Source organism: Panicum virgatum, chromosome 5N, assembly GCF_016808335.1.
Source record: "Panicum virgatum strain AP13 chromosome 5N, P.virgatum_v5, whole genome shotgun sequence".
Lineage (NCBI taxonomy): Eukaryota > Viridiplantae > Streptophyta > Magnoliopsida > Poales > Poaceae > Panicum > Panicum virgatum.
Genome location: NC_053149.1, coordinates 32,996,348 through 33,140,526, shown reverse-complemented (window position 1 = coordinate 33,140,526; position 144,179 = coordinate 32,996,348). Strand labels below are relative to the sequence as shown.

The 144,179-nt window shown below is 47.2% G+C and overlaps 1 non-coding gene across 1 annotated transcript; it reads left to right on the top strand.

The window, feature by feature from the left end:
• The first annotated feature begins 129,200 nt into the window (after positions 1-129,200).
• Positions 129,201-129,307, top strand: LOC120677126. Its single transcript, XR_005676189.1, has one exon. It is a non-coding gene; the product is annotated as a small nucleolar RNA R71 (small nucleolar RNA).
• The last annotated feature ends 14,872 nt before the right edge of the window (positions 129,308-144,179 follow it).

Sequence of the window (144,179 nt, the reverse complement as noted above, 5' to 3'; positions counted from 1 at the left end):
TGGAACTCATTCGCAAGATCCTTCACTCACTCCGAAGGCCGGACTATGATTTGGTGACCACAATTCTATATGAGAAAGAGCTCAACACGTTGACACCAAATCAAGTCCTCAACAAGGTGATCACTCATGAGCTACGCAATGACATCAAGACAAAGGCACCATCTTTTTCACCAACACATAGCGCACTTGCGTGCAAGCAACTCAAGAAGTTGAAGAAGATGGTCATCAAAGGTAGCTCAAGTGATGAGGAAGAAGAGGATGCAAGAAGCTCCTCGAGTGATGATAAAGATCCAATGAACCCCAATCTCTATAAGCAAGTAAAGAAGATGAACAAATGCTTGAAGAACATCAACTCAATGAGGTATATGGTCTTCCTCAAAGATGGGCCTCACCATCAACTTATGAAGGTTGAGAAGAAGTTCAAGAAGAACAAGCAAAAGAAGGAGAAGAAGCCCAAGCATGAATCATATGCCATATTTGGTGAATGGGTAAGCGGTGGTGAAGAATCAAGTGCAAGTTCAAGTGATGAATCAAACAAGAAATTCATCACCCGCATGGGATCATCATCCAACACTTGCTTTATGGCCAAAGGTATGGATAGCGATGTAAGTGATGATGACTCTGGCTCTCCTTCAATTGATGAACTTCTTGACTTAGTTCATGAGCACCAAAAAGTCATTAAGAAACAATCAAAAGAAATCAAAAACCTTAATACTCTCAATGATCTAAATGCTTCTCTTTCTACAAATTATGAAAATTTGATGTGCAAATTCAAATTGCTTAGCAAGGAGCATGAAGAGCACAAATTAAAATTTGAGAGCATTAATGATACTAATGACTCTTTGGAAATGAAGCAAACTATTCCTTGTGCAATTCCAATTTCTAGGGTAGATACTTCAACTTCTTGAATTGACTTAATTGATGAATCTTGCTCTAACCCTTGCAATGAGAAATGCTTTGAGAATATTGTTGTAGAATCATGTGATGATCTCACTGCCAAGAAGAATGATGAGCTCGAACAAGAAGTGGAAAGTCTCATGAAGGACTTGTATAGATTGAAGGGTAAAGGCATAGAGAGCAATGTCCAACTTTCTCAAGATAACCATGAAGATATGGTGAAGAAGCTTGAGAAGGGGTCCACCTTGACTTCCTCAAAGTGCCACAAGTCCAACAAGTGTCCTCAACCAAGGAAGAAGCTTCCGGATGAGAAGAACAAGAAGAAGCTCACAATCAAGAGTTCTCTCATCTACACCAAGCCCAACCGGAGGAATAAAAGTAATAGCACCTCCTATGTGATAAAAAAGTAGACCAATGGCAAGGTGGTTGCTCACAAGGTTGGGAAGAAGGAAAGAAGTTGGAACCACTCCATTTGGGTGCCCAAGGACATCATCACCAACTTGAAGGGGCCTCAAATGGTGTGGGTTCCAAAGGAGACTTGAATCCCAAGAATGGCTTCGGGGGATTTGGAGGCTTAGCTTACAAGTTGAAGTTAAGGTTTAAGCCAAAACAAGCTAAGCTTACAACTTGGACATTTGTTGCCCAAGTCCCCCATAAGGTAATGGTAGCTAGATTTCAATTCAAGCATCATGTAGCTCCATTGCTTTTGCTAGGATATTTGCATATTTTGCATCTCCTAGTGTTATATATGGTGGATTGCTTGTGTCATGATTCTAACCCATGAGCAACCTACATGGTTTGATAAGTGTGTAGAAAGCTATACAAGGTTACCCTTCATGGTACATGGACTTCATGTGGTATGTATTTGATATGTGTACCATGAGCACAAGCTATAGGGTAAACTTCCCATTGTTATCAAAATGATGTGCACACATATGCTTGGTGATTCAAATGCTAAATGCACACATTTAGGGGGAGTTCATCCTATGGTTTGTGATTTTGAGACTAACATGTTTGCAAGTTTATCTTTTATAGTCTCACGATGGAGTTAACACTCTAAGAGAATGTTATTCATGCTCAATGTGAACAAACAACTCTATAAGAGTGATTAGATAAATTGTGCTTCATGCATATTGAGCCATGCTCTATTGAACTTAAATGCTCATATCTAAGTTCATAGGCTATGTGCTCATACATTTGCTTAACCTTGGTGTATCAGGTGCTCATCTTCTAAAGATTTCAATTGTGGCAAGTCACTCTTAATTGGTACATGCAAGGTAAACAAAGGACCCCCGGAGGTATGCAAGGTTCTAATTTCATTCAATTGGTATCTTTGTCAAATCCTTGTTCCTATAAAGCTACCTCCGAGCATGATATGATCTAAGCTTTCTTGTTGAAACATCTAGTTGTGCACTTGATTTTCACACTATCATTTTGTGTACATACTTGTGGAAAGCTTAGCTCATGTCATACTAGTTTCGTGATTTTGTGATCCACCATAGTAAATTTTCAATTGGTATCTTCATTGATATCATACCATTGAATCATGAGTCATGAAACAAACACCCTAGGCTACTAATGTTCTCTTGAGCTATATTGTTTTGCAAGACCTTTTAGGGGCAAGACTTTTTAGGTGATTTGATTCCATAGGAGGAGAGATGTGGATCAAAGCAAGGCATGTTCCCAACAAAGGGGGAGAGATGTTCCCAAGAAGGAAAAGTATATTCTAATGGGGAAGAAATGCCGAGTGGATCAAGTCAACATATGAGAGAGGAGTAGCAAATAGGGGAAGGAACAAAGGGGGAATCATGGTTTTAGGGGAAGGCCAAGCCATCATTGGATGGTGGTAAGCATCCAAGCAAGTGTAAGTGGTTCAATTTGTCAATTTTTGCAAATTTTATGCTTGCTTTGATTGTGTTGCCATCAATCACCAAAAAGGGGGAGATTGTTACGAACATTGCACCATTTATGCCATTTCGAGTGATTTTGGTGATCGTATGACAACACAATCAATGGGACTAATAGTTTTGTTAAGTGAACATTTCTAGATTCCAGGGATGAAGTAAAAAGGTCATACAAAGCAAAACACAAAGAAAGAACTCAAAGAAACTCTGAATTGGATGAGTTCTACTGAAATCAGTAGCACCGGAAGAACCGATACCTATAGCATTGGTGCATCCGATGGTTGTCGGAAGATCCGACGCCCTGTCATTGGTGCAAGACTGAGCGCCTCTGGAGATCAAGTGAAGAAAGAAGTGAAGCACTGGTTGAACCAACGGTGTCAAGTCAAGCATCGGTGCATTCAACGTACTATGTTCCAGAGACGATGTCAAGTGCCCAGGAGCCAAGTTTTCAGCACCGGTTTAACCGATGGTGCATCGGAGGATAGCGTCGGTGCAATGACGTCAGTAGAAGTGGGAGGTCCAACGGCTAGTCCTGGCGCTATGTGTGACCGATTTAACCGACATCCTATGCATCGGTTTAACTGATGGTCCCTGGAGTCGCTGCAGCTGTGTCAGGAAGCCAACGGCTACTTCAGTTGCTGTGAGTGGCCGGAAGAACCGATGCCCCTGGACCGGAAGTTTCGATGCCTACACAGAAAAGCTACTAACGGCTACAAATGGCTAGTTCGACTTGGAGGCCTATATATATGTGCTCCCCCGGCCATTTGAAGATGGCTGGAGTCCCAAGACATCACACACACATCCAAGAACACCTCCAAGCCATCCAAGAGCATAAAGATCAAATTCTTAGTCCTTAGCACAAGCTTTGTGAGTGTTAGTGCTAGGTTAGCTCTTGAGTTAGTGATCAAGCAAGGTTTAGATCCTTGTGCTGTGGTTCTAGAGTGAACCAAACTTGTATCTCGGTGTGCCGGCCTCCTTGGAGCATTGGTGGCTCGTCGGCACGTCAACGACCCTCCAACTTGGTGTGGAATGGCGTCGACAACATTGTGCGGGGGACGGAGACCCCTCCTTCGTGGGCAATCTCCCTTAGTGGAAATCAGGATCAAGGTGACCGAGATTGTGTTCACGGAACAGACTTGATTGCCGGGAAGCAATACTCTTCTTGAGTGCTTCAACAACGTGGATGTAGGGGCGCCTTTGTGGCAATCCGAAACACAGGATAAATCCTCGTGTCGAGAGTTTGCTTCCTCTCATCCCTCCTTTAAGCTTCCGCATTTCATATGGCAACCTTTGTGCCTTTACTTTCATAGAGTAGTATCTTGATAGGATTAGGTTGCTAAACTCTTTTGGGATGAGGGTTTCACACTAAGGTGAACCGTAGTTGCACATCTAGATAGCTTGTTTTAGTTTAAGTTTTGTGCAAACTAGTTGGAGCCATAGGTTAAGGTTTTTAGAGTTCCTAATTCACCCCTCCCCTCTTAGGCTGGAGCACTTGATCACTTTCAATGTGGACACTGAAAACCTTGGGGCCCGGGGGCTCAGGGCTCATGTTGCTGTCCTCGTTGCTGTCGTAGCTACCACCTTGGCGTGGCCGGTATGTACGGTTGACCGAGGCTCCGCCATTGTCGTCCCCGTCCCACTCAGACTGACGGGAGTTGAGGACGTGGCGTGCGTCGTGGTTTGTGCTCGCCTGTTGGCGGGCTGGTACGACCGGACATCCCCCGCCCTAACGGTGCGACGCTGACCACTACCCTTTGGGGCGCGGCGCTCCGCCTCGCCCTCCTTGCGGCTTGGGAGGTGGGGCTTGGTCGTCTCCCTCCCCACACGTTGCAGAGGCATGTGCACTGGCCTGAGAGGCCCGAGGGCAGTAGCCGACGCTATCTCCGTATTGGTTCGCCGTGAACTGGAGATACCGTTGCATCCGCTCTCGGGCCTGCCTTTCTTCCGGCGTGGCGGGGGGAGGCAGGCCGTTGAGGATGGCCACCGCTGCCGCCATGTTCTGGCTTGCCTAGTCGAAGAGCGATGGCGCTCTTTTATCGTTGTTGATCTTGTGGTGCACCTCGGCCGCACGGGCGTGCGCCGCCCCGCCAGGGACGCGACGCTCGGCGTCACGTACAAGTTGGGCGCGGTCGCGCTCCAGTGTGAGCCGCGCTTCTTGGAGCTCCCTCTGCTGCGCCTGGAACCGCTCTTAGGGCGTCTGCGTTGCGGGGTGTTATCTCTCGGTGCCAGGATGGGGGGAGGCACCCCTTGTCGCTCCAGCGACCCTCCATTCGGTCCCAGGCTCTCCACGAGTCCCTCGTGGAGTTTCGCCATGTGGCACTCTAGAGACGGGTGGTGACTCCCAGTGCTGGAGACCGACCCTGAGTCGAGCGACTCCTCCGCGAGTAGGTCGAATATCAACTCCGTGGTGTAGCCGGCCATTGCTACTAGCCCGTGGCAACCGAGCTTCGCAACGGGCGGCAGTGCCAAGGAGTGGAGGTAGCTCACCCGGCATTCGGGACACCGAACAGATACGTCTCCGTTGTGGTGTTGAACACAACATCGGGAGAGAGAGGCTCTCCTCCAGCGAGCTGCGCCGTAACGTTCGCAAATGCTAATACAGCAGCGCACAAGTCCTCCTGAGCCGAACATGGGCCCAGAAAGGTGTGGAGCTGGCGCTCCAGCTGTGCGCTGTCGAAACCATGCGACTGCTTGACCGGGAGGGCATCGTCCTCTCGGACGAGCAGTTGCACGTCATGTTCGACCTCGGCGACGATCCCAAGGCCGGCGCCAAATAATGGGGCCTGGATCTGCTCTAGGGTCCCATCAAGGGCGATGATGAAGTCAAGGCTACTGAAACGCACGTGCACGCCCGGCACCTAGTCTCCGACGCGGTAGGCCATCCAAAGCCTGGTGAAGTCATGCGACGCGCTATATCCCTTACCTGACGCGCCAACTGTCGATGTTCCGTATCACCAGCTAGTAAATTTGTAAGCCCGTCGCTACTTCGGATGGTAATGCAAGTATATGATAGGAGGATTTATACTGGTTCGGGAGGAATGTCCCTATGTCCAGTTCGAGCTCTCACGCTCTTGCACTCAAAGTTTGCCGTAGGGGTAACAAACGGGCGAGAGAGGGAACGGGCTTCCCAAGTCTCTGATGAAACAAGTGGGTGTGTGTGTGCGGGTGTGTGTGTGGTTGCTTGATCGATCGGTCCCCTGTGCATGGGGTGTCCCCCCTGTCCCTGTGCTGAGAGGGTCGGATGCATCCTGGCCATCTTCTCTACCGGTCGGGCGGCCTCTGTACGGCCCCTAGTCGCCTATTCCTTTGGTGGCAATCTTCTTCCCCTGACTCCGGCTCCTATTGATCATGACAGGTGGGAGAACGTCGTGGCATGCTGCAGCTATTGTCCCGTCACAGGGACACATATTGGAGATCGCTTCGCCGGCGGTGTTGGCGTTGGTAGGGATGGGCATCCTCCCCCCTGTCCCCGAGGACGGTCTTCCCTTCCTTAGAGCTGACTTCAGGGTGAGAGGGGCGTGCTCCGTCCCATCGGTAAGGCATTGTCACGTCGGGCTACTGTCACGACTGCCCAAGCTCATGCTATGGCAGGGGCGAATGGTCATGTCATCCCACGCGGGCCTTCCCCTAAGTAATGATGGTCTTCGGGTTCGCGGCATGGTCAAACTGTCAGGTGGGCCCGCCCCTACCCCTTCTGCAGGGGTGTTGACGGTCCTTAAGTGCAAAATATATGTCGTCAACTCCTGCATAAAGACATGAAGAATGAAAATCAACAGTAGTGGTAGGAGTTATTACTAACAAATTCCACGAGTGTTGGTGAATTATTGATTGCAGGGACACAAGTCAGGAATAACATGAAAACACGTAGAAGACACAACAGAAATACACAGAATATCGCTGCCTGTGTTACACATCCAAAAGAGGCCCATTTGACCGAGCAAACAGACCAACCAAGGCCGAGCACCACGAATCCTGAACAAGGGGCCCACAAGGAGTGCACCGGCCAAAGATGGGCCCAAACTGCCTCAAACGGGGTTTGGCCGAACCCATGGATGGGCCGACCCCCTACTGAGGCTATTCGGGCTCATCTTTGGGGGGAAGATCGTTCCTATCCTCTAGAAGGCGGTTATCAGCGTTCCCGCCCTTATTTCACCCGGGAACCGACCTGTTAGGACTATAAAAGGGGCCTCCCTCACCCCTCTCAATACACAGCACCAAGATGTAGACTTGTGCTTCATTCCAAAGGTGAAGCGCTGCTTAGGCTAGTGCTTAGAGTAGGAGGAGGCTGAGGAGTTGTTCAGGGAAGCGCCGGGCCTGTCGGCGGTCTTCTCCGGTCTTGTACCTCTTCGAATGCTAGCTTCCTCTGGTTTGAGTAAGCTAGTATTCATGATTCCTGCCTTGAATAGTACTTTCATATGAGTGAGATCAATTCCCTTACTCGCGGGTTCGTCGCTCCATATTTATACGGAGTGCTGTAGTTTGCTATGGATTAACAGAAGTAGTTAGGCTGCCATAGTAATCAGTAGCGTAGACATGGTGTCTAGGCCAAGGGTTACCTTCGTTTGTCTTATATCCCACGGTCTGTGAGGTAGGCCGCAGGTGGTGACAGCCCTGTCGGTCCTTCGTAGTCCTCCACGTTCGGATATAGCGTATAGCTGTTGGCCGGAGTCTCCTGACCATTTTAGGGGGAAGCCAGTGCCCGAAGCGAGTATTCTGCCCGAGAGATTGACCTTTAACTTATCTTTCTTATCTTTAGTGCTACCACAGGAATCCTCTCCATCCTCACCACATATCCTGGTGTGACCTTGGACCAACTAAGTTAGGAGTTAATGCACACACGTTCCCTATGGATACGATACCCTTGAATACTCATAGGTGAAAGCTACGACGGTATCACTGCGCCTGCGGATTTATTCGCATCGTTAAAATACCCAACAAGCTTTCTTGCGCCATTGCCGGGCAACGGTTGCTATTCTAACTTCGAACCTAGTTGGTCCTCGTATCTTTATCTTCCATAAAAAAATCTTATCCTTTGCTTTTCCTTATCTCTATCTTGACCCCCGCTACCCACTTAGTCTTCGTACATTTTTGCTTTGCTTATCTCTACCTCTACCCCCGTTACCCTTGGAAGGTTATTCTCGTACACACCTTCCATGAAATGTTCCCGTATCAAGGCAAACTCCAAAGCGTTTTCACCAAGGAATATGCCTCGATATTGACCACCGTGTTGTAAGTCTGTAGGGCTTATCTTTTTGGTCAAGGGATCATAGGGACATACCAATCGAATCGAGTGAAATAAATTTACATTCAAATCCTTTATTTCCGATCGACGCCAATCAAATCAAGTGATTAAAAACTCACATCTTGTTCCTTGATTTTGATTGATGCCCAATAGAAGTTATGTTCACCCTTCCTATCAAATGAACTTCTACTAGAAGCTTAGGATGGATTGCTTTGCCACCGCATTCATCTTTGATGAAATGGAAAGATTCCTACCTAAGGAGGGGAGAATTGGAAGAAATTCATCTCCCTCATGACCAAACTCGTAATCGTTCATTTGGCCCACAGAGTTACATATCCTCTTTCACTATGGGGCCATGAACATTCTCGAGTTGGTCTACCCGGAGATCAAGCAACTCACTCCATGAGCAAGAAGTTTCGTTCTGATTCTTCAAAAAAAAATCATGTTCATCCTTGAGGTCTCTGAGATCTTTCATCGGTTGTGCTAAGTCGCTGCAAGTCTTACGATCATCTTAGGGTTTCCCATCATAGATGATCTTTAAGATGGTTGTATTTGGCTTTGCTTATCTTAATATCTACGCACAGGCTCGTTGTTATATTTGTGCACTAACCTTGCAGCTTGAGCAACGATAAATCAACAAATGGTGGTGAAGTTGGGAACTACATCACCATTGATAGCTGCAAGATGAATCCCCCTGGTCAAGCTTGCGACCATAAACAAAGCACTACCGGGAGATAGGCCAGATTATCTTAAAAATAAAAAAAAATTTATTTCTCCTAAACAATAAAAGCAAGGACATGTTTTAAAGTATAGTCTGCACCTTCGGGTATTCTTTGTTCTAACAATTCCAAAATAAGATCAAGAAGAGCCGAGGACATACGATGTCCAAGAACATGAGGACTGCATCATCTAAACACTTTGATGCTCATTGGAGCTGGAACGCACTCAACGTTGCTCACTTGACTTTCACATAAAAGTCCAAGTGTGAGGGAAATCACTGAACGTCTCGCTGCAAGCTACAACCAACCAAATGAGTATCCTTGTTTCAAGAAGATGTTATCTCTGGCTTGCTTGAAAAAAAAGAGAGAAAAAATAATAAGGAGAGAGATTAAAAAAGAAAAAGAGAAAAAAGAGAAAAAAAACAAAGATAGAGAAAAAAGAGAGAGAAAGGAAGAAGGAAAGAGTGAGAGAGCCATGGCTCCACACAAATAAAGAGGCTGCTCCTCTTCCTTTCCAAGCCTTTGCTGCTCCGTTCAGATCGACCAGGCCTCCAAGGAGTATTGTTTCCACGCACGAGGTAGGAGTATCACACGCCATCATTGCAACAATTCCAAGAAATCCATCCTTCATGCTGGCGGTAAGTATACTCAGGTAAGCAAAGGTAAGGTTCACCAATCCCTTATGTTTATCTCCAAATGAGCAGAGTCTGAAAAATCATGCTTCCTTTGTTTGTGTTCGTTTTCTCTAGTTTGGGAGTATTTTCGAGATACTCCCATAGGCTTTTTAAATTAATTGTGGTGCTTAGGTTAAATAGCCTTCTTTAATCAAATTCGGCATGGTGTTGAATTTTGGTTAATGAACTTTGCAGTAATACTACCGTAAATTTTGGATGCATATCTTTTTGGACAAACCCGTGCAAAGAAACTTTTCAAATTTGTTGGGTAAAATCCTCAAGTTCATGCTGGAGATAAGGCAAGGCTCAAAAGCGCTTCAAAAATAAAATTTACAAAGGAGGCATAAGTCGCTTTTCAAAAGTGCACTTTGTGCACTCTACCAAATGCCCCTGTATTTTGTTCATCTCGGCCTTATTTGAATTTTGCTAAAATGATAAAAAATTTGGTGAACAAACTCTTTGTAAAAAAAGAAGACTCTCTCTTTGGAAAAAAGATGAAATAAAATGATGGCAAGCATTTTGGGTTTCATGCTAGTTTACTTCTTTAAACTTGATTCTTCCTTGAAGCGTGGATGTGAACAACAAATTTTAAAAAAATATTGTTTCAAAATTCTTTAAAAATTCCTAGAGTATTCGTTGTCCTCTAATCTTTTGAAGGAAAAGAAATAAGGAGCAGCGTACAATAACACCAGCATCCGCTCCTTAAGGAAGACAGATGCATAAGGAATCAAGCTGAACAAAATGCAAAGCTTGGCTTCATCCATATGAAGCCTAACTCTTGCATTTTTGTTCAAGGCTCGGTGAGTTCGTTCAGGTAAGTATCCCACACACCTCATGCATCTTGCCTCATGCTTCCGCCTGCTAAGTTACCGGTCATACCAGCTTGCCATGTAAAAAAATAAAACAAAATAAAATAATTAATTAATTAGTGCTCCAAATAAAACCATAATTTGATTAAACAAAGTTTAGACTCCCCGGTGATCAAAACCGGCATAGTCTCTTTTTTTTTTTGTTTCCACCATTGTTTTTCTTGTTTTAAATAAAGACAGGTACAAAAATAAGTGTGGGGGGATCTCTAAAAATCACCAACTGCAAGCTCACTTGAGATCTCTCCCGCAATATGTTGCACAACATGGACGGCCCAACACGCTGAAGAACAGGACAGATGGGAACCATGGAAGGATGGCCGAACCTCTAGTTCGACCAAACCAACTCTGATTTCCCTCAATTCCATCTTCTTCCTCTTCAAACGATGGTTTGTGCAAACACACTCCTCTTACTACCTAAGTTCTTGAGTTTAAATGCATTCATGCTAATCACTAAAAAATAAACTCAATAAACCTTGCCTATCACCCTATGCACTCCTTGCACTTCCATGAATAAACTTGCATACTCTTTATTCCTTGCATTCTTTCTACTTCTTGTGAACAATTATTTTCATAGGGACCCCATGCTCTCTAAGTGGTTGAATAATGTGATATGATTATATTAATGGAACCATGCTCTTCCCTGCAAAGTACTTGGGATTTCTTTAAAAAAAACAAAATAAAAAAATGCAATAGCTTATCTCCTAAAATTAATATAAATTCTTACCAGAGCCAAAGATCGAGCATCATGAAAAACCTTATGTTTATGCAGCTTGTCTTTGTTTTGAGCTTTGTCAAATTCTATGACCCGTGTTAGAACTGTTCATACTCCCATGATCAAGATCACGTACACGTCCACTCGCATGCTATGCTCCTACACTGGAAGATAGCAAGCATTCCCATCCACCATAAAATAAAACTCCAAGTCATACCATGACCCCCAATCTCCCCAAATTTTCCATCAGGGATGTGGGCTATACAAAAGAAATAAAAGATGCATGCCCAAAGAAGGTATGCCTCATGCTCACAAGAGCATGTTACATAAAAAAGATGCATACCCAAAGAAGGTATGCCACATGCCCACAAGGCATGTCAAAAAAAAAGAGAAAAAGGATATCCCACATCCAAGAAAAATAAAGGAGAGAGATGGTTCATGAAAAGGAGTTCATACACCATCCACCCAAAAAAAAAACATATCACCACGCACTTGCACATCTTGATCAAGATTTATGACTTGTTTCTTCTTGGATCTAGCATTTGACTTAGCACCATAAGCAAAGCAAGCATGCCTCTTTACTCCTATCCTGAGCTCCACATAAGCCTGATTAGATGATAGGAGAAAAGAATGCAACAACTTTGCCGTGGTAAGGAACAACACAAAAAAAAGAGAGATTCAAGAACTTAATTTGAGGAGCAAGCCTATTCTTTCTTTTAAAAAAATAATAAAAACCCAAGTTTCTAAATAGGAAGAGCTAGGAACCTAAAATCTGCGTTGTTCCATTCTTCAATTACCCAAGAAAGCATGGTAGCCACTCAAAAAGTTTCACAAGAATTGGAAGAAACTTGGAATAACTTGTATGTAGGTTATATCGAGGGAGATGCATCCACCTTAGTCCTTCAATCTTTACTCGAGGACGAGCAAAGGGCTAAGTGTGGGGGTGTTGTTGATGGTCCTTAAGTGCAAAATATATGCCATAAACTCCTGCATAAAGACATGATGAATGAACATCAACAGTAGTGGTAAGAGTTATTACTAACGAATTCCACGAGTGTTGGTGAATTGTTAATTGCAGGGACACAAGTCGGGAATAACATGAAAACACGCAAAAGACACAACAGAAATACACAGAACATCACTGCCTGCGTTAGACATCCAAAAGAGGCCCATTTGACAGAGCAAACAGACCAATCAAGGCCGGGCACTCCTTAGTCTAATGAATTACTCTGCAAGCGCATAGAGATCGTGTAGCTTTCACCAAGTGAGTAAGCCTGGCATATCGAATTCAAGGAACGATAAGCTTTGACTAGTGATCTGGAGCGATTCAGCCGACCCGCCAAGGAGCAGAGGTACAAGGGTAGAGGGCTTATCTCCAAATAGAATCCTAATTACTAAGATAACTTGGTAAGCTACTAACTTGATCTGCTTTGGCGGCCTAAGAGAAGGGCTCAGAAAGGGATGAGAAGGGAGCCCGACGTCCTTCGGCAACTACTGCTATGAAAGCACCCAAACGTGGTGGACTAATAGGGACGGACAAGGCTGTCACCACTTGCCGCCTACCACTGCAGTACCGTGGGGTGGAACACAACCCAAGGTAACTAACCAAGCCTAAGCACCACGCCTAAACTATCGAGTTACTAACTTCCACCTCGCGCTAAGGCTAGAAGAAACCCCAAATGGATAGAACTTGCTATCCACACAGACAAGGGATCCCGCAGATCAAAGAGAGTAACTAAACAAGTAATTAAGTAAAAAGTAAACTAGCGAGAAACTTAAGATAAGCGAGGAAAACTTACTCGATTATAAGATTCCCCTGAGGTGGGTACAAAGTTGGGGTAAGGTCGAGAGAACTTGACTCCACCCCTTTATCTCGGCTTCTGCCAAAGCTCTCACCTCACACACTCCTTATTCTACTAAAGATGAAACTGAATTATGAGGCACTCAAGCTCCAAAGGTGTGTGTTACAAGTGAGGTTAGGGGGTCCTATTTTTAGTGTGCCAAGATCGGTTCTCGGCAGTTATTTCAGGTAGCGCCGGTTGTAAGCAACAGTGGAGGTGGTGCTTGACTTCCACACAAAGGCTGTAGACGAGACACTGGAAAGTGGGGCTGGGCGGCCTGGCCCTGCTTCCACATGTCACCACCTTCCCATGGAATGGTCCTGCCTCCACTATTTTTGGAGGTCGGTCCTTGAGGCGGTTTGATCAACCGACTTCGTCTTGGGCTGGGCGGCCTCCTTGGGGCCGGGCAGCCTGTCTCTAGCGGCCTCTAGGTCCTCTGTTGCACCGACACGCTCCTCTCTGACCATGGATCAATCCTGGATAGGGTAGATGTTGCATACTTGACCATGGCCCAGGTTGGCTTCTCTTTTGGATATGGGTTCAAGTCTTCTGGGTCTAAGTTGTGTATTTCTGGGACCAACCCGTTGAAATGGCTTTAATCCTCCCTCTATGTGACTTAGGTAAAATTTCATGCCAAGATTCCACCGAAAGTATGTCGTTCGGCTGGATTCGAGCCTTTCAGTCCAAACAGCGTCCGTTTTGGGTTAACTTTGGATATGTTGTTCCTGAAGTCAAATAAACACCAAAACTTGTGGAACTCATTAGTAATAATGGTTATGGCATGATTATGGCCGAAATTTAATGAAATCAGGCGGAGCGATGGCGGCGAAAATCATCGATATCGACCGCCAACACACCCCCACAGCCAGACTTTGCTCGCCCCGAGCAATAAGGTCAAGAAAAGAGCGAAGACTGGTTTCATGAACTCAAACTATGCATAAGAATTATTTCTTATGTTTTTTTTGCATATCTTGGATTCCAGGTGGCTAACATCTTCACCTTTGTCTATTGATCCTCAGAACTTGTCACCAAGAATCAATGCAAGTTTTTTTCTTCTTGGAGCTTGGAGGGTTTTCAGATTTTCAAAATAAGGCAAACTCTTGGATGCTCATGGTGTATGATTCTCTCAAGGCAAAGCCTCTCTCTTTTGAATGATAACAAAGGTATGTGCTCATCTTTTCCATTTATTTTGCAAGCTCAAACAAAGTGTCTCTAAGTCGCAAATGCCATTCGAATACTTTGATCATGTGCATGTGTAAACAACGACACTTGTCTGTCATCTATACTCTTGCTCTTATCGCCTTTCCCCTTTCTCTCTTCTCTCTTTGTTTTTTTTAACAAGGATCCATGAGCATGATGGCTCACTTTACTTGTTTTCTTTTTGTTTCAGGGGGATGACGAGCTTTTGTATGATTTGATCATGATAGACAGTGATTGATGTCGTGTACGTGTATGATCAAAGTAAGGAATGCGCATAGTGTAACTTCTGAGGCCATGAGTTTGAACAAGCTCAAAATGTACAAGATAGCTATGTGGAACCATAGGAACTACTCTCATATGTATAGATGTGGCATTGGTGGTATTTGAGCACAAGGGAGTTGCCATGACTTTTATTTTCAAAATAAATATGTCCAAGTCCTTGAATTAGAGCAAGCATGACTTTGGATTAAAGTATCATGAGAGTCAATAGGCAAAAGATTTGATGATCCAAACAAAGTTAAGTTCCAAAGGCATGTAAATACTTGCATGAGAAATAAAACTTAGGCACATGTTGATTTTCATGAAATGATTTCATCTTTCTCTAAGTTCTTGTTCAAATTTTAGTTTGTATTAAACTAGGCACAATTTGAACTGATCTTTTAGAGAAGTGAGCTATAGGAGTTGCAATCCTGCAGCACGAGAAATATCTCGGCGTTTTGTTGACAGTGGGGCCAGGCGGCCTAAACTTAGGCCGGGCGGCCTGTTCTTCCTTCGTTTTGCAAATAGCCCATTGCGTTGTGTCCATTGTGCTGCGTGTGTCACAAATCCATTGGGTGTTGCAGCAGATCACAGAATTGGTATGTCGGTCGGCCTATATTTGGCCTCCTATTCTTTTCTGCAGCGAAATGCTCTCAACCTTTTCTGGTACTCTCCATTCGTTGTGTGTGCTGTAGATTCCTAGGTACTTCGCAGAATGTGAGAACAGGGGTGTGGTTGGCAAAGTGTGTCCCAACCACATACATGGCATGGGGAAACTCATTTTTATTCAATTCAAAAAATTTTATGAAATCAAACTAAGGTACAGGAGAAGGGAAACAAAATGAAGGAAACAAAGCAGCACCTAGACCTGATCTACTTGTTCTATTCCTCCCTAACTGGACCTAGATCCTCGGGTACGGGGCTCGGTAGAGCTCCTCATTCCCGGTGGCCTTTGCAAGGCGTTTGATCTTCGAACAAACGGCCTTGCACAGTGTATCCATCTTGTCGTCCAGAAACATCTGGTCGATCTCGGACTCCGCGACCAGCTCATCCATATTGTTGAGTCGGAGTTTAAGAGCAGCAAGGTGCTCACGGAGTGCGGTGATGTCATTCTTCTCCTCATCCTTCTCGTCGTCGCTGTCCGTGTAGGCGTGGACCTGTGCAGGACCCCGGATCGGTGGTGGCGATCTGAACCATCGCACCGATCCCGAGTTGGAGTCAATTGACTCCCTCTCCTCCCGATCTAACGGCGGGCGCAGCTCCTTCCCGCAGCCGACCTTCCGCCCAACCACACGGGTGCGTGGCGGACATGGGCTGCCCGGAGAGTACTCCGGGGACTTGGGCATCACCGCTTGGAGGGCAGCGACTTGCATCATGTAGGCTGTAATCTAGGAGTGTAGTGGTCGATGATCCGTAAGCTGTAATCCAAACATTGGCTCTGGACGGATTTGGTGGGAGCAGATGGGGTGGAGCTGTCCATGGCTGAAGATTGTGGAGTTCTTGGCAAGGATTGCGATGCCATGGACATGATCTTGGCTCAAGAATTGGTGGACGAAATTTGGGATTGCAAAAAAAGAGTGGAGTGGCAAGGAGGAAGAGGCCTCCCGGCTTAAATCAACTTTGATCGATGCAGCTCCTTCAGAAGTGGAACGTTCACCTGACGAGGAGCGTTACCGTGCAATGGCTCAACAGAATGAGTCCGGGACAGGCCGGGCGGCCTGGATAGGGCCGGGCAGCCTAGGCAAAGGGCGGGGGGCCCTGGCAAGGCCGGCCGGCCCCACACTCTGAAGTGTGTGCCCTGGTCTTTTGGCAGGTGCTCTCTTGTCGTGTGTAGGCCTCAATTCTTGGGGTGGTTTTTTTTCCAAGGGTAGGAAGGGAAGAAAAGAATAGAAAAGAAAAGGATTCTACCCTAAGATAAGGCCAGTTTCGGGTCTGGCAAAGGCCATAGACGAGATTTTGTTCACATCTTGGTTAACTCTAAGACGTCTACTTCCTCAAGTTCCGGCATTTCCTGTTCTAGGAACACTTTTAGCCTTTGGCCATTGACCTTGAAAATGTTCCCATCGTCATCTTGAAGGGTAACCGCGCCATGATCGGCGGCGTCAAGCACCAAGTAAGGACCTTCCCACTTACTTCTAAGCTTACCATGACCAAACAACTGAATGAGGGAGTTAAAGAGGAGCACCTTATCCCCTGCCTTAAATTGCTTGATCTTGATTTGCTTATCGTGCCAATGTTTCGTACTCTCCTTGTATAACTTGGAGCTATGGTACGCTTTTTCCCTCCGCTCATCCAATTCATCTAGTTGGATCTGTCTCTTAATTCCAACTGATTGGTGGTCCATATCCCACCTCTTGATTCCCCAATGGGGCTTGAATTCTAGCTCAACTAGAAGATGGCGGGTTTTGCCGTAAACCAGTTGGGAAGGAGTCTGTGACACCTCAGGTGTTAGCACATCTAATACAATCAAGGTACCTTAGTTAAAGTTAAAAGAAAAATTTGGGAAACTAATTCAAAGAGAAAGGATCAAATAAAAGACAAATCATACAAAAGAAATTAAAGGAAAAAGAAAAAGGAGTGGGAAGCAACTCAAAATTTATTTCAAAAATGTGCACAAAATTTTAGTTGCTCATGAGAGGTGTTTCAATTGACATGTGCTCAATTGAACTTCAGCCAAAATCAATTCAAAAACTGAATAAAACTAAAGTCCTTTTGTGCAAATATGCAAATGTACCAATAGTTCAAAATGTGAGTCTCAAATGAAATTTTGCATAACACAAAAGTTGTAGATCTTGAAAAGTTATGCAAAAATGGTATTCAACACTTTTCCATTTGAGCCCTCCAAATAGGAGATAATTATTGTTTACCGAGAGGTCCCTGAAATTTTCAGAAATCGCAAAAGAGCCCCTACCTCCATCTCTCTCTCCCGGCTTGCTCTGTTTCAGCCGCCGCCTGCCGTACACCGCCGGTGGACTTCGTCCACCGTGCGCCCGCGGCCAAATGGACCCGGGGAAACCTCTCCACGCCACCTGGCCTGCCCCTTGGCGCCCTCCCACGCGCACACGCGTCCCAGGCCGCTCCCGAGCCGCCACGACACCCCGGCCGGCGCAGCGCCGCTGCCTCCTCCGCCCGCTTGCCGTCGAGCCGCCCAGGACCAAATCAACCGCCCCCAGTCACTGCATTCCTCCCCCAGTAGCTCCTTGGCCTATAAAGACGCCCAGAACCCCACAGCCGCGCCCCTTCTTCCCCTTCTTCCTCCTCCCGCCGCTCCGCCATGGCCGCCGAGATCCAGCTCGCGCGGACCGGCTAGCCCAGCCCCACATTGCCCACTCCGACCACCGCAGCAGCTTCGCCACCTCCCAGTTAAGCTCCACGCGCGCGGAATCGAATCCAAACCCCCTCCCGAAGCCGTTCCCCTTTTGCGCCGCCGCCGGCGAGCTCAGGCTCACCGCAGACCGGCCAGCTCCGGGGAAGACCGAGCCCGACAGCTACCCCAGAAGCATCCACGAGCTCACGCGGTGCTCGTGCGCGCCTTGTTCCCCTACCCCGAGCCCTCCTTCGCCTCCAGCACCGGCGAACCGAACAACCGACCCGCCATCAACGCCGACGAGCTTGAACCTGTGCTCCAAACGCTCGAACGTCGACCAGGGTAGGTGTTCCTCGATCCTTTCTCCCCCACGCGCCTCCCCGTGGCAGCCCCGGTAAGCCCTGCACCGCAGAACACCACCGGCAAGATGCCACGGCGGAGAAGGCCGGCGAAGGACCCGGTTGTAATTTGTTTTTTTCGTCTAAGGGTGTTTCTGCAAGTTTTACAGTGTATACCAGTGAACTTCTAAAATGCGAAACAAATCACAGAAAAATCAGAAAAATGCAAACTCAACTGATCTGGAATCCTTGTAACAAGATCTACAAATTTTGTAACATTCACTTTTGCAGAAACTCAACCAAGTTTAATCTAGGGAAAAGATTAATAAAACCACCTTATGCATGTTCATGAAGTTCTGCTCATCAAATGACTTTGATTTTTGGATATGTTATCACTAATGGAATTTTAATATCACAGTAAAAAGATGACACCAATCCAAAACAGTTATCATGTTGGAACAATCAAGATTCTCTAATCTGTTGTTAGCATTCTCGATTTAATTCTGGAAAATATGCACATGAACTTGCCCTGGAAATTTTACTGCGTAAATGTAAAACTAAAACACTGTTAATATCTAAATTTAAGATTTATTAGAGTTCTTTTGCTATATACCATGATTTATGCTTTTTTAATCAACTTAATTCCTTATATATAGTTCTTATGCTCAGAAAAATGCATGTTTATTTCTGGAGTCTCTTTTTAGCTCTATGTTCCTGTCAAAAAAATTTGAGCTGCAGTTACTGGGTTTGGCTTTGTCGAATAATCATGCTTAGCATCTTAGGGCTAGATTTACTATTTTTGTTCTGAGTAATCTACAATGTTTCTGATCATTATTTTTGGGCATGATCTTGTTTAGAGTATGTTATACCTGTGATAAAAAGTTCAGATGCAATACTGGTCAAATGCATCTTGAGAAATTCATGCAAACTCATGTTAAGTTAACTGAATAACTAATTTATCATAGTGAGTTAAATCTTGAAAATTTTTCTGGAGTATGAATAACTCAGGACTAGTCTCTGGTAAAAATTTGAGAACCAAATCCTTAGTAAAACTTTCTGTAGAATTAATTTTTGTTAATGGCTTGCTGTTTTTAATCTTTTTGTCACCTCTGCTATATAAGTGTATAAAATCTGGAAAAATTTCAGTACTGAGTTTATGCTTTGAAGTAGCTTGCATAAAATTTGTAGCACCAGAATCCATGTTGAACATTCTATACAAAAAGATGAAGTAACTAGAGTAATCCATTTGCATGAATAGTTATAGTTCTTGCTCTATGGTAGATGCTGAAATTTATACCCTGAATGTTCAAGTTTGAATCTGAGTTACTTTAGTGTTTCATCACTAGCTTTTTAGTAGTTGTGTTGTTAAGGAATAATGAAAGCATGCTATGTGTTGAAAGTAAAAATGAAAACCCAAAACCCCACTCATTCATGAATGACCGTAGTTATGTTTGCTACTCTATAAACGATTGCCCATGCAATGAAATGTGAGATCATCACTAAATTAACTTTCATGGACTACAACTTTATCGTGAAGGAAAGAAATTATATCCCTGAATAACTCAAAATCTTGCATTGCATATAGAAACGGTTAACCTCGCGGACGGAGACTACGAACTGGTGCCCGCGGACTCTCGTGCGGAGCAGGAGGTTAATCTGAACTGTACTAACTTGTCTCAAGACCTGGGCCAAGCCCCAGAAGCTTTTCTGCCTGACAGTGCCCAAGAAGGCAAGCCCCGGAGCATAATCCCACTATTTTTCCGAATTATCATTCTGCCATCTATTTATTAATGTATGGTAATAGTTGGTTTTCTGCATTTAAGTTCTCTAGGCGTTGATCGAAAACCCTAGATGCATGATCCATAGGAACCTATGTTTGATACCAGATCTTTTTATCGACTAGTTGCCATGCCAAATAGGTACGATAGAAGTCGAGTGGTTTCCTGCCTCTCGCGAGCAAATAGGAATTGTACCGACTTTAATTCCTGTTGAAATGTAAGGACAACGAGCGGGGTTGTGTAGTTGTGATACCCCGCTGGTGTAGTCAAAAATGGCTAAGGTCGCGGTGTGTGGCTCATTTCGCTAATCGTTTGAAAGTACTAGCCACACACCGAGAAATATGGTAATCGGTAAGCTTAAGTACCTGATTGGACCAGCGAGTAGAACGATCTCGCACCCTCCTGGTAGAAGTAGGGTTTATTTTTATGTCGCGACGTACGGGTGCAGAGTGGTCGGACTCTGTAGTCGGGGAGGGTGTTCCGGATCCACGGACTGGAAAGAAAGGGGAAAAGTAGCGTGGGCGGGAGCGAAGTCGATCCCCATGCGTGTGGTCTAGGTTCCCCTGGCCAGGTTGAAATTCGATTCGGAATCGTCCGCCTCTCACGGCATGAGATTGCTTAATGATTTCGGTCACATAGAGTAACAAGTGGAATACGATGATGAAAATACTGTTGGTTGATTAAATGGTTGCTCTACCATGTTTGAGTAGAGTCAGTTGCAAATTTAGAATGGTTAATTCGACTAGAATCTGGCTAAGTAAAACCTGAAATTAAGGATCAACACTTAGCGGCATTTTTGGCAAACAAACCCTACCAACCAAAAAGCTTGCATGTCTAGTTATCGGACTATGTTATATCCGGAGACGGGTCAGTCTTGCTGAGTATTAGTATACTCAGCCTTGCTTGTGGCACTGTTTTTCAGGTACTAACTTTGAAGATCTGTTTGCGAGTCTTACTTGGCCTTGTACTCTGCCTCCGGGTTGGTCTGTTGAGTGGGATGGCCCTTCAGCTGGTGCTAATCACCCTCCCGCTGAGTGACGCATTCGTACGGGCTTTACCGATGCGTCACGTTATCTCGCTAGTTATCTTTGCTGCTTCCGTTGAACATGAGACTTAAATAATTGAGTAGTTAGAACTCCGTGGTACTTTGTTACTCTGAACTTGGTTTGTAATAAATTTTCTTTCCGCTGCAATCACTCTGAGATGTATGAAATGGTTTGTGTTGTAATCTCTGGGCTCACCTTCGTGTGAGTGTTGTCTGCTGATCCTGGAATAGCGTGGCTTTTATCGAGGCTTCACTCGAGGAACTACCGGTGAGTGCCACATTGGGTCAGAGTTGCTTAGCAACAAAGATCAGTGCACCCGGGCCCAGTAGTTTTGGGTGGTTCCGCCACAGCTGGCATCAGAGCTCGCAGACAGCCTACCAGGGATGGCAACCTCGGTTTTCACAACAACAACTTAAAACTTGACTTCAAAGCTACTAAAGTTTTGAAAGAGTTTAGGATCTCCAAGGACAAGTCTAGGACGTAAAGCCCTAGGGAATCTTATGGGTATAATCAGGTGGCTTATTTTGTATGGCTAACTTCCAGCACCTTACTTTTCAGTATTTAAATACTGTAAGTTAAATTCTGCAACTACATCATCGCCACGAAGGTATGCTTACTCAGTCAGCTGAGAGAGTCTGACCTTCCCGTCGGTGATGCGAGCCAAACGCTGGAGCTCAAGCAGTGGCCTACTTGAGCTGCTGCCCATATACCAACTTCGGTTGAGTATATGGGGAGTAATGGTTCGAAATTGGAATTCAATTCCCCGTCAAAGACGGTACTCAGTCAATATGTTGTTTCGATAACGTATGCTTAACGTTGTCCATACGGCGGTAATGGTATGGATGCCAATTCTATAGTGATCGGTAATGTATGGGGACGCTTTCGTGAGTGCTGGCACGAAAGGTTCATTTTATATGCTGTCAATCTTCTGCAGGAACGCTAACTCGAAATCGAATTATAGGCTATCTAGCTATATCGAGTAGCTATATAGTGAGAGACGTAATATGTATGCCACCAAAGTCATTGCGTAAGACCAAGGTTACTTGGCAATTTTTTCCTTGGTAAGGACGTATAGGCTCTGCATTCATTCTCAAAAAGATTAGCAAATAAATCTCTGGGGAAATCGCAAGCAAATCCGTTAAAACACTATCCTAGGGAGTATCCAGAAAGTCTACAACCTGGTTTCCACGAATTTTAACCTTCTGATAAGTTACTTAAATCGACTTGGGGTAGTAAGACTAAATGATGTTTCCTAAGTTATCAAGCTGCTGTAAAAATTTGAAAATTTTTGAAGCCTTCTAGCATGGTATTTGTATTTTTGGATCAACCCTGTGTAAAACTGTTAACTCTGAACCGTCTATACAACTGAAATTTTTCGACCTTTATAAGTTGCTCAAACTAAAAATCGTTCAACATGAAAGTTGTAGACAACTAAGTGATGAGCTTACCATAAAAATTTGAAGAATTTTTGACGTCTGGGTTGAGAATTGTAGTCAAAATACACCCTCTCAGGACACTCAGTTTTCCTGGTTGACACCACTCTGAATACCTGAGCATATCACCCCCATGGAATCCGAATTGAGCTTAGTGATGACTAGGTGAATTGTTCCTTAACATCAGAGGGATCTTGTGTAAATTTTTGAGAATTTTTGAAGCACGTTCTCTACAGTTTTGGCCATTTCTTTCACTGTTCCAGAGTTAGTAGTTCTTGTTACCATCAGCTGATCCATCGGTCTTTTGTTGGGACAGATGGAAGAGCTGCTGGTCGTTGACGCGCAGGGGCACGTGCACTCCGCTTGCCTGCACTGGGACGGGTTTCCCCGCCATCTTTGGGAGCTTTTGAGTGCAGCCGGTTACCTCCAGCCACCGGTTTACGATGGCCACGAGTTTGTGGAGGACGGAGTTCGTCGCTACAGTGTGACGATGGTGATCCCGCAGCACCCGCTCAACGGGTGGGAGCCGATCGTGACTCAGATGGTAGGTCACTACCTGCTGGACACCTGGGAGCTTACCGCCATGAGGGCGATGACCACCTTTTGCTCTTTGCGCCCTCTGGAGGTGGTTCTGACCGCGTTCGGGTTGTTCCCTGCACCTGACCCAGCAGACCCGCTTTGGCTCGACCGGATGGCACACGTGGACGTGGTTGCTACCCTTGACCTGGTCGGGGCACTTCGGACGTCAGCGATGTGCTTGGACGGCCTTTACAGACTTCACACTTACCAGAGTTACGCCGTCGCTCAGTTGGTGGACCACGCTCAGGCCTTGCACCTGGCGGTCCAGCTGAGAGATGGGCAGCTTCAGGAGGCTAGTACCGAGCTCGAGAGCAGGGCTACTCTTATCGCCCAGCTCCACGGCCAGGTTCACGAGCTTCAGGACACTGTGTCGGATCGGGACGCTACGATCAACTTCTTGGAGGACCAATTTCACGACCTGCAGCTTGAGATGGACGAGGCTCAGGGGCAGCTCCACGCGATACAGCACGCGCAGGATGCCCTTCACGCACCTCCCGATGAGATGCAGGTGGACGAGGAGGACGAGCCCCAGGAGATAGAGGGCGTTTCAGAGATGGACTCCGAGGACCAGGCGCCGCAGCCCACACCGGTTGAGGTTCACACTCCCGCGGCGAGTGAGGCATCGGTCAACATGTAGACTGAGGCGCTGTTTCTTAGCTTTTGTAGACTCCTCTTAGTGTGGCCTACTTTTGGATCATGGCTACTAGGCTAACTTAGAGTTGATTAACCCCCTTAGTACTGATGTTAGGAGTGACCAAGTAGAAATGAGAGAACGATGGATGTAATGAACCCCTTATGCTACTAGTGTTAATTATCAGTGATCTGCAAAAAGCTGAAGGCAGCAGTTAGTTCGAATTTTTATCCTCTTTTCCTTTCGGATTTAGCTCCTGAGTTGAATACCAAAGTTGTTCCAAATTTCATCAGGAACCTGCTCGCAAAATTTCAGCCCAAACGGATTGGTATTGCAGGAGATAATCGCAAATTACAGAAGCTCTGTTTTCTGTGAAGCAGAAAAACCAGAGGAGGAGTAATTGAATTTTTCGACTAACCTACTCTGGAAATCTGACTTTGTGATGACTACCAAAGTTGTAGATCATGAAATTTCCTATCTCTTGTAAAAATTTCAAGTCCATATCATGTACCGAACTCCAGTTATGAGCGTTTTCGTATCGCTGGTCTTGCTGCACAACCTGATTAAGCAATTTCCAGTATTTCCATGTCATATTGAGTTGTATATTCCATTTGAAATGATGATAATGATGAGCCTAATGCAAAAGTACTCACATTTCAGATGGTTGGATCAACTCGAGGCACCCCTAGTGGTTTTGGAGCCGGAGGGAATGGCGATCCACCTCCACCTCCTCCACCAGTGGGTATTGCTGAGGTTCTTGCTGCCCAGACAGAGATTTTGCGGCAGTTGGTTCAAGCTCAGCAACAACCGCGGGGTGGGCATCATGCTCATCACGCACAAGAAGCGAGCTACCAAGATTTCCTCAGTACTCAGCCTCCGCTGTTCAATAAAGCGGATGAGCCTCTGGACGCTGACGCTTGGATTCGCACGATTGAGTCCAAGTTTTCTCTATTGACTACTCCTTGTTCCGAAGCGAACAAGACTCGCTACGCCGCGCAGCAGCTTCGCGGATCAGCTCATATGTGGTGGGATCACTACCACGGGATGCTACCGGCTGATCATGTGGTGAACTGGAATGAGTTCAAATTGGCTTTTCGAGATCATCATATTCCAGCTGGACTTCTTGACCGTAAGCTCAACGAGTTCTTGGCCTTAACTCAGGGCACTCGTACTGTGGTGCAATATGCTCAAGTATTCCATCAATTGTGTCAGTATGCTGGACATCATGCCGATACCGACGCTAAGAAGCGTGAGCGCTTCCGTCGAGGCCTTGGTACCAAATTACAAGAGAGGCTAAACCTTGTCCGAGCAGACTCATTCAATGAATTGGTGAATATGGCCATATCTCAGGAGGATCTGATTTCTGCACACCGCGCTGAAAAGAAGCGCAAGGCACCTGCTGGACCCTCGAGTGCCTCTGCACCGAGGTATCGTATTGTGCAAAATAACCCACCCGCATCCTCTCAGAAGGCCCCTCAGCCAGGGCGTTGGATTATTAGGCCTCCTCAATAGCAGCAGTAGACTCGATTCGGGCTTCCCCAGCAAGCTCGATTTGCACCTCAGCAGCAGCAGAACGGCCCTAGGCCGAATGCTCAGCCAGCCGCTCGCCCCGATAATAATAACCGCTGTTTCAGATGCGGGAGTCCGGATCACTTTGCCAAGATGTGCCCCCAGGCGGGACAATCTCAAGGGCAGGCTTCTCGCAGAAATGATCAGCACAAGGGCAAGAGGCAAACCATTCAAGTCAGGCAGGGCCGACTTAACTTCACCAACCTTGCTGACCTCCCTGAGGGAGCACCAATCATGTCGGGTACATTCTCTATAAACCAACACCCCACTGTTATCTTATTCGATTCTGGTGCATCTCATAGCTTCATTAGTTCTAAATTTGGAGCAAGGGTTGGGTTAGATTTCTGTCACACAAAAGGGTCATTCATGATATCTACCCCGGGTGGTAAAGTCGCATCAAACCAAATCGTTCATAATGCGCCACTTAGTTTGGGTAGTAAAACTGTTCCTACCACTTTAATCTTGTTGCCACTAGAAGGTATGGACATTATACTAGGAATGGATTGGATGAAAAGACATGGGGTAATGTTAGATATCTCTTCTCGAGCCGTTGAAATAAATTCTCCAACTCATGGTCATTCGGTTCTATATTTACCACATCCTCAATGTCACAACTGTTGTGCCTATGCCATGAAAGATATTCGTCTCGAAGATATTCCGGTAGTCCGTGAGTATGTAGATGTTTTTCCTGAAGATTTACCTGGTATGCCGCCAGACCGGGATATCGAATTTGTCATTGAACTTCAGCCTGGTACAGCACCTATTTCAAAAAGGCCATATCGAATGCCGCCTAAAGAATTGGCTGAACTAAAAATCCAGCTACAAGAACTGTTGGACAAGGGTTTTATTCGCCCAAGTGCTTCACCTTGGGGCTGTCCAGCATTGTTCGTAAAGAAGAAGGATGATAGTCTGAGGTTGTGTGTTGATTACCGGCCTCTCAATGCGGTGACCATCAAAAATAAATATCCACTTCCCCGCATTGATGTATTGTTTGATCAATTGGCTGGAGCAAAGATTTTCTCCAAGATTGATCTTCGTTCGGGTTATCATCAAATTAAAATCCGGCCTTGCGATATTCCCAAGACCGCCTTCTCAACCCGATATGGTCTCTATGAGTACTTGGTTATGTCTTTCGGTCTCACCAATGCTCCGGCTTATTTTATGTATCTCATGAACTCGGTATTTATGCCGGAACTTGACAAGTTTGTCGTGGTCTTTATTGACGACATTCTGATCTATTCCAAAGATGAGGCAGAACATGAGCAACATCTGCGCATTGTTCTTCAACGTCTCAGAGATCATAAGCTGTACGCAAAATTCTCCAAGTGTGAATTCTGGCTGGACACAGTCAAATTTCTGGGTCACACTATATCTAGTGAAGGCATTTCAGTTGATCCCAGCAAAGTGCAAGAAGTGATGAACTGGAAACCTCCTACTTCAGTTCATCAGATCCGCAGTTTTCTCGGCTTGGTAGGGTATTACCGCAGATTTATTCCGGACTTCTCCAGAATTGCTAAGCCCATGACAGAACTACTAAGGAAAGATGTCAAGTTTAAATGGAACACGAAGTGTGATGAAGCATTCCATACATTGAGAGCACATCTAACCACTGCACCAGTCTTGGCTCAACCTGACAACAACAAACCATACGACGTTTATTGTGATGCTTCAGGCACTGGTCTTGGTTGTGTTCTAATGCAAGACAATCGGGTGATAGCTTATGCTTCCCGAGCTCTTCGGCCACACGAGCTAAATTATCCCACTCATGATCTAGAACTAGCCGCCGTTATTCATGCTCTCAAGCTTTGGAGACATTATCTTATGGGCACTCATTGCAATATCTATACCGACCATAAGAGTCTCAAATACATTTTCACTCAAAGTGAGCTAAATATGAGGCAACGAAGATGGCTGGAATTAATTAAAGATTATGATCTGGAGGTTCATTATCATCCGGGCAAGGCGAATGTTGTAGCCGATGCGCTCAGTCGCAAGGTTCACTGCAATTGCCTATCAATGGAGTCATATAATGACACATTGTGTGCTGAACTGCAAAGGCTGAAATTAGAAATTATTCCTCAGGGCTCTTTGAATCATATTTCGGTGGAACCGACACTCTATGACCAGGTCATCATGGCACAATTACACGACAAAAGTGTTGGTATCATCAAGCAGCAAGTAGTAGAAGGTGAAAATAAATATAAGTGTTTCCGAGTGGACCATAAAGGAATTTTGTGGTTCGAGGATCGCCTAGTCGTTCCCAAGAATCCTGACCTACGGAAACAAATCCTGGACGAAGCACATCTCTCTAAATTCTCTATTCATCCGGGCAGCACCAAGATGTACCAAGATCTCAGGCAAAATTTTTGGTGGACTCGCATGAAGAGAGAGATTGCCAAATATGTCGCAGAATGTGACACCTGCCAGAGAGTGAAAGCTAGTCACTTGAAAGTTGCTGGAACTCTCCAACCTCTACCGATTCCGTCTTGGAAATGGGAAGATATCAGCATGGATTTCATCGTGGGATTACCAAATACTTCTCAGCACCATGATTCCATTTGGGTCATTGTTGATAGGCTCACAAAGACTGCTCATTTTATTCCAGTGCATACTGAATATCGAGCCAAGAAATATGCTGAGATCTATATTGATCGGATTGTCTGCCTACACGGTATACCAAAAACAATTATATCGGATCGTGGTCCTCAGTTTGTGGCAAGGTTTTGGGAGCAACTTCAAGAGGCTCTCGGAACTAAATTAATTCGAAGCTCAGCTTACCATCCACAGACTGATGGACAGACCGAAAGGGTGAATCAAATTCTTGAGGATATGCTTCGAGCATGTGTCATCCATTATGACAAAAACTGGGACAAATGTTTAACCTTGGCTGAGTTTTCTTATAACAACAGCTATCAGGCCAGTCTGAAGATGGCACCCTTCGAGGCCTTGTATGGTCGACGGTGTCGAACTCCTTTGAGTTGGTCCCAGACTGGAGAACGTCAAATCTTTGGACCTGAATTAGTGGTCGAGGCTGAAGAGAAAGTAAAAATAGTACAAGCAAACCTCCGAGCAGCCCAATCTCGGCAAAAGAGTTATTTCGATAAAAGAAGGGATCCTTTGAAGTTCATGGTTGGTAATCACGTCTATTTACGAGTGTCCCCAACTCGAGGCGTTCAACGTTTCGGAGTTAGGGGTAAGCTCGCACCTCGCTATGTCGGGCCATATGAAATCATTGAGGAATGTGGACCCGTGGCTTATCGTTTGCGACTTCCTTCACGACTTGCCGCCATCCATAATGTTTTCCACATATCCCAACTCAAGAAATGTGTTCGAGTTCCTACGGAAATCATGGATCAACAGGAAATTTTAGTGGAGCCCGATCTCTCATATACCGAATATCCACTCAAAATTCTGGATCAAAAAGAGAGAGGTACTCGTCGAAAGGTGTTAAAAATGTATAAAATTCAGTGGTCTCATCACACTGAAGAAGAAGCCACTTGGGAGACGGAGGATTATCTTAATCGACACTATCCGGGTTTCCTTAGCTCTACCTCAGGTATATCATTTTCCCCACCTCAATTCCATCATCCAATCTCGGGACGAGATTCTTGTTAAGGGGGGTAGGTTGTGACACCTCAGGTGTTAGCACATCTAATACAATCAAGGTACCTTAGTTAAAGTTAAAAGAAAAATTTGGGAAACTAATTCAAAGAGAAAGGATCAAATAAAAGACAAATCATACAAAAGAAATTAAAGGAAAAAGAAAAAGGAGTGGGAAGCAACTCAAAATTTATTTCAAAAATGTGCACAAAATTTTAGTTGCTCATGAGAGGTGTTTCAATTGACATGTGCTCAATTGAACTTCAGCCAAAATCAATTCAAAAACTGAATAAAACTAAAGTCCTTTTGTGCAAATATGCAAATGTACCAATAGTTCAAAATGTGAGTTTCAAATGAAATTTTGCATAACACAAAAGTTGTAGATCTTGAAAAGTTATGCAAAAATGGTATTCAACACTTTTCCATTTGAGCCCTCCAAATAGGAGATAATTATTGTTTACCGAGAGGTCCCTGAAATTTTCAGAAATCACAAAAGAGCCCCTACCTCCATCTCTCTCTCCCGGCTTGCTCTGTTTCAGCCGCCGCCTGCCGTACGCCGCCGGTGGTCTTCGTCCACCGCGCGCCCGCGGCCAAATGGACCCGGGGAAACCTCTCCACGCCACCTGGCCTGCCCCTTGGCGCCCTCCCACGCACACACGCGTCCCAGGCCGCTCCCGAGCCGCCACGACACCCCGGCGGGCGCAGCGCCGCTGCCTCCTCTGCCCGCTCGCCGTCGAGCCGCCCAGGACCAAATCAACCGCCCCCAGTCACTGCATTCCTCCCCCAGTAGCTCCTTGGCCTATAAAGACCCCCAGAACCCCACAGCCGCGCCCCTTCTTCCCCTTCTTCCTCCTCCCGCCGCTCCGCCGTGGCCGCCGAGATCCAGCTCGCGCGGACCGGCTAGCCCAGCCCCACATTGCCCCCTCCGACCACCGCAGCAGCTTCGCCACCTCCCAGTTAAGCTCCACGCGCGCGTAATCGAATCCAAACCCCCTCCCGAAGCCGTTCCCCTTTTGCGCCGCCGCCGGCGAGCTCAGGCTCACCGCGGACCGGCCAGCTCCGGGGAAGACCGAGCCCGACAGCTACCCCAGAAGCATCCACGAGCTCACGCGGTGCTCGTGCGCGCCTTGTTCCCCTACCCCGAGCCCTCCTTCGCCTCCAGCACCGGCGAACCGAACAACCGACCCGCCATCAACGCCGACGAGCTTGAACCTGTGCTCCAAACGCTCGAACGTCGACCAGGGTAGGTGTTCCTCGATCCTTTCTCCCACACGCGCCTCCCCGTGGCAGCCCCGGTAAGCCCTGCACCGCAGAACACCACCGGCAAGATGCCACGGCGGAGAAGGCCGGCGAAGGACCCGGTTGCAATTTGTTTTTTTCGTCTAAGGGTGTTTCTGCAAGTTTTACAGTGTATACCAGTGAACTTCTAAAATGCGAAACAAATCACAGAAAAATCAGAAAAATGCAAACTCAACTGATCTGGAATCCTTGTAACAAGATCTACAAATTTTGTAACATTCACTTTTGCAGAAACTCAACCAAGTTTAATCTAGGGAAAAGATTAATAAAACCACCTTATGCATGTTCATGAAGTTTTGCTCATCAAATGACTTTGATTTTTGGATATGTTATCACTAATGGAATTTTAATATCACAGTAAAAAGATGACACCAACCCAAAACAGTTATCATGTTGGAACAATCAAGATTCTCTAATCTGTTGTTAGCATTCTCGATTTAATTCTGGAAAATATGCACATGAACTTGCCCTGGAAATTTTACTACGTGCATGTAAAACTAAAACACTATTAATATCTAAATTTAAGATTTATTAGAGTTCTTTTGCTATATACCATGATTTATGCTTGTTTAATCAACTTAATTCCTTATATATAGTTCTTATGCTCAGAAAAATCCATGTTTATTTCTGGAGTCTCTTTTTAGCTCTGTGTTCCTGTCAAAAAAATTTGAGCTGCAGTTACTGGGTTTGGCTTTGTCGAATAATCATGCTTAGCATCTTAGGGCTAGATTTACTATTTTTGTTCTGAGTAATCTACAATGTTTCTGATCATTAGTTTTTGGCATGATCTTGTTTAGAGTATGTTCTACCTGTGATAAAAAGTTCAGATGCAATACTGGTCAAATGCATCTTGAGAAATTCATGCAATCTCATGTTAAGTTAACTGAATAACTAATTTATCATAGTGAGTTAAATCTTGAAAAATTTTCTGGAGTATTAATAACTCAGGACTAGTCTCTGGTAAAAATTTGAGAACCAAATCCTTAGTAAAACTTTCTGTAGAATTAATCTTTGTTAATGGCTTGCTGTTTTTAATCTTTTTGTCACCTCTGCTATATAAGTGTATAAAATCTGGAAAAATTTCAGTACTGAGTTTATGCTTTGAAGTAGCTTGCATAAAATTTGTAGCACCAGAATCCATGTTGAACATTCTGTACAAAAAGATGAAGTAACTAGAGTAATCCATTTGCATGAATAGTTATAGTTCTTGCTCTATGGTAGATGCTGAAATTTATACCCTGAATGTTCAAGTTTGAATCTGAGTTACTTTAGTGTTTCATCACTAGCTTTTTAGTAGTTGTGTTGTTAAGGAATAATGAAAGCATGCTATGTGTTGAAAGTAAAAATGAAAACCCAAAACCCCACTCATTCATGAATGACCGTAGTTATGTTTGCTACTCTATAAACGATTGCCCATGCAATGAAATGTGAGATCATCACTAAATTAACTTTCATGGACTACAACTTTATCGTGAAGGAAAGAAATTATATCCCTGAATAACTCAAAATCTTGCATTGCATATAGAAACGGTTAACCTCGCGGACGGAGACTACGAACTGGTGCCCGCGGACTCTCGTGCGGAGCAGGAGGTTAATCTGAACTGTACTAACTTGTCTCAAGACCTGGGCCAAGCCCCAGAAGCTTTTCTGCCTGACAGTGCCCAAGAAGGCAAGCCCCGGAGCATAATCCCACTATTTTTCCGAATTATCATTCTGCCATCTATTTATTAATGTATGGTAATAGTTGGTTTTCTGCATTTAAGTTCTCTAGGCGTTGATCGAAAACCCTAGATGCATGATCCATAGGAACCTATGTTTGATACCGGATCTTTTTATCGACTAGTTGCCATGCTAAATAGGTACGATAGAAGTCGAGTGGTTTCCTGCCTCTCGCGAGCAAATAGGAATTGTACCGACTTTAATTCCTGTTGAAATGTAAGGACAACGAGCGGGGTTGTGTAGTTGTGATACCCCGCTGGTGTAGTCAAAAATGGCTAAGGTCGCGGTGTGTGGCTCATTTCGCTAAGCGTTTGAAAGTACTAGCCACATACCGAGAAATATGGTAATCGGTAAGCTTAAGTACCTGATTGGACCGGCGAGTGGAACGATCTCGCACCCTCCTGGTAGAAGTAGGGTTTATTTTTATGTCGCGACGTACGGGTGCAGAGTGGTCGGACTCTGTAGTCGGGGAGGGTGTTCCGGATCCACGGACTGGAAAGAAAGGGGAAAAGTAGCGTGGGCGGGAGCGAAGTCGATCCCCATGCGTGTGGTCTAGGTTCCCCTGGCCAGGTTGAAATTCGATTCGGAATCGTCCGCCTCTCACGGCATGAGATTGCTTAATGATTTCGGTCACATAGAGTAACAAGTGGAATACGATGATGAAAATACTGTTGGTTGATTAAATGGTTGCTCTACCATGTTTGAGTAGAGTCAGTTGCAAATTTAGAATGGTTAATTCGACTAGAATCTGGCTAAGTAAAACCTGAAATTAAGGATCAACACTTAGCGGCATTTTTGGCAAACAAACCCTACCAACCAAAAAGCTTGCATGTCTAGTTATCGGACTATGTTATATCCGGAGACGGGTCAGTCTTGCTGAGTATTAGTATACTCAGCCTTGCTTGTGGCACTGTTTTTCAGGTACTAACTTTGAAGATCTGTTTGCGAGTCTTACTTGGCCTTGTACTCTGCCTCCGGGTTGGTCTGTTGAGTGGGATGGCCCTTCAGCTGGTGCTAATCACCCTCCCGCTGAGTGACGCATTCGTACGGGCTTTACCGATGCGTCACGTTATCTCGCTAGTTATCTTTGCTGCTTCCGTTGAACATGAGACTTAAATAATTGAGTAGTTAGAACTCCGTGGTACTTTGTTACTCTGAACTTGGTTTGTAATAAATTTTCTTTCCGCTGCAATCACTCTGAGATGTATGAAATGGTTTGTGTTGTAATCTCTGGGCTCACCTTCGTGTGAGTGTTGTCTGCTGATCCTGGAATAGCGTGGCTTTTATCGAGGCTTCACTCGAGGAACTACCGGTGAGTGCCACATTGGGTCAGAGTTGCTTAGCAACAAAGATCAGTGCACCCGGGCCCAGTAGTTTTGGGTGGTTCCGCCACAGAGTCATCCCTATCGGAGTCTTGTATGCTGTCCGATATGCCCAAAGTGCCTTGAGTAATTTGCTCTTCCATCCCTTCCCCATGGCATTTACTGTCTTTTGCAAAATCTTTTTGATTTGCTTGTTAGACGTTTCTGCTTGACCACTTGTTTGGGGATGGTATGGAGTAGAGACCCGGTGATCTACTCCGAGTTCGCTGAGGCACTTCCTAAAGGTCTTATCGATGAAGTGTGATCCTCCATCGCTAATCACAACTCGCGGAACTCCAAAGCACAGGAATATTATTTCCTGAAACATTCTTTTGGAGCTCCTTGAGTCGGCTGCAACACAAGGAAGTGCTTCTACCCATTTGGACACGTAGTCCATGGCCACCAAGATGTACTCGCACTGCTCTGACATACGGAAGGGAACCATGAAGTCAACTCCCCATACGTCGAAAATTTCCACTTGAAGATTACTCTTCAAGGGCATAGCATCTTGGGAATTGATGTTCTCGTGCTTCTGACATCTTGGGCAACGCCGGACAAATTCTTTGGCGTCTCCATACATGTTTGGCTAGAAGAATCCACTCTGCCAAACTTTTGCATGGTACGGAATGCTCTGTAGTGTCCTCCATAAGGCGAGGAGTGACAATGCTCAAGAATTTTCTGGGTCTCACAAAGCGGGATACAGCGGCAGAGTAAACCATCTGCACAGACCTTGAACAGATAGGGGTCATCCCAAAGGTGAAATCTGCCGAGGTGAATTAGACTCTTATTGTCTTCTCCTGGAGGTATGTATCTAGTCACCATGAAATTCACTAGATTGGCGTACCATGGACTGGATGCAGTGACCTTCAGGAGAGTGTCATCTCTCAGATAATCATTGATCAGAAGATCCGATCCTTGGATTTGCATCCGGGAGAGATGATCAGCCACACAATTATCTGCTCCTTTCTTATGCCTGATTTCAAGATCGAACTCTTGAAGGAGCAGAATCCAACGGTAGAGTCATGGCTTGGCGTCCTGCTTGGTGAGTAGGTACTTAAGTGCAGCATGATCCATGTATGCACAAACCAAGTAGGATCTGAACTTGCCCATGGCAAAAACCATGGATGGAAGGTCCTTCTCCGTTGTGGCGTAGTTGAGCTGGGGGTCGGTCAGTGTCTTACTGGCATAAGATATGGCATAGTGCTGCTTATTCCTGCACTGGTGTAACACCCTAATTTAAATTCCAGCATTTAATAATAAATTTAATTGGGTTTATTCAATTTTCTAAGGATTTTCTGTGTTAGTATTGCATTTAATCTAATTTTTGTTCCTTAATTAATTAAAATTTTCCTTAGGTTAAACTTTGTTGCTGCATTCATGCTGGAGCATTTATTTTATTTGCTTGTGTGCATAAGGTGGTTGAATTCAAATTTTGTTTGAATTCAAATAGATTTGTTTAAGCTAGAGTAGAAAAGGAAAAGAAACCCAAAACCCAAATCTGGAAAACCAAACCAGCCCAAAGGGAAAACCCAGCCCAACCAAACCCTGAAACCGGCGGCCCAAACCTCTTCCTATCTTTCCCACATGGGCCCAGCCTCTACCTCACGCGCGGCCCAGCCTCCGGCCCAGCACCCCCCCCCCCCCCCCGCGTACGCCCCGCTCTCCCCGCTTAGCCCGCGTCGCCCCGCACCGCGCTGCGCTCGCCGCTGACAACCCGGGCCCAGCAGTCTGAATCTCCCCTCTCCTCCGCGCGTTCCTCTGCTCCGCATAACAGCCGTGCCCGACATCTCCGGTGCAGTGGCCGGGGATTCCTTCCTTATCCACGCCCCACAATCTCCGGCACACCTCCTTTAAACCACCCCGACCCCCTGCGCCTCCTTCCATCCAGCAGCACGCCGCCACCAACCCTAGCGCACCGCCCCGCTTTGCTCCGCCCAGCTCTGCTCCTCTGCGCCGCCACCACGCTGCAGCTCCACCACAACAGGTCCTCGCATCGGCTCCGCCTCGCCACCTGGACCCTCACCGAGCCGGCCTTGCCCGACCTTAGTCCTCGCACGCATTGGATTTGCGCCGGATTCCGCCGTCACAGGTAACCCTTGAGCCGAGCCATTGCTCGTCGCCGGTGAGCCACAAGCCAATCTAACCCCTGCAACACCTCTACAACATGTTTGCGGCCCTCCCTGTGAAGACCAGACGCCGGGGGACCCCTGCAGCATCCTCCTCCACGAACACCGCCGCGACCCGCCGCTCGACCTCGCCGCCGACGTCCCGCTGCGCTCCGACCACCCCACGCCCTTGGTGAGCCACGCCCCGGTCTGCTCTACTTTCAGCACTAAATCTTGGAGCCGTAGGCCACCCAGTGGTCCCTGCATGCCGCACGCCGGCGATGTCCCGCCGTGCACACCCGCCGTGGCCACACCGCGCCGCCATGTGCCCTGTAGACCCCCGTTTTGAGCCCCAGTGGATCACGCGTGAGGTGTGGAGCCCTCCCGACCCAAAAACCTGTCAAGTTGACCTCGGAAGGCTGTGTTCGACCTTCTCCAGCGAGCCCGCCGCCGCGGGGCATGACTCCGGCGACTGAACGCCGCCGCCCCGCGTCCCCTTTGCCCTAGACCGCCAAATCTGTAAGCAACGGCCCAGATTAGATCTAGGATCAAGCCGCCTTGAACCGTTAGATCCAGATCCAAGCATCCTGAATCAAACATAACAGTTCGCCCTGGCACTTTTGTTAAAGAGACCCTGAGGTTTTCTTTTATCAACCCGCTGTCCTGTTTAGTTCAAAAATAATTACAGTTCGGCCCAAATCTTGCACAGACCCCCCTGACCTTTTTAGATATAGAACCCACCGTCTAGGTTAGGTCTTTTTGCGAGTTAGACACCAGATTTATAGTTTAATTATGTTTTAGTCCTCAGTTTTGCCCAGAAACCCCCTGGAACTGTAGTTTTCTTACAAATAGGTCCCTAGAACTTGTTTTTGGCCTAGATTTTGCGTTTTAGCTCCGTTTTAGGTGTTCTTTATGTCCACGTGATAGTAGTAACGCGTAGAATAGTTTTAGACTAGTTTTGTGTGCTGTTTTTATGTATTGATCTACTGTTTCCTAGCTTTTGTTAGTGTTTGCTTGTATGTTTATGTTGTGTATTGTTTTTGGCCATGTGTTCGTGAGTAAACGTTGAGCTACCGGAGGAGCCCCAGTACCAGTACCCGGAGCAGCCGTCTTCCGACCAGTTTGAGCAGATGCAGGAGCAATATGAGGAAGGCAAGTATAACATGAACAACCTATCACTTTTAAATACACTTTCATACTGCATTCTAATACTGTATGCCTATAAGGATTTCCTAGCTACATTTATCCTTTATATATTTACCTTGGGTTGCATTTTGGTTAGTTGTGCTAGGTGCCGCGCTATAACACACTTGGTCCTTTTAATTAATTTGATTAATGGTATATGCAACTTAATTCTGAGAGTGGCCCTCTGTGTGGCTTGAGTGGCTCACGTCTCGTTAAAATTGGTTTTTGTTAGAAACTTGGTTTAGGGGGCCAGCACGGTGCTTACTGCCTGGTTGGCCACTCTCCATAAGGACCGGTTCATAGAGCGACAACCTGGGACAATAGCGCTACCACAAGACTGGAATGGGATGGTCTTGGCTTACTAATTAGGTCTTTTTGGTTTGGAGTAACTTACCTGCGGGGCAAAGGGTGGTAAGCTTCAATGGTCCCTACTCCTCCGGCTGGTCTGTGCTTGGTTTGCGCAACTGTGCTTGTACCCCCGTGAGGTGGGCCACATCGTCGCTGATCTAACTCTTCGCCGTTACGCCTTACCAAATCAAATCTCATAGTGGTAGGCCGGCCGGCCGGCCTGGGATTCTCCCAATTTTGGCTCAATTTCATATATGTTGCTCATGAATTCAAATACTCACCAAAACTTATGGAACTTGTTAGTGTTAGTGAGAATCATAACAAAATAGTCCCAAAAGTATGAAATCAGAAGGAATGTTGGCGGTAAAAATCATCGAAATCGACCGCCAACACACTCCCACACTTAAACTTTGCTCGTCCCGAGCAAAAGGAGTCAATAAAGATCCTGAGGATCAAGCAAAGCCCAGGATTCACGAACTCGGGTATGCATAAGAGTTATTTCAAAGCTTTCCTTTCATACCTCGGATTCCGGGCGGCTAACGTCTTCACGTTCACCTATTGATCCCCATAATAATTCAACGAAGGTCATGACTAGCCTCTATTTCGCAGTACTTGGAAGATTTATTTGTTTTTAAATATACTCAAGGCATACTCTTTTTCTCAAATCGCTCATTCACTCAATTTTTGTTCACAACCTCACTGGCTCTTTCAGAAGTTGTTCTGTATAAGGATATGTGGAGCTAGGTAAAGGATGATGCATACCTTCAAGATTTATATTGCATGATCAAATCTAGTGTCCCCTAGTAATTCAGATGCTCATCACGTGGGTCAAGTGCAAGTGAGAATGAGAATGAAGATATACACCCTTAGTGGTTTTGTATCTAGCATCGTAAACCTTCCCCTTCTCTCTCTCTCTCTCTCTTTTGAGACAAGAATGCCATTCATATTTTCTTTCTTTTTCAGGGGGGTCTTGTTTGTGCAACCACTATCTCAAGGACTTTGGAGTGATGGACGTGTACGTGAATGACCCAAGAAGATGAATCAATCTAAACTTCTTTGGAGGCACTAAATTTGAGCAAGCTCACAATGCAAAAGATAGATATAGGTTTGAACTTGTATGTATGGCTCAGGAATGGGTATTGGCAAAGTTGAGCATAAGAGCTTTGATAAAGCCGGAGTGCCCGATCTTTCGGTGAGTGGGGCTAAAATCAACTTGGTGGAAGACGACCCTCACGATCCGACTACGATGAGCGAGCCCAAAGCACCAATGCAATCACTGAACCAACTCCATGTGGTTACCGACCTTGTTGATGCAAGATCAGCCTGATCACGAAGATCGTTTCATGTCCGCAATCGAAGAATGAACAAGAAAGAGATGCGAGCAATCTAATTATCACTCGAAGGTGGAGTTCTGAATACACGAGGACAGCACTGATTTGCGCGTGTTCAAGAGTATCTAAAGCTAATTGTAAAACAAGACTCAAGTCTGAAAAGAAATGGAGCCTCTATCTAAATAGAGGGAGAGGAGGGGGCGCAGCCCCTAGTGGCGCCCAGGGAGGGGGGTGCAGTGTGACACCCTAGGTGTCTGCACAGTAGAATTGTATTTATTTTATGCATCATGTGCTTAATTTGCTTGACAAAGGATCTTATTGTAAAAATAAAAGGTTATTTGTGTAAATATGATTTAATGCAAGGTCCTTTCTATAACTTAATTTGAATAGGGAGAGAAAATATTGTTTTTGTGGAGGGTTTATTTGTAAAATTCAGTGCAATCATTACATGGCATAAAATTTTACTTTTTAGTCTGAATTTGAGGTGAATTTGCAATGGAAAAGACAAAAGTCCATTAAATTCAAATTCTCTTCTATGTTTTCAAAATAACTCTCCAACCTTTGGTCAAATCAATTTTTGCACAACATCAAAGTTGTAGATCTTGAAAAGTTGAACAACTTTCATGTTGGGCACTTTTTCATTTGAGCCCTAGTTTAGGAGTTATTTTTTTGTTTTACAATGGGACCCCTGGATTTTTCAGAAATTACAACGAAGTCCACCCTTCATCTTCCACCTCCCTCCCTCTCTACTTCTCTGCGCGTCGACGCAGTTCAACGCCGCCCGCCACCGAGGAGGGCCGCAGGCCAGCTCCTGCTTCCCCACCGCCCCACACGGCACCCCAGCGACCTCCTGGACCCACTCCCCTCGCGCTGGACCTCTCCTCCCCTCGCCACGCCACCCCAGCGAGCTCCGCGCCTGCCACCTCACCGTGGCCGTGGCCAGCTCAATGCAGTTCCCCGGACCCCCATCTCACGCGCGGCCCAGCACCCGAAGAACCCCCGCTTCACTTTCTCCTCATTTCCTCTCCAGCTCCCCACCCAAACATCCCAGAACATCGCCGTCTTCCACCCGAACTCCGACGAGCTCGGGCTCACCGGCGACCCGCCATTCCCAACCTCCTCCGCCCACGCAGACCCTACCTCTAGCTCCGCCTCATCCTCACGCAGCTCGCAGACCTCTCCTCCTTGCCCAGTACCCACCGGAGCACCCTCGCCGCCGTTCCCCGTGCTCCGACCACCGCTGCTCGCCGTCGACGACCCACCTCCGGCCGCCTCCTCCTCCTCGACCCAGCCCCACCAGCAGGTAGCGCTTGGCGCCCTGAAGCTCCCACGCCTCTCCACCCTCACTGCCGGCGACCAAAGCCACCGGAATCGGCCGGTCAAATCCCTTCCCCTGCTCTGACTCCGGCCAAGGGTCTCTTTGCGATTCTTCTTTTCTTTCTAGGGGCCTAGCTGTAAGATTTCAATCCTTTTCTTTTTGTTTCTAGGTTGAACTTTGAAAATGCCTAGAAATTGGTAGAAAAATAAGAAAAATACAAAACCAAATGTTTTGGAATCCTTGTTACAAGGTATACAACTTTTGTGACATAGACATCTTCATTTTTGGTCTGTATTGTAATCCAAGAAAAAAGAAAGAATAAATACGCTTTGTTTGTTCTAGCAGTTGTACTCAGTAATTTTATGTGGTTTTTTGCTAGATAGTGTATTGTAGTGCTACTAGTGCCTGGTAAAATTTTGAACCCTTTTTGACATGTTGAACTAGGTCAAAGTTTCAAGATTCCTAAATCTCCTAGTAATACTAAAGTATTTGCGCTGGTAAAAATATTAAAGTTCTGAGTGTGAAATTTTTTCCATATGTACATGTCACTAAATCCTTGCTGTTAAAAAAGTTTGAGAAATTTTAGATCTGTTTAACTATATCTTTAATTTAATGCTTGATAAGTAGGCTTTAATTATGATAAATAGTTTCCTTGCTTAGAAAATTCTGAGAATTTTATTAGAAATCTATTTTTGTAATATATCCATGTCTATAAAATTTGAGAATCAGAAACATTATAGAACTTTCTGTACTAATTAGTTTTACCATATGTGGTTTAATTTTGCCAAAATTATTACTTCTGTTTTATACATAGATAAATTCTGAAAAATTTATAGGATGTTCATAAGCATATAAAGCATGTTCTAAGAAATTGTAAGCTTCATAGTTGTGGTAGTTTGTTTTGTAAAAATTCATCTTTGTTTAAACATAATCTGTTTTGAGTATTTTTCATGTAATCATGCCTTACTGTTTTTAGCTAAGCTTTTTACTGCAAGTTGCTGATTAAATGTACTACCTTGCATAAATTTTATAGCTACAGAATCTGTTCTTAGCTTATGTTTTAAAATAATCAAACTCTTTCATGCTTTTCTTTTCGCTTTTAAAAACTGCCACCCAATTCTTTTTATGAAGTAAAGTTAAGATTAGAACTACTCTATAAACGATTGCCCATATGCTAAGTTTGATTGCTATTTCTTAGACTACAACTTTATCGTGAATTGTATGTGTTTGTAATATCGTTTCTTGCATCACATATAGATACGACTGTTTTATCGGACGGGACGTACGAGCTGATCCCGTATTCCGAAGAAGGTGATCAAGAAGCCCAGCTAAACGCTGCTACACTGACTGAAGACCCGGACCAAAGTCCGGAAGAGCTCAAGGTTGTTTTAGCTAGCGACTACCGCGAAGGAAAGCCCCGGACATAACCCAGTATTTCAAATTGTGCAATTTATCGTTACTATTTACTTGTGCATTTACAGTTCTTAGGATTTGAATTGAAACCCTAGATGCATGATCCTAGGAACCTATGTACTGAACACTAGACGTGAGCTCGAGTAATTACTATACTTATAGGACTGGTAAAAGTCGAGTGATTGCCTGTCACTCGCGAGCTTAATAGGAATTGTTTGTTTACATTCTACAATAACTATAAGGACATCGGACGGGGTCATGTTTGATATCATGGCCTTGGGTGAGACCCCATCTGTGTTGATGAATTCTGCTAAGGTCGCGGTGTGCGGTAGCGGTGGTTAAGTGTTTGAAAGTACTAGCCACATACCGTAAATATGGTACACGGTAAGCCTAGTAGCTGATCGGACCGGTGAGTGGATATACCTTTCACTCTCTCTTAGAGATAGGTTTTATTTATGTTTATGTTGCGCAACACCACGGGTGCAGGGAGGAAGTTGGTGCCCTGTAGTCGGGGAGAGTGACCCTATCCACAGGCCGGAATGAAAGGTTAACGGTTGTTTGGGAACGACCCGATGGTGTTCCAAATGTCTGTGTTAGGTTTACCTTGCAAGGTTGGAAATCTGATTCGAAGCTTTCGTCTCTCGCGGATATTGAGACTACTTGATCCCTTTGCCACACAGAGTAATAAGAGCAATGTTAGTATGATCAATCTTGATGTTTGATTAAAGTTTTACCATGGTTGATTAGAATTAGTTGCTTACACAGAATGGTTAATCAACTAGAATATTGAAAGCTAAAATGTGAAATTAAGGACCTACTCTTTATTGCTTTTCAGCAAAAGAAAAACCAGAGCCTACAAAACCCTACATAGTCTAGCTAGGTGGACTAAGTATATCCGTTGATGGTTAAGTCTTGCTGAGTATTAGAATACTCAGCCTTGCTATTGAAATCTTTTTCAGGTATGAGTTTTGAGGACCAGATTGCTAGTGTGACTTGGCCCTGTTCTTTACCTCCTGGCTGGTCCATAGAGTGGGATCCGTCTTTGACCGGCAATGATCCCGACGAGTGATACCTTGCTTGGGCTAGCTTGGTGTCCTTTTGCGACGTGTTGTAGCCGTCATGTTTTCTTTCCGCTGCCTTAAACTCTAAACTTTAAACTTATGTCTTGTATAATGTTTTACTAAGTTTGGATCTGTAATATTGTTTTAAACTTATTGTAATAACCGTTAGGCCTGTGTTGTAAAATTATGGTTATAATATCTTTGGACTCGCCATCGTGCGGGGTATGCTTGTTCGATCCGAGAACCGGTGGTTGTATCGGGATGTTACCCGACAGACCAAGAATTGTTCCGTTTGAAGTGCATTTGAGCCGGTGTTGCCTTTAGGGTGATGGCCAGCGCACTTGAGCCGGGATAATTCAGGTGGTTCTGCCACATGCAGCCCCTGGCGACCAGGGAGGGGGCGCAGCCCATGGTGGCGCCAACCCTAGGACTTAGTTGGGCCGGTGTTTATGATTCTGGGCCTTCATTCTTCAGTAGCATGACGAAGTTCAGTTCTCTTGCACGGGCCCGAGTGATTGGCCCAGAAGGAGGTGGCGCCTAGGGTGGAGATGCATCTGGTGTCGCCGAAAAAGGTACTACTGGCGTAGACGTACTCGTGTTGTAGTTGATGTCCTCATCATCCTCCCCTTTTAGAACTGAAGTCATCCTCGACGGCAACTCCTCATCATCGCCCACATATGGCTTCAAATCTGCAACATTAAAACTAGTGGAAACACCCAGCTCCGCTGGCAGGTCAAGGACATAAGCATTATCATTAATCTTGGTTAGCACCTTAAAAGGACCAGCAGCACGAGGCATCAATTTAGAACAGCGTAAAGTAGGAAACCGATCCTTTCTCAAATGCAACCAAACCATATCACCAGGTTCAATAGTAACAAGTTTTCTTCCTTTACTACCAGCAATCTGATACTTAGCATTAGTAGCAGCAATGTTTTGGTGTGTTTGTTCATGGAGGTCAATCATTTGTTCAACATGTGCAACAACATCTATATGTGGGGCGTCCTCAGCATCAAGCGAAAACAAATCAATAGGTGCCCAAGGAATGTAACCATAAACAATCTGAAAAGGGCACATCTTTGTAAAAGAATGTGTTGCACGATTATAAGCAAATTCAATATGAGGCAAGCAATCCTCCCAACGTCTCAAATTTTTGTCTAAAACAGCCCTAAGCATAGTTGATAAAGTTCTATTCACCACCTCAGTTTGCCCATCAGTTTGAGGGTGACAAGTTGTGCTAAACAACAATTTAGTTCCCAATTTATTCCAAAGAGATCTCCAAACATGACTTAGAAACTTAGCATCACGATCAGAGACAATTGTATTCAGAATACCATGTAAACAAACAATCTCTCTAAAGCACAATTCAGCAACATTGCTAGCATCATCAGTTTTATGACAAGGTATAAAATGAGATATTTTGGAGAATCTATCAACAACCACAAAAATGCAATCCCTCCCCTTCTTAGTTCTAGGCAATCCCAAAACAAAGTCCATAGAAATATCAAGCCAAGGGGAAGTAGGGACAGGCAATGGCATATACAAACCATGGTTGCTCAATCATGACTTAGCTTTCTGACAAGTAGTGCAGCGTGCAACAAGGCGCTCGACATCACGGTGCATCCGTGGCCAGAAGAAGTGTGCGGCCAGCACCTCATGTGTCTTGTAGACGCCAAAGTGTCCCATGAGGCCACCTCCATGCGCTTCCTATAACAACAAAAGACGAACCGAACTTGCTGGAACACACAGCTTGTTAGCACGGAACAGGAACCCATCCTGTATGTGAAATTTTCCCCATGGTTTGCCATTCATACAATGTATTAGGATATCTTTAAAATCAGCATCGTTGACATATTGATCTTTCACAGTTTGCAAGCCAAAGATTTTAAAAATCTAGCTGTGAGAGCATGGTATATCTACGAGACAAAGCATCAGCAATGACATTTTCCTTCCCGTTCTTGTGTTTAATAATGTAAGGAAAGGACTCAATGAATTCTACCCAGTTAGCATGACGACGGTTCAGATTTGTTTGGGCACGAATATGTTTCAAGGCCTCATGATCAGAATGAATTATAAACTTGCGATGCCAAAGATAGTGCTGCCATGTTTGCAAAGTGCGAACTAAAGCATAAAGCTCCTTATCATAAGTAGAATATCTCAGGCTAGCACCGCTTAATTTCTCACTAAAATAAGCAACCATTTTTCCTCCTTGTAACAAAACAGCACCTAGCCCAATACCGCTAGCATCGCATTCAAGCTCAAACACTTTATTAAAATCAGGCAATTGCAAGAGGGGAGCATGTGTTAACTTATCTTTCAAAGTGTTGAACGCTACCTCCTGCGGGTTGCCCCAAGCAAACGGCACACCTTTCTTTGTAAGATCGTGCAAAGGGGCTGCAATGGAGCTAAAATCACGGACGAACCGACGGTAGAATCCTGCAAGTCCATGAAAGCTCCGAATCTGTGTGACCGTCGTCGGTGTAGGCCATTCCCGAATGGCATCAATCTTGTTGCTATCCACCTCAATGCCCTGCGGAGTAACAACATAACCAAGAAACGAAACACGTTGCGTGCAAAAGATGCATTTTTCCACGTTACCAAATAAGCGAGCCACACGCAACGCAGCAAAAACAGCACTCAAATGTTCCAAATGATCTTCCATAGACTTGCTATAAATAAGGATATCATCAAAATAGACAACAACAAACAATCCTATGAAGGGCCTTAGAACTTCGTTCATTAAACGCATAAAGGTGCTTGGAGCATTAGTCAATCCAAATGGCATAACCAACCATTCATATAACCCAAATTTCGTTTTAAAAGCCGTTTTCCATTCATCACCCAGTTTCATTCTAATCTGATGGTAACCGCTACGCAAATCAATCTTAGTGAAAATAATTGCACCACTAAGCTCATCTAGCATATCATCAAGGCGTGGTATAGGATATCGATAACGAATGGTGATGTTATTAATAGCGCGACAGTCTACACACATATGCCATGTCCCATCTTTCTTTGGAACAAGTAAAACAGGAACCGAGCAAGGGCTAAGAGATTCACGAATATAACCCTTATCAAGCAACGCCTGCACCTGGCACTAGATCTCCTTCGTCTCATCCGGATTTGTATGGTACGGGGCGCGGTTTGGAAGCTGGGCGCCGGGGATGAGGTCGAACTGATGTTCAATGCCACAGAGCGGAAGAAGACCCGGTGGCAAGTCCTTGGGGAAAACATCAGCGTACTCATGCAAAAGATTAGAAACAGCAGGGGGAATATCCAAAGACGGGGCATAATCAAGTGAAATGAGCATACTAGAGCATACAAGTGCATAGCAGGGCAAATGAGCATCGCGTAGATCAGCACGTGTAGCAAGTAAAACAGGAGCATTCAACTAGATTTTAGAATTAACAGGGGTGGCTGGTGTAGGGTCGAGTTTTTTTGCAGTTTTAGTAGCCCAAGTAAGATCATCTTTTATAATTTGGTCAGGGGTCATTGGGTGTCTAATTATTTTCTGACCCTTAAACATGAAGGAATAATGATTCGAACGACCATGATGTAAACTATTAGTATTATATTGCCAAGGTCTACCAAGTAACAAGGAGCATGCTTCCATAGGAACAACATCGCAATCAGCATAAGCAGAATAAGAACCCAACGAGAAAGGAACACGTACTGTAACACCCGGTTTATAAAAGGACATAAACCGAGCAATCATATACGTGCCAGGATCAAGTCACACGTATATACAACAGAATGAACAGTATATCATAGCACATATCACGTAAAAAGATATAATAAAGCGAATACGAATGTTACTTATTACATTAATGACAAAAGTCTGGTACAGAGTATGCGGAAGCGTAATACATAAACGATAACTCTCGTCGGAAGCTGAGTAGGGCGCCACAGGGACGTCGACTAGGAGACAAACGCCTAGAAGTCCTCGTAGTCCTGGTAGCGCTGAGCGAACTCCCTCGCATCGGCAGGAACTGAGTAGCGGTAGAGTATCCCCAAGAGGAAAAAGAGTAGAGTAGGCAAGGGTGAGTACACAACTTGTACTCAACAAGTATAACACAAACTATGAGGCTCTAAGGTTGGCTGACTCAACTGCATTAGCTTTTAAGTCTTGGCAACATTTTATTAAAGCTATTTACTACGAGTTGATGAATTACCATTAACCCAGTTACATAGTAATTAATCAGAATTAAACATGTTACTACTAAGAACGAAACCACAACCATACCAAAACCCCGAGAGGCACCCCCTCGTCGGAAGGAGTTAACCCCACTAATCAAAAGGAGGATCTAGGTCGCTCATGACCGTGAGCATGGCTAGTATACCAGTTTTACACTCTGCAGAGGTTGCACATCTTTACCCACAAGTCGTGAGCTACGCTAGTTGTTCATCACACTTCCTTAGGTGAGACGACTAGCAAACTCACTACGAGGCCGTTACAAAGGACACGTTGGTAAGGTGTAACCGCTAAGGATTCAGGCAATGCAACGATGGTACCCACCTCGAGGGGTACGCAGACCAAGCCTCGTAGCCTGGGCACCATTGAGGCTCGACTCCCCTCTTGCCCCGTCGGTAAGTTACTCCCGAACCAAAATGACCTAATTAGTAAGCCAAGACCGTCCCATTCCAGTCTTGTGGTAGCGCTGTTGTCTCAGGTTATCGCTCTATGAACCGGTCCTTATGGAGAGTGGCCAACCAGGCAGTAAGCACCGTGCTGGCCCCCTAAACCATGTTTCTAACAAAACCAATTTTAATGAGAAGTGAACCACTCAAGCCACATAGAGGGCCACTCTCAGAATTAAGTTGCATATACCATTAATCAAATTAATTAAAAAGGACTAAGTGTGTTATAGCGCAACACCTAGCACAACTAACCAAAATGCAACCCAAGGATATATATAAAGGATATAAAGTGGCTAGGAAAGTCCTTACAGGCATACAATATTAAAATGCAGTATGAAAATGTATTTAAAGTGATAGGTTATTCATGTTATACTTGCCTTCCTCAAACTGTTCCTGCTGCTCAAACTGCTCAGAAGATGGCTCCTGGTACTGGTACTGATGCTTCTCCGGTAGCTCAACGTCTACTCACGATCGCAACGCCAAAATAAGTCCACATATACACACACATGCAAACCAGAGAAAAAACTAAGAAACAGTACAACAATACATGAAAACAGTACACAAAACTACTCTAGAACTATTCTACGCGTTACAACGATCGCGTGGACATAAAGAACGCCTAAATCGGAGCTAAAACGCATAATCTAGGCCAAAAACAAGTTCTAGGGGTTTAACTGTAAGAAAAACAGAGTTCCAGGGGGTTTTCTGCAAAAATCGAGGACTAAAACATAATTAATAGTTAGATCTAAGGGCTAGCGTGCAAAAACAGCAAGTCTGGACTGCGGGTACTATTTTGGGAAAGGCTGGGGTCTAAAACGTTAAAAACAGGACCTATCTGGAATTAGTTTTGAACATTGATGGACTGCGGGTTGATTTCAAAAGAGTTCGGGGACTCTTTAGCAAAAGGGACAGGGCGAAGAGGTATCTTCAGATCTGATCCGTTGGATCGAGATCTGAGGGCCAGAGCTTGATGGTCCTGCGATCTAATCAGGGGCGTTCGTTTGAGATCGGATGGCCACGGGCGAAGGGGCGTGCGGAGCGGCGGCGCTGCTCGCCGAAGCAGAGCTCCGCGGCGGCGCTCGGCCGGAGTACGCCATTTCCGGCATTCCGGGGGCTATTTGGGATGGGGTTTGGACGTGGAGCACCATTGCGGCATGGGTAATCCACTGGTGTGCTCAGGTAAAAGGATTTGTGGCTCGGTCGTGGCCTGCGGCGGTGCAGGGCGACCCTAGGTCGCCGGCGTGCCGCATGCTAGCACCTAGAGGGTGCTAGAGCACTAAAGAAAGGGGAAACAGGGGCTGGCGAGGGTCCTTACCTCCTCTTGAAGCTGCTACGGTGGTCTAATTCGACGCGGAAGGAGCGCAGCGGCGGATCCTCGTCGTCGCGGCGGCTCGGTGGAGATCCGGCGAGGAATTCCCGTGTGTGGCGGGGGTAGAGGGAAGGAGACGCGGCCGGTGATGGTTCTGACCCTGTGGCGGTGCTTCTGCAGTAGCTCGCGGTAGCAGAGGCGCTGCGGAGTGGCCGGTCCATGGCGGCGCAGAGGCAGCTCCGAGCTTGGAGCTCCAAGGCGGCGGCGTTAGGATTAGAGGTGGCGTCTGCTGGGTGGGTTAGGGTTAGGAGGGTACGGCGTGGCGTGATTTAAAGGGCCGGGGTGATCCTAGGCGCACGTGCCAAGGGGGGAGTCCCAGCGGAGATTGCGGGCGGGGCGGTGCTGCGCGAGCGGCGGTTGCGGAAGGAAGGGGAAGGGGCCGACAGGTGGGTCCGAGTGCTCAGCGAGAGAGGCGGAGTACCGGGCAAGCGGCTGAGCGCGAGCGTTCCAGGGTGCTGGCGCGTGGGCCCGGTGTGGCAGCGAGAGAAGATGCGTGCGAGTGTTGGGGAGAACGCTGCGCCGACAGGTGGGGCTGGGCAATCGAGGCGGAGGTCGCTGCGCTGTGTTGTTGCGGCTGCCAGGTGGGGACAGCGGATCATGGTAGGAGGCGCGCGTAGCTGCGTTGGCTGGCAAGCGGGGCCGGCGGTTCAGGCAGAGGAGGGGCAAGTGCACGGTGCGGAGTGAGGCTCTTACCGGTGGGCTGGCTGGACGCGTCCGCGTGGGCGTTGCGTCGCTTGGTGCCACTGAGAGGTGGGTCAGGCGGGGAAACCGCGCGTCTGTTGCGCTGAAGGAGAGATGGGCTGCGGAAGGGTGCTGCGGGAAGGAGAGAGGTTTGGGCCGGACGCGGGAACAGGCCGGGGACTGGGCTGCCGCGCGGGAGAAGACAGGCCCGGGAGGAGAGGAAGCAGGCTGAGCAAAAGGAGCGGGGTTGGGCTGCCGAAAAAGGAAAAGGAGCTGGGCCGGTCTGGATTGGTTTGATTTGGTTCTTCTCTTTTCCTTCTCCCTCTCTATTTCCTATTTCTATTTCTAACTCAAACAACTCTATTTGAATTCAAACAAAATTTGAATTCAACAACCTCATGCACACAAGCAATTAAAATAAATGCTTCCAGCATGAATGCAGCAACAAAGTTTAACCTATGATAAAATTTTAATTACTTGAGGAACAAAATTGGATTAAATGCAAACTAAGCAATTTAAATACTAGAAAAACAAATAAAGCCAATTAAATTTATTATTAACTAGGAAAATTAAATTAGGGTGTTACAAATCCTACCCCCTTACAGGAATCTCGTCCCGAGATTCTGGGCTGGCTAGCAAAAAAATCAGGATAGGTCTTCATCAACTCCTCTTCCTTCTTCTGGCAAGTCCTTCGAAAAGACATCCGGGAATCCAGACACCACGCGAATACCATCCGTGGGTCTAGCTTCCATCTGATGAGGAAAACCAGAAGACTCTGTAGCACTGACTGTCACCTCTTGGCCATCAAATGCTGTCAAGTGAACTGCCCGATGAGCACAATCAATTCTGACTCCCCACTTAGCAAGAGTATCCATTCCCAGAATCACATCGATACCCTTGGTGTCTAGCACCCTCAGAGCAGTATTGAATGTTGCCCCCCTTATGGCTATACTGACTCGAGGGCTAACAATATGGGATCTCAACTCCCCTCCCGGTGAAGAGACTAGCAGATACTTCTTTAATGGGGTGGTAAAGAAACTATGCTGCTCAACATATGACTTGGTGATGAATGAATGAGTAGCACCAGTATCGAAAAGCACTGTAGCTGGATGGGAGTTGACCATGAACGTACCAATAACCACGTTAGGAGCCTCGGCCACTGACTCGGCCGTCACATGGTTCACCTTCCCTTGTCGTGGCGCTCTGGGTTGGACTGGGTGCCCCTGCTGTCCTGCCTGCCGTGGAGTCGGTGAAAGGCGCTTCTATGGACAACTTTTGGCATAATGACCTTTTTGTCCGCACTTGTAGCACTTGCGGTGGTGGTGAATGGTGCTACTTGGTTGACTTCCCTATGAACTTAACATCGCATCTTGCATTATTTCTGCTGCCTGCTCTTTGGACTCCTTGTTACTGCGTGGCTAAATCACCTTCATAGTGGTAGTCAACCCATCAACATAATCATGGAGAGCTTGATTCTCGACCTGTGTATCTCCAGAGCACTTAGGATCCTTTCTCTTCTGGATGGTCTGTAGCTCATCGACCGATGGACTGTCGAGGAAAAGGGAATCCTCTGCTAGCTACTCTAGATGAGACCTCTTCCTCTTTGTACTGGAGAACAACCTCTGGTTCCTCCTAGTTGTGGCTTCATCTTCAGTCGCACGAACTTGACGACAAGGAACGCCATAGAATTGGCAACACAGGCAAGTTTTCTCACCATCACCCATTGCACTGTCTCCAAGATCTTTTTGTTCTGCCGACATCTGAGCTGGGATAAAAGGAAATACAGATTGGTAAGGTCAAGGAAGAGAGAAAAACTCCAGATAGGTGTTACATAAATCCAGGAATAAGGAACTAGAGCATAACTCTTCTGTTTCGTCTGAGAGATTCTCAACTTCTCTTGTACTATCTATAGGATGGGGTGTCACATCCCTACCCCCTTACAGAAACCGACGTCCTCGTCGGTGACGTCTTTGTCGGTGAATCTCTGGATATCATATTCTCTTCGTACCGTCCTTCTTCTCACAAACAAGACCGGGGAAACCCAAGGCATGATAAGGTAGAGAGGATAGAGTGGATGGTTTTACCCCCAACGATCTAACTCATTTTATTAATTAATTAATTTTAACTTAAAATTGATTTTCATTAAACAAATTTAACTACTAAGCTATGCAATCAACCAAAAATCCAAATCAAACATGTAGCATAATAACAAGCATACAAATTTCACAACTTAGCCGAGTTTAACACACGACTCGACTACACAACATGTCGCAGAACGTGCTATCGTATTATTATAAAGGGGTCATTTAGCTTACTTCTATGATGGTCAGATGATTTACTTCAGGCCAAAGTCTACGAAAACTATTCTTTAGAGAGAGAAATCAAGGCAAGACGAGTAAAAGTCTTAGATTTCAAGGGGTATAATAGTAAAATAGATTCAGCAGACAAGGATTGGAGAGAAGAAGTCCTAAAACTCGACCAGTTCTATCTAGGCTTTCGTCCTACAGTCGATACAGCTCTGATACCACTCTGTAACACCCGGTTTATAAAGGGACATAAACCGAGCAATCATATACGTGCCAGGATCAAGTCACACGTATATACAACAGAATGAACAGTATATCATTGCACATATCACGTAAAAAGATATAATAAAGCGAATACGAATGTTATTTATTACATTAATGACAAAAGTCTGGTACAGGGTATGAGGAAGCGTAATACATAAACGATAACTCTCGTCGGAAGCTGAGCAGGGCGCCACAGGGATGTCGACTGGGAGACAAACGCCTAGAAGTCCTCGTAGTCCTGGTAACGCTGAGCGAACTCCCTCGCGTCAGCAGGAACTGAGCAGCGGTAGAGTATCCCCAAGAGGAAAAAGAGTAGAGTAGGCAAGGGTGAGTACACAACTTGTACTCAACAAGTATAACACAAACTATGAGGCTCTAAGGTTGGCTGACTCAACTGCATTAGCTTTTAAGTCTTGGCAACATTTTATTAAAGCTATTTACTATGAGTTGATGAATTACAATTAACCCAGTTACATAGTAATTAATCAGAATTAAACATGTTACTACTGAGAACCAAACCACAACCATACCAAAACCCCGAGAGGCACCAACTCGTCGGAAGGAGTTAACCCCACTAATCAAAAGGAGGATCTGGGCCGCTCATGACCGTGAGCACGGCTAGTATACCAGTTTTACACTCTGCAGAGGTTGCACATCTTTACCCACAAGTCGTGAGCTACGCTAGTTGTTCATCACACTTCCTTAGGTGAGATGACTAGCAAACTCACTACGAGGCCGTTACAAAGGACACGTTGGTAAGGTGTAACCGCTAAGGATTCAGGCAATGCAATGATGGTACCCACCTCGAGATGTACGCAGACCAAGCCTCGTAGCCTGGGCACCATTGAGGCTCGACTCCCCTTTTGCCCCGTCGGTAAGTTACTCCCGAACCAAAATGACCTAATTAGTAAGCCAAGACCATCCCATTCCAGTCTTGTGGTAGCGCTGTTGTCCCAGGTTGTCGCTCTATGAACCGGTCCTTATGGAGAGTGGCCAACCAGGCAGTAAGCACCGTGCTGTCCCCTAAACCATGTTTCTAACAAAACCAATTTTAATGAGAAGTGAACCACTCAAGCCACACAGAGGGCCACTCTCAGAATTAAGTTGCATATACCATTAATCAAATTAATTAAAAAAGACCAAGTGTGTTATAGCGTAGCACCTAGCACAACTAACCAAAATGCAACCCAAGGATATATATAAAGGATATAAAGTGGCAAAGAAAGTCCTTACAGGCATACAATATTAAAATGCAGTATGAAAATGTATTTAAAGTGATAGGTTGTTCATGTTATACTTGCCTTCCTCAAACTGTTCCTGCTGCTCAAACTGCTCAGAAGATGGCTCCTGGTACTGGTACTGTTGCTTCTCCGGTAGCTCAACGTCTACTCACGATCGCAATGCCAAAACAAGTCCACATATACACACACATGCAAACCAGAGCAAAAGCTAAGAAACAGTACAACAATACATGAAAACAGTGCACAAAACTACTCTAGAACTATTCTACGCGTTACAACGATCGCGTGGACATAAAGAACGCCTAAATCGGAGCTAAAACGCATAATCTAGGCCAAAAACAAGTTCGAGGTTTAACTGTAAGAAAAACAGAGTTCCAGGGGGTTTTCTGCAAAAACCGAGGACTAAAACATAATTAATAGTTAGATCTAAGGGCTAGCGTGCAAAAACGGCAAGTCTGGACTGCGGGTACTATTTTGGGAAAGGCTGGGGCCTAAAACGTTAAAAACAGGACCTATCTGGAATTAGTTTTGAACACTGATGGACTGCGGGTTGATTTCAAAAGATTTCGGGGACTCTTTAGCAAAAGGGACAGGGCAAAGAGGTATCTTCAGATCTGATCCGTTGGATCGAGATCTGAGGGCCAGAGTTTGATGGTCCTGCGATCTAATCAGGGGCGTTCGTTTGAGATCGGATGGCCACGGGCGAAGGGCGTGCGGAGCGGCGGCGCTCGGCCGGAGTACGCTGTTTCCGGCATTTCGGGGGCTATTCGGGATGGGGTTTGGACGTGGAGCGCCATTGCGGCATGGGTAATCCACTGGTGTGCTCAGGTAAAAGGATTTGGGACTCGGTCGTGGCCTGCGGTGGTGCAGGGCGGCCCTAGGTCACCGGCGTGCCGCATGCTAGCACCTAGAGGGCACTAGAGCACTAAAGAAAGGGGAAACAGGGGCTGGCGAGGGTCCTTACCTCCTCTTGAAGCTCCTAAGGTGGTCTAATTCGACGCGGAAGGAGCGCAGCGGCGGATCCTCGTCGGCGCGGCGGCTCGGTGGAGATCCAGCGAGGAATTCCCGTGCGTGGCGCGGGGTAGAGGGAAGGAGACACGGCCGGTGATGGTTCTGACCCTACGGTGGTGCTTCTGCAGCAGCTCGCGGTAGCAGAGGCACTGCGGAGCGGCCGGTCCATGGCGGCGCAGAGGCAGCTCCGAGCTTGGAGCTCTAAGGCGGCGGCATTAGGGTTAGAGGTGGCATCTGCTGGGTGGGTTAGGGTTAGGAGGGTGCGGCGCGGCGTGATTAAAAGGGCCGGGGTGATCCTAGGCGCGCGTGCCCAGGGGGGAGTCCCGGCGGAGATTGCGGGCGGGGCGGTGCTGCGCGAGAGGCAGTTGCGGAAGGAAGGGGAAGGGTCCGACAGGTGGGTCCGAGTGCTCAGCGAGAGAGGCGGAGTACCGGGCGAGGGGCTGAGCGCGAGCGTTCCAGGGTGCTGGCGCATGGGCCCGGCGTGGCAGCGAGAGAAGACGCATGCGGGTGCTGGGGAGAACGCTGCGCCGACAGGTGGGGCCGGGCAGTCGAGGCGGAGGTCGCTGCGCTGTGTTGTTGCGGCTGCCAGGTGGGGACAGCGGATCATGGTAGGAGGCGCGCGCCGCTGCGTTGGCTGGCAAGCGGGGCCGGCGGGTCAGGCAGAGGAGGGGCAAGGGCGCGGTGCAGAGTGAGGCTCTGACCGGTGGGCCGGCTGGACGCGTCTGCGTGGGCGTTGCGTCGCTTGGTGCCACTGAGAGGTGGGTCAGATGGGGAAACCGCGCGTCCGTTGCGCTGAAGGAGATCTGGGCTGCGGAAGGGTGCTGCGGGAAGGAGAGAGGTTTGGGCCGGACGCGGGAACAGGCCGGGGACTGGGCTGCCGCGCGGGAGAAGACAGGCCCGGGAGGAGAGGAAGCGGGCTAAGCAAAAGGAGCGGGGTTGGGCTGCCGAAAAAGGAAAAGGAGCTAGGCCGATCTGGATTGGGTTGATTTGGTTCTTCTCTTTTCCTTCTCCCTCTCTATTTCCTATTTGTATTTCTAACTCAAACAACTCTATTTGAATTCAAACAAAATTTGAATTCAACAACCTGATGCACACAAGCAATTAAAATAAATGCTCCAGCATGAATGCAGCAACAAAGTTTAACCTATGATAAAATTTTAATTACTTGAGGAACAAAATTGGATTAAATGCAAACTAAGCAATTTAAATCCTAGAAAAACAAATAAAGCCAATTAAATTTATTATTAACTAGGAAAATTAAATTAGGGTGTTACACGTACCGAGCGTGTTACTCTTATTTTCCCACCATCATTAAGCCATTGAATGTGATATGGATGAGGGTGCTTACGAGTGGGCAAGGATAATTTCTCTACCAAAGCTGTACTCACCAAGTTGTTGCAGCTGCCACTGTCGATGATGATGCGAATCGACCGTTCTTGTACAACGCCTTTAGTGTGAAATAGCGTGTGCCGCTGATTGTTCTCGGACTGGGCAACCTGTGTACTAAGAACACACTGCACAACAAGATTCTCATAACTATCGGCGTTGCTGGGATCGACATGTACCTCCTCATTAGCTGCATGGTCAGTGGCAAACATAGCATGTTGAGTTTCCTCGGAATCACTAGTGGACGAGTACTCACCATTGTCACGTATGAGCAAGGTACGCTTGTTTGGGCAGTCCCGAATCATGTGCCCAAATCCTTTGCAACGATGGCACTGAATATCCCGTGCACGTCCTATGGAAGGAACAGCGCCTGTGGTCGAGGGCGCTGCAGGTTTGGCCGTCCTCTCGCGCAGTGTAGTGCTAGTCGTGGATGGCGTAGGAAGAGCAGGAGCTGAGCTTGATGCCGGGCTTCGTCCTACAAAAGAGTTAGTGTATGTCTTCGATCGGCTCCCCTGCACTTCACGTTCAGCTTTGCCAGCATATTCAAATAATGTGGTCATATCAGCATATTCCTTATAATCAAGTATATCCTGAATTTCTCGGTTCAAACTACCGCGAAAATGTGCCATAACAGCATCGTCCGTCTCAAATAATCCACAATGAATCATACACTTTTGTAGTTCCTGGTAATATTCCTGTTGTTGCCCTTGCTGAAAATGCTGCATTTTATTAAGCAAATTCGGGCATAATAGGAAGGAACAAATCTGTGTCGCATAGCAGCTTTTAATTGAGTTCAAGTGGTGGGAGTGGCAGTGGAATGTTTTTGTTTATATTCACGCCACCAGATTGAAGCAAAATCAGTAAATTCACTAATAGCAGCTTTAACTTGAGAACTAGCAGGAATATCTTGGCATGAAAATTTCTGTTCGACCTCTAGTTCCCAATCCAGATATGCAGCAGGATCATATTTGCCATTAAAAGATGGAATTTTAAATTTAATCTTAGCAAATGAGTCATTAGATGGATGACGTACCACACGGCGGGCACGACCGCAATGGTCTCCATCTTCCTGCTCCGTGTCACCGCCATAATCCTTCTGCAACTCTGTGATCGTTGTGGTCAATGCATCGAGCCGTGCCACGATGGTGTCGAGCGTGGTCTTAGCGGCCGTCTGAGCGAGGTCCAGCTGATCGAACCGCTCGATCGACGACGTGATCGTCGAGTCAAGCCGTTCATGCATCGTCTTCATGTCCGCGGCAAGTCCGTCAACTTGTGTCCACATGTCCTGCAGCTGTTCATCCGTCGTGTCGTCGTCTCCTGCCATAGTTAGCACAAACACAAAAACAAAGCCTACGACAACAAGGGTGTAACGGCTCACAAGGCGCTCACAGTAGTGTTGTTATCAAATTCTTATCTGTTCTTACCAAGCACACAGGGGTGAGCTGCAACCAACAGGTAGAACCGGCGAAAGATTGGAGGAGCGATTGCCTTTAGAAACAAAGTCTGCTCGTTGTAGAACTATGTGGAGGTCTGGGTAGGCTGCACTCAATTCAAGGATTAGCACAATCAAACAATAATGCAAGGTTGAATTATAGTGCAAAATGCGTAACTATGTCGCTGGAAACAAGTGCAAAAATGGAGAACAAAGGATAGGCGAAGAAGGAAAAAAGGAAACACTAGGAGAAAAAGGTAGCAGGAAGTGTAAAATCTTGGCGTCCTGTTGGAAGGGCAGCCGATCTTGGCCACGCTCGACCGACAAGAGGGGGCGACTGGCTTTCTGTTTCCTCTTTGTTTATTTTTTTTACTTTCCAAAAGAAATACCAGACAGGGGGGATATAGAAAGCGCGATCAGGGAGAGGCATGCGCGATCTAGGGAGGGGGGGCGCGATCCTGGGGGGTCGGCTTTTTTTTTGTTTCTTTCTTTCTCCTTTTTTTGATTGCTTTCCTTTTTTTTGACTGTTTTCCTTTTTTTTAACTTGCCAAAATAAACAAAAGGCAGGGAATCAGAGGGGTGGGCGCGAAACAGGGAGGAAGCGCTATCAGGGGGGTCGGCGCTCTCAGGGGCGCGATCCAGTGGGGAGGAGGGATCGGCGTGTGGTGAACGGTGGCGGCAGAAGAAAAAAAAATGGTGATAGAAACACAATGCAACCAGCAACAATTGAATGCGTATGCACACAAATTCAACAATGCAAATTATTTAAAGAAAGTGCAAGGCTCAAAAGGGTGCTAGGACAATGATCTAACCTAAAAATATATATTTGTTTTGGTTTTGTGGACTGTTGGAAAGGGAAAAACACTAGATAAACTCACCGATCAATCTGGAAACCTGATACCACTTGATAGAGCCAGAGTGCCCGATCTTTCGAAGAGTGGGGATAAATTCGACTTGGTGGAAGATGACCCTCACGATCCGACTATGATAAGCGAGCCTGAAGCGCCAATGCAATCGCTGAACCAACTCCCTGTGGTTACCGACCTTGTTGATGTAAGATCAGCCTTATCATGAAGATCATTTCCTGTCCGCAATCGAAGAACGAACAAGAAAGAGATGTGAGCAATCTAATTATCACTCGAAGGTGGAGTTCTGAATACACGAGGACAGCGCTGATTTGCACGTGTTCAAGAGTAGCTAAAGCTAATTGTAAAACAAAACTCAAGTCTGAAAAGAAATGGAGCCTCTATCTAAATAGAGGGAGAGGAGGGGGCGCTAGTGGCGCCCAAGGGGGGCGTAGCCCCTGGCGACCATGGAGGGGGCGCAGCCCCTAGTGGCGCCAACCCTAGTTCTTAGTTGGGCTGGTGTCTATGCTTTTGGGCCTTCATTCTTCAGTAGCATGACGAAGTTCAGTTCTCTTGCACAGGCCCGAGTGATTGGCCCAGAAGGATGTGGCGCCTGGGGTGGAGATGCATCTGGTGTCGCCGAAAAAGGTCCTGCTGGCGTAGACGTACTCGTGTTGTAGTTGATGTCCTCATCAAGCTTGCCTGGTTTTGTGCTTTTGAAATAAAAACTTCCAGGACTTTGAGTCAAGAGCTAGCATAACTTCATGTCATTATATCATAGAGAGCAATAAGAAAATGATGAAGCGATCCTAAACATGAGTTCCAGAGGCAATTCGGTACTTGCACAAGAAATAAAACTTAGTAAATCCATTCTCGTGAAAAGATTTCAACTCTTCCTAGCCATTTCATTCAAGTGTTTTATTTGAATTTAATTACCATGATTTTGAATGAATTTAAACGGGACTAGGAAGGATCAGGGAGTAGAGGTACCAAACCATCAGCACGCGAAGGGGGCCGGAGAGCGGCCAACAGGTGGGGCCGGCCTTGGAGAGGCCGGCCAGTCTACACCTGTGGCCATTCTCTGTGATCTTTTGGTACAGGTGCAGGCTCGGTATGTGCTACTCTAGGGAAGTTGTCTTGGTGATTTTGCAAAAATCTCAGGCCGGCCGGCCTGGTCTATGCCACCCGGCTCGATTTTCTCTCGGAATTCATTTGAATTTCTCTGGATGTTGAGTTCACCCTCCTCATTCGGAATTGCTGTGCACTAGACAAAACATTAGAGCAGGGGTGTGGTTGGCACACACATGTGCACCAACTAGATAAACACAAGGAGGAATAAACTTGATTTTCATTTTATTCAAAGCAAATATGGGGGTGTTGTTGATTACAAATTAAACAAAACAAAGGAATGAAGGGAAATTAAGCACCCAACCTAAACCTAGGACTAATCTAGACCTAGCACTTACATGTCATCCGGGGATCTGTAGAGATCCTCGTTCCCGGTCGCCTTCGCAAGGCGTTTGATCTTGGAACAAACTGCATTGCGGAGGGTGTCGACCCTATCTCCTAACTCCATCCTATCGATCTCCATCTCGACCACACGCTCATCCATATTGTTGAGGTGTAGCCGGAGAGCGGCGAGCTGCTCTCGGAGTGAAGCAATGTCGTTGGGCTCCTCCTCCTCATCGTCGTCGTCGTCGTCGGAGTCGGTGTAGGCGTTGATCTCTGGCGGTCCACGGATCGGTGGTGGCCGGATATGGCGGCGCACCGAACCCGGCGGGAGATCTATACCGCTACAATCCAGTGGAGGGGTGAGCACCTTCCCCCTGCCGACCTTAGCCCCAAACACGCGGTGGCGTGGTGGGCTAGGACTGGTGGTAGAGTACTCCAGGGAGTACATGGACAAGTCCTCCTGCACCATCTGAAGTGCAGCAACTTGCGCGACATGTGCCCCTCCCGACGATGTTCCTGTGCGCTTCGTCACAACCTTCCTAGGGGAAAGAACCTCAGTGGTAGGTCGCAGTGCACTGCGCACACAGGAGTGCACGAGGGCCCCTGATCCCGGGCCCTAAACGAAGCTCTCCACCGAACAGGGGGACGATCGGCCTCCCATAGGCCGGCCGGCCGGACTGGGGTTGGCGCCCCTGGCCAGCTGGCGGTGATGGCGAGAACACGGCGATCTCCACAGGCTTCAGGATCCTGATGCTACTCGATGATGCACTAGTTTGATTGGACTTGGAGGGTGTTCTTGGAGTGGATGTGTCCATGGTCTCGGACTTTGGTGTTTTTGGGGAAGATTGCGAGGCCATGGCAATGATCTCAGAGAAGGGGATGATGCATTGAATGGGATCTGGTGAAAGGCTTTGGAGTGAGGAGGGAGGGGGAGCCTTTTGGTTTAAATCAACTCATCGTGCTCCGAACACCCAGGAACGGAACGTTTGCATTGAGATGAACGTTGCATGAGAGGATGAGGCCGAGCGGGCTCGGAGCCAGGCGGGCCGGTCTAGGAGAGGCCGATCGGCCCCACCTTGTCAGGTGTGGGGTCCGGTCTTCTGGAAGCTCCTCCTCATTCCTTCCTTTCTCTGGTATTTTGGTGCCTTGGTCCAAAAAAGGAAAGAAAGAATAGGGGGGGAGAAAAGAAAGATCTAGCCTAAGGTAGGGCACGTTTTAGGTACGACGACAACCATAGATGGTTATTTTAGCTCGGAAAGCTCGTAGACATCTACTTCTTCGAGCTCCGGTATTTCGGGCTCGAGGAATATTTTCAATCTCTGGCCATTGTCCTTGAAAACATTCCCGTCATCGTCCTGGAGGGTTATAGCGCCGTGGTCAGCGGCATTGAGCACTAAAACGGGGCCTTCCCACTTGCTTCTAAGCTTACCATGACCAAATAGACAAACACAAGAGTTGAAAAGGAGTACCTTATCTCCCGCTATGAAATGTTTGATCTTGATATGCTTATCATGCCATCTTTTTGTTCGCTCTTTGTAGAGTTTAGAGCTGTGGTAGGCCTTCTCCCTCCATTCATCCAATTCTGCTAGTTGGATTTGTCGCTTGATTCCGGCTGATTGGAGGTCCATGTTCCACCTCTTGATTGCCCAATGGGACTTATACTCGAGTTCAACTGGCAAATGGCAAGTCTTGCCATAAACTAGTTGATACAGTGTCATACCTATCGGTGTTTTAAAAGCCGTCCGATAAGCTCATAGTGCCTTGGGTAACTTGCTTTTCCAACCTTTTCCCATGGCATTGACCGTCTTCTGCAGGATGTTCTTGATTTGCTTATTGGACGTCTCTGCCGAACCACTTGTTTGGGAATGGTATGGTGTTGCAACCCGGTGGTCTACTCCTAGCTCGCTGAGGCACTTCCTGAAGGTTTTGTCGATGAAGTGTGAGCCTCCATCGCTGATCAAGACTCTCGAAACTCCAAAACGAGGAAATATGATTTCCTAAAACATTTTCTTGGAGCTCTTTGAATCGTCCGCAACACAAGGAAGCGCTTCAACCCATTTGGACACGTAGACCACTGCCACCAAGATGTATTCACACTGTTCCGACATTGGGAAGAGACCAATGAAGTCGACTCCCCACACGTCGAAGATATCCACTTGCAGCTTGCTCTTTAGTGGCATTGCGTCTCAGGAATTGATATTCCCGTGCTTTTGACATCTTGGGCAATGCCGCACGAATTCTTTCGCGTCTCCATACATGTTTGGCCAAAAGAATCCACTTTGCCAAACTTTGGCATGGGTTCAGAAGCCTCCATAATGTCCTCCATAGAGTGAGGAGTGACAACGCTCTAGAATCTTGCGGGTTTCACATAATGGGATGCAACGGCGGAGTAAACCATCAGCGCAGACTTTAAACTGGTATGGGTCACCCCATAAATGGAATCTGCTGAGGTGTATCAATTTCTTCTTGTCTTCTCCTGGAGGTATATATCTAGTCACCATGAAATTCACCAGATCTGCATACCATGAACTGGATGAAGTGATCTTCAGGAGAGTGTCATCCCTCAAGTAATCATTGATCGGCAAATCCGATCCTTGTACTTTCATTCTTGAGAGATGATCTGCCACACAATTATCTGCTCCTTTCTTATCTCGTATTTCCAAATCAAACTCTTGGAGGAGCAGAATCCAACAGATGAGTCGTGGCTTGGCATCCTTCTTGGTTAGGAGGTACTTCAGTGATGCGTGGTCCGTGTACACAATCACCTTTGCACCAACCAAGTAGGACCTGAACCTATCCATGGCGAATACTGCTACCAGGAGTTCCTTTTCCGTTGTGGCGTAGTTGAATTGGGGTCCGGTCAATGTCTTACTAGCGTAGGATATAGCATAATGTTGCTTATCTCTACATTGACCAAGCACTGCGCCTACAGCATAGTAGCTTGCATCGCACATAATCTCGAAAGGAAGTTTCCAATTGGGAGGCTGAATGATGGGCGCGGACATGAGTGCCTTCTTTAGGGTATAGAAGGCCACGAGGCATTCCTCGTTAAAGTTGACCGGGGCATCTTTTGCCAGCAGGTTCGTCAAGGGTTTGGCTATATGGGAGAAGTCCTTAATGAACCTCCTGTAGAAACCAGCATGACCCAAGAAACTCCTGACTCCCATGACATTTGTCCGGGGTGGCAACTGTTCGATAACATCAATTTTTGTCTGATCCACTTCTATCCCTCGCTCAGACACTCTATGTCCGAGAACAATTCCTTCCCTGACCATGAAGTGACACTTTTCCCAGTTGAGAACTAGGTGTGTCTCTTGGCGCCTCTTGAGAACTTTTTCCAAGTTCTCAAAGCATTGATCGAAGTCTTTGCCATAGGCTGAGAAGTCGTCCGTGAAAACTTCCATGATGTGCTCAATCAGGTCTGAGAAGATTTCCATCATGCACCTTTGGAATGAAGCTGGTGCGTTGCATAGACCGAAAGACATTTGCCGATAGGCGAACATACCATAGGGGCAGGTGAAGGTAGTCTTGCTCTAGTCATCAGGGTGGATAGGAATCTGATGATAACCAGAGTATCCATCGAGGTAGCAAAAGTATGAGTGTTTTGCCAACCGTTCAAGCATCTCATCGATGAAGGGAAGAGGGAAGTGTTCTTTCTGGGTAGCCTTGTTGAGCATCCGATAATCGATACACATCCTCCATCCGCTCACTATCCACTGAGGTTTGAGCTCGTTCCTCTCATTTCGGACTACCGTCATACCTCCCTTTTCCGGGACCACTTGAACTGGGCTAACCCACTCACTATCTTGCACGGGGTAAATGATACCCGCGTGTAGTAGCTTAAGCACCTCTTTCTTGACTACCTCCCTCATCGCATCATTAAGCCGTCATTGATGTTCTCGTGATGGCTTATGTTCTGGCTCCATTGGAATGTGATGGGTGCATAAATTGGGGCTGATCCCCTTCATGTCTTGGAGAAAATATCCAATGATAGACCGGTATTTCTCTAAGACTGCAACGAGCCACTGAGTTTCACTCTCTGTCAGCTTGTCGCAGATGACAACTAGCGTGGCTCTATTGTCGTGGAGGAATGCATACTTCAACCCAGGGGGCAGCGGCTTCAGTTCAGGAAGAGGAGGTTGCGGTAGCTCCTCTATGTATGGTGGAGGTGGAGAGGATGCGGCTGAGAGGATTTGAAGCTGCTGTGTCTCGCTGGGCTGCTCTATCGGCTCTGGTGGATCGTTGTTAATACCAGTGTAGTCAGTGCTGTTCAGAACCTTCTCTAGGAGAGTCCTGACTTCAGCCACTGTCTTTTACATGATGGATCCCTCGGAAGCCACATTCATGAAATGTGCACTTTCCGGTTTAAGGCCATAGAACAACTGTTGCATAAGTATTTCCTCCGGCATCTGATGTGGTGGCCCAGAGTCTACTAAATGCATGAATCTAGCCCAAGCTACTCCAAGTGATTCATCGCCTTGCTCGAATGATAGCAGTTGTTTCCGATGAGGAATCACTTTGGAGATAGGATAGAAGAACAAGCAGAATTCATCCTTCAACTGTATCCAATCTCCTCCGACTCTCCTTGCCATTCGGTTGTACCAAATCTTGGCTTCCCCCGTCAGAAAGAATGGGAATAGCTTCCACCGTAAGGTGTGCCAGGTCATCCCAGGTATAATCAGAAGAGATCAATTCTCTTCGAAGATTTGCAAGTGAGCATAGGGGCACTCATCCTTCCTACAGAGAAGGATAGTGCACGAACCATGGCTATGAGACTGGGACAGATCTCATAACCATCGGATAGAATGGGGTGGCAGGATGGTGGCGGTTCCAAATACTCGCGAGATGGAACTACCGGGTAACTAGGAGAAAACTCCATGTGGATGGATGGAAAGTCGTATAGTTGATTAACTTTAAATCTAGTGTTGCTACCGTTCCCCGGCAACGGCGCCAGAAAGCTTGTTAGCACTCCTTAGCCTAACGAATAACTCCACAAGCGCACAGAGACCAATTGTAACTTTCACTAGGGAGTATACCCGGGATATCGAATCCAAGGAACGGTAAAGCTTCGACCAAACTTAGAGACCTTCAACCGGACACAACCAGCGAGAAGAAGACAAAAGGAAAGAGGGCCTAACTCCAGATAACCTACTACTCTATCTAGTTGATGAGCTAACTACTAACTTGATCTACTTCGGCGGCTGGAAGAGGAAGGACTTCAGAAAGGGATGAGAGGGGAGTCCAACGGCAACCTGCAACTACTACTATGAAAACACCCAAACGTGGTGGACTACGAGGGACGGATAGGGCTGTCACCACCTACCGCCTACCACAACGGTTCCGTGGGGTGGAACACAACCTGAGATAACTACCAAGCCTTGGCACCACGCCCACATCTCGCAACCTACTTGCTCCTACCGTGTACTTAGATAGAAAGCAACCTCAAATAAGCAGAACTTGCTACTTACGCAGACTCAGGATCTCGCAGATCAAAGAAAGTAATTAAACAAGTAACTAAGACAGAAAGTAAACTAGCGAGAAACTAAAGTTGAGACAAGGAACTTACTCTAAGTATATTCCTCCGAGGTGGATACAAAGTGTGAAGTAAGATCGAGAGAACTCGAGTCCGCTCCTTTAGCTCATCTTTCACCAGAGCCTCACCTCACTCTCTTCCTATTCTAACACAAGAGTGTTACAAGAGACTCTCTTCTCTAATGGATGGTGTGTGTTACCAGAGAGGGGTATGAGCTCTAATTATACTTCTTCAGGGTCGGTACTGGACTTGGCGTCAGTTGCACGCAGGTAAAGCCGGTGTGCTTGTCTTCCACGCGAAGCTGGAACTCGTGACGCTGCAGAGTGGGGCCAGCCAGCCACCCCTAGGGCGGCCAGCATGGGGATGCGGCCATCTGTCCACCGCCTTTGTGTGGACGTCTGTGATTGCCTCCTAATGTCGGTGGTAATTGCGTGGCTCCCAAGAAGGTAGTTTGAGGCCGACCGGCCTCTCCTATGCCGGTCGGCCAGGCTCTGGCTCGGTTCGGGCCTCCGCTGCTCTGGCACATTGTTCACAAGTTGCAAACTGCCCCTCAAGTCGTCTTGGGTCTTGATTCTTTGGTTTGTCATTGGAATTGGGCCCAACTTGACTTGGTTCAAGCCTTTCGATCTTAACTTGTGCATTTTGCCTAAACCACCCTTGGGTTCGCTTGTTCTTGTGCTCAAGATCATGAACCACACAACTGTAAGATCAAATCTCACAGTGGTAGGCCGGCCGCCCTGGCATAGGCCGGCCGGCCGGCCTGGGATTCTCCCCATTTTGGCTCAATTTCATATATGTTGCTCCTGAATTCAAATACTCACCAAAACTTATGGAACTTGTTAGTGTTAGTGAGAATCATAACAAAATAGTCCCAAAAGTATCAAATCCGAAGGAATGTTGGCGGTAAAAATCATCGAAATCGACCGCCAACAACGTTCACTCCGACCTTTGGGTCGTAAAAGACCTCTTGCGGGTAGGCGTCCCCAAATAGCGCAGAAGAGAAGTCTAGGATTATGGTAGATCTGGAATATACTACTACAAGATTCCGCTTCTTCTGTCCATTCCCGGCTCATTATCGCAGAAAGACCCTCGATCTGCGAGGTGGCTTCGGGAATGAACGACTCAGATCATGAGCAGATGCACTTATGTTCCTTCGGCATGTTTGAAACATGGTCGAGTTCAATGTACTCCTCTTATAAGAAGAGGTCGGGTATGAACATTGGCAAATCTTCAAGGAGTGGCTCATGATATGAGGACTTGGGTGGTTCGGAGGTTTCCTCTATGTGTGGTGGAGGCGGAGAGGAAACAACGGAGAGGATGTGGAGTGGCTGCCTTTTGGTGGGCGGAAATGTTGGCTTAGGAGAATCGTCAAAGACGTCTATGTACTAAGTAGAGTTAAGGACCTTCTTTAGGATGTGTCAGACCTAGGGCAGCGGGACTGCTTATAGGCATAGAATGTTCTAGAATAAGGGATAGCTCATGGATGTACCTTACTTATCTTATAACTACCCGGATAGGCGTAGAACTTGCTGCAGTACAAAGGAAACTACCCGATTGTGTTGTAGTAGGATTCCGACTGTACTCGGCTAGGACTTTCCATGTAACCCGGTCCCCTATTGGCGGTCGATATCGATGATTTTTTACGCCAACGCTCCATCTAATTTCATGAAATATGGGCCATAACCATGCCATAACCATTATTACTAATGAGTTCCACAAGTTTTGGTGTTTATTTGACTTCAGAAATAACATATCCAAAATTGACCCAAAACAGACACTGTTTGGATCGGAAGGCCCGAATCCGGCCGACCGGCATACTTTCTATGGAATCTTGGCTTGAGATTTTACCAGTATCATCTAGAGGGAGAAATCAAGCCATTCCAATGGGTAGTTTCCCAGAATGCACGAGTTGGAATCGGAAGACTTGAACCCTTAGGAAAAACGGAGGGATTCTGTGCCATTATCAGAGAACAAGATAACTACCCATCCAGGAGTGATCTCAAGCCATTGAGGAGCATGTTGGTGCAACGGAGGGCTGAAAGGCTTCCAGAGCTAGGCCGCCCGGCCCAAGAAATGTAGGTTGAGGAAACTGCCTTTTGCGCCGACTTCCAGAGAGCATCAGGAGTGTCCACTCGAAGGCGGTGGACAAATGGTGGAGATCATAGGCCAGCCGGCCTAAGGGAGGCTGGCCGGCCTGACTTTTTCGCGCCATGCGTCCAGCCCTCGCGTGGAAGTTACGATGCCGACCTCCTTGCGTGAGGTGTAGGCGACCTCGTGATAACCGTCTTGGATGCACTATAAAAGGGACCCCACCCCTTATTCAAGACACGGTGAATTGGAGCAAGCCCAAGGTGAAGCGTAGCGCTCCACATACCTTTAGAAATAGGGAGAGAGGTGAGGTGAGAGTCCGGAGAGGAGCTAGAGTGTCGGCCCCTCTCCAACTTTGTGCCTCCGAGGAATGAAGCTTCGATTCGAGTAACTTCCTCTTCTTTCGTCAGTATTACTTTCTCTCCTTTACTTTATTAGTACTTGAATACTTGATCTCTCTATTTACGGGATCCCTTGTCTGCGTGGGCAGCAAGTTCTACCCATTTGGGATTCCTTCTTGCATTAATATGAGGCGGAAGTCAATGACTCGATAGTTTAGGTGTGGTACCTTGTTGTGGGAACTACGAAGGAAGTATGAATAGCTCGTGGGTGGACGTGGTTTCGACTCGCGCCGAGAGTGATTCCTCGATGCCGTCCTGGCGGCTGGCGACGAGAACAGTGAAGAACGAGCGTGTGCGCGCAGGGCGCCATAGAGACAGAGAGATAACTCTATCTCTAGCTGATCCTTCCATTACTTGAGAGAGGGTTCTTATACAAAATATCCTAACAAACTCTTGAGCCTAACAAACTAGAAATCATCCTAGAATCTCGGAACCAAAATCGACGCAGGGCAGTCGCGCGCCCAACACTAGCCACGGTCGCCACACAGCCTCCTCTGGTAGACCTTGCCAACCATAGCATCTCTCCCTCCGTCGACAAACAGCTCGTCCTCGAGCTGGAATGCCGGGTGCGCCTCGCGGAATGCGTCCACTGGCTCCCAAGTAGCGTCCACCGCGGGAAGGCCGGTCCACTGAATGTGAATGTACCACATGCCACACCTGAGCTGGGAACGAAGCACCTTCTCCGGAGACTGAAGAGGGCGCCCATGTTGGAGAGGTGGAAGAGCAGGCGTCGTAGCTGGCGGCGTCCCGTGAAAAGGCTTGAGAACGCCCACGTGGAAGATGTCATGGATGCGCGCCCCGTCTAGCAAGCGAAGACGATAGGCCACGTCGCCCATGTGGTCCTGCACCTGGTAGGGACCTGCGTAGTGCGAACTCAGCTTGTTGCGACGCCCTGGAACAAGAGACTGAGCCGGTCGATGAAGTAGCCGGAGCCAAACCCATTCCCCAACATTGAACGTCAGGTCCCGGTGGTTGGCGTCTTAGTAGTGCTCGGCGTAGGCCTGGGCTTGCTATAGTCATTCCCGAATGACGGCGATGAAGGCGTCGCGGTCCTGAAGAAGCGTGTCCGCCGTCATCGTCTGCGCAGCGCGCCCCGTGTATGGCAGGAGCGCCGGTGGAGACCGGGCGTAGACAACCTGAAATGGAGTTGTGCGCAGTACCGAGTAGAACGCTGTATTGTAATAGTACTCTGCCCATGGAAGCCAGTCGAGCCAAGCGCGAGGCCGATCGCCGGTGATGCAGTGTAGATACATGGCAATGGTCTTGTTGATGGCTTCCTATTGCCCAGTCCGTCTGAGGATGGAACGCCGTACTCATCCGAAGCTGCACGCCAGCTCACTTGAACAAGTCGCGCCACACATGGCTAGTGAACACCGGATCGTGGTCACTAACGATCGAAGACGAAAACCCGTGGACGCGCACCACCTCAGAAAAGAAAGCCCGGGCCACTGAAGAAGCCGTGTAGGGATGGCCTAAGGCGATGAAGTGGGCGTACTTTGATAGACGATTGACGACTGTGAGTATGACGCTCTTGCCATGATCCTTAGGAAGACCTTCTGTTGACGCTCACTAACGATCATTTCCAGGCATCAACTTGATCAGAAAATAATGAGAGTTTGCATTTCTTACACGCATCCTTGTCCAATAAAGTCCCTAAACCACACTTTACCTTTTAGAATATGCAAGTTGTGTTTTCTAGCCAATATGCATGTTACAAGCACACTTTGGCCCGACATAAAATCACAGAAACTTTCAGAGCACCGATTCAGGCTCAGATGGACCAAAAGTGATGCAAGAACCCAATTCAAACAAGTCAAGATAGGCCAAACCCAGCGTGGATCAGACAAAGAGGCCCAAGACCGCCCACCAGAAGAAGATGGGGGCAGTTGGTGGCCTGGGCAGGCCGACCGACCTACCTGGTCATCCGACCTGGCCTATGGGCCCCACCGCCTCAACCAGGGCACGTGGCGCTTCCCCATTGGTCCCCTACGTCGGCTGTGCTGGCTTCACCCTGTGGCTCCCTGCTATAAATACAAGGGGGTGTAGAATAGGACACACACACACACACCACACACCACTCACCTCTCCTCTCTTGCATTCCTTGCATAGTCTTTAGGCTTAGTGGAGTTTAGGAGAAGTCTAGGAGTCATCGAGTCGCCGGTGTTGCTCGAGAGTCTGGTATGGGTTCATCTCTAGCTCTCTCTTGTAATATTCGGTTGTTTGTAATAGAATTAGACTATGGTTACCGATATCTGCTTGAAGTATATTCTGAGTTATCGAGTATATGCTTCTTGTCATGGTTGCATTATCATTCTATGCTTGCATTGTATGATCGCCCTCTGCTGGAGATGGTTAGTCTTTTGTTCTTAGAACTCTATCAACTGCTCCAGTATTTGTATGATTGCTCTAGTGTGATGTCTATCCATCCAGAGGGTGGCAGCTCCACGCGGGACACTAGAGTATCCCTTACTAGTGTAGACATGGTGTCTAGATTAGCTAAGTGTTGCTGGATGTCAACTATACCCACGGTTTGTAGATGTAGCCGGCAGGTGGTGACAGCCCTGTCTGAGCCTTTTAGTAATCCTCCACATTCGGTATAGGGGGTAGGAGGTACATAAAGTCGCCGGGGTGTATGGGCTCCTCCCTTCGCTTCGATAGCGATCTCCCTGTTGTGTAGTTTAATCTCTGACAAGCTAACCAATGAGAAAGTGTAGATATAGCTAGCCTAGTACAGCTGACTCGAGCTCTAACTTTTACCTTGCTCCCGGCCTAAAGCATCTTTTATTTTTCTATTATTTATTTATTTATCTGAGAGGGTAGTTTGTGTGTGTGTCACACTACCTCCTACCATGTTATTATTTTACCCCTGTTTATGCATGAGAATATCCTATCTAGATAGAGTTCACCCACTAATCTATATATTCTCTCACTCACCGCCTTCCTTACAGAAATATAAATGACACCCTGGTATACTCCTGGGTAAAATGCTACAGCGGTATTCCGTGCGCTTGCGGATTTATTTGTGGTTCATGAAATACTGCCACCCCAAATTGGCGTCTGCGGACGTCATCACTGGTGACGTTGGTAGGCGCCAACACCTTCCACAAAATCCATCGAGATGTCCGACCAGACCTGAGCTGGGACATCGAGCGACTGGAGCAGGCCGACTGGGTGCAAGGACTCCGTCTTGTTGCGCTGGCAGGTGGCGCAGGTGCGGACGTACTCACGAACAAGGCGATGGTCGCCGTCGACGATGAAGTCCGGGCGAATTCGGTGTAGCGTCTTCTGGACGCCCTCGTGGTTGTTGGTGTGGGCGATCTACAGGACTGCAGGAAGCGTTGCTGACGTTGCCGGAATGAAGACCTAAGTGCCGTGGAGCATGAGCCCATCCTCGATGCACCACGGCACTTTACGTGTCTCGGTGATGGTGCCGCAGAGATGGCGCAGGCTGGCGTCAGCCTCCAGTTCAGCTAGGAGGTCGGCGAAGAAGCTGAACGTCGGGCCCGAGATAGCGGCCAAGAGGGGCTGGTCGGCCCCCATCCTGGACAGGGTATCGGCCACCGTGTTCAGGCGCCCCGGGCGATATTCGATGGATAAGTCGAAGCCGAAGAGTTTGCTGATCCATTGGTGTTGTGGAACCATTGACGGGCGCTAGTCAAGCATGAAATTCAGGACATAGTGATCGGTGCGGATGATGAAGGGTCTGCCCCATAAGTAGGGTCTCCAGTGGTGAACCGCTTGGACGAGGCCAATGAGTTCCCGCTGATATGCTACGATCTTGAGGTGTCGAGGCGCAAACGGCTTGCTGTAGAATGCCAGAGGACCAGCACCCTGGTGGAGGACCGCCCCAAATCCTGTACCCGATGCATCGCAATCCACCAAGAATGGCTGATCGAAATCAGGCATGTGGAGCACCGGGGCTGAGGACAGTGCCCGTTTTAGGGCTTCAAATGCACTCGTTGTGGCCTCCGTCAACAAGAAGGCCTCCTTCTTTAGAAGTTGCATCAGTGGGGCAGCAAGATTCCCAAAATCCTTGATGAAACGCCGGTAGTAGCCGGCCAGCACGAGAAACCTGCGCAGAGAGCGCACAGAACGCGGCTGTGGCCAGGCAGTCACCACGACTACCTTGTCGCCATCCATGGCCAGTCCATCCGCAGAAATAATGTTTCCCAGGTATGCCACGGAGGTAGTAGCAAAGGCGCACTTGGAATGCTTCACCTTGAGTTGATGCACCCGCAAAGTGTCGAAGACGGCCCGTAGGTGCTGCAGATGTTCACTACATGAACGGCTGTAGATCAGGATGTTGTAAAAAAAATACCAGAACACACTTCCGTATAAAGGGCTATAGGACGGCGTTCATGAGATGCTAGAATGTCGCCAGAGCATTGGACAAACCAAAGGGCATAACTAAAAACTCAAAGTGGCCTTGGTGTGTCCGAAAAGCCATCTTCTCAATGTCAGCCGGGTGAACACGAACTTGGTGATAGCCCGCGCGCAGATCCAATTTCGTGAAGTAGCGGGCACCATGAAGTTCATCAATGAGCTCTTCCACTACAGGGATTGGGAACATATCCTTGACGGTCCGGTCATTCAGAGCTTGATAATCGACATAGAAGCGCCATGAGCCGTCGTGCTTCTTGACTAAGAGAACCGGAACTAAAAACGGTGAGTTACTGGGCCGGATCATCCTTTTGGAGCTGAGGATACCGATATGGCCTCACGGACACGGGTGGCATGCCAGGCTCCACGTGTATGCAGTGGTCACAATGTCGAGGTGGCGGTAGACTGGTTGGCTCAGCGAAAAGGTCATTGTACCCCTCCAGTAGGAGTGCCAAGAGATCCGATTCGGTCGCACTGATGCCATGGAGGTGGGCGGCCGAGGAGCTGAAGGACTAGGAGGAGTCGAGTCCATGCCACAGAATGCGGTAGCCCCAGCGCTAGAATGCCAAGCAGAGCTCGTCAAAATCCCATAGGATTGGGCCGAGGGTACACAGCCAGTGGACCCCGAGTACCATGTCATAGCAATCCAGTGGGATGGTGTAGCAGTCGATGGAGAAGTGCTCGTCGGCTATCCGGATGTCGACGTCGCGAGCTAGACTGGCACAAGGAACCCGATCGCCATTGGCCACGATCACGTTCATGCCAGCGCTATCACCAAAACGGAGGCCAGCCAGCGAAGCCACAGTGGGGCTGATGAAGTTATGTGTCGAGCTAGAGTCCAGGAGCATCGTGAGAACATAGTTGCCCACCGAGATGTGCACCCGCATCGTGTCGGCAGTACGGATCCCGGCGATCGCATGTTGCGAGATCAGGGGCTCCTCCGGCGCAGCCGAACTATCGGCCGGTGGGGGCGTGTCATCGTCGTCAAAGTCAAAGTCAGAGACCTCCAGGTAGAAGATATGCTGGCACTTGTGACCACGTGCATACTGCTCATCGCAGTTGTAGCACAACCCTTAGCACCGGCAGTCCGCCATCTCTGTCGGTGTGAGGCGGCGGAACGGCCGGGGAGGAGGCCCCGGCAAGGCCATCGACGCCGCTGCCGATGTAGGGAGAGCAGCTTGGGCGGCTGCAGGAGCGGACTGGGGGTGAGTCGGCATGCGCAGAGGTCGGGCCGACGGAACGATGGCCGTGGCCGCGATGCGGCGCTCAAAAGCTCGCGCCAGGCACATGGCGCGCTGTAAGTCATGAGGCACCTGGAGTTCGACGTCGACTCAGATGTGGTCTGGGAGGCCCCCCTTGAATAGTTGTATTTGTTGCTCCTGGGTGAGGTACCCAGCATGGGCCAGGTGCTGCTGGAACACGTTGATGAATGTGTAGATAGTGCCCGGGAATGGAAGCCGCGCCAAGTTGGAGAGATGGTTTGTTCCCAGGGCTAGACCAAAATGCTGCTGGCAGAGGGCGCAGAAGGTCGTCCATGGGATATTGTGGACGCCACCGGCATCGCGTTCAAGCATGTCATACCACTGTTGGGCAGAGTTCATTAGATGGAATGAGGCGAGCCAAATCTTGGTGTTCTCACGCGTCTGCTGCCCACGGATGAAGTGTTCGCATTTGTTCAACCATCCCAGAGGATCAGTCTTGCCATCAAACGTCGGGAACGTGAGCTTGTGGAAGCGATGGCGGTGGCCCAGTCAGGTTGGGAAGCGGCGATGGGGAGTGTGGAAAGTTAATCTGGTGGATGGGTAGTGGATGAGTTGAGGCAGACGTGTGCACGATGGTGGATGCCGTAGAGGACAGCGGTGGCGGCGCGCTGTAGCCGGGCATCCCGAACGGCATGGACGGTGGCAGGAACGAAGAGCCTGCGGCAGATGGGGAGGCACGACCCTCCATGGTCGACAGGTGAGTAGCAAAGGAGCCCATCTAACGTTGGAGCCCGTAGATTGACGATGTCAGCATGTCGAGGGCGCTCGGCTCGACGGTCGTGGATGGAGGCATGTTGGTGGTGGATGGCGCAGTGGACGTGGTGATGGCGTCAGCGGCGGCGGAAGCACTAGGAAGTAGGTCTGACATTCCTAATACCAGAGTGTTGTGGGAACTACGGAGGAAGTAGGAATGGCTCGTGGGTGGACATGGTTTCGGCTCGCGCCGAGAGTGATTCCTCGACGCCGTCCTAGCGGCCGGCGACGAGAACATCGAGGAACGAGTGTGTGCACGCAGGGCACCAAGGAGACAGAGAGATAACTCTATCTCTGGCTGATCCTTCCATTACTTGAGAGAGGGTTCTTATACAAAATATCCTAACAAACTCTTGAGCCTAACAAACTGGAAATAATCCTAGAATCTTGGAACGGAAATCAACACAGGGCCATCACGCGCCTAACACTAGCCACGATCGCCACGCTGCCTCCTCTGGTAGACCTTGCCAACCATAACGTAACTAGACTTGGTTAGTTACCTTGGGTTGTGTTCCACCCCACGGGACCGCAGTGGTAGGCGGCAGGTGGTGACAGCCCTATCCGTCCTTTGTAGTCCACCACGTTCGGGTGTTTTCGTAGCAGTAAGTTGCCGAAAGTATGTTGGGCCTTCTTCCCACTCCTATGTGAGCCCTTTGCTTAGGCCGCCGAAGTAACTAGAGTATAAGTCAAGTATTCTTGACAAGAGTAGTTAGTAGTACGACGTTAGAGTACCTCTAACTATCTTATCTGGACCTCTTCACTCCCGTCATACCCCGGGGATAAACAAGAATCACTACTCAGTACACTTCTCGTTCCTCGTGGATTCGATACCCTGGAATACTCCCTGGTGAAAGCTACATCGGTATCCATACGCTTGCGGATTTATTCTGTTAGGCTAAGGACTGCCAACAAGCTTTCTGGCGCCACTGCCGGGGAACGGTAGCTGTACTAGTATCGATTCGAGTTTATCCTTGTACCATCCACCTTTCCCATGGACTCCATTACCCTTCGTGACTTCTCGGCTCCAGGCCGTAGTAGTCATCATGGTGAGCGTCCACCTTCACGTCATCCCATCCTTACACCAGGCTATGAGATCCGCCCTTGCATCATAGCCATGGTTCGATCGCAATCTTTTTCTGGGCACAAGGATGAAAATCCTTACACTCACCTATGTGAATTCGAGCAGAACTCCTCTATCATTTCAATACCAGGCATGCACCATGAAACCGTGAAATGGAAGCTTTTCCCATTCTCGTTGACTAGTCGTGCCAAGGAATTGTATTACACGACCGTAGGAAGCATAGAGGGTGATTGGAATATTCTGAAAGACAAGTTTTGCCTCTGCTACTTCCACGAAATGAAGATTTGTGCCCTTCATGTAGAAGTTCTAATCTTCAAGCAACGGGAGGAAGAATCGCTAGGAGTAGCATGGGCTCATTATACCGAGCTAATCTCTTCAGGACCAGACTTGCATATACCCGAGGCTATGTAGTTACAACACTTTTCCTATGGCCTTAGAATAGATAGCATGACCTATTTAGACAAGGATCCTTCAGAATACCGAGTGTACCGGAATATATGAAAACCCACCTGAAGAATCTCGAGAGTCCACTTGAAGAGTGGAACCTTCCACCTAATCTCCAACACCTTGCCCACAAAAGATTTCCAAACCAAACTTTTCCACCTCATATCCTGAGCCCTTCAGCGAAAATCATTGACCTTTCTTCTTGTCCATGTTTGACGACGATGAATCAACAATGTACGGTGATGTCACCAAAGGAAGAAAGTGATGCTGATGGAGAATCTAAGGTAGTGACTCCTGATCCTGAGGGAGAATCCTTGCCCAAAACTGATCAAGTAAAGGAGGATTCATCATTCCCTAACATGGAGTTCCAATTCTCGGAGGACGAGTTTGAATTCTCTGATGAGGAGTTCAAAGGTTCTATCTCATCAAGTTCCTCCGATCCCCAAGAATCATATCGATGCCTTGATCCATTTTGTGACTCCGAGGAAAAATCTTTTCTTCTTGACCCGAAGCAATCCAAGGATTTCCAGATTGAAGGCATTGACTTGGATACGCCTCATGAGTATTATAAGCTAGAGCATGATGTCGAAAATGTCTGCTCTGTGGATACTCTCGAGGCAATGGATTCCATATCGGATCCGGAAGTCAATGATGTGGATGGAAGTTTCATCTTTGAAGGACCACAAAATACATACTTTTTTGATGAGACTCCTTCTCCTGTTGCTATTAGCACACACAACGAGTCCAACCATCCCATGCTCCTGCATCAGAAAAAATTCAAAAGGGTGGTTGTGGATGAATTTGTCTATCATATATATTGCAAATCTCGTTGTGGCTTGTTGTGCACATTTTGCAGCTAGATATCATGAATTTAATCCGGAAATTGGTGATGGAGGGAGCCACAACACCAAGCTAGCAGCAACATCAAGAAGAGGCTCCCAAAGTCGAGCTTTTGACCATAAACAAGCACTGCCGGGAGGTAACCCGTATTTTTTTTCCTGTCTTCTACTTTTTTTTCTTTCTCAAAAACAAAAATAAATAAATAAATAAATCTTTACTTTCCAATAAAATAATCTTGAAAAGAGCTTCAAGACTTAATTCTAGGACTCCCTCCCTCCGGTATTCTTGTCATGTATGTGGTTGGGGCACACTTGTGTGCCAACCACACCCCTGTTCTCACATTTTGCGAAGTACCTAGGGAATTACAACACACATAACCAAAGGAGAGTACTAGAAAAAGTTGAGAGCAATTCACTACAGAAAAGATCGGGAGGTCAAATCTAGGCCGGTCGGCATACCAATTCTGTGATCTGCAGCAATGCCCAACGGATTTGTGACACGTGCAGCACAACGGACACAACGCAACAGGCCGTTTGCAAAATGGTGGAGGATCAGGCCGCCTGCCCTGAGTTTAGGCTGCCCAGCCCCACTGTCAGCAAAATGCTGAGATCTTTCTCATGCTGCAGGTTTCAATCCCTATGGCTCACTTCTCTAAAAGATCAGTTCAAATTATGCCTGGTTTAATACAAACTAAAATTTTGAACATGAACTTAGATAAAGATGAAATCATTCCATGAAACTCAACATGTGCCAATGTATCATTTCTAATGCAAGTATTTACATGCCTTTGGAACTTAACTTTGTTAGGATCATCAGATCTATTGTTTATTGACCATTATGATATTTTGATCCAAAGTCATGCTTGCTCTAATTCAAGGAATTGGAGGAATTTGTTTTAAAACAAAATCATGGCAACTCACATGCTCAAACACCACCAATGCCACATACATATATGAGAAGTAGCTCTTATGATTCCACATAGCTATCTTGTATATTTTGAGCTAGTTCAAACATGTTGCCTCTGAAGTTATGCTATGAACACTCTTTACTTTGATCATACACGTACACGACATCAATCACTGTCTGTCAGTCATGAAGATCTGCAAAATCTCGTCATCCCCCTGAAAAGAAAAAGAAAACAAGAAAGTGAGTCATCATGCTCATGAATCCTTGTTCGAGTAAAAAAAGAGAAAGGGGAAGGATGATAAAAGCAAAAGCATAGATGACGGACAAGTGTCGCTGTTTACACATGCACATGATCAAAGTACTTGAATGGCAGGGCTACTTAGAGACACATTGTTTGAACCTGCAAAATAAATGGAAGAGATGAGCATGTACCTCTGTTACCATATACACAAGAGAGAGGCTTCGCCTTAAGAGAATCATACACCATGAGTGCCCGAGTGAATTGAGCATTCAAGAGTTTGCCTTTGTTTTTAAAATCTGAAAACCCTCCAAGGTCCAAGAAGAAAGGCCTGCATTGATTCTTGGTGACAAGTTCTGAGGATCGATAGATGAAAGCGATGATGTTAGCCACCTGGAATCCAAAGTATTCAAAGAAAGCTGAGAAATAATTCTTATGCATAGTTTGAGTTCATGAAACCAGTCTTCGCTCTTTTCTCGACCTTATTGCTCGGGGCGAGCAAAGTCTGGCTGTGGGGGTGTGTTGGCGGTCGATATTGATGATTTTCGCCGCCAAAGCTCTGCTTGATTTCATGAAATACGGGCCATAACCATACCATAACCATTATTACTAATGAGTTTCGCAAGTTTTGGTGTTTATTTGACTTCAGGAAAAACATATCCAAAATTGACCCAAAACAGACACTTTTTGGACCGGAAGGCCCGAATCCGGCCGACCGGCATACTTTCTATGAATTCTTGGCATGAGATTTTACCAATATCATCTAGAGGGAGAAATCAAGCCATTCCAATGGGTAGTTTCCAAGAATGCATGAGTTGGAATCGAAAGGCTTGAACCCTTAGGCAAAATGGGGGGATTCTGTGCCATGATCAGAGCACAAGATAACTACCCATCTAGGAGTGATCTCCAGCCGTTGAGGAGCGTGTCGGTGCAACGGAGGGCCAAAAGGCTTCCAGAGCTAGGTCGCCCGGCCCAAGAAATGTTGGTTGAGGAAACCGCCTTTTGCACCGACCTCTAGAGAGCATTAGGACTGTCCACTCGAAGGCGGTGGACAAATGGCGGAGATCATAAGCCGGCCGCCCTACGGGAGGCTGGCCGTCCTGACTTTTTTGCGCCACACGTCCAGCCTTCATGTGGAAGTTGTGACACCGACCTCCTTGCGTGAAGTGTAGGCGACCTCGTGATAACTGCCTTGGAAGCACTATAAAAGGGACCCCCACCCCTCATTCAAGACACGATGAATTGGAGCAAGTCCAAGGTGAAGCGTAGCGCTCCACATATCTTTAGAAATATGGAGAGAGGCGAGGTGAGAGTCCGGAGAGGAGCCAGAGTGTCGGCCCCTCTCCAACTTTGTGCCTCCGAGGAATGAAGCTTCGATTCGAGTAACTTCCTCTTCTTTCGTCAGTATTACTTTCTCTCCTTTACTTTATTAGTACTTGAATACTTGATCTCTCTAGTTACGGGATCCCTTGTCTGCGTGGGCAGCAAGTTCTACCCATTTGGGATTCCTTCTTGCATTAATATGAGGCAGAAGTCAATGACTCGATAGTTTAGGTGTGGTACCTTGTTGTGGGAACTACGAAGGAAGTATGAATAGCTCGTGGGTGGACGTGGTTTCGACTCGCGCCGAGAGTGATTCCTCGATGCCGTCCTGGCGGCTGGCGACGAGAACAGCGAAGAACGAGCATGTGCGCGCAGGGCGCCATAGAGACAGAGAGATAACTCTATCTCTAGCTGATCCTTCCATTACTTGAGAGAGGGTTCTTATACAAAATATCCTAACAAACTCTTGAGCCTAACAAACTGGAAATCATCCTAGAATCTAGGAACCGAAATTGACGCAGGGCAGTCGCGCGCCCAACACTAGCCACGGTCGCCACACAGCCTCCTCTGGTAGACCTTGCCAACCATAGCATCTCTCCCTCCGTCGACAAATAGCTCGTCCTCGAGCTGGAATGCCGGGTGTGCCTCGCGGAGTGCGTCCACCGGCTCCCAAGTAGCGTCCACCGCGGGAAGGCCGGTCCACTGAATGTGAATGTACCACATGCCACACCTGAGCTGGGAACGAAGCACCTTCTCCGGAGACTGAAGAGGGCGCCCATGTTGGAGAGGTGGAAGAGCAGGCGTCGTAGCTGGCGGCGTCCTGTGAAAAGGCTTGAGAATGCCCACGTGGAAGATGTCATGGATGCGCGCCCCGTCTAGCAAGCGAAGACGATAGGCCACGTCGCCCATGTGGTCCTGCACCTGGTAGGGACCTGCGTAGTGCGAACTCAGCTTGTTGCGACGCCCCGGAACAAGAGACTGAGCCGGTCGATGAAGTAGCCGGAGCCAAACCCATTCCCCAACATTGAACGTCAGGTCCCGATGGTTGGCGTCGTAGTAGTGCTCGGCGTAGGCCTGGGCTTGCTATAGTCATTCCCGAATGACGGCGATGAAGGCGTCGCGGTCCTGAAGAAGCGTGTCCGCCGTCATCGTCTGCGCAGCGCGCCCCGTGTACGGCAGGAGCGCCGGTGGAGACCGGGCGTAGACAACCTGAAACGGAGTTGTGCGCAGTACCGAGTAGAACGCTGTATTGTAATAGTACTCTGCCCATGGAAGCCAGTCGAGCCAAGCGCGAGGCCGATCGCCGGTGATGCAGTGTAGATACATGGCAATGGTCTTGTTGACGGCTTCCTATTGCCCGTCCGTCTGAGGATGGAACGCCGTACTCATCCGAAGCTGCACGCCAGCTCACTTGAACAAGTCGCGCCACACATGGCTAGTGAACACCGGATCGTGGTCACTAACGATCGAAGACGAAAACCCGTGGACGCGCACCACCTCAGAAAAGAATGCCCGGGCCACTGAAGAAGCCGTGTAGGGATGGCCTAAGGCGATGAAGTGGGCGTACTTTGATAGACGATTGACGACTGTGAGTATGACGCTCTTGCCATGATCCTTAGGAAGACCTTCTGTTGACGCTCACTAACGATCATTTCCAGGCGTCAACTTGATCAGAAAATAATGAGAGTTTGCATTTCTTACACGCATCCTTGTCCAATAAAGTCCCTAAACCACACTTTACCTTTTAGAATATGCAAGTTGTCCTGCTGCGTACAAGACGCGCTCACGATCATCGCACTGGGCGATGTCCAGCTGACGCTCCACTGCACGGAGCCAGTCGTCAGCCTAAAGAGGGTCGGACGTGTGAGAAAACATCGGCGGGTGACCCCTCAGGAACACAGCACGCCTATCGCGAGGCTGCGGCGGTGGAGGAGGCGGAGGCTGAGTGTGAGCCTGCTGAAGAGCCTGAACAGTGTTGTTCAGGGTGGCCATCATCTGCATCTGGAGCAGGAAGTACTGCTCCGGAGTCAAAGGCGGCGGCATCGGGATCCCGGTCCCCTGGGTATTCTGACCCTGGTTGTTCTGCCCCTGCTGGTTAGAACCACGCCTAGTGTTCACCATCTGATTTTGGACAAAAGATTTCACGAGTAAGGATATTGCAGGAATAAATTCAGATGGATATGATAACTCTTTGCGGAAAAAGACTCAGCCATGTTAAAGTAGACAGGATAGAGTTGACTGTTTTACCCCCAACGATCTAACTCATTTTATTAATTAGTTAACTTTAACATCTGAGTGATTTTCTTTAAACAAATTTAAACAACTAAGCTATGCAATCAGTCAAAAATCCAAATCAAACATGTATCATAATAACAAGCAGACAATTTTTCACAACTTAGCCGAGTTTAGCAAAAGACTCGACTAACACAACGCGTCGCAGAACGTGCTATCGTATTATTATAAAAGGGTCGCCTAGCTAATACTTATGGTGGTCAGATGACTGTTTCAGGCCAAAGTCTACGAAAACTATTCTTCAGAGAGAAAAATCAAGGCAAGAAGGGTAAAAAAGTCATAGAAGTCAAGGGGTATAATAGTAAAATAGTTTTAGCAGACAAGGATTGGAGAGAAGAAGTCCTAAAACACGACCAGTTCTATCTAGGCTTCGTCCTACAGTCGATATGGCTCTGATACCACTCTGTAACACCCGGTTTATAAAAGAACATAAACCGAGCAATCATATACGTGCCAGGATCAAGTCACACGTATATACAACAGAATGAACAGTATATCATAGCACATATCACGTAAAAAGATATAATAAAGCGAATACGAATGTATTTATTACAATAATGACAAAATGTCTGATACAGCGGAAACGAAGTACAAAATACGATACAGCTCTCTGAAGCTGAAGCAGGGCGCCACAGGGACGTCGGCTGGGAGACGAACACCTAGAAGTCCTCGTAGTCCTGGTAGCGCTGGACGAACTCCCTCGTGTCGGCAGGAACTGAGCAGCAGTAGCGTAGCCAAGAGGAAAAAGTAGAGAAGAGGCAAGGGTGAGTACACAACTTGTACTCAACAAGTATAACACAAACTATGAGGCTCTAGGCTGGCTGACTCAACTGCATTAGCTTTTAATCTTGGCAAAATTTTATTAGAACTATTTACTACAAGTTGATGAATTACCTTTAACCCAGTTACATAGTAATTAATCAAGATTAACCATGTTACTACTGAGAACCAAACCAAAACCAAGCCACCAAGGTAACCCCGAGAAGCACCTCCCTCGTCGGAAGGAGATAACTCCACTAATCAAAAGGAGGATCTGGGCCGCTCATAACCGTGAGCACGGCTAGTATACCAGTTTTATACTCTGCAGAGGTTGCACATCTTTACCCACAAGTCGTGAGCTACGCCAGAGGTTCATCACACTTCCTTAGGTGAGATGACTAGCGACTCACTACGAGGCCGTTACAAAGAATCTCGTTGGTAAGACGTAACCACGAGAGTTAGGTCAGTGACGATGGGGCCCACCTCCGGGGGTACAAGCACTGGAGCGCAATCCAAGCACAGACCAAGCCAGAGGAGCAGGGACCATTGAAGCTTACTACTCTTGCCCCGCAGGTAAGTTACTCCAAACCAAAAAGACCTAATTAGTAAGCCAAGTCTATCCCATTCTAGCCTTGTGGTAGCGCTGTTGTCCCAGGTTGTCGCTCTATGAACCGGTCCTTATGGAGAGTGGCCAACCAAGCACTAAGCACCGTGCTGGCCCCCTAAACCATGTTTCTATAAAAACCATATTTTAACGAGACGTGAGCCACTCATCCACACAGAGGGCCACTCTCAGAATTAAGTTCAAGTAAACCATTAATCAAATTAATTAAAAAGGACCAGAGTGTGTTATAGTGCAGCAACCTAGCACAACTAACCAAAATGCAACCCAAAGGTATATATAAAGGATATAAAGTGGCTAGGAAATCCTTATAGGCATACAATATTAAAATGCAGTATAGAAATGTATTTAAAGATGATAGGTTGTTCATGTTACACTTGCCTTCCTCGTACTGCTCTGGCTGCTGCTCAAAGTGCTCGGAAGATGGCTGCTCCTGGTACTGGTACTGGGGCTCCTCCGGTAGCTCGACGTCTACTCACGAACACATGGCCAAAACGAGGCACAACAATAAGCATACAAGCAAACACTAACAAAAACAAAGAAACAGTACAACAATACATAAAAACAGCAAGAAAAACTAAGCTAAAACTATTCTACGCGTTACAATGATCGCGTGGACATAAAAAAAACTAAAAACGGAGCTAAAACGCGTATTCTAGGCCAAAAACAAGTTCTAGGGGCTTTTCTGCTAAAACCGAGGGCCTAAATGCAAATAAACATTAATTCCAGGGTCTAACTCGCAAAAGAGCCAGGGCTGGACGGCGGGTTCAAAACTGGTAAAACTCAGGGGGCTACGCGTTAAAATCAGGACCTCTGAGTAATTATTTTTGAATAAGCCTGGACTGCGGGTTGATTCTGATAAAACTCAGGGGGTCTTTAACAAAGAGACAGGCCGAAGGGGTACGTTTTAATCTGGGCGGTTGGTTTTGGATCTAGTGGTTCAGATCTGATGGAAACTCGATCTAATCTCACGCGTCCATTCTTGATCGGACGGCTCCGGCTAGGGTTGTGAGGGGGCGGCGGCGCTGAGTCGCGCCGACGAGTTTCTACGGCGGGGGCTCGCCGGACTTGGCCAAAATTGGCCGTCCGGGGGTCAAAACGACCGACGATTGGGTCAGGAAGGATCTACGTGATATGCGTAATGCACCTGGCCACTCAGCTGGGCTCGGGAAGACCGGAGGAAGTGGAATAGCGTGTGGTGGCGGATCGGCGCAGCGGAGCACATCAGCGTGCACACGTTCGTGCGGGTCTGGGCACAAGAAGGGGTGTAAGGGGGTGGTGCGTGTGCTCGGTGTCAGGGCCAGCCCAAAAGGACGCCGTGCGTGGCTGTGGCACTCTGTAGGAAGCCCGCCATGGCGGAGCTCCGGTGGTGGAACACCGGGGATGGTGTTCCCGCTCCTGCAGTGGACTACGGACCCTAGGATCTAGCGTAAAAGCAAGAGGGGGGGTCGGGGCGCAGCTCACCAAGGACGCAGGTTGAGCGGAGATGCCGTGTAGCGGCGTCGGGTCGTTGACCGGCGGCGGCGTTCAACGGAGCCCGTGGAGGAGGCGATGCAGAGGGGGCCCGGGCGCCTGGACTCCTCGAAACGACGCGCGGTGCTCCTGCGAAGTCGATGTGGGGGTCAGAGGGGTCCAGTGATCACCGAAGATGAGGAATTGTGGCGGCGCAAGGACTCACCGGCGTGGAGATCGTGGGGGCACGGCGAGGGAGATGGAACCGGGCTCTAGGCGCGCAGGCAGGGGAATGTGAGGTGCAATGAGGGCTCACGTGGCCAATTAAAGGATGCCGGCCGTGATTCTAGGCGTGCGTGCTCGGTGCGGAGATCTCGGCCGTGACTCCCGGCGGCGGAAGAAACGGATCGCGCCCAACGGATTCGTGTGATCCGGGGCCCGGGCGAGGAAACTTCTAGAGGGGGAGAGGCCCTGGGAGGCCGGCCAGTGGGCCTCGGGCGCGCGCACGGGGCGGAGCGGGGCCACGGGCAGCGAGGGAGCGCGACGAGATCGGAACAGAGGAGGCCAGCATGGGGAAGGGGATGAACCTAACCTGTGGGGTCGTGCTGTCAGCGGCGTGAGGCGGGGCGCTGACGTGCGGGCCCAGAGTGGCAGCGGGTGCTGGCAGGTGGGCCGGGGTGCGGGAGCGGGGCGCCGAGACGGGTCGCTGCGAGCTGGACCGGAGAGGGAGCGCTGACGCACGGGGCCCAGCTGGCAGTGGGCGCGTGCGGGCCGAGCGCTCCGCGTGGGCTGAAGCGCTGGCGGTGGGGTCAGGCGCGCAGGGGTAGGCGTCGTGCGAGCGGGCGGGGGAGGGGACCGTGCGGGTTTGTCTGGGCCGTGCGCCATGCAGGAGCGAGGGCGCGTGTGCTAGCTGGGCTACGCGCGGGGTGATGGGCCGACGCTGCGCGCGGGGTGGAGAGGGAGGGGTGGTGGGCCGGACTGGGTTGGTTTGGGCCGGGGTCTGGGTTTATTTTCCTTTCTATTTCTATTTCTATTTCTACTCCTCTCTCTCTATTCCTAATTCAAACAGGGTTTGAATTCAAATTCAAATTTGAATTCGAACCACACTCAAATAAAAATATGCACCATCATGAATGCAACACAAATTTTTAAACCTATGATAAAATTTTAATTACTTAAGCAACAAAATTGAATTAAATGCCATACTAAACACAATAAACCTTAGAAAATTAAATAAAGCCAATTAAATGTATTGATAAATGCTGGAATTTAAAATTAGGGTGTTACAGACCCTACCCCCTTAAAGAAATCTCGTCCCCGAGATTTAGCTGGGCTGGCTAGCAAAGAGATCTGGATATGTCTTCATCAGCTCATCTTCTCGCTCCCAAGTAGCCTCAGCTTCACTGTGATGGCTCCACTGAACTCTGCTCATCTTGATGCGCTTGTTCCGAGTAATCCTCTCTGATGTCTCCAGAATCTTCACCGGATGCTCAGTATAAGTCAGATCTTCCTGCACATCGACTCCATCCAGGGGTGCCTGCTCCTCGGGTACTCGCAAACACCTCTTCAGCTGAGATATATGGAAGACATCGTGAACTCCCGAGAGGCTGAGAGGTAACTCCAGGCGATAAGCAACTTCGCCTTTCCGCTCCAGCACCTTGAATGGACCAACATACCGAGGTGCTAACTTCCCTTTGACATTGAATCTGCGGATTCCTCTCATCGGAGACACCTTCAGATACACATAATCACCAACACTAAAAGTCAGGTCTCTCCGTTTGCCATCTGCATAACTCTTCTGTCTGCTCTGTGCAATCCTCAGATTTTCTCGCACAGCCTGAACCATCTGCTCTGCATCATCTATGATCTCAGGGCCAAAGAGCTGCTTCTCACCAATCTGATCCCAATAGAGGGGAGTCATGCACTTTCTGCCATACAATGCCTCAAAGGGGGACTTCTTCAGACTGGCCTGATAGCTGTTGTTATATGAGAACTCAGCATATGAAAGGCACTTATCCCAACTAGTGCCGTACTGAATGGCACAAGCTCTCAGCATATCCTCCAACACTTGGTTGGTTCTCTCTGTCTGCCCATCTGTCTGAGGATGATAAGCCGTACTGAAACGCAGCTTCGTATCCAACGAATCATGGAGCTGCTCCCAGAACCGAGAAGTGCACTGAGACCCTCTGTCAGATATAATCTTCTTGGGCACACCATGCAAGCAGACAATCCGAGAGATGTACAACTCTGCAAGTCTAGCACCGGAGTAAGTAGTGTTCACTGGAATGAAGTGAGCAACCTTCGTCAATCGATCCACTACTACCCAAATGGAGTTGTACCCTTTCTGAGTACGAGGCAATCCAACAATGAAGTCCATAGTGATTTCCTCCCATTTCCACTCTGGAATCTTCAAAGGCTGTAACAGACCTGCTGGCCTCTGATGCTCAGCCTTGACACGCTGGCAGGTGTCACAAATAGCCACATACTCTGCCACTGAACGCTTCATCCCATACCACCAGAAACGTTCCTTCAGATCATAGTACATCTTCGTGCTGCCCGGATGAATAGAGTATGCTGTATCATGGGCCTCACTCAGAATCAACTTCCGGAGATCCTTCACATCAGGCACGCAGATCCGGTTCTTGTACCACAAAGTACCCTGATCATCCTCTCTGAAATGAGGAGCCTTGCCCTTCTTGAGCAACTCACGGATCTCCTGCAGCTTCTCATCATCTTTCTGATGCTGCCTGATCTCTGACTCTAGAGTCGGTACTGCCTCGAATGCTGCACTGGAAGTATGATGCAAGAAGCCCAGACTCAACTGCTCGAACTCCTCGCATAACTCTGGAGGCATCTGGAAAGCCACGGCCATGTTGACATAACTTCTTCTGCTCAGAGCATCTGCTACAACATTGGCCTTGCCCGGATGATAGTGAATCTCCAGGTCATAATCCTTGACCAACTCTAACCATCTCCTCTGCCGCATGTTCAGCTCATTCTGCGTGAAAATGTACTTGAGGCTCTTGTGATCAGTGTAGATATCACACCGCTGTCCATACAAGTAATGCCTCCAAATCTTCAGAGCATGTACAACTGCGGCTAACTCAAGATCATGAGTGGGATAATCCAGCTCATGCCGACGTAACTGCCGTGACGCATAAGCTATCACTCTGCCCTCCTGCATCAGAACACACCCAAGACCATCCTTCGAAGCATCACAATACACCGTGAACCTCTTCGTCTGGTCTGGCAGAGTCAGGACTGGCGCCGTAGTCAACCTCTTCTTCAGCTCATCAAAGGCCATCTGACGCTCATCAGTCCATACAAAAGCCACATTCTTCTCCAGCAAAGAAGTCAAAGGCTTCGCAATCTTGGAGAAATTCTCAATGAATCTCCAATAATATCCAGCTAAGCCCAAGAAAGACCTGACTTCCTTTACTGTCTGCGGTGTCTCCCACTCGAGCACATCCTTCACCTTGCTCGGATCAACAGCAATGCCTCCCTGAGAGATAACATGACCGAGGAATGGCACCTCGTCAATCCAGAACTCGCACTTGCTGAACTTGGCATACAACTGATGCTCTCTCAATCTCTGCAACACGAGCCTCAGATGCTCTTCATGCTCCTCCTCTGTCTTGGAGAAGATCAGAATATCATCAATAAAGACCACCACGAAAACATCCAGATAATCCATGAAGACCATGTTCATCAAATGCATGAAGTAAGCCGGGGCATTAGTCAAGCCGAAGGACATGACTGTATACTCATATAGCCCGTACTTGCAGGTGAATGCCGTCTTCGGAATATCCCAGGACGGATCCTCAGCTGAAAATATCCCGAACGAAGATCAATCTTCGAGAATATACGAGCACCTCGAAGCAAATCGAAGAGATCCTCAATACGGGGCAGTGGATGCTTGTTCTTGATAGTGACTGCATTTAGCTCCCGATAATCGACACACATCCTCTTCGAGCCATCCTTCTTATCTACTAGCAGCAATGGAAAAGCCCAAGGAGAGAAGCTGCGACGGATATAGCCCTTGGCTAGCAACTCATCAATAGTCTTCTTAACTTCTTCATGCTCTATAGGTGCCATACGGTAGGGCCGCTTTGCAATAGGAGCTGTGCCAGGTAAGAGATCAATACAAAACTCAATGGCACGTTCAGGCGGCATACCTGGCAGATCATCCAGAAAGACATCCGGGAATTCAGACACCACGCGAATACCGTCCGTGGGTCTAGCCTCCATCTGATGAAGAAATCCAGAAGGCTCTACTGCACTGATAACAACCTCTTGGCCACTGGAAGCTGATAGCAAGACTGTCCTCTGAGCACAATCTATCCGAACTCCCCACTTGGCCAGAGTCTCCATTCCCAGAATGACATCAATGCCCTTGGTGTCTAGCACCATCAGGTCAGTACAGAACTCTACTCCCCTCAAAGAAACACTGACTCTCGGGCAGTAAGTGTGAGACCTCAACTGTCCTCCCGGTGAAGATACTAACAGGCACCTCTTTAATGTGCTAGTATGAATACCATGATGCTCGACAAAAGATTGAGTAATGAAGGAATGCGTAGCACCAGTATCGAAAAGCACTGTAGCTGGATATGAATTAACCATGAACGTACCAATAACCACGTTGGGAGCCTCGGCCGCTGACTCGGCCGTCACGTGGTTCACTCTGCCCTGAAGTGGCGCCCTGGGATGAGCTAGGCGCCCCTGCTGTCCCGCCTGCGCCTTCCGGGGGCAAGCGTTGGTGTAGTGCCCCGGCTGGCCGCAGTGAAAGCAGGTGCGAGGAGGTCCCTGAGCCTGCTGTTCGGTAGGAGCTGCCGGACGTGGAGCCTGCGGTGCCGGTGGAGCTGGTAGAGCAGTACGAGCCGGAGGTGCCGGTAACCTCTGGCCCTGACCTGTCTGCTGCTGTCGAGGCGGGTACTGCTGCGGTGGTCTCTGCTGGTACTGCTGAGGAGGCCGGTACTGAGGCTGGTACTGCTGGGGCTGCTGGAGTCGAGGGCGAGTGTTGCTGCCGGAAGCAACGGGGACAATCTTCCTCTTCTTGTCCTCTATCTCCAGGTGCTTGCGCTCAGTGTTGAGCGCGCTGTCAACCAGATGGTTGAAGTCGTCGAAGCGGAGGTTGAGCAGCGCGTACTGGAGCTAGTCCTCAAGACCCTCCATGAAGTGCTCCTGCTTCTTGCGGTCATCCGCAACATCAGCAGGGGCGTAGCGAGCAAGCTGCAGAAAGCGATCACGATACTCCGTGACCGACATAGTCCCCTGAATTCACAAAGACAGATAGATATCGGAAGATTAACTCAAGATTCATAAGGATAGAACAAGGGGGCATTAGCTCAAAAGAAAACGCTGAATGATTATACTTAAGATTACCTGCTTCAGTGCAAGGAACTCCTTCTGCTTCATCTTCATAACGCCCGCGGGGACGTTGTGGCTGCGGAAACGCTCCCTGAACTGGAGCCAAGTGAGAGCCTCGCGCTCGTGAACTGGGTGGGACTCCCACCAGTCCAAAGCTGCCCCTCGCAGCTGTCCTGCTGCGTACAAGACGTGCTCACGATCATCGCACTGGGCGATGTCTAGCTGACGCTCCACTGCACGGAGCCAGTCGTCAGCCTGAAGAGGGTCGGACGTGTGAGAAAACGTCGGCGGGTGACCCCTCAGGAACTCAGCACGCCTGTCGCGAGGCTGCGGCGGTGGAGGAGGCAGAGGCTGAGTGTGAGCCTGCTGAAGAGCCTGAACAGTGTTGTTCAGGGTGGCCATCATCTGCATCTAGAGCTGGAAGTACTGCTCCGGAGTCAAAGGCGGCGGCATCGGGATCCCGGTCCCCTGGGTATTCTGACCCTGGTTGTTCTGCCCCTGCTGGTCAGAACCACGCCTGGTGTTCACCATCTGATTTTGGACAAAAGATTTCACGAGTAAGGATATTGCAGGAATAAATTCAGATGGATATGATAACTCTTTGTGGAAAAAGACTCAGCCATGTTAAAGTAGAAAGGATAGAGTTGACTGTTTTACCCCCAACGATCTAACTCATTTTATTAATTAGTTAACTTTAACATCTGAGTGACTTTCTTTAAACAAATTTAAACAACTAAGCTATGCAATCAGTCAAAAATCCAAATCAAACATGTATCATAATAACAAGCAGACAATTTTTCACAACTTAGCCAAGTTTAGCAAAAGACTCGACTAACACAACGCGTCGCAGAACGTGCTATCGTATTATTATAAAAGGGTCGCCTAGCTAATACTTATGGTGGTCAGATGACTGTTTCAGGCCAAAGTCTACGAAAACTATTCTTCAGAGAGAAAAATCAAGGCAAGAAGGGTAAAAAAGTCATAGAAGTCAAGGGGTATAATAGTAAAATAGTTTCAGCAGACAAGGATTGGAGAGAAGAAGTCCTAAAACACGACCAGTTCTATCTAGGCTTCGTCCTACAGTCGATATGGCTCTGATACCACTCTGTACACCCGGTTTATAAAAGAACATAAACCGAGCAATCATATACGTGCCAGGATCAAGTCACACGTATATACAACAGAATGAACAGTATATCATAGCACATATCACGTAAAAAGATATAATAAAGCGAATACGAATGTTATTTATTACAATAATGACAAAATGTCTGATACAGCGGAAACGAAGTACAAAATACGATAAAGCTCTCTGAAGCTGAAGCAGGGCGCCACAAGGACGTCGGCTGGGAGACGAACACCTAGAAGTCCTCGTAGTCCTGGTAGCGCTGGACGAACTCCCTCGTGTCGGCAGGAACTGAGCAGCAGTAGCGTAGCCAAGAGGAAAAAGTAGAGAAGAGGCAAGGGTGAGTACACAACTTGTACTCAACAAGTATAACACAAACTATGAGGCTCTAGGCTGGCTGACTCAACTGCATTAGCTTTTAATCTTGGCAAAATTTTATTAGAACTATTTACTACAAGTTGATGAATTACCTTTAACCCAGTTACATAGTAATTAATCAAGATTAACCATGTTACTACTGAGAACCAAACCAAAACCAAGCCACCAAGGTAACCCCGAGAAGCACCTCCCTCGTCGGAAGGAGATAACTCCACTAATCAAAAGGAGGATCTAGGCCGCTCATAACCGTGAGCACGGCTAGTATACCAGTTTTACACTCTGCAGAGGTTGCACATCTTTACCCACAAGTCGTGAGCTACGCCAGAGGTTCATCACACTTTCTTAGGTGAGATGACTAGCGACTCACTACGAGGCCGTTACAAAGAATCTCGTTGGTAAGGCGTAACCACGAGAGTTAGGTCAGCGACGATAGGGCCCACCTCCGGGGGTACAAGCACAAGAGCGCAATCCAAGCACAGACCAAGCCAGAGGAGCAGGGACCATTGAAGCTTACTACTCTTGCCCCGTAGGTAAGTTACTCCAAACCAAAAAGACCTAATTAGTAAGCCAAGTCTATCCCATTCTAGCCTTGTGGTAGCGCTGTTGTCCCAGGTTGTCGCTCTATGAACCGGTCCTTATGGAGAGTGGCCAACCAAGCACTAAGCACCGTGCTGGCCCCCTAAACCATGTTTCTACAAAAACCATATTTTAACGAGACGTGAGCCACTCATCCACACAGAGGGCCACTCTCAGAATTAAGTTCAAGTAAACCATTAATCAAATTAATTAAAAAGGACCAGAGTGTGTTATAGCGCAGCAACCTAGCACGACTAACCAAAATGCAACCCAAAGGTATATATAAAGGATATAAAGTGGCTAGGAAATCCTTATAGGCATACAATATTAAAATGCAGTATGGAAATGTATTTAAAGATGATAGGTTGTTCATGTTACACTTGCCTTCCTCGTACTGCTCTGGCTGCTGCTCAAAGTGCTCGGAAGACGGCTGCTCCTGGTACTGGTACTGGGGCTCCTCCGGTAGCTCGACGTCTACTCACGAACACATGGCCAAAACGAGGCACAACAATAAGCATACAAGCAAACACTAACAAAAACTAAGAAACAGTACAACAATACATAAAAACAGCAAGAAAAACTAAGCTAAAACTATTCTACGTGTTACAACAATCGCGTGGACATAAAAAAAACTAAAAACGGAGCTAAAACGCTTTTTCTAGGCCAAAAACAAGTTCTAGGGGCTTTTCTGCTAAAACCGAGGGCCTAAACGCGAATAAACATTAATTCCAGGGTCTAACTCGCAAAAGAGCCAGGGCTGGATGGTGGGTTCAAAACTGGTAAAACTCAGGGGGCTACGCGTTAAAATCAGGACCTCTGAGTAATTATTTTTGAATAAGCCTGGACTGCGGGTTGATTCTGATAAAACTCAGGGGGTCTTTAACAAAGAGACAGGCCGAAGGGGTACGTTTTAATCTGGGCGGTTGGTTTTGGATCTAGTGGTTCAGATCTGATGGAAACTCGATCTAATCTCACGCGTCCATTCTTGATCGGACGGCTCTGGCTAGGGTTGCGAGGGGGCGGCGGCGCTGAGTCGCGCCGACGAGTTTCTACGGCGGGGGCTCGCCGGACTTGGCCAAAATTGGCCGTCCGGGGGTCAAAACGACCGACGATTGGGTCAGGAAGGATCTACGTGATATGCGTAATGCACCTGGCCACTCAGCTGGGCTCGGGAAGACCGGAGGAAGTGGAATAGCGTGCGGTGGCGGATCGGCGCAGCGGAGCACGTCAGCGTGCACACGTTCGTGCGGGTCTGGGCACAAGAAGGGGTGTAAGCGGGGTGGTGTGTGTGCTCGGTGTCAGGGCCAGCCTAAAAGGACGCCGCGCGTGGCTGTGGCACTCTACAGGAAGCCCGCCATGGCGGAGCTCCGGTGGTGGAACACCGGGGATGGTGTTCCCGCTCCTGCAGTGGACTACGGGCCCTAGGATCTAGCGCAAAAGCAAGAGGGGGGGGGGGGGGGTCGGGGCGCAGCTCACCAAGGACGCAGGTTGAGCGGAGATGCCGTGTAGCGGCGTCGGGTCGTTGACCGGCGGCGGCGTTCGACGGAGCCCACGGAGGAGGCGATGCAGAGGGGGCCCGGGCGCCTGGACTCCTCGAAATGACGCGCGGTGCTCCTGTGAAGTCGATGTGGGGGTCAGAGGGGTCCAGTGATCACCGAAGATGAGGAATTGTGGCGGCGCAAGGACTCACCGGCGTGGAGATCGTGGGGGCACGGCGAGGGAGATGGAACCGGGCTCTGGGCGCGCAGGCAAGGGAATGTGAGGTGCAATGAGGGCTCACGTGGCCAATTAAAGGATGCCGGCCGTGATTCTAGGCGTGCGTGCTCGGTGCGGAGATCTCAGCCGTGACTCCCGGCGGCGAAAGAAACGGATCGCGCCCAACGGATTCGTGTGATACGGGGCCCGGGCGAGGAAACTTCTAGAGGGGGAGAGGCCCTGGGAGGACCAGTGGGCCTCGGGCGCGCGCACGGGGCGGAGCGGGGCCACGGGCAGCGAGGGAGCACGACGAGATCGGAACAGAGGAGGCCAGAATGGGGAAGGGGATGAACCTGACCTGTGGGGTCGTGCTGTCAGCGGCATGAGACGGGGCGCTGACGTGCGGGCCTAGAGTGGCAGCGGGTGCTGGCAGGTGGGCCGGGGTGCGGGAGCGGGGCGCCGAGACGGGTCGCTGCGAGCTGGACCGGAGAGGGAGCGCTGACGCACGGGGCCCAGCTGGTAGTGGGCGCGTGCGGGCCGAGTGCTCCGCGTGGGCTGAAGCGCTGGCGGTGGGGTCAGGCGCGCAGGGGTAGGCGTCGTGCGAGCGGGCGGGGGAGGGGACCGTTCGGGTTTGTCTGGGCCGTGCGCCATGCAGGAGCGAGGGCGCGTGCGCTAGCTGGGCTACGCGCGGGGTGATGGGCCGACGCTGCGCGCGGGGTGGAGAGGGAGGGGTGGTGGGCCGGACTGGGTTGGTTTGGGCCGGGGTCTGGGTTTATTTTCCTTTCTATTTCTATTTCTATTTCTATTTCTACTCCTCTCTCTCTATTCCTAATTCAAACAGGGTTTGAATTCAAATTCAAATTTGAATTCGAACCACACTCAAATAAAAATATGCACCAGCATGAATGCAACACAAATTTTTAAACCTATGATAAAATTTTAATTACTTAATTAACAAAATTGAATTAAATGCCATACTAAACACAATAAACCTTAGAAAATTAAATAAAGCCAATTAAATGTATTGATAAATGCTGGAATTTAAAATTAGGGTGTTACACTTTCGCTTTCAGCACCATGGCGCCTCCTCAAGGCGCCACCTTCGTCTTCAGCTCGTAGGTCTGCGTCGCCAATGGTTCGGGCGGCTTTGACAGCCACCTAACTAACCCCCCCCCCACGCTGAAGACAACCTCATCGGAAAGATTCAATAAGCTCGCCGGATCAGATGATCATGGCGTCATGCTATTTCCCGACCTCGCCAAGGAGATCGAGAAGAAACACAAAGACAACTCGGGTTCTACACGGACTCAGATTGATCTCGAACCGAATTCTACTTGGATTGAGACTCCTCTTGCCCGACCCGTCCATGGGTTGCGCAACGCATCATCTACCTACCGACAGATGATCAAATCTATCTATGAAAATAGCTTGGATCAGCCACTTTGCATCGAGAACTCCTCAGTCACCGCTAGCCGGGAGGCACCCGTTTTCGACGTATACCCAGATCCAGACGGCTCGTCTCACGACAGCTTGGATTTCATCACCAATGCGTTAGCAAAAATTCAACTCAAGTCCTGCCAGGATCACGCACTCGCAGAACTACTCGACAGCCTTTGGGAAGTTGCTAGCATTGATGATCGCCCGTTCCAACATGGTACTCCCCTCACACCTGAGCGGGAAACTGGGTCTGGAGGAACCGAGCTAGCCGACTACGAGTCAGACTTGGAGAGTTACTCTCCAGAACGCCTGGTATCTATAATCAACCAGCAAGGAGGAGGTGCACCCAGTCATCATGACCCTAATGAAATCATGGATCAGATTTCAGAAGACAATATGACCCAAGACGCCCCGCAAGATGAGGATGAAGCTACTGGCACAGCTCGCAGGGCAAGAAATCAATGCAAAGGAGAACGCAGGGCCCGAGCTGCTGAGCGAGCTCATCTTCCCCCGTGTAATCTCAATAATGAATTCAACAACGTCGCGGATCCAGTCTTCACTACTTCTATCGCCATGATGACAGAAGCAACCCTGCGACTCATGCAGATGCCACAAAACCCATAGATGGAGTGCGTCATACACCTCGCCAAACATGCTGCCGAGCTGCTTGAGAGACAAAATCCTTTGTCCTTGCTTCATGGCACCCGATTGAGGGCCACTGCAACAGTCATACCTCAAGGAAGTCATACCACTGGAGGCCATCATCGTCAACAACAACTGGAACAGCAAAACCAAAGAAACCAAGAGGATCAGGAAGTCGCAAGCATTCATCACCCTAGGGGTGGTCAACCACCAGCAAACCAAGCTCCTGGGCCTCAACCAAACCGCAACAACCACTACAAAAAATCTGGTGATCCATGACGATCTCAAATAACGTCATAAAACAGTATCTATGACGATCTCAAATAACGTCATGTATTGAGCTTCACAGATCACACCTCGTGATGTTCCTTAAATTTTCGTCATAGATTGCTTGATCCATGACGTTTTAAAACCATCATGGAATGTCACCGGGCCCCTGAAGCCCAACCCAAACCCGTTTTCTATGACGAAAATTAACATCACGAATAGTATAATTTTTGTCACAGATTCTATTGCCATGTCACACATTGATGACATGGAGGATGACATGGCTACTGACATAGTGATGACATGGATAGCAATGATGATGTGTAAATTAACGTGGCCGATGACATGGTTGCTGACGTGGCGGGTGACATCAGCACCACGGCCCATTTGTGAATGGGCCCAATTCAGCCTGGTCCACAAACTTGGGCCAAATATTTCTCAGCCCAACATTAATTTCTAGCTAACCAAAATCAGCACTATATACAGCGCAAATAAAAATTCAGCCCACCAATTCATCCCATTTTTTCCACCCATTTATCGAAACAAAAATCCCAGCACAAAAATAATAGCATCACATGAATCACGTTTTCATTTAGCATTGCATTAAATCAACAGATCACATACATTTTTTTCATCTAGTATCACTTGCCGTCCATTGTAGCATCAGAAACAAAAAAAAAAGATAGGTTTCAGCAGAATTACAAACACAAGTTTGGTTCCTGCAAAAGCTTAGTTCCACCAAAAGCTAACATACCACCATGATGCTTTACTCGGTCCATTTTGACACAGCAAATGCTCAAGCTGCGCCTCCAACACAGCTTGCTTCTTCATCTCTGACCTAGCAGAAATCTGCATGTATGCTTGACGCCCATCTCATTCACATACACAACCATGTTGTACTTGCACATATATATTATAAAGTTCAGATGCACATGTACATGGTAAATTTCATATGGTATTATGAGGATACTAAGGTCTTGCATATTCAGATCTTACATTTCTATATCTATCCATGTTCTCTACAGATTAGTAGAGTACAAAATCTGCAGTACAGCACATGTATATAATACCTCATCAGGCAGTGCATCCATCTAGCAAGAACTCTATTTTCAGATAGACATCTAACTGGTCCACCTAGCACTAGTACTTTCAGTCTAGCAAAATAGCAGTTGAGAACACCTCTAATCCGAAGTTCTAAAAAATTGGTATAGCAAAGTTTAAGGATAGATAGCTACAATTAATGATTTCTTATTACAAACATGGTATGACTGTTATTATAAGGGATCAAAAACTTATCTTGATGTATGACAGGCTCAAAGGCTCTTATCAGCTTGTAGGTCACAAACAATACACTGCACAGGATAGCTACAGCTTATCAGGACAATCATCGAGCACCAGTTGACTTTATTTACCAAATCAAAATTGCTGCGTGCTAATGCAATAAAAAATTGTGGAACTTTTTAACAAAAACTATAGGGCAAGTTCCAGGGGCAGATTACTTCACATAAACAACGATCAATTAGAAATCAAAATATCTTTCTTCCCTGTGTGATGACCAGCCATTCTCATCACTTGGTCCTGCTCAACCTTTGTTCCATCTGCACATGGCCTCAAGCACATAATTATAAGCTATGGTCAGCTCTCTATGAAATCCAGACAGGCCATTTAGTTCAAACTCTGGATTAAGGAAAACACACAACATAACTGTGCTAAGTTAAGAGGATAGGATAGACTATGTATTCAACTAAAATATTTAAACAATTGATTTTATGTTGCAGGATAAACTCTGTTTCCATATTGTAAATATGGGAAATTTTCTACTGATGATAACCATGATACTAGGAGAGTCAAAAGAAATTGAAACGCTATTTGGTTGTCAAAAGAAACTGCAACGCTAGCATGAGTCCTATCTATGTGCAATAAAGCTAGCAGCACAGGTATTGATTTCAAAAAAAAAGTCCACGTGTACTAGTTCATCCTACCTCTTGCTAGCAGGCCATTAGTTCACCTCTGCTATCAACCAAATTAGCAAAGTTAACAGCAAGGTACTAGTAAAGCTAACAAGACATGAAATAATTTCTATTGCCGAGATGAATAGCTCTGTCAAAATGAAAGGGCGCAATTATTTCTTAATCAGATGCAGAGTTGCCTACGATTTTCCAGTGGATACTATGATCCAAAATCAAACATTAAAGAGCACAATTAATACACCCTTCCAGCAAACGGCAGGAGCAAGAGATTCAATACATAAAAAACAATCTGCCCAAACAAGCAGCCATGCCCTCGCTGGAGTTGAACCCTGGCAAGAAACAGAAAGGGTTGAAGGAGGGGCGCACCTGAAATAGATTCACAGCCGCCATGTTGCGGCGGAACCACCCAAAACTACTGGGCCCGGGTGCACTGATCTTTGTTGCTAAGCAACTCTGACCCAAATTGGCACTCACCGGTAGTTCCTCGAGTGAAGCCTCGATAAAAGCCACGCTATTCCAGGATCAACAGACAACACTCACGCGAAGGTGAGCCCAGAGATTACAACACAGAATATTTCATACAACTCAGAGTGATTGCAGCAGAAAGGAAATTTATTACAAACCATGTTCAGAGTAGCAAAGTACTGCGGAGTTCCAACTACTCAATTATTTAAGTCTCATGTTCAGCGAAAGTAGTAAAGATTACTAGCGAGATAACGTGACGCATCGATAAAGCCCGTACGAATGCGTCACTCAGCGGGAGGGGGATTAGCACCAGCTGAAGGGCCATCCCACTCAACAGACCAACCCGGGGGCAGAGTACAAGGCCAAGTAAGACTTGCAAACAGATCTTCAAAGTTAGTACCTGAAAAACAGTGCCACAAGCAAGGCTGAGTATACTAATACTCAGCAAGACTGACCCGTCTCCGGATATAACATAGTCCGATAACTAGACATGCAAGGCTTTTTGGTTGGTGGGGTTTGCTTGCCAAAAATGCCGCTAAGTGTTGATCCTTACTTTCGGGTTTTACTTAGCCGGATTCTAGTGGGATTAACCATTCTAAATTTGCAACTAACTCTACACAAACATGGTAGAGCAAACATTTAATCAACCAGCAGTATTATCATCATCATGTTCCACTTGTTACTCTATGTGACCGAAAACATTAAGCAATCTCATGCCGTGAGAGGCGGACGATTCTGAATCGAGTTTCAACCTGGCCAGGGGAACCTAGACCACACGCATGGGGATCGACTTCGCTCCCGCCCATGCTACTTTTCCCCTTTCTTTCCAGTCCGTGGATCTGGAACACCCTCCCCGACTACAGAGTCCGACCACTCTGCACCCGTACGTCGCGACATAAAAATAAACCCTACTTCTACCAGGAGGGTGCGAGATCGTTCCACTCGCCGGTCCAATCAGGTACTTAAGCTTACCGATTACCATATTTCTCGGTATGTGGCTAGTACCTTCAAACGCTTAACGAAATGAGCCAGACACCGCGACCTTAGCCATTTTTGACTACACCAGCGGGGTATCACAACTACACAACCCCGCCCGTTGTCCTTACATTTCAAAAGGAAATAAAGTCAGTACAATTCCTATTTGCTCGCGAGAGGCAGGAAACCACTCGACTTCTACCGTACCTATTTAGCATGGCAACTAGTCGATAAAAAGATCCGGTATCAAACATAGGTTCCTATGGATCATGCATCTAGGGTTTTCGATCAACGCCTAGAGAACTTAAATGCAGAAAACCAACTATTACCATACATTAATAAATAGATAGCAGAATGATAATTCGGAAAAATAGTGGGATTATACTCCGGGGCTTGCCTTCTTGGGCACTGTCAGGCAGAAAAGCTTCTGGGGCTTGGCCCAGGTCTTGAGACAAGTTAGTACAGTTCAAGGAGACCTCCTGATCCGCACGAGAGTCCGCGGGCACCAACTCGTAGTCACCGTCCACGAGATTAACCGTTTCTATATGCCATGCAAGATTATGAGTTATTCATGGATAACAATTTCTTTCCTTCACGATAAAGTTGTAGTCCAACAAAAGTTACTTAAGTGATGATTTCAACAGTTTATTTCATGGGCAGTCATTTATAGAGTAGTAAACCTAACTACGCTTCTTCATGAATGAGTGGGGTTTTGGTTTCCATTCTTAATTTCAATACATAGCATGCTTTCATTATTTCGTAACAACCCAAATTCACTAATGAGCTAGTGAGGAAACACCAAAGTAACCCAGATTCAAATTAAGTACTTATGGTAGATTTCAGCCTTTAACCATAAAGCAAAAACTATAACTATTCATGTAAATGGATTACTCTAGTTACTTTATTTTTTTGTACAGAACGTTCAACATTGGTTCTAGTGCTACAAATTTTATGGGAGCAACTTCAAAGCATATACTCAGCACTGAAATTTTTCCAGATTTTATTCACTTATGTAACTGAGGTAATAAAAAGAACAGAAACAACAAGCTTTTAACTAAGATTAATTCTATAGAGAGTTTTACTAGAGATATGGCTCTCAAATTTTTACCAGAGACTAGTCATGAGTTAGACATACTCCAGAAAACTTTTCAAGATTTAAATCACTATGGTAAATTAGTTATTCAGTTAACTTAGCATGAGTTTGCATAAATTTCTCAAGGTGCATTTAACCAGTATTGCATATGAACTTTTTATTACAGGTAGAACATACTCTTAAACAAGATCATGCCCAAAAATAATGATCAGAAACATTGTAGATTACTCAGAACAAAAATAGTAAATCTAGCCCTAAGATGCTAAGCATGATTATTCAACAAAGCAAAACTCATTAACTGCAGCCCAAAATTTTTAGACAGGAACACAGAGCTAAAAAGAGACTCCAGAAATAAATATAGATTTTTCTGAGCATAAGAACTATATATGAGGAATTAAGTTGATTAAACCAGCATAAATCATGGTATATAGCACATGAACTCTAATAAATCTGAAATTTAGAGATTAGCAGGGATTCAGTGGCACAAGCATGAAGTAAAATTTTCAGAGCAAGTTCATGTGCATATTTTCCTGAATTAAATCGAAAAAGCTAACAATAGATTAGAGAATCTTGATTGTTCTAATATGATACTGCTTTGGTTGGGTGCCATCTTTTTACTGTTATCTTAAAATTCCCTTAGTGACAACATATCCAAAAATCAAGGTCATTTGATGGGCAGAACTTCATGAACATGCATAAGGTGGTTTTCTTATTCTTTTCCCTAGATTAAATTCGGTTGAGTTTCTGCAAATGTGAATGTTACAAAATTTGTAGATCTTGTTACAAGGAATCCAGATCAGTTGAGTTTGAATTTTTCTGATTTTTTTGTGATTTGTTTCGCATTTTAGGAGTTCACTGGTATACACTGAAAAACTTGCAGAAACACCCTTAAACGAAAAAAACAATTTACAACCGGGTCCTTCGCCGGCCTTCTCCGCCGTGGCATCTTGCCGGTGGTGTTCTGCGGTGCAGGGCTTACCGGGGCTGCCACGGGGAGGCGCGTGGGAGAGAAGGGATCGAGGAACACCTACCCTGGTCGACGTTCGAGTGTTTGGTGCACGGTTTTGAGCTCGTCGGCGTTGATGGCGGGTCGGTTGTTCGGTTCGCCGGCGCTGGATGTGAAGGAGGGCTCGGGGTAGGGGAACAAGGCGCGCACGAGCACCGCGTGAGCTCGTGGATGCTTCTGGGGTAGCTGTCGTGCTCGGTCTCCTTCGGAGCTGGCCGGTCCGCGGTGAGCCTGAGCTCGCCGGCGGCGGCGCAAAAGGGGAACGGCGTCGGGAGGAGGTTTGGGTTTGATTCCGCGCGCGTGGAGCGTATTTAGGAGGTGGCGAAGCTATTGCGGTGGTCGGAGGGGGCAATGTGGGGCTGGGCTAGCCGGTCCGCGCGAGCTGGATCTCGACGGCCATGGCGGAGCGGCGGGAGGAAGAAGGAGGAGGAGAAGGGGCGTGACGGTGGAGCTCTGGGGGTCTTTATAGGCCAAGGAGCTCCTGGGCGAGGGATGTAGCGACTGGGGGAGGTCGATTTGGGTCGGGCGCGCACGACGGCGAGCGGGCGGAGCTGCAACGGCGCGGCGCAGGGCGGGGGGGGTGTCGTGGCGGCTCGGGGAGTGGCCTGGGACGCGTGTGCGCGTGAGGAGGTGCCAAGGGGCGGGCCAGGTGGTGCTGGGGGACTTCCTGGGTCCATTTGGCCGCGGGCGCGCGGTGGACGAAGTCCACCGGCGGCGTACGGCGGGCGGCGGGCGAAACAGAGCCAGCCGGGAGAGAGAGATGGAGATGGGGGCTCTTTTGCGATTTCTGAAAATTCCAGGGACCTCTCGGTAAACTGAAATTATCTCCTATTTGGAGGGCTCAAATGGAAAAGTGTTGAATACCACTTTTGCATAACTTTTCAAGATCTACAACTTTCGTGTTATGCAAATTTTCATTTGAAACTCACATTTTGAACTATTGGTACATTTGCATATTTGCACAAAAGGGCTTTAGTTTTATTCAGTTTTTGACTTGATTTTGGCTGAAGTTCAATTGAGCACATGTCAATTGAAACACCTCTCATGAGCCAACAAAAATTTTGTGCACATTTTTGAATTAAATTTTGAGTAGCTTTTCACTCCTTTTTCTTTTTCCTTTAATTTCTTTTGTATGATTTGTCTTTTATTTGATCCTTTCTCTTTGAATTAATTTCTCAAATTTTTCTTTTAACTTTAACTAAGGTACATTGATTGTATGTAAATGTGCTAACACCTGAGGTGTTACACATGTCGTTCGTCGCCGTCGTCGCCGTCCGCGGAGGGGCTACTCGCGCTGGCGGACGAGGCCGAGCACCACCGGGATTTGGCCGCCGCGCTCCTCCCGTTCACTAAGGCCTGCGCGTGGCTTCACCTCGCCGTGCTCCTCCACGCGCCCTAGGGAGAGAGAGGCCGCGGACGAGCAGTGGCTCCGATGGTGGAGGAGGACGCCGGCTCACGTGCGGGCGCCGGTGCGATGAGGCCAGGGACGAGCGGCGGCTCCAGCAGTGGTGGAGGAGGAACCACCGGGGGATCTGAGGAGGAGGCGCGGCGGATCTGAGGGAAGGGAAGAGAGGGAGGGGGTTTCGGTCGGAGGAGAGCGGGGAGGAGTGGAGAGCTATGGTTTTCGATGGCGACTCGCCTTTTATAATGTTTGAGAGTGATTCTAACCATTGGATTGCCAATGAATGGTCAGAAATAACTGGGCCGGGTAGACCGAGCCAAAAACAGCCCATATCTATCTCAGTTTAATGTTTTCTTTTTCTTTTTCCATTTAAAACACTCTTGTGAAGTAACTTGCAAAAAAAATATCTTGAATATCAGTACACTTTTTAAATGTATTAGACAGCATATGTTTTGTCATGTGGAAGTTTCAAGAATTTTTGAATAGATTTAGTATTTTCTATCATTTAAATGAATTTCTACAAGCTTATCGAAAGTAATTCCAAGCTGAACTATAATGTAGTATAATGAATGGAAAAATGATATTCATGTTATTGAGTCCAATTTGAGGCATTGTTGAAGAATTGAAAGGAAAATTCGAACATCTTGTTCACGAAACATGACAACGAACGTGCGCGCCGAATAGGTTTTAAATTCTATAAAAATCAAACGAAGTCTGAAAATTATGAGATTTGTCAGGATATCATGATATCATACATGGAGGCTGTGATAAAAAATTGAGTAGGTTTCGTAAAAGTTGTCACGTATGTTGCTTACAAAACTGAGCATCTCCGAAGATCCATAGACATGAGAAGGATTCGATAAGATTTTGAGTCACAGTGATGATCAAATTAGGTTTTCACTTCAAAATTTTTTGTATAGGCAATATACATGATGGATTGTCTCAGGTAAAATTTTGGTTATTTTTTGAATCCGTTTGATAATTTTAAATTTTTTTTTTGCAACTCTTGTATACTCCTAAACCTGGATACAAATAAAATGAACTCAATATGGGGACACAAATCCACGAGAGGCGCAGCAGTTCAGCTTCCTCCTCTCTAACGCGGGGGCGCAGGTTCGACTACCCCATGCGCTGCATTTTTTAATTTAATTCAACCATCAATAGCAGCTGGTGACAGAAAGGTTATCTAAAAGAAAATTCAACAACTGATGCAAATGGTTAAATGTTCTGGTGGTAGAGCAGTCTCGTGTTCCGCGATGCGACCTAGGTTCGAAGCCCCTTCTGCTCCCCATTTTTTTTATCTAATTCAACCATTCTGGAAAATAGGTTTATCTAAAATAAAATGCTACACTTTGATACAAACCAACTGATGGTATGTTGGTGAAAGCAGACTGCCGTGCAGCGCTGCGGCCCTAGTTCGAATCCCCCCGCAACTTCTTTTCTTTTTTTACAAATTTCGCGTACAGATGTGGTGGCAGTTTTTATATAATATAAAATGCTTAACTTGATGCAAACAAAGTGATGGCGCGGTGGTAGAGCAGGCCGAAGTTCAGCCCGTCACCAGGGTTTGAATGCCCTTGGAGGCCTAATTTTTTACCCTTTTTTCTTTCTATTTTTTTTAAAAGCATTTGTGTCCTACATGACAGGTGGGTCCATGTTGACGCCACGCAAACAAAATGATTTTTTGCATGTTTATAGAAAATAATTACAATTTGAACTACTTCTATTTCAAATACTATTTAGAAAATTCCTAAAAATAAATTTTAAGTATGGTTGTTCAATTATAGCTCATATCATAAAAATAGATGAAAATTTGAAATGTTTGTTAGGGATAGTTCAAATTTCTACTCAAAACCTTATTATAAAATAATGATAATAATACTCAAAACCTTTTTATGACATTAATGTTAAAACGTCATGTATTGTGGGCTCAGTTATGACGAATTCAATAAAACGTCATATTTTGTGATCTCAATTATGACGAATTCAATAAAACGTCATAAAGTTCTGGGCCTAGGGTCCATACCTTCAAATTCATCATAGATTGTGTGCAATTTTGACGCTCCATTAAAATGTCATAAAACTTTTGTCATAGATCACCACATTTCTTGTAGTGAACAATCGCGGCCAAAACCAGGAGGAAGTAGCTGATTCCATAATGGACACACGAGACATCATCAACGCAAGATGCAGAGCGCATCTCGCAGACAATTCCGATCGCTTCCCAGCCGTCAGTAGCGTCTTCGACAACATCGAATACCCGAAAGATTTCAAACCCACAAATATCTAGAAGTACGATGGTAAGCAAGACCCTGCTCACTGGTTACGTTTATACACGACCGCTATTAGTGTTGCAGGAGGAGACACCAACACCAAGGTCCTCTACTTCCCGATGGCCCTGGAGCCTGCACCTCTCACATGGCTCGTGATCTTGGCGCGCGAGTCCATACACTCGTGGGAGGATCTCAAGAAGGCCTTCATCGACAACTTCCAGGGGTGCCTACATCGAGTAGCTACTAGACATGCCTTATCTATGTGCAAGCAGGAGCAAGGCGAATCCATCAGATCCTACGTCAAGTGCTTCTTCAACACAAGAGCCACCATCCCCAACATCGCGGACGATGACATCATCGACTACTTCTAGAGCGGCATTACTGTCCAATCTCTCTACCGTGACTTTGGGCGTAATCGCCCCAAAACGGTAATGGAGCTATGCGATATGATGCAGCGCTGGGCAGACAAAGAGGAGCAAGAGCGCAGCCGCTTCTCGCACCATAACAACAACAACGGGAAGCGTCACAATGACCGAGGAGGGCCCAGCAACCAGCGGGATCCCATGCGCAAGCGCAAGCCTGACGGTACTGTCGGTACCATGGATCGCACCCCGTGTGGTAAGAAGAATGAAAAGCCGCAGGATCAGTTCGACAAGATCCTTCACAACAAAAGGTGCCCAATCCACCCCAAGAGCAACCACTCAATGTGGGAGTGCATGATCCTACGCAAACCCCAAGAGCAACCACTCCTAAGAAGAAGCAGAACAAGGATGACGAGGACGACAAGAAAGACCCTAACGGGTTCCAACAGCAACAAAACATCGTCAATGTCATATTCGGAGGAGATACTAGCTTCTCCAAGCGGGCCCAAAAGCTACTACTCAGAGAAATCCTCTCAGTTGAGCCAGCAGTTCAAAGGCCATTAAAATACAGCGAGGTCCCCATCACTTTCTCCAGGGAGGACCAATGGACCAGCTTCTCTGAACCAGGAAAGTTCCCGCTGGTACTCGATCCAGTTGTCCAAGGATCCAAGCTCACTCAAGTACTTATCGACGGCAGAAGCGGGCTCAACTTGATCTTCGCAAGTACACTGGCAAAGATGGGCCTCAACTACATGAGTTTGCTTACTCCAAGCAAGGCCCCCTTCTACGACATCGTTCCCGGAAACTCTTCCACACCAATTGGCTCGGTCACCCTCCCAGTCACATTTGGTACAGAACAAAACATTTGGACGGAGTACATCAAGTTCGAAGTAGCAGACTTCGAATCTTCCTATCATGCCATACTGGGAAGACCGGCGGTCGCCAAGTTTATGGCAGTGCCACACTACGTATACCTACTCCTCAAGATGCCGCGCAGCACAGGAGTCCTTTCCCTACGAGGGGGCCTCCTTAAATCCTTCGAGTGGGACAAGGAAGCAATGTATCATGCTTCCACGATTCGAGTTCCTAACTCTATTAGCAAAATACTCGCTGCCGCCAAGGAACTCTCACTCAATAAGGACTTGATGCCTTCCAAGAAGCCAAGCCAGTCGTCGGTTAAGCCAGCCGATGACATAGGCACCAAGACTATTCAGTTACAAGAGGGAGATGACTCCAAAACTGCCTTCATCGGAGCTGGTTTGGACGACAAATAGGAACTCGAGCTCATCAACTTCCTTAGGGCCAACCGAGACATATTCGCGTGGAAACCAGTGGATATGCCGGGGGTGCCCAAGGAGTTGATTGAGCATGCCCTGAAAGTCGACCCCAAAGTCACACCGAAGAAGCAACGACTACGACGTTTCTCCCCGGACAAGCGAGAAGCCATCAAGAAAGAGGTGGCAAAACTACTCGCAGCAGGGCTTATCAAAGAGGTCTATCATCCTGAATGGTTGGCCAACCCTGTACTCGTCTAGAAGAAGAACAACAACAAGTGGAGGATGTGTGTCGACTACACTGATCTAAATAAGCATTGCCCAAAGGATCCTTTCGGGCTACCTCGCATAGATCAAGTAATCGACTCGACTGCAGGATGCATCCTATTATCCTTCCACGACTGCTATTCAGGCTATCACCAGATCGCCCTGAAAGAAGAAGATCAAATCAAGACGGCATTTATCACCCCTTATGGGGCATACGCCTACAAGACCATGTCCTTTGGGTTGAAGAACGCTGGTGCCACCTATCAGCGCGTGATACAGCTGTGCTTTGCTGATCAGCTACATCGCAATGTTGAAGCCTATGTTGACGACGTCATTGTCAAAATCAAGACCCAGGATCAATTCATAGCTGATCTGGAAGAAACCTTCAACAGCCTCCGAAAGTTTCACTGGAAACTCAACCAACCAAGTGTGTCTTCGATGTACCCTCTGGAAAACTACTCGGATTCATCATCAGCAACCGAGGAATCGAGGCTAATCTAGAGAAGATCAATGCCATCATGACCATGGATGCTCCAGCTACCATCAAGGACGTCTAGAAGCTTACAGGCTGCATGGCAGCTTTAAATCGGTTCTTGTCTAGGCTTGGTGAACGGGGTTTACCCTTCTTCAAGCTCCTCAAATGATAAGACAAATTTGAGTGGACTATAGAAGCCGCGGAAGCACTCGAGAATCTCAAACATCACCTCCAGTCACCGCCAATTCTCACAGCTCCACTATCAGGCGAGGAAATACTACTCTACATCGCGGCGACTACTCATGTAGTCAGTACGGCGATAGTAGTCGAACGCTCAGAGGAGGGCTATGCTTACGGCGTCCAGAGACCAGTCTACTTCATCAGTGAAGTACTCTCTGAATCAAAGGTTAAATATCCATCAAAAAGTTCTCAATGGAATTCTAATCACCTCTAGGAAGCTTCGACACTATTTCGACGAGTACAAGATCTCAGTAATTACTGACTTCCCGTTGGCAGATATACTCCACAATCGAGATGCCACTGGACGAATCTCAAAGTGGGCAGTTGAACTGGGAGCCTTGGAAATCAGCTTCAAGCCAAGAACAGCAATAAAGTCGTAAGCACTAGTCGACTTCCTAGCTGAATAGCGGGAAAATCAAATCCTAGCACCTCACAACGTCCCAGAGCATTGGGTAATGTACTTTGATGGCTCACTCAAGCTCGACGGAGGCAGCGCGGGAGTTCTATTATCTCCCCCAAAGGAGAGCAGTTGAAATATGTATTCCAGATCCTGTTTAAAGTCTCCAACAATGAAGCAGAATATGAGGCACTGCTACACGGGCTTCGCTTAGCAGTTTCTCTCGGCATCAAGCGACTACTTGTCTACGGGGATTCTCTACTCATTGTCCAGCAAGTAAATAAAGAGTGGGACATCAACAAGGACACAATGGATGCATACATCGAAGAAATCAGAAAACTCGAGAACAAGTTCTCAGGATTGGAAATTCACCACGTAGACCGTGACAACAACATGGGAGCCAATATCCTGTCCAAACATGGATCTACTCGAGCAGCTATTCCACCTGGAGTCTTTATTCATGAACTACATCATCCATCATTCAAGGCCACAGTCAGAGAAGTGCTGATGATCGAAGAAGACTAGCGAATTCTGTTCATCGACTTCATCAAGAAGTTCAAGCTTCCACCACATGTTGACGCCAAGAGTGCTGAAGCTGCTCGCATTATCAGGCGAAGCAAGGGTTTCATTCTCGTCGGCGACAACCTATACAAGCGCTCTTCCTCTGGCATCCTCATGAAATGTGTTACCCTTGTAGAAGGCAAAGACATCCTTAGGGAGATACATAAGGAGTCTGCGGCAACCATGCTGCCACAAGGACACTAGTCGGCAAGGCCTACATGTCAGGATTTTTCTAGCCAACAGCTGTATCAGATGCAGAAGATCTTGTCAAACGATGTCCTGGCTGCCAATTCTTCGGCAAAAAGACTCATGTGCCAGCACACAATCTAATAACAATCCTTCCGTCATGGCCATTCACCTGTTGGAGTCTGGACATGATCGGGCCCTTAACCATAGCTCCAGGAGGATTCAATCATTTGCTGGTAGCAGTCGACAAGTTCACCAAGTGGATCAAGTACAAGCCCATTGTCAAGATCTCATCAGATAGAGCAGTGGATTTCATCTCCGACATTATACACCGGTTTGCATTTCCCCACACTATCATTACAGATCTGGGTTCTAACTTTACATCGCAATCCTTTTGGGATTTCTGTGACAATTCTTGCATAGAGGTAAAATATTCTTAAGTGTCTCATCCTTGAGCAAATTGTCAAGTGGAACGTATCAATGGCTTAGTACTCGACGTCTTGAAAAAGAGACTCTACGATGCCAACTCCAAGAAGGGTGGCATGTGGATCCAAGAACTACCCCATGTGGTCTGGGGGCTACGAACGCAGCCTAGCAAAGCTACAGGATAATCTCCTTTCTTCCTCACCTATGGGTCAGAGGTTATACTACCCACAGATATCATGTGGAAATCTCCAAGAGTAGAAGCCTATCAAGAAAGAGAAGCAGATGAAGCTCGACAACTTGAGTTGGATTCAGTCGAAGAAGCCATGATCAATGCTCTGACCCAATCGGCTAGATATCTTCAAGGAGTCAGACGCTATCATGATCGCAATGTCCAGCAAAGATCTTTCAATATAGGAGATCTAGTCCTACGAAGGATTCAAGATAAAACAGGACTGCACAAGTTAAATTCCAGATGGGAGGGGCCCTTCATTGTGTCTAAAGTCACAAGACCCGGATCATACATAATTACTGATGTAGACAGTAATGAGGTACCCAATTCCTGAAACATCGAGCACTTGCGCAGATTTTACCCTTGATCCAAGTTACATGGGGATGTTAGTTGATCTCTTTAATAAATCAAGGGTTTCTATCAACCGTTCGCCTACATTAAAGGCAGTTTTCAACCTGGCAGCATCATATTTAACTACTCTCTAATAGGTTTTTTCAACTAGGGTAATCTCCATAGATTCATACCAACCTTGATAACCTAATCGGGATAGGTTACACAGTTTTTCCATTTGGATAACTATACAAGACATATCCTTGTCCTCAATAATAGGAACACAACATACTCGCTCGAGAAGGTCTATGGATACCTTTACTAGTTTGTCCAACTTGGGTAACCCGACGGGGTTCATCCTAACAGGTCAACTATAAGGAACTCCAGCCTTGCGAAAAAGACAACTACTCTCTTGCTCGAGTATGTTTTGGATACTACTAAAATTTGTCCTACTGGGGTAACCCGATGGGGTTCATCCTAACTAGTTAATCTTAATAGTTACTCCAGTCTACATGTTAGACACCCTACTCGCTGGCTCGAGTAGGTCTTGGATATTTTTAAGATGGTTTCATCTTGGGTAACCCGACGGGGTTCATCCTAACAGATCTATCTTAAAAATTACTCCAGTCCTTAGTTAAGGCAACCTACTCGCTCGCTTGAGTAGATTGTGGATATCTCTACACAGTTTTTTCTATCTGGATAGTTCGACGGGACTCATCCTAACTGAACAACTACGGAGATTACTCCATGTGAGCACTCTACTTGCCAACGCAAGTAGTTTGTGTTTCTATTACTTATCCCACGGTATCATATCATACTTCTGAAGACATACCAACAGGATAAAAGCAATATATATAAAGATTAGTCTTTACAAAATTCCAAGAGCTGTTACAAGCAGATTATTCTGCCAAGTTCTTTAAGATTTCATCAGCAATCACTTCTGATTCTTTACAATAGCCCTGGAATTCCTCATTAGAGCAATCAGCGGCTATTCCCTTAGCTATGGGAGCTAACTTATGCTGAGGCCAGTAAGACTTGACAATTCCAATCATATGAGTTAGATAATTCTTGGAGGTGGTCGTCATGATGCCGAAGAAGTTCTTGGGAGCCTCTTCTAAATGGTCCACCGAAGATTTACTACTCGACGATCCTCCTTCAGAATCAACCATATCTACAATGACTTGAGTTGCTGCTACTAGTCGAGTTTGGTCACTTGAAGAACCTGATACAAGGACATCTCAGTGATTATTCAATTATTGGAGTAGTACTATCAAGAGAAGGTTCAAGTACTTACAGGCTTGGGCAGTCTGAAATTGTTCCTAGAGCTTGGCTTTTTCATCCTCAAGGCTCTTGATCTGTTGTTTCATCTTATAAAGCTCTCGAGTATGCTCACGGTTAGCTTCATAAAGCTTGTTATGTGCAGCAAGAGACTCATCAAGGCACTTGGCAATCTCTTCATTTTGCTTAGCCAAGGTTTTTTGGTTATCAATAGTCTGATACAAAGCCTGAGACTTCAGGAAGGACCTATTGGCAACATCCTACAAGTGCAACAAATGATGGGTCAGATATCATCAACTACTCGATATCAGCAATGATAGCAGAAGACGGTCTTACCTTGGTATATTTGAAGCTCCACTGCATACAATCTGCGTGCTTCTTTACATTTTCTATGGACAACAATGGATCGTCAAAGAGCTCTTTTCCCATCTCCTCCTGGGCAGACTATGGAAGAGACTGAAAGGGTACTGCTCGAACAGTAGGATTCAATGACCCTTCAGTCTCACCACCACCAATTCCAACAGCAGCAGAGGTATCTTTAGTAGCTGCAGATGGAGTAAGCTTGGGTGCTTCAGGATTTGACTCCTTTGATGTCCCAGATGTGCCTGCATCCTGACAAACAGCAGCAGGGTTTTCGATCAACCCAATTACTGGTGACTCAGGGGTTGATCGAGTAGTTGCTTCTGGGTCCCTTTGAACCCAGTTACGGATGTCGTGGACCTGATCCTTCTCATGTGTAGGAAGATATTGGATCCTAGCCAAGCAAGATTCAGAATAAGGAAGCTAAGACTAATTGGATCTAATTTGAGAAGTTCAGATTCTTACTGGCCACTATCGAGACGGTGTGTTTTCCTCTGCAATAGAGATCATGGAGCTGATTTACGCTTCTTCGTGCCACCAGAATGGGCGGCATCTTCTGACGACGGAGGCATGCAGTACCATGTCTTATAATTCTTCTACAAAAAGAGGATTCATCAGATTATCACAAGGCTTACTTACAAGTACTCGATAAAGCTTTCTAAATCTTACCCAAGTATTCTCAGGTGGATTGACTGCTGAGAAGAGTGCTAGTAGTACCAAAGACTTGTCGAAATCATCAAGTACTTTGCAACATCTTTTGACTACCTCAGAATGAGACATTGCTTTTGGAGAGAGCTTGGTGGGATCTTTTGTACCTTCATATATGAAGGCAGGATGTTTCCGACGCTGAAGAGGTTAAATCCAATGACTTACAAAGAAAAAGACCACATGGCCGCCAGTAATTCCTTTGCTCTTGGACATCGCAATGGCATCAAGAAGACATTTAACTTGGCTGCCACCAGGTCCAGTACTTGACCAGCACGCTTGGACTTGGGGGGGGGGGCGCCGGGAGTCCTTTCTGGAAGTGGATATTCAAAGTTCCCAAAATGAATCCAGAAACTTTTCCATTCGACTCCTTTACCCGCTGGCTTATAAGATAAGTACTCATCTCGGGTCTCAGGACGGAGTACCAATTTACATCCCCCGACGACGGCGGGTTTGGTAGCATTTGGAATGGGTACAAGGATGAAAAAATGTTGGAAACGATGGAAGTGGGGAAGGATGCCAAGGAATGCTTCGCAGAAATGGGTAAATATAGAAGGATGCAAGATAGATTGTGGTGTCAAATGATGCAATTGGATTCCCCAGAAATAAAGAAGAGCATGAAAGAACTCAGAAATAGGTACTGCAAGACCACATTCCACGAAATTGTTCGTGTCTCTTATGCTCAATCTGAATAGGTATTTTGCAAGCGCATAGAATTCACCGGTGTAGCACTTCACCTTGGAGTATTCCAGGGTATCGTGAGATCCTTAGGGAAACACTATGGTAAAGTTTATCGTAAACTGTAGTGACAACTTTTACTGAAGTTATCGACCAACTAATTCAGCAGGGGTAAGCCAGATAACTAATGAGGTAAATGGCCAGTCTATGACTGCGCGACACACATGAGATTCTATACCTTAGAGAGGTAGCAGCTGGGCGGACAACGAGCGAGAAAGGATTCCTGAAACAACTTCTAAACTACTGAGCTAGCCTCACAAGAACTAATCTAAGCTTCTATCCTAACATCGGAACTAGGAGCTTACATCGGCAGCCTAAGCGAAGGGCGCAGACAGGGGTGAGAAGGGGCCCAACATACTTTTGGCAATCCTACTGCTATGAAAACACCCGAACGTGGTGGACTACGAGGGATGGACAAAGTTGTCACCACTTGCCGCCTACCACTGCGGTAACGTGGGGTGGAACACACTTTCTAGCTAGCACTGAGTCAGACACCATGTCTGCTCTCGGTACTATGATTTCTCTTAAGGCCTTCAAGAGAAATCCCCCTCAACCTAGTGAACTAACTTGAGGTGCACTAGTACGGGCGAGAAAACCCGTAAAACTGACTCTGACAAGCAAGAAAGAGAACTTAAATTGAACTAGAGGTAAAACTTACTACCGCAAACAAGTACTAGTACTTGGAAAGATAAATACTTGGGGAAAGTAAAGCTGACTCAAGTAAATAAAGAAGATAACTTATATTAAAATTGTCAAAGGAAAAGATACAAGAGCTTATACTGAGCTCCGATGACGACTCTGGATCCCCGAGACAAGCTCGACTCGACTCTAACCCCCAACTACTAACCTACTCTAGACTTGAGAAGAGAGAATTGCTCCTTTGAGTGTGTGTTTACATGTGAGGGGGAGAGTGCTATTTATAGGCTTCAAGGTCGGTATAAGGTCATTAATTCAGGTAGCGCCCGATGCACGCAACTGTAGAGGCTGTGCTTAACTTCCACGCGAAGCCGGGAGCCAAGACGCTGCAAGGTGGGGCCGGGCAGCCCATCCTAGGCCGGCCAGCCTAGGAATGTGCCACCTGGGCACCGACCTTCCGTGGACGGCTCCTGATCCCTCCTAGATGTCGGTTCATCGGGTATCTTCCTCAGATGCTGGAATCTGGGGCCGAGCAGCCTGGGGTAGGCCGGGCGGCCTGCCTCCGGAGCCTTTCAGCCCTCCGTTTTGCCGACGTTGCATATCAACACTCCACACTGTCTCTGCAATGGGTGGTTTCCCCATTTGATGATCTTGGCACTGGCATGTGGGTCTTTGGGTTGAACCTTGTGCCTTTGTAAGGATCACCGGGGTATTGAATTTCTTCACAGTCTCTTCGATTCTTGTCCCCCGTAGGGGTGGCCCTTCGGGCCTTGCTACGCCTCTCTTCTCTTTGTCATCACTTGAACCTAAAAGCCTGAGAATAGTCATCTTAACAATCACATTAGTCCAAGTGTTGTGCGTGTCATCAATCACCAAAATATTATATTGAAATATGGCATGAGAGGCCATTTTCGCTACAGCCTTCCTGGTCCACTGACAGGATATGAGATATTCTCCTTGTTCTGGAACCTTATGAACATTTCGCATTGCTCCAGTAAAATTATTGGACCCATGTATGTGGAGGTGTCAGGCCGGTCGGCACGGAATGTGCCGGGCACCCGGGATTTTCTCTGATTTCAACCATGTTTGGACAGTGAATTCCTGCAAGCACAACTCATCCAAAAACTTGTGGAATTTATTAGAATCAAATAAAATTTGCATGGAACATGGTGCAAAACTCAATTTATTTCTGAGAAGTTGATGGTCAAAACGTGAGATAATGGCCATCAACACCCCCCAAGCTTAAACTTTTGCTTGTCCTCAAGCAAAGCTTAATACTGAGGCTTGGTGGATCAGGAGTTGCGTCGATGTTTGCCCTCTGTAGGTACCCTATGCACAGCATATTACTCTATCTGTATGTACTTCGAGTAAGTTGGCACATACCTATATGTTCTGAATGATGGGGCTTATTTCACATTTCATCCCTTGTCTTGAGCGGTTGGAGGACTAAACAACCTTCACCGGAATATTTTTTTGTCTTCCCTATTCAGGTTCATTCTCAGAATATTTCTTAAGTATGCATATGATTAAGGTTCCCTGAAGGTACTCTCAATCGTTCAAGGTGTATGATCCTCACCAAGGTCAAAACTTGACCAACTTCTTCCTAATCTAAGGCTGATATCTGGAGTTATGGGTTGAAAGAGTGTGACATACCTTGATTACATGTGCTGTCGAGCCAAAGAGTGGTTTGCAAGAGGTAGGTACTTGATCAAATTCCGATCTTATGGAATCACAAATGTCCAGGGGAGAGGGAGAAATGGACTCACACTTTTGGAAACATTTTTGGGTCATTTTATTGAATCTCCTCTTCTGTACTACTTTGCTGGGGACCATGGGCACTTCTCTCTCTCTCTCTCTCTTTAAAGAAGATTACTCCATGTCCTTTCTGAATTTAGTATTTTCAGAGGGAATTTTTTTGAAGAATTTTGACCCTTTTGAAGTGGATAGGCACACAGTGGAGATTTTGGGCTGGAGTTGTGGTGGAACTGTTTGGGTGAAAGTGGATGACAATACCCGGAGTAGGTAATTATTTTACCAGACATTTTGAGGCTGGCAACGAAATGGGTAGGCAAAGGAGAAAGACCGGCAGATGTCAAGTACCTTTTCTCAAGCGAACTCACCATTCGACAAAGCTCAAAGTAAATCAAGATAACCTATTATAGCTCTTGTATGAAATATCATTATGGCTCTGGATGGGACGTGTAAACTAACAGGGAATCCTTTTATCATGTTGTAATGTTATTCCGAGAATTTCCCTTACTGAGGTAAACAACTTTAATTCCAATGTAGGCCATCTCAAATCCCACAACAACTTAGACTTGGAAAATCATGTTAATGCTCCCACACAAATAGATTTAAATTGTGTCTGTTATGTGCCAACTAGCTATGGTACTAGATGAGTAAAAAGCTATAAACGGGGCACATGCAAAGCTCAAACAGAGAACCTATTCATCATTTCCAAGATAGGAGTTTGCACGGATGTCCATACATTTATTCTAAGCATGGTGTAACACCCTAATTTAATTTCCAGCATTTTATAATAAATTTAATTGGCTTTGTTTAATTTTCCAAGGTTTATTATGTTTAGAATGGCATTTAATCTAATATTTTGTTCCTCAAGTATTTAAAACTTTATCTAGGTTTAAATCTTGTTGTTGCATTCATGTTGGTGCATAGTTTTAATTATTTGAGTATGGTTTGAATTCAAATTTGTATTTGAATTCAAACTTTGTTTGTTTGTTGTAGAAATAGATTAGAAGGAGTAAAGGAAAAGAGGACCAAAACCCCAAAACCCAACCAAACCCCGCGGCCCACCTTTCCCTCTCCAAAACCCAACCTAGTAACCCAAGACGGCCTTTCCCTTTTCTTGGCCCAGCAGCACCCCGCGGCCCAGCCTTCGCACCCTCCCCGCGCAGCAAACAGCCCGCGCCCTCCCTCCTCAGCAGGGCCCAGCACCGCGGCCCACTCGGCCTTCACTTCTCAGCGCGCATCCCTCCTTCCGCTTCGGCCCAGTCGACGTCCCTATGGCGCCCAGCTTCCGAGAGACTTTGTATATGTATTCTACGCTTCTGCATACTCTGTATCAGACATTTTGTCATTAATGTAATAAATAACATTCGTATTCGCTTTATTATATCTTTTTATGTGATATGTGCTGTGATATACTATTCATTCTGTTGTATATACGTGTGACTTGATCCTGGCATGTATATGATTGCTCAGTTTATGTCCTTTTATAAACCGGGTGTTACAGAGTGGTATCAGAGCCGTATCGACTGTAGGACGAAAGCCTAGCTAGAACTGATTGAGTTTTAAGTCTTCTTCCCTCTCAGCCTTGTCTGCTGAAACTATTTTGCTATTATATTCCTTGAAATTCCAAGATTCTTACTCGTCTTGCCTTGAATTCTCTCTATTGAATAGTCTCCGTAGATTCTGGCCTGGAGTAAGTCGTTTGACCATCATAGGTATAAGCTAAATGACCCCTTTATAATAATACGATAGTACGTTCTGCGACGCGATGTGTTAGTCGAGTCGTGTGTTTAACTCAGCTAAGTTGTGAAATTTGTATGCTTGTTATTATGCTACATGTTTGATTTGGATTTTTGAATGATTACATAGTTTAGTAGTTAAATTTGTTTAATGAAAATCAGTTTTAAGTTAAAGTTAATTAATTAATAAAACGAGTTAGATCGTTGGGGGTAAAACCGTCCACTCTATCCTGTCTACTTTATCATGTCTAAGTCTTTCTTGCAGAAAAATATCGAATCCATCTGAATTTATTTCTGCAATATCTTTGCTCATACATCTTCTGTTCAAATCAGATGGTGAACACCAGGAGCACCGGTTCCGGTTCTGGCCAGTAGCAGGGTCAGAACAACCAGGGTACTGGGATCCCGATGCCTCCGCCTCTGACCTCGGAGCAGTACTTCCAGCTCCAGATACAGATGATGGCTACCCTGAACAACACTGTTCAGGCACTTCAGCAGGCTCACACTCAGCCTCCGCCTCCTCCACCGCCGCAGACCCGCGACAGGCGTGCCGAGTTCCTGAGGGGTCACCCGCCGACGTTCTCTCACACGTCCGACCCTCTTCAGGCTAACGACTGGCTCCGTGCAGTGGAGCACCAGCTGGACATCGCCTAGTGCGATGATCGAGAGCGAGTCTTGTACACAGCAGGACAGCTGTGAGGGGCAGCTTTGGACTGTTGGGAGTTCCACCCAGTTCAGGACCGCGAGGCTCTTACTTGGCTCCAGTTCCGGGAGCGGTTCCGCAGCCACAACGTCCCCGCGGGCGTTATAAAGATGAAGCAGAAGGAGTTCCTTGCACTAAAGCAGGGGACTATGACGGTCACGGAGTATCGTGATCGTTTTCTGCAGGTTGCTCGCTACGGCCCTGCCGAGGTTGCGGATGACCGCAAGAAGCAGGAGCACTTCATGGAGGGTCTTGAGGACTATCTCCAGTACGCGCTGCTCAACCTCCGCTTCGATGACTTCAACCATCTGGTTGACAGCGCGCTCAACACGGAGCGCAAGTACCTGGAGATGGAGGACAAGAAGAGGAAGATTGTTCCCGTTGCTTCCGGCAGTAACACCTGTCCTCGCCTCCAGCCGCCCCAGCAGTACCAGTAGCAGCAGTACCAGCCTCCCCAGCAGTACCAGCAGAGGCTGCAGCAGTACCCGCCTCGACAACTGTAGTAGGCAGGTCAGGGCCCGAGGTTACCGGCACCTCCGGCTCGTGCTCCACCAGCTCTGCCAGCACCTCAGGCTCCACGGCAGGCAGCTCCTCCTGCCGGACAGCAGGCTCAGGGACCCCCTCGCACCAGCTATCACTGCGGCCAGCCGGGGCACTACGCCAACTCTTGCCCCCGGAAGGCGCAGGCGGGACAGCAGGGGCGCCCAGCTCAGCCCAGGGCGCCAGCACAGGGTCGGGTGAACCACGTGACGGCCGCGTCAGCGGCCGAGGCTGCTAACGTGGTTATTGGTACGTTCATGGTCAACTCTCACCCCGCTACAGTGCTTTTCGATACCGGTGCTACTCATTCTTTCATTTCCAAGTCATTTGCCGAGAAGCATGGTATACCCGTTTCTTGTATGAGGACAGCTATGGTAGTTACCTCACCTGGGGGCCAGATACATACATGTTCTATATGCTCCAGAGTTAGTATGGTCATAAAGGGGGTAGAATTCCGCACTGGTTTGATCGTCATTGATTCCTCGGGGATAGATGTGATTTTGGGCATGGAGACCCTTACCAGATGGGGAGTCTGTATTGATTGTGCTCAGCGAACAGTTCACTTGTCAGCATCTGATGGCCAAGAGGTGACACTCAGTGGTTCAGAGCCTTCAGGATTTCTTCATCAGATGGAGGCTAGACCCACGGACGGTATTCGCGTGGTGTCTGAAGTCCCGGATGTCTTTCCGGATGATTTGCCAAGTATGCCGCCTGAATGCGACATCGAGTTTTCTATTGATCTCTTGCCTGGCACTGCTCCTATTGCAAAGCGGCCATACCGCATGGCACCTATAGAGCATGAGGAAGTTAAGAAGACTATTGATGAGTTGCTAGCCAAGGGCTATATCCATCGCAGCTTCTCTCCTTGGGCTTTTCCATTGTTGCTAGTAGATAAGAAGGATGGCTCGAAGAGAATGTGTGTCGATTATCGGGAGCTGAATGCAGTTACCATCAAGAACAAACATCCACTGCCCCGTATTGAGGATCTCTTTGATTTGCTTCGAGGTGCTCGCATATTCTCGAAGATTGATCTGCGTTCGAGTTATTTTCAGTTGAGGATCCGTCCTGGGGATATTCCGAAGACGGCATTCACCTGCAAGTACAGGCTGTATGAGTACACGGTCATGTCCTTCGGCTTGACTAATGCCCCGGCTTTCTTCATGCACTTGATGAACATGGTCCTCATGGATTATCTGGATGTCTTTGTGGTAATTTTCATTGATGATTTTCTGATCTTTTCCAAGACAGAGGAAGAGCATGAAGAGCATCTGAGACTCATGTTGCAGAGATTGAGAGAACATCAGCTGTATGCTAAGTTCAGCAAGTGTGAGTTCTGGATTGACGAGGTTCCATTCCTCGGTCATGTTATATCCCAGGGAGGCATTGCTGTTGATCCGAGCAAGGTGAAGGATGTGCTCGAGTGGGAGACACCGCAGACAGTGAAGGAAGTCAGGTCATTCTTGGGCTTAGCTGGATATTATCGGAGGTTCATTGAGAATTTCTCCAAGATCGCGAAGCCTTTGACTTCTTTGCTGGAGAAGAATGCGGCGTTCGTATGGACTGATGAGCGTTAGATGGCCTTTGATGAGTTGAAGAAAAGGTTGACTACGGCGCCTGTTCTTACTCTGCCAGACCAGACCAAGAGGTTCGCGGTATATTGTGATGCTTCGAAGGATGGTCTTGGGTGTGTTCTGATGCAGGAGGGCAGAGTGATTGCTTATGCTTCACGGCAGCTACGCCGGCATGAGCTGAACTATCCCACTCATGATCTTGAGTTAGCCGCAGTTGTGCATGCTCTGAAGATTTGGAGGCATTACTTGTATGGGAAGCAGTGTGATATCTACACTGATCACAAGAGCCTCAAGTATATTTTCACGCAAAATGAGCTGACATGCGGCAGAGGAGATGGTTAGAGTTGGTCAAGGACTATGACCTAGTGATTCACTATCATCCGGGTAAGGCCAATGTTGTGGCAGACGCTCTGAGCAGAAGAAGCTATGTCAACATGGCCGTTGCTTTCCAGATGCCTCCAGAGTTATGTGAGGAGTTTGAGCAGTTGAGTTTGGGTTTCTTGCATCATACTTCGAGTGCAGCATTCGAGGCAGTACCCACTCTAGAGGCAGAGATCAGGCAGCATCAGAAAGAAGATGAGAAGCTGCAGGAGATCCGTGAGTTGCTCAAGAAAGGCAAAGCTCCCCATTTTAGAGAGGATGATCAGGGTACCTTGTGGTACAAGAACCAGATCTGTGTGCCAGATGTGAAGGATCTCCGGAAGTTGATTCTGAGTGAGGCTCATGATACAGCTTATTCTATTCATCCGGGCAGCATGAAGATGTATTATGACCTCAAGGAATGTTTCTAGTGGTATGGGATGAAGCGTTCAGTGGTAGAGTACGTAGCTATTTGTGACACCTGTCAGCGTGTCAAGGCTAAGCATCAGAGGCCAGCGGGTCTGTTACAGCCTTTGAAGATTCCTGAGTGGAAATGGGAGGAAATCACTATAGACTTCATCGTTGGATTGCCTCATACTCAGAAAGGGTACAACTCCATATGGGTAGTAGTGGATCGTCTGATGAAGGTCGCTCACTTCATTCCAGTGAACACTACTTACTCCGGTGCTAGACTTGCAGAGTTGTACATCTCTCGGATTGTCTGCTTGCATGGTGTGCCCAAGAAGATCATATCTGACAGAGGATCTCAGTTGACTTCACGGTTCTAGGAGCAGCTCCATGATTCGTTGGATACGAAGCTGTGCTTCAGTACCGCTTATCATCCTCAGACAGATGGGCAGACAGAGAAGACGAATCAAGTGTTGGAAGATATGCTGAGAGCTTGTGCCATTCAGTACGGTACTAGTTGGGATAAGTGCCTGTCATATACTGAGTTTTCATACAATAACAGCTATCAGGCCAGTCTGAAGAAGTCCCCCTTCGAGGCATTGTTTGGCAGATTGGTGAGAAGCAGCTCTTTGGCCCTGACATTATAGAAGATGCAGAGCAGATGGTACAGGCTGTGTGGGAAAATCTGAGGATTGCATAGAGTAGGCAAAAGAGCTATGCAGATGGCAAACGGAGAGACCTGACTTTCAGTGTTGGTGATCATGTATACCTGAAGGTGTCTCCGATGAGAGGAATCTGCAGGTTTAATGTCAAAGGGAAGTTAGCACCTCGGTATGTTGGTCCATTCAAGGTGCTAGAGAGGAAAGGCAAAGTTGCTTATCGCCTAGAGTTGCCCACCAGCCTCTCAGGAGTTCACGATGTCTTCCATATATCTCAGCTGAAGAAGTGTCTGCGAGTAACCGAGGAGCAGGCACCACTGGATGGAGTAGATGTGCAGGAGGATCTGACTTATACTGAGCATCCGGTGAAGATTCTGGAGACATCGGAGAGGGTTACACGGAACAAGTGCATCAAGATGTGCAGAGTTCAGTGGAGTCATCACAGTGAAGCTGAGGCTACATGGGAGCGAGAAGATGAGCTGAGGAAGACATATCCAGATCTCTTTGCTAGCCAGTCCAGCTGAATCTCGGGGACGAGATTCCTATAAGGGGGTAGGGTCTGTAACACCCTAATTTAATTTCCAGCATTTTATAATAAATTTAATTGGCTTTGTTTAATTTTCCAAGGTTTATTGTGTTTAGAATGAGATTTAATCTAATATTTTGTTCCTCAAGTATTTAAAACTTTATCTAGGTTTAAATCTTGTTGTTGCATTCATGTTGGTGCATAGTTTTAATTATTTGAGTGTGGTTTGAATTCAAATTTGTATTTGAATTCAAACTTTGTTTGTTTGTTGTAGAAATAGATTAGAAGGAGTAAAGGAAAAGAGGACCAAAACCCCAAAACCCAACCAAACCTCGCGGCCCACCTTTCCCTCTCCAAAACTGATGAGGACATGACCAATATGCATATGACCAAGGCCCAAGTGAAGATAGAGTTCAAAGCCCAATCCACATTGAAGTCTGATTTATTCGCGAGTCCGGTTCGGACTGCAGGAGCAGGCCTCACGAAAACGGACGCCCAGGCCACATATGGGCTCCGTTTTGGGCGTTCTATATATCGTTGGAAAGCTAAGGAGATATGCTTTCCAACCCAACTGATCCCATATCAAAATACGCTCGGAGTCGACGGGAATTGTCGAAACAACATGACGACCAGAATCTGCCTGGATGCAGCGACGCCAGTTTTTGGGCCCGAAGGCCTTGTACTCCCTAGGGTTGCCCGGCCACCCCCTTGGCCGCCCCCCTAGCCTCTCTCTTCTATATACACAGCAGCCGCCATTAGGTTACTGGGGGTTTTGCTTAGATTATTTTGTCGAGAACAGTTTCGCCGCCGTGTCGGTTTGTGAGACCCCAACTTGAGATTAATCTTTCATCTGCAGAGTCACTTCAAATGAGCTGCGTTCTTTCGAGTTCTTGCTTGTGTTCTTCGTTGCGCTTGCAGGGATTAGCCTTCTTGGCGAGGTCAACCGGGTTGTGACACGGTTGATAACCAGAGGAGTTGTGGTGCTAAGATTGCTGGATTCGGGTCTTAGGATCTGAAGCCGGATCGGTGTGTCTCGCTCCGCCAACAACGAGAGTTATCCAGAACCTGACGGAAGATCGGGAACCCACGTCCCCATTATTTGGTATTCAGAGACTCAGGTTTACTGTCAGGTTTCACATCTATCTTTAGTTTCATCAATTTCGCCATTGTCCCACAGTCCACCAAAAAGCCCTAGAAAATTTTGTGTTCGTGCTGTTTTCTCATCCCATTAGCCCTTTTAAGCCATTGCATATTTTGATATCGGAGTCCGCATCATTGAGTTTGTGTCCATAGTCGTGGTCTTGTTGCTGGTTTAGATCGAGTTCTTAGATTGGTTTGAGTTTTGCATCGTGTCACCGTGTCCTTTTACATCTCGTCATCACGTCCGGTTCGGACTTGTTTCTGTCCAGTTCGGTATTTTGTTGATATCTCTCACATACGAACTCGGATTTTTGTGTTCTAGTACTTTCTGGAAAGCTTGTGAAATTATCTACAACTTAATCAATTGTGAGAATTCCAGAAAACGTAGTTATCTGCGCCTAATCTGTATTGGAAGCCAATCTGTTGGTTACCCAGAAATTTCTGAGTAGTCTGTATTTCAGGGTCAATATCTTCTACTTCCTTTATCCAAAAGAGACTTTCCATATATTGAAAAGAAAGAGAAAAGGAGGATCTACAACTTTCGTGTTGTAAGTTTTCGTGTTTGGGGTCTCTAAATTTGTCAAACAGCCTGTATAAGTTTGTGTAGCAAATCTGTAATTTACAGACAACAATTTTGTGATAGTGTGGAGTTGTCTCTTGCTCTTGTGGCACTTTTGAATAGAAAAAGAAAGAAAGAAAAAGGCAAGTGCATAAAAAAGAGCCACACAAAAAAAAGAAAAAAATCAGAAGTGCTTGCATCCTTTTGTGTCCTTTGTGCTTGGTATATGTCGCTTGCTTGCTTGAACTAGTTCTAGGAACACGTTTAGGCCAGCAACTTTGATAAGTACTTTGGATATTTATTCAATTTTTGCTATCTGATTTTCAATTGTGCTAATCCTTGCTACTAAATAAAGCCCCCGAAGCTCCACATATTACTTCAGATTAGTACACCCAGAGGATCTTGCAATCTTGGTACCACTTCCTCACAGGTATCACGAACCAGCCACCGGTTGTACCATCCTCTGCTTTGCATTGGTAAGAACACTTGTAAGATCTTGGTAAGACGTGCGAGATTGTGTTTCCACCATCCACATCCACATATAGTAGTTGATAGGGATAACCTTTTGTGTTTTCTCTTGTCTACTTACTAACAATGTCAGGAAACACTGAGATTGCTCAACGAGTGTTGAGTTCTCAAATGGAGAAAGTGGAGCAAAATCAATTCAACAATTTGTTCCAGACTTTCTTTGCCGTGATGGAACGACGTTGCCGAGTCATCATTGATGGTGAGACTTGCAACAACCTTGCAAGCTTAGAGCTGGTCGAGAAGCTTGGTCTGACCACAAAGCCACATCCACATCCATACTATATGCAATGGGTAAATTCTTACGATAAGATTAAGGTAACTGAAATTGCACATATTGAATTTAGCATTGGTTTTTACAAGAGTAGTGCTGATTTTGATATAGTACCCATGCGAGCATGTCAATTATTGCTAGGAACGCCATGGATTAATATAAATGATGTGGTACATAAAAAGGTTGCTAATAGATATTCTTTCAACTACAATGGAAGAAAAATTACACTTAAATCTATGACCGCAACTGAAATTTTAGAAGCCGATCTTGAAAGAGCAGAGAGAAGAAAGAATGAGCCTTTTAGAAAAGAATGGATTATTTCAGATGTTACAGTGCTTTCCTCTAAATCTGATTTTGTACAAATTAAAGATATCGTTTTGTCTTCTGTTGGACCTAATATTTTGCAGCATGTATCTAAAACAGAAGACAAGGTGATAGAGAATGAACAGGTAATTGTCTCAGGTAAGAGCTCTCTTGATGTGCTGAAATTATCCACCACTCATGCTATAATAGAGCAACATTTAGTGGACACCAAATCTGAATTGACTTTGTCACATGATAAATATTCTACTGATTTTTGTGATAAAAAAGAGTTGTGTGATAGTTCTATGTTTATCACTATGCCACAACTTGTCAAGGAAACTGATTCTTTTGTTTTGGAACCAAAGACTTATGCTAAAAATAAACATTTGATTCCAATTGCTACAGAAAAGGATGAAAGGAAATTGTTGTCTTCTTTAAATACTTTGGGTTATATAGAGTTTGATACTTTGTGTGCACTTAGTAGTTTGGAGGAGAAATTTAAATGTGTTGGATTGCCATGGTTATCTCGATGTACATATCACTTTATTGGCAATTATAATTGTAAAGGAGAGTACATGGTGCATCGTGTTTATATATGTTCAAATCTGAAATCTCCTTTTGTTGTGCAACAATTTGATGAAAAAGTGGGCTATTTTAAGATTAACCCTATCACGCAGAGTTCCTCTTGTTCTTCTTTGTTTGTTTTGTCGCAACAGGTTCAATTTCAAGAAGGGGAGCAACGCAGGATCATGTCAAGAATGGGAACAACTACTTCCGCAAGCATCAGCGACTTTGAGTCGAGGACGACTCAAAACCAAGAAGGGGAGAATGATGAGGACATGACCAATATGCATATGACCAAGGCCCAAGTGAAGATAGAGTTCAAAGCCCAATCCACATTGAAATCTGATTTATTCGCGAGTCCGGTTCGGACTGCAGGAGCAGGCCTCACGAAAACAGACGCCCAGGCCACATACGGGCTCCGTTTTGGGCGTTCTATATATCGTTGGAAAGCTAAGGAGATAAGCTTTCCAACCCAACTGATCCCATATCAAAATACGCTCGGAGTCGACGGGAATCGTCGAAACAACATGACGACCAGAATCTGCCTGGATGCAGCGATGCCAGTTTTTGGGCCCGAAGGCCTTGTACTCCCTAGGGTTGCCCGGCCACCCCCTTGGCCGCCCCCCTAGCCTCTCTCTTCTATATACACAGCAGCCGCCATTAGGTTACTGGGGGTTTTGCTTAGATTATTCTGTCGAGAACAGTTTCGCCGCCGTGTCGGTTTGTGAGACCCCAACTTGAGATTAATCTTTCATCTGCAGAGTCACTTCAATTGAGCTGCGTTCTTTCGAGTTCTTGCTTGTGTTCTTCGTTGCGCTTGCAGGGATTAGCCTTCTTGGTGAGGTCAACCGGGTTGTGACACGGTTGATAACCAGAGGAGTTGTGGTGCTAAGATTGCTGGATTCGGGTCTTAGGATCTGAAGCCGGATCGGTGTGTCTCGCTCCGCCTACAATGAGAGTTATCCAGAACCTGACGGAAGATCGGGAACCCACGTCCCCATTAAAAACCCAACCCAGTAACCCAGCCCGGCCTTTCCCTTTTCTTGGCCCAGCAGCACCCCGCGGCCCAGCCTTCACACCCTCCCCGCACAGCAAACAGCCCGCGTCCTCCCTCCTCAGCAGGGCCCAGCACTGCGGCCCACTCGGCCTTCACTTCTCAGCGCGCGTCCCTCCTTCTGCTTCGGCCCAATCGACGTCCCTGTGGCGCCCAGCTTCCGAGAGACTTCGTATATGTATTCTACGCTTCCGCATACTCTGTATCAGACATTTTGTCATTAATGTAATAAATAACATTCGTATTTACTTTATTATATCTTTTTACGTGATTTGTGCTGTGATATACTGTTCATTATGTTGTATATACGTGTGACTTGATCCTGGCACGTATATGATTGCTCGGTTTATGTCCTTTTATAAACCGGGTGTTACACATGGCAATTCTCTTTTTTTTTCAACTAAGTTGAACAAGCGGATATGATGACTTACCTGGATGACGATCTCCCCCCCCCCCAAGCTTCAACGAAGCTCAGGGCTACTGGTCTAGATGTGGCGGGGGGTAGTACGCACCATGGTGCCAATCATAGGACAAGGAGGATAACATCCCCCAACTCTCCTGTGTGAGACTGGTGTTGTGATCGAGGCTATGTCCCAACTCCTCTTGATGTAACTCTAAGGTGCCCATTCGGGCAGTGAGGCCGACAGCTCCCGTGTGAGCGGGTTGTCGTACTCAAAGCGTGCTGATGCAGATGGGCCAACCTATGGGCCATGGGAGGTTCCCATTCCCGAGGGATAGTAAAACTCCTGGTCATGCCCATACCCCGTGCTACCCTCAGGCTGGTACGAGGTCTGGCCACCCTGGTTGTAAAACCCATAGGCCTTCTCGAAGCTCATGTGAGTAGTGTCTGGGTGAGGCTGAGCTGAGGCATCTGGCGATGGTCCGGCTTCCTGAGAAGCACGGGCCTGGCGTGAAGCTCCTGGCTAGCGAGAAGTTCCTGCCTGGCGGGATGTGCCTGCTTGACGGGAAACTCCTGCCTGCCGTGATGTGCCACCCTCGGCCAACTGTGCGTCACGCCGAGTTCTGCCACATGTCATAGGACCAGCTGTGCTGTGGCGTGCTGGCTCCTTCTTTTCCGTTTGGAGGGTCAGACGTTTCACGGAGTAGAGCGAGATTTTTGGGCATGGAAGCTCGAACTCCCTCTCATTCCCCGGATAGCACATGAACACTGAGTTCCCGGGACCTTCACGCATCATGTGTTCGTGAATAGAGTGGTCCAGACCAATGAAGGTTCGGTACTCATCCGTTGCAGGCAGATATGTGACTTGTGCATTCTCCAGGACACCGACATACTGCGCAATGTGGGTGACCAATGAGGTTATGTCGATGGGAGATTTGCACGTGATCATTTTCTGCCAATGTGCGACCATGCCCATGACAGGTGAGTAGCAAATCTTCTTTGCCATAGCATACAGGCACATGAGCTCCGAGGAGCTACACAGCTTGAGGTCTGCTTGGGGAAAGACTACCATAGCCAGATACTTGGCTAGAACTCTCAGAGTTGGGTTATGTATGGAGACTATGCTGCTTTTACTACTTACTAGTTCATATGAGAATTTGTTCCACCAAGCACTACGGTCATACTCAAGATCATCTGCTAATGCATTATCTGCTAATATGCATTTCTTACTGAAGCCTAGTGCATTACTAAAATCTTTGGGTAACATTTCAAAGAACTCGTTGAAAAAGGGGAAGTGGATTTTAGTTTCTTTTCCAACTTTTTCGACATGTAGCGTAGACAAGAATTCCATGGTGAGAAGGTGCGAATCTGGTTCGGTGATGTCGGCGAAGTGCGACCATCCCGCAGCCGTGAACGCGCGGTTCATGTCCTGGCGGAGTCCCATCATCATGAGGAATTCTGTATCGAACCGCTTGGCGTGGCCGTACGACTGCTTCTTCAACAGCTCGAGGGCGTCCTGCTCATAATCAGTCCGGACCACGATCTGATCGACCGACATCAAAACTCAGATTTTGAGATGGGGCCTCAGTACTACTGGAGAGGCAGGGGCTTCATCCTCTTCCTCCTGGGATCATGATGGTCGGCTGACAGAGTACACCGACATGTCATCCTGGGAGCCTGATGACGCTCGCGAGCTCCGGGATCAGGATGACGAGCCCAGCTTCTTCACCTTGCCTTTGATATTCCCCAAAGTGACATGACTCCTACAAAAGATTAGTACAGAGAATATGTAGGGAAAATAATCGGAGGGGTCAGTGGTTAGTTGTTCTTGTGGGGATCAATCCACCACAATCGTTCTTCATTCGGAGCTTGTTTATTCAACGGGACATAATTTTGTGGTTTTCATTTTAAAAGAGGGTTACTACTAATTTTATTGCGTTAGTGTTGAGCTAATCTCAACACTACTACTATTTTGTGTGGGGCTAGCTCTTGAGTTTCTTAACTTAATTAACTCCTAAGAGCTTCATTAGGCAAGAAAACTCAGAGAGAGGAAGAGAGAAAGTGTGGTCAGGAGAGTGACCTGCGTACTCAGCGATGGTGCAACAAACGATGACGGCGCAGCGGCTTTTATAGAGGTGCGCAGGGGCCAGGCCGGCCGGCCTGTGCAGTGCCGGGCGGCACTTCCCGCGACCTTCCTTGCTCCACATCGTTGCCTAACTCGTAGACTTGCAGGTGTTCATGCTCCGGTTGGTGACGACGCGACGGAAGCGGTGGAGACGCGACGGGTGGCCATGATGAGGCCAGCCGGCCTGCCCCCCTCTGCACGATGAGTATGGCCACTTTGCTTTGCTCCCTGGACACTCAAAGTCTCGGATTCCTGCTGCCCCCTGACCAAATGAGAGAGTGTGGGGCCGGCCGGCCTAAACTTTGGCCGAATTTTTTTTCAATGCAAAGATAACTGATGCAAAGCAAAATTTAAATTTTGGTTTGGAATTGTAAACATGCCATGACTTTGAAAAGAAAGATCATGCAAGAAAAATTTAAACTATCTTAAATGTAAATGCAAGAAAGGATACGTACCTTGGTTCTCATGGCGATAGCTCGGGTTTTGAGTCCGGAGCGGGACTCTCCATACCTTGGGTTCTGTTGTCGTCGCCGGATGGAGGTCCAGACGAAGACACTTTTCTCCGCCATTCTTTCTTGGTGGCGAGTTTTGTTTTGATCGCTTTCACCTCCGATTCGTCAAATTCTCTGCGAAGGATTTGTCGTCTTGTGTTCCTGTTGTTATGCACTCTGATTTCCCTGTCGATTCTTAGTCATTCCAAGAGTTCGGCAAGGATATCGATTGTGGGTGTTGATGGCTTCTACTGCTCTTTCTCGGATTCCTTCTGGTTGAATGTCTTAACCTGGGAACACTGTTCGACCTTCGGTCGAAAGGCGAACCTCTCTGTCTGCCCATTGATATTGAGCTGAATTTCTCCAGCTCCAACATCAATGTATGTGTTTGCGGTACTCAAGAATGGCCTTCCCAGAATTAGGGGCGTCTTGGCATCAACTTCCATGTCAAGGACGATGAAATCAGCAGGAATAAAGAAGTTCCGGATTTTAACCGGAACATTCTATGCAATTCCCATGGGGTAACGGACTGTTTGGTCTGCTAGCTGCAAACACATGGCGGTAGGGGCAAGCTCATGATAATTTAGTTTATCGTAGACTACCTTAGGCATGACGCTGACACTTGCTCCCAGATCACAAAGAGCAAGTGAAAAATGTTGACTCTCGATTGAACATGTGATTGTGGGGCATCCTGGATCTTTCTTCTTCTCTAGGAGAGGATCGACTATAGCTGCGCTAAACTCCTTTATGAGTTGTACGACCTCGGTGGTGGGCAGGCTTCTCTTGTTTCCAAATATATCTTTGATATACTTGGCGTAGGTTGGAACCTACATAGTGTCAAGAAGCAGTATATTGACATTCAATTTCCTTATTAGCTCGACGAACTAGCCGAATTGCTCGTCGGTCACCGCACTAACACTTTCCTTGGGAGGAAATTCTGGTTGCCCAGGAAGTTTTCCCGAGTTATTGTTAGGACAAGATGAGGCTAATTGAGCAACCTGAGTTTCCATCATTTTATTGAAGCTCAACTGGTTTTTAATAACTGAATTTATGCCCTTTAGTTGCCCGGCCAAAGATTCCAAAATTTTGTCATTAGCAAGGAATTTCTTACTAATGTTATCATTAATTTGTTTCTGGCCATAAACTAGGTCCTTTAAAGTAGGCTGAAAATTGTTATTAAAGTTCATACCTTGTTGCTGGCCGAAGGGGAGGTTGGGTTTGGAATTCCAACCCAGCCGAGGATGGAAGCCAGAGTTGTTGGAGTTGTTAGCTCCAACAAAGTGAGCTTCCTCCTGAGTGATTGGGCAAGAATTACCCGTGTGTCTAGATTCTCCACAAGTCTCACATGTCATGCGAGAATCCATGACTTGGTTGGCCTCCTGGTGCGGAGACTCCAGTCTCTTCATGAGAAGGTCCATCTTGGCAGCAAGGATATCGATGCTGTCGATATGATGGATTCCCTTGTGGGGCTGTTGCTGCCTTTCACCTTTCCAACTCTGGTTGGAAGCAATCTTCTCTACCAGTACTTTCGCTGCAGCGACGCTGAGTGAAAGGAAGGAACCACCTGATGCTGCATAGATGTGGTTCTGAGCTGGTGTGTTCAGGCCATTGAAGAAACTCTGAATAATTAGCCATTCCTCCATGTCGTGGTGGGGGCATGCTGCGATATATTCCTGGAATCTCTCCCAAGCTTCCGGGATGGCTTCATCCGGGAGCTGTTGAAATCCAGAGATCTTACCTCGGAGAGCATTGGTTTTGCCCACCGGGAAATATTTTGTCAGGAATGCATTGGAGCAAGCTTCCCATGTGGTGAAGTCTGCCTTGTTGGTGTAAAACTATGTCTTTACCTTGCCTAACAAGGAGAACGGGAACAGTCAGAGACGGATGTTATCCATCGTGGAACCTTTGGGGTTGATCGTACTGCTCACTTTCAAGAAATTTTGAAGGTAAGCGTTGGCATCGTCTAATGTGTTCAGTCAGAGACGGACGTTATCCATTGTGGAACCTTTGGGGTTGATCGTACTGCTCACTTCCAAGAAGTTTTGAAGGTGAGCGTTGGCATCCTCTAATGTGTTGCCACAGAATGGACTCGCTTGAACCATGTTTACCAGTCCCAATTTGAGCTCAAAGCCATCATTGTCTTGGTCATTGTTCAGTCTAGTAGGGATGTGGCTGCCGGACGGGGCCGAGTACTGTCTAAGAGTCTTGGCCATGGGTGGTGCTGAGACTGATAAACGAGGATTCCAAGTGGGTTTCTTCTGGGGTGGGACGACGTGGTGTCTCACAATTCGCCCAATTCTCTAAGGATTCGGATCGAAGTTGGATGGTAGATCAAAACCGGTCATGCATTGCTCTGCATCGAATAGACGAGAGAGAGAGCAATGGGAAGCCCGCTAAAACTAGCAGTGATAAAACATTAAGGTTTTCCACTCAATTATATGATAACTTAAGCCAATTGCTTCCTCGGCAACGCTGCCAGAAATGCTTGTTGGTGTCTCTTATGCTCAATCTGAATAGGTATTCTGCAAGCACACAGAATTCACCAGTGTAGCACTTCACCTTGGAGTATTCAAGGGTATCGTGAGATCCTCAGGGAAGCACTATGGTAAACTGTATCGTAAACTGTAGTGACAACCTTTACTGAAGTTATCGACCAACTAATTCAGAAGGGGTAAGCCAGATAACTAATGAGGTAAATGGCCGGTCTATGATCGTGCGACACATATGAGATTCTATACCTTAGAGAGGTAGCAGCTGGGAGGACAACAAGCGAGAAAGGACTCCTGAAACACTTCTAAACTACTGAGCTAGCCTCACTAGAACTAATCAAAGTTTCTATCTTGACGTCGGAACCAGGAGCTTACTCCGGCGGCCTAAGCGAAGGGCGCAGACAGGGGTGAGAAGGGGCCCAACATACTTTTGGCAATCCTACTACTATGAAAACACCCAAACGTGGTGGACTACGACGGGCGGACAAGGCTATCACCACTTGCTGCCTACCACTGCGGTACCGCGGGGTGGAACACACTTTCTAGCTAGCACTGAGTCAAACATCACGTCTGCTCTCGGTACTTGGATTTCTCTTGAGGCCTTCAGGAGAAATCCCCCTCAACCTAGTGAACTAACTGGAGTTGCACTAGTACGGGCGATAAAACCCATAAGACTGAATCAGATAAGCAAGAAAGAGAACATAAACTGATCTAGAGGTAATACTTACTCCCGCAGACAAGTACTAATACTTGAAAAGATAAATACTTGCGGAAAGTAAAGCTGACTCAAGTAAATAAAGAAGATAACTTATATTGAAATAGTCAAAGGAAAAGATACAAGAGCTTATACTGAGCTCCGATGATGACTCCGGATCCCCGAGACAAGCTCTACTCGACTCTAACTCCCAACCACTAACCTTCTCTAGACTTGAGAAGAGAGAATGGCTCCTTTGAGTGTGTGTTTACAAGTTAGGGGGAGAGTGCTATTTATAGGCTTCCAAGGTTGGTAGAAGGCCGTTAATTCAGGTAGCCCCCGGTGCATGCAACTGTAGAGGCGGTGCTTAACTTCCCCGCGAAGCTGGGAGCCGAGACGCTACAAGGTGGGGCCGGGCGGCCCATCCTAGGCTGGTCGGCCTAGGAATGTGCCACTTGGCCACCGACCTTCCGTGGACGGCTCCTGATCCCTCCTAGACGTCAGTTCTTCGGGTATCTTCCTTAGATACTGGAATCTGGGGCCGGGCGGCCTGGGGTAGGCCAGGCGGCCTGCCTCCGGAGCCTTTCAGCCCTCCGTTTCACCAACATTGCATATCAACGCTCCACACTTTCTCTGGAATGGGTGGTTTCCCCATTTGACGATCTTGGCACTGGCATGTGGGTCTTTGGGTTGAACCTTGTGCCTTTCGGGTCCACCGACGGGATATGAGATGTTCGCCTTGTTCTAGAACCTTATAAACGTGTCGCATTGCTCCAGTAAAATTATTGGACCCATGTATGTGGAGGTGTCAGGCCGGTCGCCATAGAATGTGCCGGGCGGCCGGGATTTTCTCTGATTTCGACCATCTTTGGACAGTGAATTCCTGCAAGCACAACTCATCCAAAACTTGTGCAACTTATTAGAATCAAATAAAATATGCATGGAACATGGTGCAACACTCAATTTATTTCCGAGTAGTTGATGGTCAAAACGTGAGATAATGGCCGTCAACAGAAATCATGGAACACAACGGTTTCAAGCGTACCTTAGAAGGGATAATCTTCCCCTTCGCCTGCGCGCCATTGGATCACAACTTGACTCTGGAGAAGACCCATAGTCTCCAGTTCTTGTACTACTGCTTCAGACATTTTGCTTTTGCGCCAGCCCGTGGAAAGATTCGCAACCGCTTCACCTTCGACTTTGGACTTGTTCTTCTTGGGAGCCATCTCAGTGTCACGAGCTATGCTCGGGGGCTACGAGAGAGGCTAATGGATGGAGAACTGAGAGCACAAGAAATTGAGAAGTTTGGATCCAAATTTGATGGCGGCCAGGAGACAAAGGGATAAAACCTTAAAAGTAATCACATGGGTTTATATGATTCACAATGCCAATTCTGTGAATACCTAGAAGATCAACGGTTCTTCACTTCTCTGAGCAGTTTTATCATTTATTTTGCCACGAGTTTTGGATCCTTAAATCTAAATTGAGAAGATTTAAATTCAAGACTCTGGGCTACTGGATATCTGCATCAGGGATTTATTTTTCAAATTTTTTGGAAAATAATGAAAGAAAAAGACTGAAGTGACCCTCAGCCTGATTCTACGATTCAACCTAATGCTCGGGGGCTACTCCATATGGAGCACGAGTACTTCGCGCACCATATATGATCAAGATTTCGGGGCTTGAGCACCTCACATCCTCGGAGCAACTAGAAGTACTTGGAGGACTACTCGACGTGTCTGAAGGAAGCCCCAGAAGCAACCAGAAGGATGTTCAGATTACTTGAAGTACTCAAAGAGGCCCAGCCAAGTACTCGACACCTGTAGGACTCGGCTATGAAGAGCTCGGTGGCTTGTCAGACCTGGGGCAACAGGACAGCTTATAGGCATAGAACATTCTAGAATAAGAGATAGCTCATGGATGTACCTTACTTCTCTTCTAACTACCCGGATATGCGTTGAACTAGCTGCAGTATAAAGGAAATTACCCGATAGTGTTGTAGTAGGATTCCGACTGTACTCGGCTAGGACTTTCCATGTAACCCTGTCCCCCCGGATATATAAGGGCGGGCAGGGACCCCCTCAAAAAACATCTACACCTAAGGCAATACAAACAACCACACAAGACGTAGGGTATTACGCAACTCACGGCCTGAACCTGTCTATATCTTTGTGTTCCTTGCACCATCGAGTTCCGGAGCAGTCGATCCCTACGTACAAACCTTACTGCTAAGGGTATTCCTGAGCAGGCTTGCCGGTAAACACCGACAGGATGGTCCTTACTTCAGCCACTGTCTTATACATGACATATCCCTTGGAAGCAAGGTTTAAGAAACACTCACTTTCTGGGTTGAGGCCGTAAACAAAGTGCTGCATCAGCATCTCCTCATCGATATTATGAGGGGGACCAGAGGTCGCTAAATGCATAAATCGCGCCCACGCTGCCCCAAGTGATTCATCGTCACCTTGCTCAAAAGTGAGCAGTTGGATGCGACATGGGATCACCTTGGGGACAGGGTAAAAGAACAGACAAAACTCGCCCTTAAGTTGAATCCAATCTCCTCAAACTCTCACTACAGTCCGGTGGTACCAGATTTTCATTTTTTCTGTCAGAGAGAACGGAAATAACTTACACTGCAGGGTGTCCTGGTTCATTCCGGGTATGATGAGGAGAGAACAATTCTCCTCGAATTCTCGCAAGTGAGCATAGGGGCATTCGTCTCTTCTACCAAAGAAGATTGATGCACGAACCATGGCTACGAGACTGGGATGGATCTCATAGCCATCAGATATAATGGGATGGTAGGATGGAGGAAGTTCCATATACTCACGGAATGGAACTACCGAATAACTAGGAGGAAACTCCATGTAGAAAGGTGGATGGATGGATGAATAAGTGTATAGCTGAAAAGCTCTAGTACTAGTGTTGCTACCGTTCCCCGGCAATGACACTAGAAAGCTTCTTGGCACTCCATAGCCTAACGAATTACTCCGCAAGCACACAGAGACCGATTGTAGCTTTCACTAGGTGAGTAAACCTGGGATATCGAATCCAAGGAACGATAAGCTTTGACTAGTGATCTGGAGCGATTCAGCCGGACCCGACAAGGAGCAGAGGTACGAGGGTAAAGGGATTATCTCCAGATATAATCCTAATTACTAAGATAATTTGGTAAGTGTCGGATTGCTATTCCGGCTAGTCCACCAGGGGTGTACTCGGTGGTAGAGGACCAAGAGCTCGATGGTAACACGAAGACGCAGGGACTTAGACAGGTTCGGGCCGCGATGAGCGTAATACCCTACATCCTTTGTTAGGGGTTGTATTAGGGTTTGTGGAATGCTGCGAAAAGAAGAGGTCCCTATGGGTCTTCCCACGTCTCCCTTATTTAGATTGGGAGGCGTGGGCGTACAAGGAAGATATGCTTGGGTTGTTTTACAAGGAAGGAGGTCGGTTAAGATCCCTAGATATCCGGGCTTCTAGCTGGAGCCCCTCATCCTGATCCACTGAAGATCCTTTGCGCGCACAGCCGAGTCCTGCACGCCGAGTAGCCGTAGCCGAGTCACTGAGCAGGGTAGTCTCCCAGGTTCGGGGACCCCACTCGGCAGGGTGGTACATAGATCTACCTCCGTCAAACCCCCGAGCACCGAAGGGCCGAGTTGAATCTTGTCGTACCAGATGAAGTCCTTCGGTGCTCATTATAAATGTCCGTCGTTGTTGCAGATCCAAAACAGGATGTGCCCCTGGGTGCACCCGTTGGGTGTAGCCCCCGAGCCTCAGAAGGTTTCAGAGAAGCATTTCGAGGGTCAAAGAACTGATCTTTAACTCTTGTCAGTCAGAATGCCTGAGCACTCAGCAAGCGTTTTCGTTACACCAATCCCCTGAGGGTACCAGTCCTTAGCTACCACAGGATAGGCATAAGATATGGATCCAACTTGGTTCCCTGACCCTGAAGCCCTGGTTTGAGTCGCTGAGAATTTCCAAGTGGTTTCGGCGTCCGGGCCCTGAGGCCCTGGCTGGGTCACAGAGACACGCCGGGTAGTAAGTGGTGCCCAGCCCCCGAGCAGGGTCGCTGGCGGAGTCACAGAGATGCGCTGAGTAGTCATGGCGTCCGGGCCCTGAGGCCCTAGCTAGGTTACGGAGACACGTCGGGTCGTAAGTGGCGCCCAACCCCCGAGCAGGGTCGCTGGCGGAGTCACGGAGATGCGCCGGGTCATAAATGGCGCCCAGCTCCCGAGTAGGGTCGCTGGCGGAGTCACAGAGACGTGCCGGGCCGTAAATGGCACCCAGCCCCCGATCAAGGTCGTTGGCGGAGTCACGGAAACGCACCGAGTAGTCACAGCGTCCGGGCCCTGAGGCCCTGGCTGGGTCACGGAGACACGCCGGGTTGTAAATGGTGCCCAGTACCTGAGCAGGGTCGCTGGCGGAGTCACGGAGATGCGCCGGGCCGTAAGTGGAGTCCAGCCCCCAAGCAGGGTTGCTGGCGGAGTCATGGAGACGCACCGAGTAGTCACGGCGTCCGGGCCCCGAGACCTTGGCTGGGTCACGGTGACATGCCAGGCCGTAAGTAGCACACAGCCCCCGAGCAAGGTCGCTGGCGGAGTCATGGAGACGTGCCGAGTAGTCACGGTATCCGGGCCCTGAGGCCCTGGCTGGGTCACAGAGACACGCCGGGTCATTTCCGGAATATTCGAAGGATATTCGCATTGTGGTAAAAAATCCAACCGTTATATCCCTGCACGGATCTGGCGCGCCTGACAGGGGAGCAGGTCTGTTAGGGGTAACGGTAAAAAGAAAGTTACTATTTATCCTGCTCCGTCCGCCGTAAGATTCCCGGCCCGATCCGATCCGGCCGTTGATTTCGGATCTGCCCGTTGTGCAGCCTCCGATATTTAAACAGGGGAGGCAGCGCGGGGCGGCCACCCTATTCCCGAGCGCTCCAGAATCCTCCACCGCCTTGCCGACTCGGTGAGTTTCCAGAGCTCTCGCCTTCCTCGTTCCTTGTGATTTCCACCCCTCACTTCAGCCTCGCAGCCATCGCCATGGCCACCACACCCGCTGCGTCATCAACCTCAATCTCGAGGAGCGCCGGAGAAGCTCCACTGCCATCGTCATCTTGGCAGAAGTGCACGCTCTAGGAGAGCGACATCCAGGACATGGTGGAGCGTGGCATCCTCCTGGAGAAGCAGATCTCCGGGTGGCGGTGCTGCTACGGGAAGGAGTTCCCGTTGGAGGACACAGACCAAACAGTCACGTTCAAGTCCTTCTACAAGAAGGGCTTTGCGCTGCCCGCGGGCTTCTTCACTTCTACGGGCTCGAGGTAACGCATCTCAAGCCCAATTCGATCACCCAAATTGCCATCTTCATCCACCTCTATGAAGGGTACTTGGGGATCGATCCCCACTTCAACTTGTGGCGGTCTCTGTACCACCTCAAGGGGCACCCGTCCAACGTTCACCAGAACATTGTGGGTGGGGCCGCCTTCTCGCTGCGCTAGGGGAGCATCTACCACGACTTTGAGCTCTGCGACACCAACAAGGGGTGGGCACAGGAATTGTTCGTGGTGTCGAACCCGGTGCCCTGCCTCCCGACGCGCACCGGCCGCGCGCCGGAGTACAAGGCGTGCTGGGAAGAGCCGCCGACCACCGAGGAGATGGCGCAGGTGGAGCGCCTCCTCAAGGAGATCGCCAACTTGTCCGCGCAAGTTCTGACAGGGGCCGCGGTGGCCCTCTCCTTCTGCAAGCGGCTCACGCAGCCGATCCAGGAGAGGGTCCACCCCGCCTTCAAGTACTGGGGTCGTCAGGACCCAACCCGGGGACAGGAGTGCAAGGTCCCCCGGGAAGAGATCGCAAACCGGGTCGCCTGCATCATGGAGGGGCAGATCCAGGACAAGGGCTGCCCAAAAGCCCTTTGCCTGAAGCGGCCGACCGACGCCGTAAGTCATCTCGAATCTTCCGAGTTGCTTTGTTCATTTCCGAGTTGTTTCCTCTATTTTTGCTCTGTTTTTCTGACTACACCCGTTGTGTTGTGACACAACTCAGATCCTTTGTAGGTCAAGGTCTTGGAGTACTAGTCCCCCTGTTGGTGTTTATCGCCAAGCCTGCTCAGGGATACCCTTAGCAGTAAGGTTTGTAGGCTGGGATCGACTGCTCTATAACTCGTTGGTGCAAGGAACACAAAGATTTAGACAGGTTCGGGCCGCGAGTTGCATAATACCCTACGTCCTGTGTGGTTGTTTGTATTGCCTTAGGTATTGATCGTTTGGAGGGGATCCCTGCCCGCCCTTATATATTCGGGGGGACAGGGTTCCATGGAAAGTCCTAGCCGAGTGTAGTTGGAGTCCTACTATAAAACAATCAGGTAGTTTCCTTTGTACTGCAGCTAGTTCTACGCCTATTCAGGTAGTTACAAAAGAGGTAAGGTATATCCATGAGCTATCCCTTACTCTAGAACATTCTATGCCTATAAGCAGTTCCACTGCCCCGGGTCTGACAAGCCCCTGAGCTCTTCGTAGCCAAGTCCTGCAAGCATCGAGTACTTGGTGGGCGTCTTCGAGTACTTCAAGTAGTCAGAACATCCTTCTGGATGCTTCTGAGCCTTCCTTTAGATACGTCGAGTAGTCATTCAAGTACTTCCGGTTCCTTCGAGGCTGTGAGGTGCTCAAGCCCTGAAATCTTGATCATATATGGTGCGCGAAGTACTCGCGCTCCATATGGAGTAGCCCCCGATCCTTAGGTTGAATCTCAGAATCAGGATGAGGGTCACTTCAGTCTTTTTCTTTCTTTATTTTCCAAAAAAATTGAAAAATAAATCTCTGATGCACATATGCCGCAGCCCTCGAGCCTTAAATCAAAATCCCTTATGCTGCGGGTGGCCCCCGAGCTAATATTTGGAATTAAGGATTTAAGACGTGGCATCAGATTTTATTCTTTAGAATATTTGCAGGATTCATCAGATCTGGTATCCGAAAAGACCTCTTTTTTGGGTAGAGTCACAGAAAAATGATACAATTGAATACGCCACACTGATTGCACCCGAAATAACTTCAGACATAAAACCCGGGATATACGGCTATTTATTGTGTGCTCACGTGGGACGTTACTGTACGGAGAATCTGCATTATTGCCTCCTTGAATGCATCCATGAACACTGCAACTATAGCGTCACGTGTTGTCCTCCCTTAGTGTCCCTTGTGGCTATAAAAGGCGGGAGAGAGGCCCTTGCCAGAAGCACCAACGTGTAGCAGCCATGGCTTATCCTTGGTGTTCTTGCTCTCGCCCTCCTAAAGTTTGTGGAGTCCTTTCCAACAAAAGATGCTAGAAGAGAACTTGCGAGTGACAAGAAAAGTCCCTGCTACCTCATCCTGCCACTGCCATGCTCTCATTGGATCCATTCTGGACATCATGTCCTTGCATCTTCCAATGAGGCAGGTTCTCTGTGGACTAGTTGAGTCTTGTTGTGTCACATCCTTGGGATTGCCTGTTTCTGGGTGCCAAAGAACTGACATCTCTTGTAAGGAGACTTAATCTTGTCACAACATATTCTGGGAGAAGGAGAAATTTCTCCGCAAGATGCTACAGGAGGATTTGCGAGGTGATTACTGTAATCTGCCTCCATACTCTTGAAACTTTTCTCCCAGAATACGAGTATCATTATTCTCTTGATGGGAATAACAAGTTTGTACTTTGTCACGGCCTCGGGCCGATCTAGCTGTAGCAGGTTTCTCAGGAAGCCAAGAAGTGTGCGTGCAGACCCGAGTCATTGTAAAGTTAGTTAGGAAGAAGTACTCGAGTTGTAATATCGAGTAGTTGTACTGTGTCGAGTACTTTTCTGTGTTCTCGAATGTAATCCCAGTCAAGAAAAGAAGAATTGAGTAGATGACTAAGGATGTAAGTGTTTTCTTTTTCCAGAATGTAATCTTAGAAAGAGGAATGTCCTAGAAAATCCTATTTTTTCCGCAATTTTTCAACGGACTGTGGGCCTGTTAGGTGTTTTTACTATGCTGCCACCTAACGGGTAAACTAGCTTTTACCCCACCGGCTGCCATTCACTTTCGCTGTTAGATCTGTTCTTTCCTTCCAGCCCCCAGATCTACATTTCTTGCTCCTCCTTGCTTCTCAAGTTCGCCTTAGGGTTCCTGACAATGTATGCGCGTGAAACGCTCTGTGGATTTTTCGAATGGCACCCAAGAAGTCAAGCAAGGGGAAGGGTGCAGCTGCAGAGCCGGCCCATGAAGAAGGATGGAACACAAGTAAGTGCTCCGAATCTGACCTAGAAACTTTAGTTTCGGCTGGTCTTTTGGTTCCCAGATCTGTTATCCAATGGCGTCCTACCTTGGGCAAAGATCATCCGTATGAAAATACAGGGAAAATTGTTGCTTTTGCACCTTATCTAGAATGGGGATTGGGGTTTCCTTGTTCAATTTTCTTCTTTGGGCTACTGCACTATTACAAGATCCAGCTCCACCATTTGTCCCCCAATTCCTTTGTTCACATTTCCATCTTTGTGCATTTGTGCGAAGCTTTTCTGGGAATCAAGCCCCATTTCGAACTCTTTCGGATCCTTTTCCATTCGAAACTTTAGCCAGATTCCTACGTTTTAGATGTAGTTGGCGGTGCGGGTCTCCAGCTTAGACAGAGGAAAGATAAGGTTTATATCCCCTATAATCTTAGTAGCAAAGTAATCGAATGGAAACCCAAGTGGTTCTATGTCGAGAACTAGTGGGAACGCTTCCCGATGATTACTCCATGCTCACCTATCCAATGGCCTAAGTGGAATATGAAACCAGTCGACGAGAGTCAGGTTCCTGAGCTACTCGAGTGAATTGCCATTCTTAGGCAAAATAACTTGACTGGAGAAGCGATCATGTTTGGTTGGATGAGAAGAAGGATCCAGCCGTTACAGGCTCGGGAAACACTTGGTTTCCTGTATCAAGGAACAGCTGACTCATCAAGGTACTTGGAGGAAGAGATCTTAGATGAGGAAATACTTAGTCATGTCCAACGACTGCTAAGGGATGTAAAGAAAGTTCCCTTCATTCCTGATATGTTTTCAGCTGCGAATCCTCCGAACCAGGTACCAGATGAGAGTAGTCGATGTATAGTAATCAAGTACTTTACCTTAGTGTGATTCTGATAGAATTTGCTTTCTGTAGGAGGATGTGGAGCGCTTTAAGAGTAGTCCTTCACCACTAGGCATTTGTTTACCCTTTTATTCTTTCATGCGCTTCTCAATCTGTCAACCAAGTTCTAGTATGCTTATATGAATTTGCATATAAACAGTGCTGATGTCTATCCTGGGACATGCAGACGAGGAGGCGGCTAAGGAGAGGAGTGACAGGGAGCTAAGCCCTACTCCAAGTATGGATACTCGGACCGGGCATTCCAAGGGTGCTCGATCAGTGGCGAGGAAGCGTCGCAGCTCCTCCCAGACTATTAGCGACAGGTAAGTGGCTAATTAGTTGCCATTGAGTACTTTCATCGTCGATTTGCTAGTTTTGATTTGAATCTTTCTTTCTAAGCCTGGTGACTAAAGTGCCGCGGACCTCAGCATCTGGGGATGATGCTGTGGTGGGACGAACCATCCCTTCCACCACAGTGGACTCGTCAAAAGGGACTGGGACTACTCTTCCGGCGAGTAGTTCTAATGTAGATAAAGCCGGTGCGGGTAAGCAGGCCCTAATTGTGAAGCCTGCCCGCAAATTTGACATCAAGGGGCTTGCTCTGAAAAGAGCTCCTACGTAAGTTCTTTGAAACTTGTAACTATAGGATATGCCTTTATATCGAGTAATTAACTCGTCTTTTTCAGAGACACGCTCTTGGGAGCGAGTGGGGAAACTAAAGATGCTGCAGGCCCCAAATCGGCAGTGAAGAAGCCTCCGGGTACTCCTGATATGAGTGCCCATGAGACTGAAGACATGGTGAATTCCATGCTTCGGGATTCTCCACTGCCTGATACCGAGAGGAGCGAAGAAAAGCTCCCAGAGGATGGTGGAAGTGATAAGCGTCCAGAGGAGGAGGATGGTGAGAAGCTTCCTGAGGGAGGCGTTGGCAAGCTGCCTGAGGAGGCCCCTGCAAGTAAACTTGTACCATTTTATACTGAGGAAGTACTTTTGCTTTCCTCTTAACTTAATTAAGTAGCGTATTTTTCAGTTAGATTCCCAAAATCTAGGGAATACTATGGAGATGGTTCAAGATGTGCCAGAGAAGGCCATCTCTGTGGTGCAGGCGAGTGCTTCCCAGATCTCATCGGGAAGTGTCTTGCCGCGAGAGAAGGTGGAGCTTGCTTTCAAGCTACTGAGAGTAAGTAGTCAAATACTTCGAATACTTTAGTGTAGATTGAGTAGTATGCTGATCTTTTTTATTTTTGTAGGAAGCATTGGGGCAGGAGGGTGGCCAAGCCCAGGATGATATAGAGCTGAATGCTCTAAAAGAGTGGGTGAAGACGCTCTCATCCGAGAAGGCCGCTCTCCAGGGGAAGCTTAGGAAGCTCTCCCAATCCAAGAAAGGTTAGTCTTTTAGCATATACTATGCATTCGACTAGTTGATCTACTTGGTGTTTATAAGATTTTCTTTCAATTGAGTACACAACTTGTACAAAATCTTTAAAGATTCAAGAAAGCTTGGTACTGGATCTAAAGATACTTATGTACCAAAACGTAGATGAAATTGAAAAGCTTAAGAAGAACAAGGAGGACTCTGACCAAGAGGCCTTGACAGTTCTTCAGCAACTCAAGACCTTGTCAGAATCCCGGGACTCAATGCAACAAGAGCACGTGGAGCTGAGGCAAGTAAGGGATGCTGCCCAAGAAGTAGTCGAGGGTATGGAGATACCGGAGGGGGATGAGGACAAACCGCTCTCTTTGGCGGGGAAACTTCATAAAGTACCCGAAGCCTTTGAAAGGTACGTCTCCACAACCACCCATCAGTACGTGGGTCATGTACTCGGGTTGGTGAAATCTTACTGGCCGACCACTCGTCTGGACGCACTTGGGAAGGGAGCCAAAGCTGATTGTACGGACGAACAATTCCATCAGTATTTGGAAGAAACTTCCGGGATAGCTAACCAGATAGTGGAGTCCCTGAACAAGCCTAAGTCCCCTTGAACTTTCGATTGTAGATTGATTGGAGTGTGGTCACAAGTACTTTGGACAAATGTTAAGTATTTGTGTAATGTTTAAGTACTTGTTCTGTGTTAGGATTGTGGAATCCTTTGATGTGTCGAGTAGTTGTACTCGGAAAAATCCTGAGTTTTGGCAGCATCGCGCCTACTCAGTCTTAATAGTAGATATGAAGAATTGTATCCCTGTGTGCCTTGGGATGCAAAGTATTCTCGAATAGGTTCGAGTTTGTATGGTTCTGATTCAGAACTCTAGTGCTGACCGGTTAGGATTTGAATCCCAAAGGATTAACCAAGTGGGTAAAGCACTATAAGAATGTTGAAAATCCGTAGCTTAAAGAAGATTTCCTTTTCAAAGAAAATGCTTTGTTAGAATGAAGCTCATATGGACTTTGTTGTCCAACGGGGGGAAAACTCCTATCGAGTATTTAAAAAGTTAGGAGCTTTTAGATGTTCCTTGATAGATAGGTGAACAGGAGGCTCTTGTCAACCTATTTTAGAGTATCAAGAACTTATTCGTACTCCTTGAGAGATTTTTGTAGTTGACTAGTTAGGATAGACCTTGTTTGGTCACCCAGATAGTATACAACTGTTGCAAAAATATCCCAGACTACTCTTTCTTATCGAGTAGTATGTCCTATACATGGACTGGATTGATTTCTAAAATAGGACTGTTAGGATTGAACTCCGTTGAGTTAACGAGACGTAAATATTCTAGAAATATCCCAAACTTACCCGAGCAGAGCGAGTAAGGTGTCCTACCCGAGGACTGGAGTAACTCTTAGGGCAAGTCTGTTAGGTACGAACCCCGTCGAGTTGCCCAAGATGAAAATGCCGGAAGAGTATGCAAGACCTACTCGAGCTAGCGAGTAGCATGTCCTTTAACCAAGGACTGGAGTAATTCTTAAGACATAACTGTTAGGTATGAACCCCGTCGGGTTATCCAAGACGTAAATGTCGAAAGGATATCCAAAACTTACTCGAGCGAGGCGAGTAAGGTGTCCTCGACCGAGGACTGGAGTAACTCTTTGGATAAGTCTGTTAGGTACGAACCCTGTCGAGTTGCCCAAGACGAGAATGTCGTAAGAGCACTCAGAGTAAACCATAAGGGCTACTCGAATGCTGCTTCGATGCAGCTTTCTGGGTAGTATTTGAGATGGGGCATTTGCCATACGAGCGAGAGCCAAGTAGTCAATTTGTGGGGGAAATCAACTTTTATTTTGGATTTGTCGAGATTTCAGTAATTGTAAAATGACAGACTCTAACTCTTAAGACCTATCCCTTGCCCATTAGATGTAAGCAATGGTTTACATGACTGAATAAAACTATTCAAAAATAAAACTAGTCGATACAGTAGTCGACTAGATTTTAGATAGTCTCCTTTAGGTGAGGTGCCCCAAGGGCCTTGCGGAGTGAGTCGCACTCGAAGATCGTGTGAGAGCTCTTCGGGTGGATGAAGCACTTGCGTTGTAGAGTCTTGTTAATCCTGGGTCCGCCAAGAGATGTTTCCCCATGATGTGGGGTGCACGGTTTATCCTGAGGACGGGTGGTTACCAGCTTGTACTTCTTGAAGGATGGGCAAGCCTTTGGTGGGATGCGGTAGTTGGAAGAAGGGCTGTAATCCTCGACTTTCTCGCGCACCTTTCTCCTTGAGATGATGACGTTGCGCGCATCACAACCAACGTTGATCATGTTGCGGAGGTCGCAGTTGGAGTAGTCGTAGTCGTAGTTGTCGCCCTGCTGTTCCTGCTGACTGTTGGCTAGGCGCTGGCACCTAAATGCCCTCTTCTGGTTAAGCAGACGGCGACGCCCGTTGAGATCTTCTGCTGAGTGCTGCTCTTCCAATTGCACAGTGACTGTCACTGCTGGAGGAGGTGCAAGCGGATCTTGCTTGATAGTAGCTTCGACTTCTGTGATTGTGGGAGGAGTAGTTTCCATGTTGTCGGAAAGTGTAACACCCTAATTTAATTTTCCTAATTAATGATAAATTTATTTGGCTTTATTTAATTTTCTAAGGTTTATATGTGTTAGTCTTGCATTTAAACCAATTTTTGTTCCTCAAGTAATTAAAATTTATCATAGGGTTAAAAATGTTTGTTGCATTCATGCTGGAGCATCTCTTTTATTGGTTTAAGTTTGGTTTGAAATAGGAATAGAATAGGAAAAAAAGAGAGAAAGAAATAGAAGAGAGCTCAGCCCAAAACCCTCTCCAAAACCCAGCCCGGCTTTTCCCTTTTCTTGGCCCAGTAGCATCCCACGACCCAGTGGCCCAACCCAGCGCGTCGCTCAGCCGCGGCCCGCTCCACACCGGCCTGCTTTGCG